Source organism: Trachemys scripta, chromosome 4 (genome assembly GCF_013100865.1).
Source record: "Trachemys scripta elegans isolate TJP31775 chromosome 4, CAS_Tse_1.0, whole genome shotgun sequence".
Lineage (NCBI taxonomy): Eukaryota > Metazoa > Chordata > Testudines > Emydidae > Trachemys > Trachemys scripta.
In genome coordinates, this window is record NC_048301.1 from 96,693,499 (window position 1) to 96,837,677 (window position 144,179).

A 144,179-nucleotide genomic window follows, 5' to 3' on the forward strand; every position below is an offset into this window, starting at 1 on the left:
CGGCAGCAGGTCCTTCGCTCCGAGAGGGACTGAGGGACCTGCCGCCGAATTGCCGCTGAAGACCCGAACGTGCTGCCCCAATAGTGGCCGGAGTGCTGCCCCTTGGTATTGGCCGCCCCAAGCACCTGCTTCTTTAGCTGGTGCCTGGAGCCGGCCCTGGCTGTAAGGGGGGAAGCCACAGAAGGCTCTGTGTCATCTTGTACCTAGAGCCCTAGATTGCCTTAACCCTAGGATTGCCACAGGTTCAGGTTTTCCCAGGATTGGTCCCTTTTTTGGGGTAGCTGTCCCAGAAAATCTGAGTGCTCAGTACACACTGCCTGCCTGCTGTCTAGTTTGATGGGCTATCCTGGTTTTTTTTCTACCTGAGGTGGCAACCTTACTTAATCCAGACCTGTACACTTCACAGCCTGGGCATGATGGAGCCCAAGCCAGAGACTGCAGCTCATTGGCTTGGTGCCTCCAGCTGCCACGACCCTCTATCTGCAGCCCCATTTGGAACACCCCATCACTCACTTTGCATCCCAGGCAGGATAAAATTCTACCTGGTACCTGTGATGCTCATAGACTCATCCCTGGCTGCCACATTTCCCCCTTTTGGTACATACCTTAAAGACAGGTCAGGATGCTCCTGACAGCCAGAAGCTCTCATGTCCTGCTTTATAGCCCGGGCCCCCCTTTTTATGGAGAGCAGGGCAGGCGAATGTGCTAGTTATGTAATACGCTCCCCATTGTGGTGAAAGCAGCACAGAAAATGGCAGCTGTAGCTTGGCACTGGGGGAATAGAGGCAGGGACAGAGACAACAAAATGTCAAACACGGAGCTGCAGCAGTTTGGCAAAAAGCTGAATTCTGCAAATGTGTTATTACAGAGTACCTGCCTGTAGTATATTTTAGCCATCAGGCCTAGAGGCTAGGAATATATAATTAAGAACAAAGAGCAACATTAAAATAAAGCATTTTGCAGCCAAAGGTGACCTATGTCCTATGTTCTCCATCTCTGCAAAAGCACCGATCTCTACTGACGGGGTGGGACAGGCTGTGTCACCTTTCTGGTGGAGGTGGGGACTGGGACAAGGCCCATCCTCCTCAGCTCAGTCCAGCCTTCTCTATGAACAGATTCTGGAGAGCCCCCACAGGATCCAGGTAAGGGAGAATGGTACACTGAGTTGGGGGCAGAGTCCTCTGCACACATGGATATTGGGGTGATGATCAGGACTCAAATAACAAAAGATCTTTGTTCATCATATGAAATATATCTAAGAAATGTGAGGCCTGATTTCTCAGATGCAGCCAAAACACACAGAGCATGAATCAAAGGGACAGGTGCAAAGATGGTTTAAAAAATACCACTTGGCATTCCTCTAATCCTAGTTTTCCTCTGTGCATGGCAGTTCCCCCCTGGGGTTTATTAGAACAGCTAAAGAGCTGATTTTAATGGAGCTGCAGTGACCACAAATGGTTTTACAGATTATGCCAGCACTGTGAAACAAAGAGGCCACATAGAACAGAAGCATCTGGCTCACTGCTCTCCATGCAGTGAGAGACTAGCTCTGCAATGACAACAGTGATAGAAACATTAATCAGCAAGTGCCATAACAGACTAGTCTGATAGTGATGTAAAATATAGTAGAACGTGCAAATGTTCTTGGACATTGTTTAAATGAATTCAAATAGTTTTTTCCACTACAAAGCAAACAGGAAAATGAGCATTAAGATCAGGATGTGAGCTAATCTCAACAACCAAACCCTCAACAAATGATTTCACCGAAAAAAATAATCTATATAAACTATATATTGCTGTCTCCACTTTTTAAACATTTTTTTATTCTTTTACATTCTTACTCTTTCTATTTGTGAGAAATTATTACTGAAACAAGTGTGAGGAAAAATCCAAGAGTTCTTATAACAATATAACTTCATATCGCAAATAGCAGTTACCCCCAAGTCATTACCACAAGCTGAACTCAAAACTAAATACATTTACTGAGCTGTATGTAATTTTTTCTTTAAAATATTTGCTTAACAAAAACATTACAGCAGTTGTAATATTTGAATAATTATTGCACAGCCCTCCAAGGACCAGAATGTGACAGCCTTACATTAAGTGTTACCTTACTCCATTTGCTTCAACAAGACTACTCAATGTAAGGTGATATTCAACAGCAGTGAAGATATCACAATCTAGCCCGTGTGGGAGAGGGAGGGAACAGTTTATAAATAATATTATATATCAAATATATTATGTAATTATAGATGCTATATTGGTTATAATTGCCCGTCTAGTAAGAAAAAGCCCATCTGTTTTTGGAGGCATTTGCCTGATCCTGAAAGCTTTTATTAATGTGAATAACAATTACTCAGGAGAACAGAACTAATAACTTCAGTGGGATTATCAGGTCCTAGGATTGCAGTCTGAAAGTTAACAAAAATCTACTGTCTAATGACTGGCTGTGTTACCACCAATGATGTCATAATTCCATCACCCAATCATGAGCTGTTATATAACTGTTGTGAAATCAAAGTTGTAAGTGTTAAAAGCATGCAGTAGAACCTCAGAGTTATGAACAGCAGTTACGAACTGACCAGTCAACCACACACCTCATTTGGAACCGGAAGTACACAATCAGGCAGCAACAGAGACAGAGAAAAAACAAAATACAGTACAGTATTGTGTTAAATGTAAACTACTAAAAGAATAAAGAGAAAGAGGCATTGTTCAGTTGTAAACTTTTGAAAGAACAACCACGTTTTGTTTAGAGTTACAAATATTTCAGTTACAAACAAGCTCCATTCCTGAGGTGTTCGTAACTTTGAGGTTCTACTGTATCTTTAAAAGTCTCTATTATCTGACAAGAATTACCAAAAATGCAATATACACAATGTTTTACATGCAATTTTAATAAAATGATGTTCATCTTATAAAATGATCTATCAATATCTTATAAATGTGATATCTCAAATATAAATATTCATAAAGCAACGCAGGAAATGTATGAATAAGGCTACACCACCCACATACGATCACAAACTTCAAAATGTATCCTTCCAATAACAATGCATGAATTATGTATATATTCATACTACATGGGTATCCATGTTAGGACACCTGCCAGCCAATGCAGTTTTAAAAGCTATTTATTCTGGTAGGACTGGATATGAGAATTATGAATAAAGAGTGAAATCTTTACTATGCTCACAGTGCTTTTCCCTTTAACCATTGCTGAATACTTTTGCTAGTGCTGGAATTCTAAGAACAACTACAGGATAGAATCCTCGGGCCAAATCCTAAACTCCTGACTCAGGACAAGATTCTGCCTGGTTGATATGCAAAAGTGCTGTGGTACGGTAGGCACAAAGAAACTTTCACCATCCTTCTGCATCCCATATAAAGGCCAAGCAGAATTGCAGTCCTTGAACTCCTGGGACAGAAATGACTTGCTCCCTTCCTATTCCCACTAGAGTGCTCCCTGAGCAGTGGAAAACAGTTAGAAGGGGAATGAGGATCTGGTCCACAGTTTCTGCTGAAAGGAACAGATGGTTTTACATCCATTGTAGGTTGCTTAAGGAACTTCTCGTTAGGTCTTAACCCAGTGCAGGGCTTTTTGAACGCAATCACAGGGTCAAAACTTTATTATCTGTTGAAGATAGTCAGGCTCAGTCACTGCATAGTGCCCCTTGTTAATCACCTCCAGGAAGTCTCAGAAATGACAGTCAGCTTGAGCTTCCTATCAGAATGATTAGTTCCATCTAACATTTAATAATTTGTATTATTCACTCGAAAGTAACGAGTTGGATTCCCACACTTAGGCTCCAGATGTTTGCTGACCTTATAAAAGAGGGTGGGAGGTGTATGTACCGTCTGCAGGAAATACGTAAAATGTCACAAGTCCAAGCCAAATCTTATTTGGAATACAGGGATTTCTTTTTAACGGAACATATTGTAGTGGGGCAGCAACTCCTTGTTTCTCTTCTTTAAATAAAAAACACTAGATGTGAAAGCTTTCCAGGCTATGATGGTGGAAGATCTAGGATATTCTATAATTTCTATGTACATTTGCTGTTTCTCTCATAGTAAAAATTAATCCCTAGTGTCTTTTGGTATTTTCCACATATGTCCAACATTCAAACCCAGATCTTCTGCTATGGCAGTGAGTGCCAATGTGGCTTTTAATCTTCCCCAAGGCTGGACTGATTCTCTACACTGGCTGATAATAATTCCAAGGAATGAATACAGCAACATGGGAAGTCCCAGTCATGCTTCTTGCTTCAGCCACAATCCCTGTCAGCACCAGGGATATTTTAAAAGCAGGCCTGCCTGTTCTCTCTACCAGAGAATCTCCCTTCACTCTGTTTAGCCTCACATTGCCTGTTAAAATAGATTTATGACCAAAATTCATCAGCGATGTGGCACTAAATAGCCACAACATAGTAGAGGTTCTGGGCCTTAGAAACTGGTACACTGAAAGGTTTCAAAGTAGCAGCCGTGTTAGTCTGTATCCGCAAAAAGAACAGGAGTACTTGTGGCACCTTAGAGACTAACACATTTATTTGAGCATAAGCTTTCGTGGGCTACAGCCCACTTCTTCGGATGCATAGAAAGGTATGTTTTGGAAGAAATTTTCCATTTATTTTACTCTTTCAAACGGCTATAGGGCTGGAATGCACACTACTAGTACTAAAAGGAAATAGTATGTTACATCATGAAATCCTGACCCCCATAATTATTTGGGCAGAGAGGAACAAATTACAGCCCATGAGCCATACCAACCAGTCACTTTCCTAATCCCTTCCCTGCTGCCAGCCATGGCACTCAGTGTGGAGCAGCTGTGCCAGCATGGCTTGAAGTGGCTGGGTCCCACTGTACATCAGCATGACGAAGGCCAGGTATGCACCAGGGACAGTGAGGTAGGTGGCAAGGCAGCATGGCAGTAGTTCAATGGGAGCCACATGCTGGAGGGAGCACAAGCAACTTTCCCATCGCTTCTGTCCAGCCAGCGCCTCCCAACAACAAGACACCTCCGCCGCCCCATGTAGGGCCACAGAAATCAGACACGGAGAATCCCTGCCAGGCCTCCCCCTCGCCTCCCCCTTGGATGCGCCCACCCACTCGAGCCAAAGGACGCGTTACCGTCTCCTAGGAGGGGGCTCCCCGGCCCACCAGAAACTTTCCACCCTCCATTCCCCTTCTCCCAGCATCTCCCTGCTGCGCAATCCCCACAGGCCCCTGCTCTGAGCAGCAGGCCTGGCTGGCGGGCGCTATGGCTGGGCACCGGGCAGCCAACCGGCACCCACTCCCCGGGCCCGGAGCCTGAGCCTCCAGGTGAGGGGGCGGGTTCCTCGGTCTCCTAGCTGCGGCGGCTGAGGCGCGCGCGCACAACCGAGCACGTCAGCGAGGCGCCGCGCGTGACGGCGGCCCCCATTGCTCGCGCTGGCGGTTGGGTTTTGGGGGAGCGCGGGGAGGCCTCCCCGTCCCGATCCCGTTACCAGCCCGTGGCGGGCCCGGCCGCGGGGACAGGATGCCGGGGGTGTGGGGTGAGGCTGCCGCTGGGGCCGGGCAGTGACAGGGGCGGCGGGCAAGGCAGGGCTGGGCCCAGGTGAAAGGCTGCGGGGAGACCGGAGCCCCGCTCCCGCCCGTCAGCACGCGCCGCCTCGGTTCCTTGGGCACGCGGCGTTTGTCCTGGGCCGCTTGTGCCCGCCCCGGGCTAGGAGCTGGGCGGGGGCCGGCCACGTGCCCGCTGGTTGTGGCGTCGGGGTAACGGTGAGCAGTGGGGGCCCGGCAGCCCCCGGGGAGCCGCCTTCCGCGGACCTCTTTAAGCTTGGATGAAACCCGCCAGCAAACGTGCACCTTGCCTGAGCGTTCAGCCCAGTGGCCGGCCCGTCACCCCCGTGCGAGCGCCGGGGCTGCTTGTACCTGGGCGCTCTGGCTTTGATGCTGTGATAGGGGTCCCGGGTTATGTAACGGCAAGAGTTGTTGTAAGGGAGGGGAGTGCATTGTGCCCGAGGTTTACTGGTTGGGCCTCAGCAACGCTACTCGAAGCGTGGCAAACTTCAATGGCAACACAGTAAAATGATTGTACTTGTGCACAGTAATGGGCATGACAACAGTACTCTGGCTTTGCACCACAAACCCTCGCCAGAAACAGTGGCAGCGCTTACTTACCATATTATCTGCAGGTCTGGCTGTGCCAAGGGTGAAGCACAGGAGTAGTTCATTATTAAATCTCCATTCAGTAATATCATGGAATAGATATGCCTGCTTGTTTGTCAACGCCCACAAGTCTTTAGTTTATAATGTAGTATATTAAGGGTTACGTTACATAGTGGCTTACTGAAGCAGAGAACCTACTAGTTCATCTCTGGAGTACTGAATTCAAATATAAATACTTAAATTAAGGATGTTTAGAACAAGAATGGAGAATCTGTGATACAGGCTTAGTGCACGCTTGATTATAGTGTTACTGTTTGTCACAGCTATATAATTTCAGAGTAACTGAAGAGGGAAAACACCTATTAGGTAAACTACTCTCTCCCCATAATTTTGGTCTTTCAGCTATTACATTATAAACCCTTATTTTCTGGATGGCTTAACATGGCTGTAAAATTGACTAGATTGAAAGTTACTTATGGTTTTAGCGTGGCCTTTAAATGATCATACAACAATCCAAGAGTTCTTTAGCTTTGAAAGCAGTTTATCGTTTGTTAAGTCAGTTGTTAACTTCTTCAGCTGAAATTTTTCTAATCAAATGTGGATTATGTTGATCTTTATGGAGAAAACATTAAGGCAAACAGTTGTTTGAGAAGGCAACTTTTTGCATGTGTGCCAACTCCTTCATTTGCAAACTCTGTTGTGGTGTTAGGTACTAATAGATTGGCTTGTTTTTGTCATGTAGCTCCATTAAGATGCATTGGCCCCAATAAATTAATAGTTTAAACTGGGCACAGGTTTACAAGGAAATACATAAACGGAGGATGCAGAGGAAGGTTGTATGTGAGGGATGGAGGTAATGCTAGTGAAAGATCTTGGGGTGCTTATTGTGGTTATAGATACATCTCAATTTCTCTTCCCTTTGTTTTATTTTAAAAACTAAATTCGAGGGCAAGAGTCAGGAAAGAGTGGTGTTGAAGAGTGATTTTAAGTGAGAATTCAGAGAACCTGAGAACAGAATTTGGCCTGAATTTTACAATTAAGTTTTAAGTTTTTGTTATCTTGATGTATAACATATAGTTGGATATTTCACAGTTGACCCCTTAGAGGAGAATGTACTTTTCACAACTGTAACACACATTTTGTCTGTTTGTTCTTGTCCAAAATTTTATGTAGTTGCAATCAGCTATTTACAGCAGTAAGCCTTGATCCTGCAAATGTTTATGCAGAAATGTTTGCTCGATCAAGGTCTTGTACAGTGACACTATAAATCTGTTTATAATGTGGCTAGTACCAAACTCAGAGTGCAACTGCAAATACAAAGTAAGACCCAGGTCCTTCAATTGTATCTGGTAACTCAGACTTGTAGAGCCCCATTAAAGTCAATGGAGTTCCACAGGGGTCTGTACTAGTGGCACTGACTGCAGGATCTGAGCCTACATCCCTACAGATTTATTTTGTCTCCCTCTTAGATGTTACTCTTAAATAAATAAAAATAGTAAGGAGAAGCAAACGTTTGACTAACTTGAAATGAAGTTTAGATAAGGTGAGGGTATGAAGATTCTTCTGGATATTGGGATCAGAATCTGTGGAGAATGATCTTGCACCACCAGTGGGGTGAAAGTGTGGAGGAATGTAGAGGAAGCCTGTGCTGGATGAATTGAGGAAATGGGAGGAGAAACTAGAACAAGTCTATACAAGATTGTTTAAATGAGGGAAACTTTTACTTGAATCAAACAAATCGGTAGCCAGAGAGGTATCTGAGGATCATGTGGCTCTGCCTAGTTTTTAATCCTTAATGTAATCATGAATCTTAATGTTTTACTGTTCTGTAACATCATCTCTGGCTTGTATCTTTTTTGGCTTGTGTTTAATATTCAAAAGCCTTGGTGCAATTTCTGTATGCATACAATTTAATTAAATGGTTTCTAAATTGACTTAGTTGTATCAGTGCAACCCCCTACAGTGGATGTTTTGAAATCAATTTAAGTGTGTCCACCCCAGGGGAATGCACTGATAAAACTAAGTCAACTTAGAAACCAGTTTAGTTATATCCAACTTCTTTGTGGAGACAAGCATAGGGAAACACATTTTGTTCTGTACATATCAGTTTAATTATACAGTTAAATATACGATTAGTTCTTAGAGCTTCTGACTTGCAGAGAAAAATCCTTTTTTAAACTGACACATTAGCCTCACATCATGTTGCATTCCTGTGTTTGAAAACATTGCAATGTGGAGTTTTTCAAACAGTTCATTCTGTATATAATGGGAATAAATTTATGAACAAAAGAATGCCTTTTCACAAGTTGCTACTTTAAAACGTAACACTCCAACAAGTGTTATTGCATTGTTCCTGGGTTACGTTATGGATGTATCCCTTATCCAAGGCTGTGTCTTTAATAATCAGTGGGTGATTTTCCAAACCCCTTAAAGAGTAGATAGGTTGCTATGCTTAAAAGGAAAGAGAAAAAAGGGAGCAGAGACTCTTAAATTTATATTAATACAATTTTTTAAAATGTATTTAGCAGAAGCTCCACAAATGACTGAAACCTCCTTTCTGCCTGGACATTGAGCTGAAGAATTTCGTCATGGGTCAACAGATTTCAAACCAGACACACACTGCTATTAACAAGTTGCCAGTAATAAAACATGCATCTTTGGCTCTAGAAAGTGGCTTTCTGACTTATGAAGAGTTTCTGGGGCGAGTAGCTGAACTTAATGATGTGTAAGGCTGCATGTTCTTTATTTCTTTCCCATTGTCGTGTTGTACAAAGACTATGTACGGAATAGTATTTTAGGCTTATTCATAATCTACTATCAGGTTTTCAAATATATGACCTTAAATTCTCAAAGTCGATGTTGAGATTGAAATTATTTATATAGGATCAATCAAATCTATTAATATTACACTGATATTTTTGTGAATGTTTTTATTATAGCGTGTTGGCCCTCATTTATCCTTTTAAAGTGTTTGTGTATAAGAAAAATATTTAGAATGTGAATATTGGGTCTGAAATTGAAAGGTTATCTATTGATGTTTCATTTATTTACAGGGTGGATTTGATTTAAATCCAAATTGATTTACTCACTAGTCAGAAAGACTCTATTTAATCATGGATTTCTACATAAAAGTGCATTCTTGTTGGTTGTGATAACCTTAATACATATTCTTCACAACTCAGAGATGTAGGTTTCATTTTTAGAAGGTACACACTATACATTTTTAAGTGATTTATTTTGAAAACTTTTCAGATTAGTTTTACAGCTATATCAGAAAATGAATGATTGTTTAGTTATTTCATTTACCAAAGGTAATTGAGGCAGATAGTTCACCTCCCAATGACTTTATAAATATCTCCAATTCAACAGGTAATCATTAATATTTGGAGGATTTTCTTGCCATGCTGTATTAGGAGGAGAACATCGCCAGACAGACATTTAAATTGTTTTATTTAACTAAATATTATGTATTCTGGATTTTTTCTTCAACAGCAAACATTCAAAAAATTCATATGCTTGTTTTGTTAAAATATTGTATTTGTTAAACATTCAAGTTTTTTAAAATCAGGTTTGTTTTTGTTAACACTGTTTTTAACTAAAATAGTTAAATGAAATATTTTTTTTAAAAACAAACAAAAATTAGACAGACTGTCAGCCAGGTCAATATGAGAAACTTAAAATATTGTCTTCTGCAGCTAACTCAGTTGTCTTCACCTTCATTTTCTGGTTTGTTCATAATCTGGAAAAGAAAAACAAGCTATCCTGCTTTTTCAGGTCCCAAACGTTTTATCAATTTGGAATTAATTAGTTCAAAGGAAGAAAATATTCTTTCTACACCAGCAGAAGAAGCTACTGCTGTTAAAAGTGAGATTATTACTTCAACAGTCTCTGAATCCAAGTGCTTAAGTGACTTCCACCAGTTCACTGGTGTGACTTTCTTTAAAACATCATCAGCAAACATATGTTTCTTGAATGTTCTTACTCCCAAATTGGGTCTCTTTTACAGCCTGCTGCCATTATAAGTTTTCCCTTCTAGTAGGAGAATTGTATGGTAGATCTTAAATCAATGAAGGTTATGCTCAGAAAGACCTCAAGACTTCTGGAATATACTGCTCAAACAGTTTCACTTTTATTTCTACTGCCTGTCCCTCCCTTCTTACATTTATCTCCAGACTTGTTTTCCTTTTCCAGATCTATTCTGCCCCCAACAGTCTTCTATTCATTGAACTTTTTGAAACTTTGTACTTTTAGAGAGAGGTAAGGGATTGATTCTGTGAACACAAATTTGCAGAGGGACAATAGGGTTGAAGTCTATTATTTCTCACCTCTCTATTATTTATTTATTTTAAAACATTTTTGATGTTAACAAGCATATTATCTCTGGATACACAAATCCACAGTTTGAGAACTGTAAAACTAAGCATCTCTGATGGTATCTTCTACACTGAGCACCGAGTCCCATTGGGTAGATAGAAAGATCAATGTAAATAATTTATACAGAAGCCCTTGAAACCCCATAAGGTTGGGTCCCCAATTCATGAACTACTGGAACTCATTTACAAAACTTTTCTTAAACATTACATGAATATATTGTCTCATGCTATAGAATTAGAATTTATAATCCCTATTCCATGATGAGATATCTTTGAGCTATAGAGATATCTTTTGAGCTATAATGTATCTTAATTAAAATTATCGTTAGGTTTTTTCCTCAAAAAGCGTTTTATCAAAAAAATCTGATTAAATAAAAATGCGATTAAAAAAATCGTTTTTATCCACCCTGTTTGTTTATATTTAAGAGTGTATCTATAATACTTAGCAATTACATAGCTCATTATGGTCCTGAGTCTGCAAATATGCATGTGAGTAATTTTAGGCACATAAGAACCCTGTTGATTTCTATGGCATTGATATAACTGCTGTTCAGGTTTAAATGTGGATGGGTAAATGATGCCAGTGTCTAAGTTTCTTTCAAAGGTGACTTCACCAAGCATTGCCTGTCTAATATATAATGTCGGATTAATGCATCTGTGTTTCAGCACTGCAAAGTTGGCTTCTGGCCAGGACAAACATCTGTTGTTTGAAGTGCTGCCAGGTTCTGATTCCTCTGCTCTTTGGAAGGTGGTGGTTCGGATAGTCTGTACTAAGGTAAAATTATCAGAACCTTTAACTCAGGTTTTTAATTGCAGGTAACTGAAAAAAATTGTTGTTCAGTACAATATGTTTCAAAAATATTTGGAGGTATTCCTATACTGTTAAGTACAGTTAGGCCTAAAATCTAGGTCTTCCTAAAAAGTCAATATCAACAGTAACATTTCCATGACCGCTTTTGAACGATTTGCAATCCAGTCATTGGAACATCTTTCTAATATATAAGAAACAGAAAGTGAAACAAATTGGAGACTAAATTAGTTTAGTTTTATAGTCCAAGCTTGACAGAGGTTGCATATTAATAAAGGACATTCAGAATGAACTTCACTGGGAGATAAAATTCCTACACTCTTAAAAATGAAGTGAATCTTATTTTAATTTGAAACTTTGACCTTTAATGGTATTAGTTTAGGCCTGATCGTGCAAGCTGAACCATGTAGGCAAATCATTTTTATTGGGGCTTCACAGCAGTTCGACGATCTTGCAGGATCAGGACTTTATTGTGACACTTCAGTTAATTGTAGGAGCAAGATAGGTTTCCATGACACTGTTAAAAGTACATAATTGATAGCTGCATTAACATGCAGCAATAAATGTGTATGACTTCAATTTAATGTTGTTTTTTCACTGTAAGACTTCATCTTGGCTCTCTGCCCTACTGAAACTCATAATGAACACACTTGTTCAATGATGCTTCATCCTAAGAAAGCAAATAGTGCTACTTTGGAATATTGAATTGTTAGTTTTGCTGTTGATATTCATCCCACAAAACCAGAAGTTGACACTGAAATTCAAAAGGTAACAGTATACAAAATCAGTGTGGCAACTATTAAATGATATAAAAACTGGCTAACTGTTCTCAATGCTAATGAGTCACTGAATCAGGGTGGTTTCTAGTGACGTTCCTACAGAGATCTGTTCTTGGCCTAATGTTGTTAAATGATATAGCAAGAAATATAAAATCATTACTCTTAAAGTTTGCATATGAAAGAAAAATTGGTGGAGTGATAAATAAATGACAGGTCAGTTATTCAGCGTGATCTTTGATCCCTTGGTAAACTGGGCATAATCAAACATGCAATTTTAATATAGTCAAATGCAAAGTTTTACTTCTAGGAGCAAAAAATCTAGGTAACACTTACAGTCCCCTATCCTTTATCCTGTATAGAGATGACTCAGAAAAAGATTAAAAGGTGAATAATCAACTTGTTGGTGTGAATCTAAAAGAGTTAATCTACTGCAGCGGAATATTAAGTAGGATTAAGGAGTGGTATTACCATTGTATATGGCATTGGTGAGACTGTTACTGGTATATTATGTCCATTTCTGGTGTCCATGCTTCAAGAAGGATGTTGGAAAAAAATTGATCAGGGTTTAGAAATGAGCTACAAGAATAATTTGAGTTCTTAAGTCTGCTTTACAGTGAGACTTAAGAATCTAATCCATGTATCTCATAGAGACCATTAAGAGGTGACTTTATTATGGCTTGTAAGTACCTACTTGGGAAGAGATTTCTGGTATTGGAAGGCCGTTTAATCTAGCAAACAAGCATAACAAATTCAAATGACTAGAAATTGAAGCTAGGCAAATTCAAGTAAGGCACAAGGTTTTTAATTACTTTTCATCACTCAAAGGTTTTGAAATCAAAATTTCATGTCTTTCTAAAATAGAGGCGCTAGTTCAGTGATGCTCAGATCTCAGGAGTTCAGGAACCAAGTTAGCGATCAGCATTACCCAAAAGAGCCATAGTATGAATTCATTGTTTCAATTACTATTCTCTCTATAGGTATAAAAAATAAAATTCTCACAGCAAAATGGCTGACCAAGTATTATTTTATCAACTACAATTGGTTAATAACATAGTAATAGCATCCTGGTTGGTTAATAACTTAGCTTAGTTAATATTTAAATCACACACTGTTTTAATATCCTGTGCTGCAAAGAGCTTCAAGAGACACATTAAAGAGCAACTTGTGGCTCCTGAGCCTCAGTCTGAGTAACACTGTTCTAATTCATCCAGAAGCTATTTGCCTTGAAATGGGAATTGTTGGTTGAAATTCTGTGGCTTGTGTAGTGCAGGAAGTCAGACTAGATGATTATGATCTATTCTGGCCATAACCTCTATTATTTTAGTATCTTTAAAGATAGCACTTACTGTATTTTTAAATGGATCACTTGATAGTGTTTTTTGTAATACTTTGTCATTCTTAGTTTTCTTAATTTTTTTACATGTTACTTTAGCTTGTCAAGTGATATCCAGAATCTTAATAAAGCTCTTGAATTCCTTCAGGTAGAGTTCAAATCCAGCATAGCTCAAGACTATTCTCTGGGACTAACAATTTTTAATATAGTTTTATTTTTTACTTTTAGCCTACATATAAAAAATTGGGCGGGGGCAGGTACTTTGAAGAACAAGATTTTCATGATGACTTCTATCAAGACAGTCGTCATTGTAATCATGATAGTGGGTACTGTATAATTTAGATACTGGCTTGGCTAAATTAAGCCCTAAAAATGAAACAATAGATTTCTGTCCAAAGGTTTTGTTTATGCTTAAAGTTCCTAGACATAAATGCTTCTACTTAATTATAGCTTAATATAGTTGAATACCATAAGTCTAGTGAGATGCAAATATCACACATAAGCTCATATTTTCCAGTGCATTTGATTATATTTACCTACCTACCTATGTTCAAAATGATGGCAGATAAATTTAATATTTGTTACATAATACAAATCTATTTATAAACTTTTGTATCTTTAGATAAACAAAACAAGTGGCATTGTAGAAGCTTCAAGAATTATGAACTTGTATCAGTTTATTCAGCTTTATAAAGACATCACAAGTCAAGCAGCAGGAGTTTTTGCACAGAGCAGTGCCTCTGAAGGGACTGCTGCAAGTCTGTCATCTGTGTCATCTTGCCAGGCCAGCTTATGGATGGGAAGGTAGTTCAATATATTACAGGTTGTGTATGTGTGTATATATATGTTTGTTTGTAATAACTATACACCCTCCAAAATCATATTAAATCTGAACTGTTACCATCCAACACAATAAATGTGGGTAGAACAGATTTTGTCTGCCAAACAGTGAGCATGTTACCAAAAAGGATGTGGTGTAAATACTTGTAATCATGTAGTTGACTCTGAATTACCATTGGTGCCCGTACACAATAGGTTTGGAATAGTCTTTTTAGTTATTATAGTCTAATATAAACCTAGTATATGTTGTCTCTTCTGAGTGAGGAAACAGAAGGAAATGAAATCAGCTGTGGCTACAAAACTGTTTTCAGTTATATTTGTTTACACAGACTTAATGTTATTGTTCCACTTAAACTTTCTTTTCCTCACATTTTGGCATTTGGAAATTCCCATCTGTTGTCATTTGAAAGTCATCAATGCTAACCATAATTTAACCTGTAAGACTGGAAAAAAAACATGTACTGGTTCATAGGTGTTGGCATCCTGCTTTGTTAGCTAGGAGGAAAAGCAACAGACTGAGATCAGCACATGCAGTACCTTTTAGTTCAAAATTTATAAAATGGTTAACGTGAATGTAGTGGCAAGAAGCTTTGCACCCTATCTCCATGTTGAAAAGTTGCTATTGCTAACTGTTTAAATGTAAAGTTTGTATTACCTTGAAAGTTAAATGTGAAAGTTGAAGTAAGGTAGGGAGATGTTTTAAACAATGATAACTAAGGGTACGTCCAGACTACCCGCCGGATCGGCGGGTAGCGATCTATCTATTGGGGATCGATATATCAAGTCTCATCTAGACGCAATATATCGATCCCCAAACGCGCTCCCGTCGACTCCGGAACTCCACCAGGGCGAGCGGCGGAAGCGGAGTTGACGGGGGAGCCACGGCCATCGATCCTGCGCCGTGAGGATGGGAGGTAAGTCAACCTAAGATATGTCGACTTTAGCTATGCTATTCCCGTAGCTGAAGTTGCATATCTTACATCGACCGCCCCTCCTTCCCTCCCCGCCCCCCCCCCCCCCCCAGTGTAGACTAGGCCTAAATGGAATCATACGCTGTAAAACAATGCTATTTCTGAGTAATGGGCGAGGAAATACCTATAGCAAAGCTGGCAAGCTCCAGACTGCAAGCTCCAATTGTTTGAGGGAGTGAGAGAAAGGGAGATTATTCAGAATAAAGATAGTACAGTGTTTTTAAACTGACATACAAGAGTTGGTTTAGCAATTTAAGAGGACCTGTGCACAGAACTTGTGGTGGGGAAAAAAAATCTGTTGCACTTTCGAAACAAGTCATTGTTCTGCCCTTTTTAAGAAGGAAGAACACCTATTGCCTAGAAACCACTTAACAGAGATGCTGGAATTTTGGCTGTGAACAGGAAAAATTCCCAAAGCAGACACTGATGAAACTCCTAATGTAGATGGGGAAGCACCTCTGTTTGTGTTAGTGAAGTTGAACCTGATTTCAGGAAGAATTAGACTCCTATAGGGCAAATAGTGGCTTTGCTTGTCTACATTAGGGCTTGCACTAGTACAGTTATATCAATGCCTCACCTTATCCTCTTGTTGACTCCTTAGCAGGGGGATATTTTGGCCCTGTCTCTTTGAGCTGTTAGAGTTATGTGGTTCCTTTGGTGTAGTTTGTATTCTTTAAGAAAGAATATACTAAATTTAAACATGTGGCTTGCTCTTCGGGATTCTGTGATAGTTAGTCGTTCTGGCTACCAGATCTGAAGCTTCTGAAGTCTTATACTGTTGGTCTGCTGTTCACGTCAATGTCTTAAGCAGTTTGTTTTGTAAGGTGAAACTTCCAGTGGTTTTTGATGTGTCTGTACAAAGCACCAGTAGGAAAAATGACTTTTTTCAATTGATCTGTAATATAAAATCATGACTATGAGGTTCATTATACATGACCGCATGTTTAAAAAAAAAAATAGCATTTAGCAACACCGAAGCTCAGATAAGTGTGCAGCATCCAAACACTGAGCCATGCAACATGAGAGTTGCATGGCTATAACTGGGGGCAGTATCTGTTTCTCTGTTTTAAGATGTATGAAAATAAAATACTTGTCAGACTTAAACTTTAAGGTCAGACGGGACCATCATGATCATCTAATCCAGTGGTCTCTAACCTTTTTACGCACAAGATCACTTTTTGAATTTGATCTACCCTGCCCCTTCCCCAAGGCCCCACCCCACTCACTCCATTCCCCCCTCCCTCAGTCGCTCACTGTCCCCCACCGTCACTAACTTTCACCGGGCTGGGGCTGAGGGGTTTGAAGTGTGGGAGGGGGCTGAGCCTGGGGCAGGGGGTTGGGTGCAGGAGTGAGGGGTGCAAGTTCTGGGAGGGAGTTTGGGTGTAGGAGGAGGCTCCAGGCTGGGGCAGTGTGTTGAGGTGTGGGAGGGAGTTTGGGCGTAGGAGGGGGCTCCAGGCTGGCGCAAAGGGTTGGAGTGCAGGGGGCGGGGTGAGGTGTAGGCTCCGGCCAGGAGGCGCTTACCACAGGTGGCTCCCGGTCAGTGTTGCAAGGGGCTCAGGCAGGCTGCCTGCCTGCCGTGTCCCCATGCCGCTCCCGGAAGCGACTGGCACATCTCTGCGGCCCCTGGGAGGAGGGGGGGGCAGAAGCGGGTCTCCGTGCGCTGCCTGCACCCGCAAGCACCATCCCCACAGCTCTCATTGGCCAGTCCCCCCCTCCCATTCCCCCCAGGGGCTGCAGACATGTACTAGCAGTCAACCGCTTCTGGGAGCGGTGTGGGGCCATGGCAGGCAGGCAGTCTGTCTGAGCCCCATTGCGCTGCCGGACTTTTAGCGGCCCAGAGATCACGATCAACTGGCAGAAGAGGCTCCAGGATCAACCAGTCGATTTGTGATTGACGAGTTGGTGATCACTGTTCTAATCTGACTTCCTGCACATTGCAGGCACAGAACCTCACCCATCCACTCCTGTAATAGACCCCTAACCTCTGACTGAGTTACTGAAGTTCTCAAATCGTGATTTAAAGACTTCAAGTTACAAAGAATCCACCATTACACTAGTTTAAACCTGCAAGTGACTCGTGCCCCATACTGCAGAGGAAGGCGAAAACCCCCCCAGGGTCTTCGCCAATCTGACATTGGGGAAAATTCCTTCCTGACCCCAAATACGTCCCCTGTTTAAGTTATGTTTACAGCAGGCACTCTTTCTTCAGTTTTGAGGGACATTATCTAGTTCGACAGCATTTTCCATCTTAAACGTAAGGAATACTTTTGCAGTGGTAGAATCTTTCAAAGTGGAAAAATTCAAATATGACTCCCGTATAATAAATCTTTGTCTTGCCAACTTGTTTCATCTCTGGTGGTAGCGAAAGCTTTGGGGATAAGCTATCACTTTGATAGTCTTCATTGAGCTTTCTTAAATGCATTCTCACAGCAATACTGAAAAGAAATATTGAGCCAAAATTGCAAGAGCACCTAAGTAACTTATCACAAATCCTATGAAAATTCATTGGGATTTGTCTCCCACTTCAGTCAGGAACTCAAGGAAATCTCACCAGTTATGTTGTTCTATAATAGTGGTTCTCAATCTGTGGCCCAGTCAGCGCACAGCTGCAGCCCATGTGAAACCCCAAGTGCCGTACGGGTAGTGTTGGATGTGGCCCACGTAACACATTCTGGCCCACAGTGGTAAATAGGTTGAGAACCACTGTTCTATAAGCTGGAACACAAAAAGGATAAAAAATAGCAGGAGTGGGGGGAGAACTGCATGTGAAATTCCTGCTAATACTACTTACCCAATGTGGGGAAAGAGACTGCAACCTCATGTTACAAAGAATGATAAACTAAACTGGGATGGGACAGTTTTGCAAGACACACTCTTCTTCTGATTTAATTTCCTGTTTGTCTTGCATAGGAACATTCAGTCTTATGTTTTTTGGCTGATTTAGTGACTGATTTATTACTGATTTATTGACGCACTAACACTGCCATTAACAAATATATTGTACGCATATTTGGGAAAAAGGTATTTTCCTGCTTTTTAGTCACACTCTCAGACAGATGGACACTGTGTTTTCATTTGCATAATTGCTGTAAGAGGCTTTTTTTGGAAGCTTGATACACTGTACTAGTCCTCAATTATGAGGTGAGGCAATAAGGATGGGATATATGGAGAATAAGAAAATCTGTTTTTTAAGTGTGGGTATGTTTTTTTTTGTTTTTGTTTTTTGGAAGGGAGAGGTCAAGAGCAACGTCCTCTCCATTTAAATGAGCTGATGGATGTAAATCAAATCACTCGTGGCAACCTGTGGTACCTGCCAAATGGAAGCAAAGATTTTGAAATGCTATTTGTAATGAGCTTGAGTCAACTTAGCTAGCATTTTCTCATTTTTCATGTCCCTCTATATCTAAAGACACTGAAAAACAAACAGTGAAGCCCTTTCAAGTGTTCTTCTACCCAGTTAATCTGTTTGTTTTTTGTGTGAAATACTCAGTTGGCTAAACTCTGCTTCCTTTCAGATTTTTGTTAGCTCTGCAAGAGCTAGCGGTCACTGAGCAAAAATAGTGAATATTATCTACTTACTTTTTCCTTTCATCTTAACCCCTTCCAGTTAAACAGTGTCCCACTCTTGTGTTGCATCTACTTTCCCATCCAGAGTATATTAAAATATCTTTATTGTTTCTACTAACTTTATCTAATACTAGTGAAAAATAAGCAAATGCTTATGTCATCCTTAAAACCTAAGGCTTTCCATTTGTGGTCTGTCCAAACTTGTAAACCTTCCAGAATGTCATCTGTATCCAGTACTCTACTCTCTGGATTACTTATAAATTGGCTGCAAGTATTTTCAAGGGCTTGGTCCCATGACTAAATACCAGCTCCTTGAAACTTGCTGAAAATGGTGCATCAAGCAGGTACACTAGTATGCGTGTACCAGTAAATGTCTCATACTTGGAAATAGGGTCATAGAAAGGTACAGCTATTAACAGAGAATGGAGTCCCATAATTATGTAGCAGTACATATGTTTTTTTAACCTTTTTTGCCCCATCTTGATAGGGATGGGGATACTTTTCAATGTTCCTTGTGTAGCAAACTAAAAAGGCAACCCTAGGCCCATCACTGGTTTTTTTTGAACGGAGAGGAGGTTGTTTAGAAGACCTACGGTCAATAACCACCTTTTCTTTTTTTAATGAATTCAAATGCTTTCTTTGGTTATCAATATATTTGGCAGCAGGCCTTGCTATATCCTAACCACTACCTATATTTGTAAAGAATGTCTTCTCATTGACAGCAGCCTGAAATAAACTACAAATTACTGATTCTCTTATTTTTGGAAAGGAAATCCCAGGCGTAAACTTGGCCCTGAAAGAAGTGCTGAGGACTAGAACAAAAACACTTGAACTACTAGACATTACATTAGCTGGCATCAATTCTGTATTAGAATAGTTCACAAAACATCTAATCAAATGACCACCCAAATTAGTCTCTCACCTTTGTTAAACAGTCACAAACCAGGGCAGTTGTTCTAGAAATATAATGCCACTAAATGAAACCCTTTCTGCAATGCTACCCCCACTGTTCAGTACCCCAGTGCAGTATTTTGAAGAGAGACTTCAACCTGCCCCCTAGGAGATCTTTAAACAGCTAGTCTCGTGACATCAGCATCAACTGCAATATTATGGAAAAGGCATTCTGTCAGGGATCCTGTTTTAAAAAAAAATCAGCTGTTGACTGTTCCAGCCAGTAAACAAAAATTTGGCCTAAAGTCAAAGTTTAATTTATTAAAAGCTATATCTGCTTTAGGGTAGCATTTTGGCCATTGAAGGCAGAGTCTGTCCCTGCCCTTATTGTAAAATTTAATGTCAGCTGCTTGGTCAAAGGATGCAATATGCAATGGTTCAGAATAAGAACTTTGCAGACTTCACTTGTCAATATGAAAAGTGATGAATATCTAACCCTTTGTAAGACCAAAAGAGGAATCATGCGATACAAAAATAGGTTGCATAATCCCAGTGAAGTCCCAGTTTCCTTTGCAGTTTTTTGTTGATGACTTTGGGCCACAATTGTTGCCACAGACAGGTTGCATAATGGATGATATGTTTTTAAGCGCTCTTCTGCTTATTTATCACTAATCTGAATGTTTATATCTACAAAAAATAAATAACTAGTCTGCATATGTACAAGAAGAATAGTGTTGAATTTATGTTTTGACTGAATAATACGGTTTTGTCTATTGCAGGGTTAAACAGTTGACTGAGGAGGAGGAATGTTGCATCTGCATGGATGGACGTGCTGATTTGATCCTACCATGTGCTCACAGCTTTTGTCAGAAATGCATTGATAAATGGTAAAGTGCTTAACAAGGAAGCTCATTTCTAACATGTTTGGTTTTAGTATGAAGGACTCCTCTGTACCAATATGCTCTAATGTTTAAAGATATCTTTTGAGTAATGTACATGTGATGGATAGGACCCTTGAGCAAATACCAGGATTGCAGGAGAGCGATGAAGGGTCACTTCAGAATTTGCAAGCATTTGATTAACAACTTGATCCAGGAGAAGCTCTAATTCTTAATGATGACTAGCAGAGAATTCACTTGTAATAGTGAAAGTAGCTGATAAAGCATAATTAGATGTAAAGCAAGTTAATTAAAAATTACAGGGAAACTGATTAACTTTGAGTCAATGAAGAAGATTCATTGTTAAACACCTTTTGTAGTTTGTTGCCTATATTATTCTTAATTCCTGTAAAACATTGTAGACATGCATGAAGTTTTCAAGAAGAGGAAAAGGGGAAACGCATTGAATCTGGCTTCTTGATCTGTTCAGGTCAGAAGTTCCACAAAATTTTTCTCTTTAAAAACTAGTCTAGTCCTCTTTAAATGTTACAAGCATAAGGCAAAATGGAATGCCCAATTATTATTTTTGTGAATCAACATATTGCAAAGGGAATATTTTTAGGTATTAAATTGAGAAGTCTTTTCACCAGTCAAATACTCTAAATTTTCCCTTACATTTGATAAAACTCCAGTACAATAATTTTTGTGGGGGAAAGTTTGTTTTTAATTAATACTAAATAGTATTTTGAAATGTATGCATAACTTTTATTTTACAATATAGTATCAAGTTAGACACAATACCAGCAACCGATTGCCTTTTAGCCTTTCCTTTTGCTCTAAAGTTAGAGCTGAGGACATGCCATTGATTAACATGCCAGTCTTTAGAATCATGGGGAAAAGTCAGAGAGCCAAATTCAGCTCTGGTTTACTTGGGCAGCAGGCCCAATCCATATTAATTTAAATGAGTTGGCCATTTACCCATGGCTACATTTGATTCTTTGTGGTTGTTTCAAACTCTTGACGAGGAGACAGTCTTTAACACAATACTCACACAGCTTTAATCAAAGAAATTGGATCCCTGTGTATAATCAAACTTACTACTTACCTTGGACAAGTAGGACTTTGTGCCTGTTAGCTCTGCAGAACCCACTATCTCTGCTGTGTGAATGAGTTGGTTTCCATTATGATTGACAGAATTGTTAACTAGATTCCGTTGCATAGTCTTTATTATTGTTTGATGTATGAGTCAAAACAAAGTTTGACGTCTGGATCCCAAGTTAGGCTAATATGGTTAGAACTGGAAAAACCTTTTTATTTAACCTGAGAAAATATGATCCTGAGCCACTAAGACAATCTTTATACCATTTTTATCACCCGTAAGAATATTGCTGCACTCAGAATTGTTGACTAATGTTGATTGCAAAGACAATACAAAGGCACTATTCATGTGATTGGGTTTTCAGTTATGCTTGTAGTCACCTAATCCAGTTATATTTCTCAGAGTCTCTTAATATACAGAGCATGCAAAGGCTGACAGTAAAAGCAGATGCTGTACAGTACTTGCATCTCAGATAGAAGTGTGCATGGTTTTTTTTTGTTTGTTTGTTGTTTTTTTAACCAACTATTTCTCTGATTTCCTAAACAGGAGTGATCGCCACAGGAACTGTCCTATCTGCCGTCTACAAGTGACTGGGGCAAATGATTCTTGGGTGGTGTCAGATGCACCTACAGAAGATGACATTGCTAGCTATATACTCAACATGGTAGATGAGGCAGGCCAGCCTCACAGACCATGATGTTGATGACTACTGAAAGAAGTACTTGAAAGTTCATTGTCATGAACATCTGCTTTTTCTTCTCATTCCCATTCATCCATACTTCATTTCATTTAGGTGTCTCTTTGGTTGCTGTAAGCTAAAGCTACACTATTCTTTTAAAACACAGGGTATATGAGCTAATATGTCTGGGTGCATTCTTAACTTTTAATATGTAGCTTCATTAAATGTTCTAAACTGTTAAATCACTAACGCTTGTAAAGTTTACTTTAACAATGTCTTTTCTGACAAGATTAAGAGCCATTGGAATAATTTTATTAGTATTAATTATAACATAATAGCATTGTGCACCAGCTTTTTGAACACCACAAATGGAACTTTATTATAGAAGATGCAGCATCTTCTTATTAAAGGGCCTGCCCTGCAGCCTTTTTCTCATAAGTAATCCATTCTCTCACAGCTCGTCCCACTGACTTCAGTGGGTTGACTCACAGGAATAAAGATTGTTAACACGAGTTAGGATTACACAATTATAACTAAACTGTGAAGTTTTATTGCTGAAATTTGAGAAGCGTCTTTTGCCCCTTCCCTCACTCATGGTCATTTGTTTCTGTTTAGTATTTAAATGTTTTGAGTTAAACCAGTAGTAATTTTTAGTATAGAAGAGTGTTTTAAATCTATTCTCAGAGATTACAGAAACCAGCCGTGTCAACATGTGTGCTTTCCCTTTTTCCTAGCAGAGTAAACCTTTTAGAAGGCTATTTTATCTGATTTCTAAAGTTTCATAGCTAACGAAACTATGCTAAACAGCTTCACACACAGTCCCTAAGGTTAAAACGATATATTTCCATAGCTTTTTGATGAGCGACAGCCAAAAATTGTCTTGTGCACTAAGCATATCTGAAAAGAACGCACTTTACTGAAAGGCATTGTACAGTAGCTGTCATGGCTTTGTTTAGTCCTAATGCTTTTGGCTTTCTCCATTTTTCCTAAGTTTTCCAAGTCACAACATTATTCATACTTTAAAAAAAAAAAAAAAAAAAACTAAAATGGTGCTGTACTTTATTTCTACAAGTGCAATATGCCTTTCTGTAGCAGAGAAACTTCTGCTTTGATAACAATAGCTTCATTTTGCTTCCAATAGAATTTACAGCTCTGAAAATCTGGTGAAAAGGAAGTAATGATAGGAGTTCACCAAGATACTTCTGTAGTGTTTTTGCAGTGAAATATTTAAGTTTATATTTTTTTAAAAGAAGTTTTGTCAGTGCCAGTGCACAGGGAACAGACTTTGAATTCTCTCATACATAAATGACACATTGAGCTAATATAATTGTTCTTCTTTTTTGCAATTAACGAATTGAACTGTTTTGACTTAACACTTGGAGTCATACTGATACACTTACATGCAGTTGTTCCATTGAATACAAATAACGACAAATTCTTGTATAAATTGCAGTTTTATTTGCCATATCTGTTAAAACATAGTGTTGTTTCAGGCTAAAACTCTGTCATGGCTAGGTTCTGCACTTACAGATACGCAGTTTTTTGTGAAATTTCGTACCAAAGAGTGACTAGTAACAATACCCAGGGACCAAACCCTGGGAGTCTTACCTATGTACCTGTCAAACTTTTGTACTTGGAAACTTGTACAGAATATGACAAACATTGGAGTTTGGCTTATGGCAGAGGAGTCAGACTCAAAGATAGAGTGAGCCAAATCAGACTGACATCCTGTGCAACTCACCCTCACAACCGTTAAGGCTTATTGTGTAAATCTGTATTTAGGCATCTTATAAAAATCTGTCTGAGTTTATAGATCTAAAACAATTAACTGGTTCCTTCTCTTAATCCTATTATGTCAGTGAGTCCTTCCGGATACTTGAGGAAAAACTGTGGATTACTTGTTTGCACTAAATATTGTGGAGTAGTTGGCTGCACTAAATACTACGAAAACCTGTGCTGAAAATGCAAAATGTTTTTGTTTTTTTCCCACTAAAATAGTAACATTTCTAAACACAAACCATTTTATTCTTATTCCTTTCTACCCAGCATTAGTCCGCATTCAGGGGGTTAAAATAACCTTTAAATTTTTAAGCTATTTTTATATTGAACCACAAGCAAGCATCTGAAATCACTAAATCCTCCAATTGATTTTATTTTTTCAAACATTAAAAGAAATGAACTCCTTGAGTGAGATTTTTGGTATGCTGATTCTCTGGTGAGGGCTTGTATGTACTCACTAAAATGTGACTTTGTAGTGAATGCAGATAGGTTGTTAACCATAACATAGTGACACGCAGCACTAACTAAAGCAAAAACTGTAAATTTGTTTAAAAAGTGAAAATGTAAACTTTATATTCTGTACAGCTTTTTAAATTACGCTTCTCTAATGCACACTGTGATGTAGTTACTGTAATGTGTGCCTTGTAAAGTATGTACTGTATGTTATAAAAGGAAAGTATGTTAGCACTGAAGAATATAGTTCAGCAGTGGCAGTATTTCATAGTCTGAAATCCTACTGTATCCTAATATTAGATAAATACTAGAAAAGGAAAAAGCTCAAGTTAACTTGAACATGGTAGTGGGTTTCAAAAGTCTGATGTGTGAATGTGAATCAGTGTAAATAGTTATTGTTGGAGGCCATATGAAATTGCTGTTTTATGCTCTGTATTTTAGCATTAAAGTGAAGATTTCTTAAAGGATTGATATGGGGATACAACTTATACACTACTGATTGTATTGATAGCTAAAGGCATTCCCAATGTATTGTAACTTGTGTATGAATTGTGCAATAAATACACTCTGAAAGAAAATGTTAAAGGAATTCCAAATTCAAGGGATTTCCTAGTTTCTCTAATATGATATACTGGAAAAATAAAGCTTTAATTTCAGTTAAATTCCATCATACAGATGGTATGCTTAACAAGAACATAAGCTATTCGTGAGTAGGATGTGGTTTAAACTTTAAAAGTGTAATGAGAATAAGCAAGTTACCCCCATATCTGGGGAAGCTGTTGCTTATCTCCCACCCCCAATCCATAAAAGAAACATTGCAGTTGGAGTTTCTTGCACCGAAGTGTTTTGAAAAGCTCCTTGTTAAAGGGATATAGTCAATTTAAAAGCATGCTTTTCAGAAAGCTTAGCCACTCATATCACACAATAATACCTGAAACTACTATACTGGAAAGATTAGAATATTTTTTTCCTCCTTGTCCAGTTAGGTCTGGTGTGTTTTTAAACAGGATTTGTATGTATCATTAGTGTCACTGTTTCCTGCTCTAGTCACTTGGTTTGTGTTGATGTGGGGGGAAGGGAGGGGTAGTGAGGGAGGCAGGTGGAGGGTGTGAAGAGGAAAATGAGTGCACTGCCACACAAGGGCAGGGATGCTAAGAGGCAAGTGCAATATGTAAAACTACCTGTAATAACTTGCTAAATTTGAAAATGAATGTTCCTCTGAAGGTGCCAGCCAAGCTACTACTGACTGCTTTCTGTTATAGGGGTGTTCATATATAATGCATCTACCTGTTTGAGAGATTCCTCCCCAGCTGCCAACACAAAACAATAAAATCCTTGAGTGGTGTAGAATTAGCCATGGAAATGCTATGCTTCCCTCTGGCAGGGGCCATTCTTAGGGGAAATGGAGACATAGCTGTGGCCTCTCAGTGCTGTCTGCCGGAACAGCTCTTTGGGGCCAGGGACAGATGTGCATAAGCTGAAGTGTTAAGCAGATATAACAATCAGGAGCCAACATGTTAACATTCCCTTGTACACTAATCTACATTGCACATTAGATAATTGTATTAAACTCTTAAATATACACAGTCTGTGCAATGAGGGCAAGTTGATATATTTGGACCCTTTTCATATTTCAGTATATACTCACTGCAGGAGTGGTTTTTCACTTTAACAATTTGATGCATTTTTCAAGTTTCTAACCTCTCAAATAAAATTCATCACAAGCTTTTAGCTTAAACTGCTAGTTTGCAAGTGGATCGTCCATAGGAAGAGGATCATTTTCACACCTCTTTCCTTATAAATTGGTAGAGATAACTTTAGAATTGCAATTCAACTTTCCTTCCAGCTATTGGAATTTAACTTCTGACATCTAGAATTTAGCATGATGAGATATGTTTTGTAGATGGAATACTCGCTTTCCTATTGCTACCTATACCAGAGATTAATCTTTCATCTTTCATCAATTCAAATACTATGGGCCACTTCCTCAACTGCTGTAAATCAGCATAACTCCACTGACGTCCCGAGTCTACTTCCATCCATCAAGGATCTGGTCTTTGTTAATGTACCCTATAATATGACTGCAGAGACCTCTACATGAATTTTTTATTTTTATATATATATCTATATATATATATTTTTTTATATATATATCTATATATATATATCTCCATCCCCTGGCAGCAAGTCTCAGAGCCTGGATGAGTTGACTGGGGTTCATGCTAGCAATGGAGATGTTCAGGCTAGGGCTGCAGATCAGGCTCTGAGACCCTCTCCCTTCACCAGGTGTCAGACTGCTCCAGCCCAAACATCTACTCTGCTATTTTTAGTGCTGTAGCAGGAGCCCTGCAAGTCAATTGATCCAGGCTCTGAGCCTTTCTGAAGAGCACTTCTTTAGCGTGTTGTATGCACTTACGGGCTTACCAGTAAGTTCTAAAGGTTAAAATATTGAACTGCCAGTTCTGGGAGCATGGAAGCATATAACTTGCCAGGTCAGGCCCTTACATGGAGCTTTATCCCTCATTCTTCTGTGAGAGATTACTGGCAATATAGGAGAACTGACTTACAGATAAATAAATACATATTTGCCTCACGTACCCATTATGAAATGTGAAATAAGACTCTTAGTTGAAGGTTTATTTAATCTCTTAAGGCTAGATAGGTCATCTCATGCAGTTCTGTTGCATGCAGGGACTTTGGGCCCAAAACCTGTTTAAGGCTTTGCCATATGTTCTTGTCAACGTGGCTCAAGCCCGCACTGATGGGACTTGCACTTCCACCATACACCCTTAGACTTTTTTGAGAGAGACAAGGAAATCCATCTGTAAGAGAGTCCTCCACCTTCAGAGGACTTGGGACCGTGGAAAGGAGTGCTATATTGTGCTATTATCCCCCTATGTACACTATTATATGGTGAGTAATTTGGGGGGCACAGTTTTTGTGGAAATTAGATGCATTATTTTAGCATAGTTAGGGTTGATGAGTCCAGGCCAGATCCATACCTCTTGTTTGCTTGTTGTGTACAGAAGCAAAGGAATGTTATGGAAGCTTTTGTTTACATCTTAGAGAATTTTTTTTTTTTTTTTGCTCTAATGTATTTGATAGACTCTTGCCCTGTTCCTACTGAAGTAAACAAAATCCTTTTAAGTTAAGGAATGTTCTTTACTTCAGATAGAATGAGATGTAGAAAGTAACTAATTTGCTATTTTGTCAACTACCTTAACTCATTTAAACATTTTGTATGAATATACAAACTTTGGGTCTTGTACAATCCTTTGAAAGATATGTTTTAAATCAAGCTTTTTCCTTCTGAGGTCCCCCTCCCCCAACATGCTTTAAGTGGGATCTCAAGGAGGGCAATTGTTCAGGGCCTCACACCATAGGGGGAAACATGAAACTAAATTACTCAGGCTTTGGTCCCAGGTGGCAGGGCTCAGGGCCTCAGGCTACAGTCCCACCTGGGGGGACTTCAACTTTCTACCCTGGGCTCTAGCAAATCTAATGGCAGCCATACTTGATGGACCCCCTGAAACCTGCTCACAGCCCTCCAGAGGGCCCCAGATCCCTGGTTGAGAACCACACTTTTAAATGATAAGGCTAGATTCTCAGGCAGGGTAAATGAGCATATTTGACATCAGTGGCACTAAACTAAGAGGAGGTAACCCTGGGCCAGGACAACCTCTTCATCTATTTTCTGTTGGCAGAGTGAGTACCTTAATCTGTCAAGCAAAGCTAGTACACAATGGGAAAGCTTTCCTAGAGACAGGTCAGAGATGTATGCTGTGGACCTTAAGTACTCCTATCACACTTATGTAGCTTGTATGAGAACCTTCTTACAAATGATTTGAGTGTGATGTAGGAAGGACACCAGTGGCATCTCTTGCTGGCCATCCTAAGGGGGATTAACTCCACCAGCTTGTGCTCTCCCTCCAGTGGTATCTTCTGTCTTGTCTTGCTCTGCTGTCCTGCTTGCTCCCAGGTTTGTAGCTTCCTCTCTATGGCTTGGCCCTCTGGCCAGGTCATTAAGAGTCCTCCCCATGTGGGGAATGCAGTTTTTCCAGACCTGTTGTCCAGCTGGTACCTCCAGTCCCCTTGCCATTCCTCAGTGGCTGGTAGAGGAACCCACCCTATACACTGGGATGCCGCTCAGGGACTCTAACAAGCAGCCAGAGTCCCACCTATTGCTGCTATTTTCCTGGATTCCTTCCTACATATCTGACTTCCCCCCTCTTTCCGTTTCCCAGAGCCTCTAATTCCCTTCGCTCAGAGTGACTGCAGCCTACTTCCCTGCAACTTTTCCCCACAACAGCCCCTTCTTCCTGCATAGATGAGCCACTCCTTACTTATACTTCCAGCCTAAACTGCCCCTGCTTGCAGCCTGATTAGCTGATTAGGCCCACCTGGCTTAATTCAGTTCTTGCAGGGCTAATGTGGGGAATCCACCCCATCACAAGTACTTAAAGAACTAGCTGAAGCAATTGCAGAACTTGTAGCCATTATTTTTGAGAATGAGTAGACAGGTGAGGTTCCAGAAGATTTGAGAAGGGTAAACATAGTACCTATCTTTAAAAAGGGGAACAATAAGGCCCTAGAGAATTATACACCAGTCAGCTTCACTTCAATACCTGGAAAGATACTGGAACAAATTATTAAACAATACATTTGTAAGTTCTTGGAGGTTAATAAGGTTATAAGTACTAGCCAGCATGGATTCATCAAACATGAGTCATGCCAAACCAACCTAATTTCCTTTCTTGACAGGGTTACTGGCCTAGCAGATTGTTGGGGGAGGACTGTAGATGTGCAACATCTTGATTTCAGTAAGACTTCTGATACAGTCCTACATGATGATCTCAGAAGCAACTTAGGGAAATGTCTCTAGCTGAAATTAGTTATCAAGGATTTGCTGTTAAACAGGAAAGACGTATCCAGGGCAGAGGTGGGCAAACTACAGCCTGCAGGCCACATCCAGCCTGCAGGACCCTCCTGCCCAGCACCTGGCCTGGGAGGCTAGCCCCCGGCCCCTGCCCTGCTGTTCCCCCTTCCCCGCAGCCTCAGCTCACTCTGCCGCCGGCGCAATGCTCTGGGCGGCAGGGTTGCGAGCTTCTGGGGCAGCGCAGCTGCAGAGCCTGGCCTGACCCGGTGCTCTGTGCTGCATGGTGGCGTGGCTGGCTCCAGCCAGGCGACACAGCTGTAGTGCTGCCAGCCACCGGTGCTCCAGGCAACACGGTAAGGAGACAGGGAGCGGGGGGGGGGGGTTGGATAGAGGGCAGTGGAGTTCAGAGGGGGTGGTCAGAGGGTGGGGAACAGGGGGGGTTGAATGGGGCAAGGATCCCAGTGGGGGCAGAAGGAGGGGGGGTTGGATGGGGCAATGGGGAGCAGGCAGGGGCTCTGTGGGCTGTCAGGAGACAGGGAGAAGGGGTGGTTGGATGGGGCAGGGGTCCCGGGGGGCAATCAGGAAGGAGGGGGGGTTGGATGGGGTGGTGGGGGGCTGTTTGGAAGAAGGGGTGATTGGATGGGGCAGGGGTCCCGGGGGGCAATCAGGAAGGAGGGGAGGTTGGATAGGGTGGTGGGGGGGCTGTCTGTGAGAAGGGGTGATTGGATGGGGCAGGGGTCCCGGGGGGGGCAGTCAGGAATGAGAAGGGTTGGATGGGGCAGCAGGGGGCAGTCAGGGGTGGGGATTCCAGGGGCAGTCGGGGGACAGGGAGCAGGGGGGTGGATGGGGCGCAGGTCCCGGGGGGGCTGTCAGGGAATGGGGGGGTTGGATGGGTCAGGTGCCCCGGGAGGGATCAGGGGGCAAGAAGGGGGGGGCGGAGAGGGGGCAGGGGCCAGGTCACGCCTGGCTTTTGGGAAGGCACAGCCTCCCCTAACCAGTCCTCCGTACAATTTCCGAAACCCAATGCGGCCCTCAGGCCAAAAAGTTTGCCCACCCCTGATCTAGGGGGAGGTCTTACAGGGTCAGTCCTGGATCCAGTGCTGTTCAATATTTTCATTAATGGCTTGGACAATGGTGTGGAAGGTGTGCTTATAAAATTGGCAGATGACACCAACGTTAGAGAGGGTGCAAGTACTTGGGAGGACAGGATTCAAAACAACCTTGACAAGTTGGAGAATTGGTCTGAAATCAATATGATATTGAATAAAGACAAGTACAAGGAAGGGAAAAAATCAAATGCACAACTACAAAATAGGAATAACTGGGAAGGTGGCAGTACCGCTGAAAAGGATCTGGGGGTTACAGTCGGTCACAAATTGAATATGAGTCAACAATGCAATCAGCTGCAAAAAAAGCTAACGGGATGTATTAATAGAAGTGTCGTATTTAAGAGGAGGAGGTAATTGTCCCACTCTATGTGGCTCTGGTGAGGTCTCAAAAGTAGTAGTGTGTCCAATTCTGGGAGATGCTCTTTAGGAAAGATGTGGACAAATTGAGAAGAGGGTCCAGAAGAGAGCAACAAAAGTCATAAAACGTTTAGAAACCCTTACCTATTAGCAAAGGTTAAAAAATTGGGCATGTTTAATCCTGAGATAAGACTGAAAGGGGACCTGATAACAGTCTTTAAATATGCTGAGGGCTGTTACAAAGAGGATAGGGTGATCCATTGTTCTCCGTGTCCACTGAAGGTAAGACAAGAAGTAATGGGCTTAAATCAGCAGCAAGGGAGCTTTAGGTTCGATATTAACTCCCCTTCTAATTAGAAAGGTTTTCCTAAATTCAGGAATAAGCCTACACAAGGTAGGTTATGAAATCCCTGTCACTGGAGATTTTTCAGAATAGGCTGGACAAATACCACCGGTCAGGGGATTGTCTAGGTTTATTTGGTTCTTCCTCAGTGTAGGAGGCTGGCCTTTATGGCCTCTTGATGTCCTTTCCAGCCCTACATGTCTACAATTCTATGACCTCTTTTGAGATTTATCAATCAGTTGGTAAAAAAAATTACTTCATTTAATGATGTTATTATAAATAGCATTTGTAAGATGATAAAAGGATTTGGTGCATTGACAAGGGGGGAATTTCAGATGAAAATAATAAATATGATTTATTTGTAGCGCCAATAAAAATAATGGAACAACAGTATTCTTGAAAACAATCAAGGGATACCCAGAAAAGTGTTCTGAATTGATATTTTACGCCCTCTCCCTGCATCTTGGGAAATTGTTCCAATGGTTACTTACTCTCACTGTTTAAAAAGTATGCCTTATTTCCCATTTGAATTTGTCTAGCTTCAACTTCCAGCCATTGGGCTGCGTTATACCTTTCTCTGCTAGTCTAAAGAGCCTGTTGTTATACTGTTATACTGGAGCTGATGCAACCAGGCAAGAACTGCCCCACTAACATTTGAGTGAAATGGAAAGGAAAGATAAATGACATAGTAATGCAGATGAGAGGCTTGTATCAACTTCTGCTGTCTCATACCAGGTATATACTTAAAGGGCCCTTTGAAGCAAGGGAGATTCAGGTTAGATATTAGGAAGAACTTTCTGCCTACAAGGTAAGCACTGGAACAAGCTACCTAAGGTGACTGTGGAATCCTCATCATCTGATCTTATTAAGAACAAGTTAGACAAACATCTCTCCAGGATGGGCAAGGTATGTTTAGTCCTGTCTTGGGGTGGGGGGCATGGATTAGATTACCTTGTGAGGTCCCTTCCACCCCTACAGTTCTATGATTCTAAAATGGGAAGGAGGTTCTTGTGAGGAACTATAGTTTCATTTATGATCAAATACAAGTCAGTCCCTGCAGAAAAAGCGCCATTTCAGAACCAGAGAATGGAATGGCCTCCCGCCACTTAAATAAGAGAGACAAAGAACATTAGTGGAAGCTAGAAAGGATGTGGGTGTGAGTTGTGACATAACACTTTGTATTAACTCAATTTGTCAGTAATTTACAGTAGAGCCTATGCAGGCGCTGGAAGCAAAATTGGTTGTCCCTTGCAACAGCAGGTAGTCAATGTGTTATTACTGTCCAATAATAAGAGGCAAACCAAATGACCCATTGAAATCAATTCTTATTAAGGGTCCCACCTTGGTGCTTGTAGATTGGAACCTCACTGAGAGATGCAACAGGAGAGGAGCTGACAAGGTATTGGCCACTAACAGCTTTGACTAATTATAAAAGGTTAGATGTTATTCAAATGGCTTAGACAGAAGACAGCAATAAGAGCAACCTTTAAGAGCGAGCAGCAGTTAAAATGATGTAAATTATGCCGATAGTGCAAAAATATACAGTTCTAACTCTTTGTTCTAGACATTGTTCAGACTAAAAACATTGCACGCAAAGGCTTGGATGGTCCAAACTCCTAACAAAGTGAATGAGGGTGCTGGGAATGTTGGAGCACAGCCTTTGTGCAATTTTCTTACCATACGTTCAAACATAGTATCAGATGTATATGTTAGCTTAATAATATTGCCTTCAATGGGAATTTCAGGTGTGCAAGATCTCGCCCTAGATGGGGAACTGCAAATTTTCAATTAAAAATTTTTTTTTTGTATGAAACCACATAGTTTTCACAGTGGATGAGGTGCTACTGGTATGTTTAATCATCTCAGTTTGACTATCAGTGCTATACCATAAAGAAGACCAAGCAGAAAAGAGGAGGAATCACAAATATTACAGTAAGTACATTTTTCTAATCCACCTCTTTCATAAATAAAGTTGTTAGCATATAATAAAAAATTGTGTATCTCAAAGTGGGATAATTTCTATATAAATGTACACAGATGGTGTTATTACCGCCCACTGTAACTGACTAAAATAATATTAACAAAAATGTGTAAGGTGGCCAGAGATGAGACTTGAACTTCTACCAATAATGGATAGGCACATTTTCATTGTTCAAGTCAGTTGTTTCTGCTTTACATTTGACCAGAGTTGTTCATATGAATTTCCAAATAATTTAGTCTGAACATGTCCACCTCTCTCTGGTTACAATGTAATCAAAATCTGTTCTCCATTTTCAAGGCCGTGCTTTCATATTGAAGCTAAAACTTTTGAAAAGTCATTTTATTGTATGTTTAACATGTACAATAATCATTTTCACACAATTTTCTGTTTTCATTAGCAAACAGATGTTAGCTTCTATTTTTCACACTCACTCCAAATACTGGGTGATAAGAATGACATGATGGAACTGTTTTAATCAATTCATAATGATGAAAAAGATATGCAATAATTATCTGGTAACAATCTTGTTTCTAAGATCATTGCCGAATACTTTATGTACAAGTTGGAAAGTGTCTCCAGATATTTTCCATAATGAAAATGAGTTCTACTAAATTGTTCATCATACAATCTGCTAATTAATTAAGGGCTAAATTTAAAAATGCTGTTTGGTCTGACTGCCACTGACAACTATCATGACAAAAAACAGGTGCATGTGTACTACCATGCATCTCGTGTTTGCAGTAGAATACTATAGATCACAGATGCAAGCATTATTAATATTATGATTGGTTTTAAAACTACAATGCAAAGCACAGTTAAAATGCAGTATACAGCATAAATGATGCAATTCTGAGCTGACATGTTTACGGCAGTCTTACATAGCCTAATGTATGTACAAACTGATATTACATTAGAGTGTAATGCAACAAAAAATAATTTTGCACACTGTTTAACTCCCATAGATACTTTTCTCCATATTGTTCAAACAGTTGTATCTAGGCAGCTGTCAATCACAGAAGATTCATGATTAAAAAGCAGATGGTAAATGCACGTGGTCAGGCGGAAGATTGGCTTGTTTCTTGGTGCTGTGACTCTTTAGATAGAGCTGTAATCTCTTCTGATTTCATTGCGTCAGACAGGAAGCTGAGCTCATTACATAGTGTCTCATACCTGAAAGCCATTCGGATCTGTGCCACATTTGTCTTTCGAATATCATTTCCTTCAGGCCCTTCTTTATAATAATTTACCCCTAAGAATTTTTGTTTTTCCTGTGAACAAAATAAAGTTTAAAGCATTATGAAAAAGTCAGTTTTAAATTACTTTGATTTTTTTTTTTTTTTTTTTTACTGCAAGTAAAAGCATCTTTTTAAGCGAATGGCACTGAGGATAAGTGAAAAGAAACCACAATGAGCTGGACATGTAATTTATGATGTTTAGCCATTCACCTTCTTTTTACGTAGGTAGCTTGCTTGTATTATGTTGCTTTGCCAATGCAGTTCAATGCTGGTTGGTTCAACCAAGATATGCTTTTTTCCTATCTGTTTTTTCCATTTCTCCTGAATTATCTTTTACTTAAAGTTAGAAACCTTTAAAAAGCTAATGCTAAAAAGTTAATGTTAGCCTCAGCAGAGTTCTTCAGTCTGATGAGCTGGTTTTCACAATAGCTTTCTATCGGAGCAGAACATGACATGCTCGTGTGTATTTGTTTCTTCTATTAGTTGTGATAGTAAAGCTGCTCTGTTACAGCCGGACCCAAAACCCACTGAAGTTAATGGGAAGACCCATTGGTTTTGTTGGGCTTTGCATCAGAAACTTACCACCTCAGGAGTTTTGAGTTTAAGGAGAGAGATTTAGATACCCTTGGCAAGTTGCCATTTCTTTATTTCTTGGGGGGAAATGGATGACAGTGGTCACATCAGACCACCAGAGGATGCAAGCAAGAATGGCAGTAGAATATGCACTACAGAGACATTCCTGTGCCAGCTTCTCAAAGGGATGGTCCAAAGAGATAGAGATACCTACTTAGAAAAGATGAAGTAGCTTCTCTAAAATAGCTTTTATGGAGAGAAATTCATAGATTTTTAAGGCTTGAAGGGACCATTTGATCATCTAGTCTGACTTCCTGTATAAAACAAAGGACATAGAATTTCACCCACTTACCCCTGCAATTATCCCCAATAACTTTTGTTGATTAAAGTAAGTCTTCCAGAGCGGAATCCAGTCTTGATTTACAGAGACAATCCCCACCTGAATCAACTACTTCGTACACATTAGGATAGGCAACAGTAAAAAGAAAGGTTTAAGGAAGAAAAGTGAATGACTGAATATATGTATGGACACAGTGTCTTTGTTTGCGTTGAGAATCTCAAAACAAGGCTAGTAAGCAAAAGATGACAGTTTAATACTTTTGTGGGGTAATGACTGCATAGCAAAGAGCAAGTAAATAGTATCTGAACCTATGCCTGGAGGTGGGGAGAAATTAAAGCTATGTCCTTTTCCCTTCAGATAACACCAATACTATTGTCTGCATCTGGCTGGAGATAATTAATCACCAGTTCTGCAAGTGACTTGCTATGTATTGCTTTTGTCAATGGAACAGAAAATAGTTATTAGGCTCAACATTCCACCAAGCTCAATGTCCAGTCCAATAAGATTACTCCATGGTCATCATATATCCGGTTACCTATGGTGATGGGTATTCATGTTTGAAATGGCTGGGTTTGTCTCTTCCAAACAGTTTACACTGGAATCATGATAAAACCCTGGTAGCTTTTTGCTACATACTATCTATTTCAAGAAAAAAACTGAAGAATTTGCCACGTCCACAGAATTAAGTCCAGGGTCCACCTGCTACTGTTTACTCTATTTAAATTTAGACAGTATACTGACTTTTTATAAGATGTTTTATATCCCTGGTAATTTTTGTTAAAGAACTAAACAGGAACTGTGTAGGATTGTTTTAGACTTAGTGCCAGATTTTCAAGAACCCAGCGCACATAACTGGGGCCAGGTTTACGGAAGAGCTCAGTTCCCATATAGTGACCAAATTACCGACAAGGTTGAAAATTTTAGAAGTGATTTCTGCAGTGTGATGTTCACCTGTCTTATGAAGAACTGGATTGAGACCATAAATCTATTTCACGTATACTACTAGACAACTCAGACTGTAATGAACTCAGCACAGATCAGTAGGAACCAAAAGTCAAATCAGTGACAATCTATTACATTAAAGTCTTTGTATCCCAGCATCAATCCCCTGAGAAATCCAAGCATGTATACATGTTAAATGTAACTGCCTGCTCCCAGGAGATGATATGAAAATGAGATATCCTATCTCTTGAGGTTAATCTGGGAAGCAAAGTTATTTGCATACATACATACATACATACATACATACTATATGCTCAGCAAAGTAACTCCAGGAGATGCAGCATCTCTTTCTTGATGCTCCTTGAAGCCAGAGGTATTTCACACACACCAGTCATTTCATAGTCCAAAAAAATTTCATTAAATCATTGCATACTTTTATATTCATAAAAAGTCCAAGCAATGACAATGCGTCTTGCAACAAACCAAATTTACCTTATGTGATAATCCACTTTGTAGTACGCTGTTTCTTGCTAGTTCACATGAGTCACACGTGCTCAGTTTCCACACTTGAGCTGCTATGGCATATTCCTCCATAAGTGCTTCCTGTACCATCAAAAATACGATTTGTTAGGCTATACCCTATTTAGTAATTGTGTTTGATATGTAATCATTTCCTATTATTAAACAATTTTGTTAGATGGACACAATTTTCAAGTTTTTAAGCTTTAAACTCAATTACTAGAGACTGAACGTTTTGTCTATTTCAAGATGCCTGAGAAAGATTGATTAATTGAAATTCATAGGAATTGGCATCCAAATCCCTTAGGTTGCTTTGCGAATTTCAGTCTAAATGCTTAATAAATACACCAAGAAAGTTTCTCTCTTCTGATCTGACACTTTTGAATGCAACAAGGAGGCAGATACTGGCCACCTGAGAATTCCTCCAACAGGGGGTAGCTCTCAACTGGTGTAAAGTTTGTGCAGCAAGCTCCTGCGCAAACTGCTCTCTATTGTAGGCACATTGCAGATGGGGAGGGGCAGGGCAGAGTGAAACAGACTAGAGCACTGCTGATCCTCAGATGGCAAAAGTTAGAGCTGCCAATAGGCGGCTCCAATTCACACTGGGGTTGAGGTCAGCGTAGACCAGCCCACAGAATCAGGGAGTTGTAACCAGTTTCCAGGCACTCTCTCCTCTCCTGCACGGAGTGGAACTTGGCGCAGGAGAGCATCAAGCCCAGTACATTGAATGAACAGTTTGTAGTTTATCTTCAGAGATCTCAAATGACATTTTTTTTCAGTAAGCTTCAACCACATTCATTAGAATGGAAACAGGTCTTCCCTGGCACCCCACCTCTAAAACATTGCTTATCAAGACACTAACATGGGAGCGCTCCATCCTCTTGAGCTTCCTCTGTACTTGAGGAGCCAGTGGTTGGAAGAGGCAGGTTTACAAACAAAATGTAATTTGGCAATTAGTCATTTCCCCATGAAATCTAACAGTTTTCAGAGGAGTGGGAATGGGGGGAACATTGACTGAGAGGTGTGTAAGGACATAAGGTGTCACATACTATGCCATGAGAAATAAAGTGTTTCAGGCCACTTTGGCACTGTTAACAAATTCACCTTAAAGACAAAAGTTTTCAGTTGTGCTTACCTTTGTATAATGGAATTGCATAGGATCATCTGTAGAGAGAGAAATGTGAAGTCCCTTATGTAGAAATTCCCGTAGTGGATTTTTTGAATACTCAAGGAATAGGCTATTGTTGCTAAGTGGAGACATGGCAATGGGAATTTGTGCAAGATAATAAAGATACTGCAGAACTGGACTCTGTACAAAAACAATACAGATATTCATTATTTAATGGCCCTGTGAGATAACAGGAAAGGAGGTTTTCAATCACAGGAAATGGAAACAGCCTCATTGAATATGATTGTGGAAGGATTATGACCAGAAAAACTGAAGTCTGCACTGAAGTGACCTTTTGCACAGATTTTTTTCAATATTTTCTAAATGCAACTTTAAATGCCATTATTTCTTTTTTTTTTTTAAAGCAACAAATATTCTACATGTTGGATGCACTGAGACAGTATTCCCAATAAAACACAATTATTAATTATTTACAGAGCCTAGTGATCGAACATGATTCTGTCGGAGAGCTCTGTTCCATACTAACAGAGTCCCTACCAAAAAGAACTTAAATTCAGATGCACCACTGGTACATTAGCGAACACTAGTTATATCCAAAACACACCACAGAATAGATCAGTTTGGTGGTGGTAGTGTGTGTGTGGGGGGGGGGGGGGGGGGGGTGTTAAAGAACCAAAGGAAGGAGCTTTCATTTATCTGAGGGTATAAATATGGGTGCACATGTAATGTATTCAGAATCTAGGGGATTCATTCTCATCTGTATTCATGACTATTTTTGGCTTGTAATCTAACTAGTATACATGACACAAGCCTGCACCACACTTATCAGCTCTGCCAGGTTTATTCCATTCTTGGTCGTACAAGAATAGAGCTGACAGGCTAAAGAGAAGAACAGCATAATGTAGTGAGTATGTACAAACTATAGCACACTGCCTGGGTCTAATTTTAGGACTATCAGTCTTAATAGAGACTTAATAGTGATATGACTTCAGGTCAAAATTTTCAGTTTAGGTACCTAACATTAGACACCCAAATCTATACCCATATTTAGGCATCTAAGTTAGTGGGTTGATTTTCACAGGACCTAAGTACTAGCAATTCCCACTGATTTCAATTATGTTCTGAATTTTTTCAATAACTTGTTTCAGATGCCAAATTACAGGAGGACTAGACTGGGGGAGGGGCAGAATGCCAAAATGTTAATATTTCAACAAAAATTCTAGAACTGAAACTTTTTGGCCAAAACCAAAAATTTTGATTCAAATATTGTACCATGGTGCCTCATTCTTTCATTCTTCAATATTGGCCAGGTTTCCTGGCTAGACTATATCTCCCAGGATGCACCATGGCTCCCATCTTGCTGAACCATTGCAGGACATCACCGAAATCTCCGGCTGCCATCATGGGAGATGTGGCTTGGCTTGGGAACTTATCTCAAAAGAGACTGCAGGGCCTGAGGCACCCAAACCACAACTTCCATTACAGTAGCTTTATTTTTTCAACAAAAAATTGAAATATCAATGAAAAGCTTACGCTTTGCATAAAAAAATTTGTTTTGTCAAAAACCCAATTTTCCATCAAAAATCCATTTCAATCAAAAATTTTCAACCAGCCTTAGGGAACCATTTTGTGGGGAGATGAAAGCAATTCTTCCTAATCTTAGAATAGTCATAAGAGATTAACTTTTAATTCAAAGAATTTACACACGAACTATGGAGGGATTCTTATTTCAGTCTTCCTAAGTAAATCACCATTTAAAAGAAGATGTATTTTTACCAGAATGACTACTGACTTGATACAAATCTGCCACCCGGTGGCCAATTATTTTCACAAAGATTTTCTTAATGGATGAAAGCCTGGCCCGCACTGACGTCAGTGTTGAATTTTGCCATTTACTTCAATGTGGCCAGAATTTCATCTTCTATATTTGCCTAGATTCTTCAAGAGGGTGAGGGGTCGTGTAGAGGTGTTTTTATTAATTGATAAGTCTGATGAGTTTGAGTTTTTTCAATAAACTAAGACTATGATAAATGAACAACAAGAGCAATACCTTCTTCAGAAGTAATCCATGAGAAATGTTGTCAGCTGTCAGAAAGGCTGACACCAGATGAGTGATGGACCCAGCTTCTCCACAATGAGGGCGAAACAAGAAGGTACTCATGCCTCTTTCCCTGCAGAAATTAAAAATAAGTCCTACCCCAAGAATAACTGGTGTCTTTTCACCCATTTTGAATGTAAATGCCATTAATATCAATTGAAAAATATCCATAAAAATAACTAAACACATAAATGGGAAAACAGATCTAAGAGTAATTATTTACTTTACTAGACTCAGATGTGCTTAAATTACAATTTTTTTGTGCCTTAATCTGGTACCATTTCTTCCATAAACCATAACAAACCCTGCACAGACTGAAATTACCTGCTAATCTTTGTAGATGCTCAAAACACAAAAAGGACTAAAAACATACATTTTTGGATTGGCTGAGTATAAAGAGGTTCTGGGATGTAATCTTAATTACAAATCATACTCATAGAATCATTTGAGGGTGTATTTCATCTTTGTTGACTTTGCATATGCTATCAGGTTACTCAAAAATATGAAATGGTTTTGCAATGTTTGCCTCAAAGGCATTGAGCCTGCTGAGACTGGATTAACAGAGTACTGCTGACTCATTGAAGCAGATGCGTCATTACCCCTGCCAAGATACCAGGAAGGTTAGCGTGGCTCTCTAGAGGGAGAGGCTGTAGAATGGCAACTGAGCAGTCTTGAGGTAGGAACGTTTAGTTACAGGCAAGCTTGAGTTGAACTTTATTGTATTTTTGTTAATTACTGTGGTAATAAAAGGAAACCCCAAGTCAGAGGGTTATTTTGGAATCTACATCATATCTGAATTTTGTTTCAGAGTAGGTTGGGAAATATACCTCGTCACAATCTTCCGAACCATAATAAACCCCAAAGCTTGGGGGGGCTGTACACACAGAGAGAGAGAGAGAGAGCTATTTATAATTTCTGAAGAGAAATAGTCCAGACAAGAAACAAGATGGTGAATGTGGGAAAAACAAATGAAGCATTTTAAATTCATAGTGGAAGGAAAGATTGTGTGTAGCAGACAGTCAGTCAACAAGTAGGCAGTCAGATGTTTGATATAAGTTCAAGGAAATTTTTAAAAGTTTTTATTGTTGTTGTTTTTGTTGATTATATGGTGTAGTGAAAGTAAGAAATGTTTGGGGTTGGGAAGGGGGAATACTGTTTTGAATGTTACTCAGGAAATGCTTGAAGAAGATAAATTAAAATAATGCTAATGCTAATGCTTTGTTAGTTTATAGCATCTGCCATGGGAGGATCCCAAAACACTTTACAAATGATAGCGAAACAAATCTCACAACACTTCTGTTAGTTAGGGAAATATTATTACACCAGTGCAGTAGATAAACAGGCACAGAGAGGTTAAGTGACTTCTTTAAGGTCCATAGACATCAAAATATGGTGTTGGCAATTTCTCTCTCTTCCCTTTTAATTATCTTCTGGAAATCACCTTTATGCACATTCCAAACTTTAGCCTCTTCTCAGCCCTAAGGACAATGATAGTCAATTGGCCTATCCCAACAGATGAGACACCTTGCCTGGAGAGCATTAATTAAGTTAAAGCTAAAATACAGACTTCCCAGGAAAGGAAAGCTCTTATGCTTGATAAAGATTTTTCCAACTACTGTTAATTTCTCAAACCAAAGACTCCCGTCATTTTACCTATGGATGAGATTTCCATCTCTCTTGGTCTAGCTAAGGAGAACCACAGCCAAGCAACAGACAAGTGTAACTGCACCTTTCTGTGCAGAGTACCTAATTGTCTCATATGCTAAATAGGAACTGTGATGCTGGCTTGCCAGGTGCCAACTCATGCCAAGGCCCAGGGCCTCTCTGAATACCGACAAATACATAGCTGGCTTACCTGTGGGTTAGTATAGTTAAAACAGATATTAGAGTTGTAAGAATGTGTTTAATGTTTAGACTTTATGGAATACTTGTAGAATGCTGCACATAATAATCCTACTTATAATATCTGTATCCCATGGTGTAAAGTTATATTGAGTGTTTGCATTGTAAACCTCTGTAATTATGTAACTCACTAAACAAGAAAAGACACATTAATTTAGTGTAAAGTGCTGGCCCTGCAGACAAGAGGGCCTTTGAAACCAAATGAGCCAAATGTTGATTGCCCTCCCACTTTTATCAGACACCCACATTTGTTCCATCAGTTTGGACTCTGGGGGGAAGAGGATAAAAATCCTTGAGAAGGAGAAACTAGGTCTCTTTATGCTGTCTGGACTTTGAGGGGCAAAGATTCCTAAACATAAGCAAGAGATCCCCATGCTGCTTGGCATGGTCAGCCCTAAAGGATATACAGAGCTGCTTAATATAGAAGCTTATCTTACCTTTTTAAATCAAAGACTAACTCATGTAAGTGTGTTTCCTGTTTTAACCTTGTAAATAACTCTCATTTCTTTTCTTAGTTAATAAATCATTAGTTTGTTTGTTACAGGAGTAGCTACAGGTGTTGTCTTCGGTTTGAGATATGAGTACAATCGACCTGGGGTAAGTGCTTGGTCCTTTGGGACTGGGAATAACATGACTATTGTTGTGATTTTTGGTGTAAAGTAACCACCTATCACATAGTCCAGCTTGCCTGGGTGGCAAGATAAACTGGCATGTCCAAGGGGACTATCTGTGACTCCATGGTAAAACTGTTACAGTGCTTTAGGAGTTCACAGTTGTTACTGGGTTGATAAAATCTAATTATAGAACATATCACCAGTTTGGGGTTTCTGTTCTGCTTTTTGACAGTCTGTCCTGAGGTTGGCACTGACGGTCGTGAGCCACTCCAGAGAGTGTCACATGAACCAAAGAAGTGGAAAAACAAAATGTAGGTTTAAACCAGTTGACCCAAAACCCTGAAAGTTCTAGAGGTCCAAAGGTTATATATTGCAGCCCAATTTAAAAACTGTTGATAGTGTTTGCCTGATAAATCAGAAACACATTTCTCTGAATAATCTGTCTGTTTCTCTAATGTCTCAAATACTGTAATAAGCCTGGAAAGATGTTAAGTGAAGCGTATTAGATATAATTAGGGCTGTCACTTAATTGCAGTTAATCCAAGCAATTAACAAAAACAAATTAACTAGATTTAAAAAATAGTTGCACTTAATTGTAGTTTTAATCATACTATTAAACAATAATAGAATATCAATTTAAATTTATTATAAATATTTTGGATGTTTTTCTACATTTTCAAATATGCTGATTTCAGTTACAACACAATAAGTGTACAGGGCTCACTTTGTATTACAACAGTGCCATGTGAACGCTTGTTCCCACTTTCAGGTGACATTGCAAATACGAAGCGAGCAGCATTATCTCCTGCAAATGTAAACAAACATGTTTGTCTTAGCAATTGGCTGAACAAAAAGTAGGACTTGTGGCTCCAAAGTTTTACTTTTTGAGTGCACTTATGTAAAAAAAAAAATTCTACATTTTTAAGTTGTACTTTCATGATAAAGAGACTGCACTACAGTACTGGTATGAGGTGAATTGAAAAATACTATTTCTTTTGGTTGTTTTTTTTACAGTGCAAATATTTGTAATACAAAATAAATATAAAGTAAGCACTGTAAACTTTGTATTCTGTGTTGCAATTGAAATCAATATATTTGAAAATGTAGAAAAAAATCCAAAAATATTTATAATAAATTTAAATGTGTATTCTATTATTGTTTAACTGTGCGATTAAAACTGCGAATAATCGCAACCATTTTTTAATCTCGCTATTAATTGAGGGTTTTTTAATCATTTGACAGCCCTAGATATAATCAAAGACTATATGGCTCATGTTCTATAGATTTAAAGATTGTAAGGGATTTTGTTTCATTTCTTTGAAAATGGTGGTTGCACCCTAGAAGTCTTAAGAATTGTATGGTACTAGAAGGAAAAAAGAATGTTGAAAGATTATCTAGCTAGGGTATAATTTTAGAATATTAAGAGAATTGCTTAAAGAGGGGGATCCCAATGAATAGTCAGGACAAATAATGAAATACAATCTATTAAATGAATTAAACCATCTGACTGAAGGAAAGAAATTTGTTATACACTGATGCCATCTACTGCACATCAATGGAAGCATCAGAGAAACAGAGACAGCAGAGAGTCAGTGGGCAACTGGCCAACAGAAATCAGAGGGTGGCCCCTTCTGAAGAGCCCTGAAATCAGGGTATACAAAACTGAGGTAACTGTATGGGACCCCAGAGTTTTTCCAGTAGAGTGTTAAGCAGATCTCACTGAACTCCTCTCTCCTTCTTATTCAGGGTCACAAGACCAAAAGTTGACTGAACTCGCCAAGAAGCTGCAGAATCCTCAGTGTGATCAACATCTGGGCCAGCTATGTAGAAAGGATTCTCCTTTATTTTAGGGTTAATAGGATAAGAAGTGGTTGACCTATTACCACTCTTGTGGTTCATTAAGAATATTTAATCAATTGGCTACATATTAATCAACAATTAGGATTTCCTGTATCTTTGATAAAGGGCTGTGGTTGAGTCAAGATTTCCATGTTTTTATTATTAATACAATACAGCAGGGCTCGGCAAAGTTTGGCACGCGGCTCGCCAGGGTAATCACCCTAGCAGCCTGGGCCAGTTTATTTACCTACTGACGCTGCAGGTTCGGCCGATCGGGGCCCCCCTGGCCGCGGTTCACCGTCCTGGGCCAATGGGGGCGGCGAGAAGCGGCGCAGACGAGGGATGTGCTGGCTGCGGCTTCCCGCCGACCCCATTGGTCCGGGACAGTGAACTGCGGCCAGTGGGGGCCGCGATCAGCCGAACTTGCCGCGTCAGCAGGTAAAAAACTGGCCCAGCCTGCCAGGGTGCTTACCCTGGCGAGCCGCGTGCCAAACTTTGCCGAGCCCTGCAATACAGTATCTCTGAAATACTTGGTGGTAATAATTTATAATACGGGTAGAGTGGAAAAGACGTAGAGAACCATACTACAGAACAAGAAAGAACTGACAAACTTGTGGTACTGCTCCACAGAGGAGCTATCTGGGGCACCCTAAACTCAGAAATACACCCTGAATAAAGGCCAGGTAAGCCAGAGAGAACCAACTGTGTTTTAAAGACACATTTTCGGTTGAAACAAATACTTACATTTTTTGTTGGTGAAGGTAAGGAAGTGTGAGTGCCATAATTTAAGTTATAGTATTTATCTGTCACCTAACAATCCCAGACACAATCCTAAATATTTTATTTGACTTCAAAACTGGACCTAAAAATGTTCTGAGTTTTAAAATAACAAAATCAAAACTGGGCATAAATTTAGACTGGATCCAAGATGATTATTTTAATCCTCTCTACCCCATTTTTCCACCAAAGATAAACACAGAATGGTATGGAGGAAAATTACTACTTACTTTCTAAGGTTGTTGAGCACCATGATGTTGGCATACATGTAATACAAATAATAACTATATGGAGGATTCTTTTCACTGGTCCAGATCTCAGGGTTAGGACTTCTGTTAGAGAACATGTGGTCGGTATGTTTGGACTCATCATCAACACTGTCAAAGCCAGTCACCTATGAAAAGGAATTCATAGGAACCTTTTTTTTTTTTTTTTTTTGAATAAGCAAGTTTCAGAACTATCAATTCTAGTTTTATTATAATATTAAAATATCCACCTCAACCTGTAAGTACTTGCCCTCCTTCAGTCAGCAATCCTGCCACTCTGCTATTCTAGAGCATCGTTCCAAGATGCACAGGATGCAGAAGGCAGTTCTTCTGTGATGTGTGTCATAACAACTGAAGCAGCAGTTCTACTCCATGGCTAGAACATTTGCTGGAAATTTTGGAACTGATCAGCTGCAGCTTTCAAAATTAAACTAATGTAATTATGTAGCTTTACATAATCCAAATTGGTATTAACATTTTGTGCATACTTTATTAAAGCTGAATCATCGATTTAGTAGTCCTTTCTCAACATGAAGGCAATTGACTGGACAAATTAAGAGCGTGAGGTGATATGGACATATATTAAGAAGCATAAGTGTTTTTCTTTGATTGCTGAAGGACCGCTATGAAGGTCTTTATTGTTTAAGGAACTGAGTTTTTTCAAATAACTTTTTATTCTGCAGGGAGCCAGCAAAAGGGGCTTCTGTGGTGCTTACCAGAGCTTCTTGCTCTTGCTCTCTGCACTAGCATGAATGTAGATTCACTACTCTCTTCTACAGACAGGACTATTGGAAGGAGTCCTGTGCTGCTTCCAGGTTAAATAAATGGTGATTGCTTGTCACCACATTCTTACCTATATTTTTACTGAGGCATATGAGTGTTTAAAAAATATTAACAGCTATCTTCACAGAAGGGTTTTTATTAATAATGTCAGTGGCTTTCACCATCTCCCCCATACAGAAACTAAAAATCTAATTGTGAAGAGAGGATCCATTTGGAGTAAGGCACAGAAGAGCCATACATACTTACATATTTGAGGAAGAGGTGCAGCTCCCTGTGATCTTTGGGATTGATGGTTGCCTCAAACAGAGGTAAGAAGATGTTCTCTAACATTTTCCCAAAATTAGCCAGAAGATTTTTTGACCTAAATATGTCACTGAAAGAAGCAGATATACAACTGTAACTACTTTTCATTAATCAGCCAACTTTTTTACTCCCTGACATCCTCAGAAAACATTTTAGGGTCAGATTCTGTCTGGATTCAGAAATCCAAAGCATTTATCACATGGTTGGTGCTACACAAATATATATTTTGGGACCAGGGCTGTCCTTTATTTTCTTTCTTTGTTCTGTGTCTGTACAGCACCTAACACAATGGGGTCCTAAATGCTACTGCAGTGTCAATAATAATAATAATAAATATCAGAGGAATAGCTGTGTTCATCTGTATCCACAAAAATAACGAGGAATCTGGTGGCACCTTAGAGACTAACAGATTTATTTGGGCATAAGCTTTCATGGGTAAAAAACTCACTTCTTCAGATGCATGGCGTGAAAATTACAGATGCAGGCATAAATATACGTATATTTATAATGTATCAATCATGAGAATAAGTAACCCATTTCCTTAAAGGAATCCAGGCACTGAAAGTGGAAAGGAGAGGTAATTGTGTGATTTAGTTTTCCAAATGAAGCTATTGCAAAGGAAAGTAAAATGTTCTGTCACTTTGTAATACTGAAGTTTCTCTTTTGATAGTCCCAGTTTGCATGACTATTGCAATGGTCATCCCCTGATTTATAATGTTGTGTGGGAAAGTTAAAGGAGAAGAACTCTCTCCCCAACAGGGCCGGCTCTGGCTTTTTTGCCGCCCCAGGCAAAAAAGCCTCCTGCTGCCCCCCCGCCTCTCCCCGGCGGGGAGCGTGGCAGGGGAGGGCGGAGAGCCCGGCCGCAGGCCCCCTCTCCCCGACCGGCTGGAGCACCAGGAGGAGGGCGGAGAGCCTGGCCGGGGCCCCGCTCTCCCCGACTGGCTGGAGCACCGGGAGGAGGGTGGCGAGCCTGGCCGCGGCCCCTCTCTCCCCGGCCGGCCAGAGTGCCGGGGCAGGGCGGCGAGCCCGCTGCGGCTCCGCTCTCCCCGGCGGCCGGAGTGCCGGGGCAGGGCGGCGAGCCCGCTGCGGCTCCGCTCTCCCCGGCGGCCGGAGTGCCGTGGGGAGGGCGGCAAGCCCAGTTGCGGCTCCGCTCTTGGGCCGGAGCGCCGCCGGGCACCCCAACAGCCCCAGTATGTTTAAAAAAAAAAAAAAAAAAACAACCCTGAGCGCCGCCCCCCTCCAGGTGCCGCCCCAAGTACATGCTTGGTAGGCTGGTGCCTGGAGCCGGCCCTGCTCCCCAATGAGCAATATGCTCAGGGGTAGCTATGCTATGCTGACAACTCCTCATACTAATTTTCCAGCTGCCTAAATTCAAAACATGCAATTCAGCCACCATCTACTATGACAAATATCTATGGCAAAACTCATTAGTTACAGCATACATTGCTTAGTATAGTAGTCCCTAAGGATGCTAAAAGATTGGGTGAAAACTTATATTGATTTAATTTTGTAATTTATAAATTTTTTTGGTTGAAGTAACATGTTAATTGAATCAATTAGTCATGATCTTGCAGAAAACTCTGACACAAAGTTTGGAAAGCATTTCCCCCTCCTTATGCAGCATTTCTGGAATCAGATTCTGACTGTTTCAGTAATCAAAACTGTAAGTGATATTTTGACCTGCTTTTGATAAAAAAAATCTTTTCAACATTAAAAAAAAGTCATTTGAATTAGATGCTTGTAAATATTTTTGGAGGAAGTCACTAGTTTTGAAAAGCTTGAAGAAGAATAAACTTTAGTCCCACAAAGGAAGCCTGCAGTATTGAAGCAGCCATGCAATTAGCCACAAGGAAAATTCCCAGATATTTTTATTTAAAAAAAAAAAAGAAAAGAAAAGAAAGAAGTACAGGACAGCTGGTAAAGCTAAGGGGATAGTAGAAGAGAAAATGTGTCCTTTTGCAAGATTTTAATCTGTTCTCATTATCAATAACTCCTACTTACTTACTAAATTCTGGGAACCTGAATTATCCAGCGTATGTTGGGTGAATAAACTTTGTGTTCAATGAACCATATTGCCAAATTCTGCCATTCATTTGGAGACCGCCCATAAATGGATAACCGAGGTTCCATATACTGGTATTTATTTTCTTCTAGCTCACGAGCTACTTCCTATTGGAGAACAACTCATTAATGTTTGCTTATGTACAGACACAACATACCATGCACAGTTAGTGTTGTTTTTGTCTACCACACTTTTTTTCTCAGACCTGCTCTACAATGGAATGCAGCCGATCTGAGTCTGGCAACTGTTAAACATAAAAGGAATCTCTTGTCATTCCTGCTAAACTATCCCAGTTAGCATGCAGGAAGGAATGTCATTTAGTGGCTAACTTTGAAATCTTTAAAACAGTGTGGATTTAAATGCAACCTTTGGCTTCAGAAGGCCTTCCCTGTGCCTTGTGGAGTCACTTACACCACTATATCCTGCATGTAATCAGAATGATAGCATTTTGCACCCCCTTTACACTGTTGTAAATGACTACACGGTGTGCAGGACAATGGAGAATCAGGCCCAGAATATGTATGTCAATTGCCTCCTGAAAAAGTTATGCTATTAGTTTTAGTCAAACACCTGTGTAGGTGTGGAAAGAAACTGAGTAATGCATATGCAGGTGGCCTCTCCTCCACACTATTTTGTTGCAAGAGGACTTTTGCAGCAATTGTGTATATATACCATTCCTAGCTTCTCAGTCTTTAACTTCTAGTGCTGAAGGCTCCCTATCATGTCCTGAACCACAATGTTCTACCACTGGTTGCTTCCCATTAATTTGTAACTGCACAAGATCGAGGAGGCTTGGAAAAGCCCAAGCTCCCCTGCAAGTTAGAGCATGTACAATTACACAGGAAACAGCAGGCAGTGATTGGCTCAGCAGAGGTCTCAGTCTGGTAACTTGGTATAGTGGCCTGAAGCCTTTGGAAATCTCCGAACCACTGTACATACTGTAAATTACTTCTACAAAATACTGTGCCATTACTGTGGAGAGATACAAATAAGAGGCATCACTTATGGGGCAAGGTAGGCAATCCCCATCCCCCCCAACTTTTCATAGGTATATATGCTCCATTATGTCTTTCTCCCTCTCACACACACCACACACACACAGACCTTGCAGGATATGTAATCGCCTTTTATGTTTCTATATGCTTACACAACTTCCTCTCTCTCCTCCAGAATTTTTCTGAAATGATATCCCTGGTACAAATCTTATTTACCTTGACCATACGAGCAAAGTATTCACCACCAAGGTAGTTTTCAGTTTTCAGGTACAAGTCCCTTAGCTCACTGGCACCAACTGGATTGTACTTGGAGTTAAATTTATCAAACCGATGAAATGTTTGGCGACCCTGGAGGAAAAAAAATCTCAGTATAGGTATCCAGATACTAGTGGTTAGGAAATACCTAACCATGTTATAAATCAAATTAATATATTTGTTTTCTAGCCACAAAACTGTTAGGAAAGAAACAGCCTAAGTTAAATCCTTGTTTACAATATAGTGACAAATAATTTAAGCACTGGTTTATTTGGGTGTATTTTTTTTTTAAATATCATTCAATGGATGCAGCAAAAAACTCTTTCCCTTCCCTTCTCCCCAAGCAGTTTGCACTCATAGAGAGCTGATTTTTCTCTATTTTATTTGTTGAGGGAATAGACTTACAGCATGGACATCTAAAGAGTCTACAGTGAGGTCATAAGGATCCATGTGAAGGCTCTCAAACACTTGCTTTAAAGTCATCTTCTTGCCTTCTTTCTCTGCAACAATCCGATTTAACTCTGTTTTGTAAGTGCGCTTAATAAACTTCAGCAAATGTTTCTGATTCATGCAGGCAGCAGCATGGATATGAGTATCAACCTAAAATAAAAGAACAGATTACTCTTGTTTAGCAGATAGTACGTACCCTTTATCTATCCAAGTACCTGTGTGTCATACAGAATTATAAAAATGTCACACAATATTTCTCTTTAGGAATCAGATGGCATGGGATATTGCATCCCTCAAAATGTTTCAGCTCCTGGGTCCCAAGGGGTGAGGGAGAGGGGGAAGGGTTACATTAAATTAACATAGTGCTCAGTGGATTTTTTTTTTTAAGGGTATCTTATTTTTCCACAATTTTAAACTAGAACATAAAAACCACTGATAGATTAAACTAAAGAGAGAGGATAAAAAACCTGGAACTCTTAGGACAACATCCTGCCCCTCCTCCCCAATGGAAGAGAAGTTGAGTAACAGGGTTGTACATGGATGATCTCTTTCCAGGGCTAAATAGAATCCTTCCCCTCACGCTGCAAAATGGGAGCACTGCTGCTCCACAGGCATTCTGTGCAGTCTCAGGCATACTGCTGCCAGTACAATGCTGTAATCCTTCACTGTGTTGTAGAATAGCTGCTGGATCTGTGTAGTTGCGCGTGTCCTCTTTCCTCATCTGTTCCTCTCCCGCACCATTCCAGACTCTATTGTGTGCTTCACTTGGGCGATCCCTTCCCTCCATACAGTGGAACGACAGTTCTACTGTTGTCAGAGATCTTCACAGTCACAGCAGAGCTTGGTATGAGATAGGATTTGACCCGTAACTGATATTAAGAAAATGGCTTTACCTTTTGAGGACCCATTTTGTAATTTCTATACCACCATATTATTGGATCCATTTATGAATCACTGATGTCTTTGAGCAGACTACTAGGGTGGTTGTGGATTTCTTCTGACTTGAAGAGACTTATGGTCCTTAGCTGTTTGCTATTATGTGGCAAACAAACAGTAGCTCTGATATGCCTCTTCGACACACAAATAGCTGAGGCCATTGGAGAGAAAACACACAAGCCAAGCACTTTATTCAGAAGTACTCAGTAGTTTTCCAAGTTTCACTATAATGCAGTGATGCTGGCCTAACTGCAGGGCTAGAGTGTAGAGCTTCTTTTACCTCCTCTTGCAATGAGAGAAAATACAGAGGGCCACAGAGCTTGCTTCAGGGAATGCCCCTTCCTTTTTGAGACCCTAATTCTGCCTAGAAGTTTCAGAATGTCTTCGTTTTGGTTACAGAAACAAATACACTCAAAGGGTTTGCTTTCCAGAGATGCTAAGCAGCCACATCTCACTTCCATTGGAGCATCGGGTGCTCAGCATTTCTGACAATCAGACCCAAGAGCTTCACTGATGGACATAAAATAATCCATTTGGGGTTTTTCTGTTCAGAAGGAAAATAAACCAGCAATAAAATTAGCTCAGAAGTAAACTTGCAGGAAGGCCATCTATTTTACTCTTCATCAGGAATATTAGGCAAAATGACAGTCCATTCAAAAACTGTGCAAATGAGTATGCAACTAGTAGTAGCAATTGCTATAACAGACACGCAGTTAATGTCCCTGCCATTTATACCTTTCACACAATACAAATTATTCAGTAGGAGGTGAAGCATACTGGGATCCGAAAACATTTTGATTTCCTGAGCTTTCTGACACTCCTCTCCTGCAGCACCCCAGGAATCGTAGGGAGCTTTACATTCTTCTGTCCAGGAGATCATACTGCTACTGTGCCTGCTATGAAGATTACTTTGCAACATGTAACGTAACATATTCAAAGTAACAACTGGGGACTTTATTTTTCAGCTTTCTTCTTCAACTGCATGTGCAATACATGGGGGTGCATCCAACTTGTACACACAATGACCCACTCCCCTTGCACTTAGGGCTCACTTGTGCATAACTGTACAAGGGAGCACAGAAGAGGGAAGGGAATCGGGAGTGTTCCCCAAATTGCCCCCTCCCCTTGTTTCCCTGGACAGGAATTGGCCACAGTCTCCTTTGAAAGAGAAGTGCTGCTGTAAGTACTTGAAAGGGGTGGAGTAGTAATGGGGTCAGAGCTCTATTGAACCTGCCAGCAGAGCTGCACCCCATTAATGAAGTGGCAGAGTTGCTGTTCCAGAGTAGCACTTGGTGTGAACCTGCATGAGAAATTCTCGTTGATTCAATCCAAATTTCCCCTGGGGGCTTGTGAGGAAGTGTTCTTCCACACCACCTTCACCCCAGCTGTGCTGGTGTGAGATTGGGTCAATTAACCCAACAGGCTGTAGCTGTGAGGGAGTCAGGCTTGGCTGATAAGCACTAATTGAAGATGAAGCCCAGCTGGTCAGGAGCAGGCTGGGCTTCTATAAAGCCATGAGATTGACTGTAGAAGGCAGTTGCAAAGAGAGGATCCAGTTGTCCTCTGGGCACAGGGAGGTAGATAGGAAGAAATCAATGAGGGAGCAAAAGCCATAGGATCTGGTCTGTGGCAGAAGAGGTTTACCCAGAGGCGTTGTGGGAATGAAAACCCATGGAAGGTAAACATACCTAGCTATCACCTCTTCAGTCAGCATAGGTAATGTCTGGGCTGGAGAACTGTAGTGGCTCAGCAGTAGCTGTGCCACTATAGCATTTTAAGTGTAGATATGCCCTAAGTTAAGTGGAGAGCTGTTGAGTGTCTATGCTTATACTCTGACAAGCATAATGATGTAAGCAACAAAGCTATTTTTACTGCTTTAAAGACAGGGGTATTTATTGTGCATTTAGCTGTGTATTCTAGACCTCTCTGAATAAGAACTAACTTTCTGCTGTATGCTACATCACCTCAATTACCCATATAAAGTAACCACCTAGTTCAATATCGATCAGTACATGGCACATTTAGGGCCAATTGCCATCGGGCTTCTTTAGTTGCCCTATTATTTCCTGGCACATCCATTTGTACATGAAAACTCCCCACATCTTCATGCACAAGCTGAGTGTATGTTTATGCAAATACAACATCTGCATTTGCAGACTGCCTGTGGGCAGGCCAGAGAGAGAGAGAGAGAGAGAGAGAGAGTGTGTGTGTGTGTGCGCGCACCATGGCTCATGCTGGAAGGATGGCAGAAGAGATGTATTGTAATCAGAGCCTTGTTGAGGTTCACTCACCCCTAGGGCACCCCCTTGTGGCTAGGTCTGGGGATCAGCTCTCATTCTGTATAGTACCCCCTTCTGTTGCTCACTGGGCCGGCAGGCCCTCTCGCTCTCCAGGACTCCGGATACTCTCTATGATTCAGCCCTCTGACTAGGCCGCTATATAGTCGCCCCCTCCACCCTGCTTCTCGGGTATCACAGTCTCTGTGGACCAGCTATCTGCCTCATATCTCTAACAATCCTATGCCACTTCCCATCCGCTACTCCAGGTTCTAGCCCAGGGACCCTACAATCAGCAGGTAAGGTCTATACCAGGGGTAGGCAACGTATGGTACGCGTGCCAAAGGTGGCACACGAGCTGATTTTCAGTGGCACTCATACTGCCTGGGTCCTGGCCACCCGTCCGGGGGGCTCTGCATTTTAATTTAATTTTAAATGAAGCTTCTTAAACATTTTAAAAACCTTATTTACTTTACACACAATAGTTTAGTTATATATTATAGACTTATAGAAAGAGACCTTCTAAAAAATGTTAAAATGTATTACTGGCATGAGAAACCTTAAATCAGAGTGAATAAATGAAGACTCGGCACACCACTTCTGAAAGGTTGCTGACCCCTGGTCTACACAGTCTCAACCTTTGCTGCGCTTTCTGTGGGAAGCACTGTCTACATCAGCTCAGCATAACTATTTCTCTCAGGGACATAAATTCATAGTGTAGAACAGCCCTTACAGATGCTCAGGGTGTTGAAAGATTTTGATTCTGGACATAGGCACCATGTTCACTGTCAATATTCTCTTGACCAATGAAATATTAGAAACTAGTTGGTTTGGCTGATTCACTGAGTGCCTCAGGTACAGTTAATAGATACAGTATGTGACCTAACTTTCAGGGAAAACTGTTAATTAACATAAAATCCAACCTTTAGCAAACCTGAGTAGAGTGTAGAATGCAACTCCCAGACGCTGTAGAACTAGAGGGGACTCAACCTCTTGTAATTCATAAACCTTGTAAATAACCCTTCCTTCCTTTTCAACTCAAAAATGAACACACCTTTGTTGAAGGAAAAGATTGGAAGCTTTTTTACTTGCTGTCAAAGATCGTGACCGATTAGCAATTGAATTGTCTTTAAAGTCACTCTACTCAGAAACAATTGTTTTCTCTCAACAATACATGGGTGATTCAAGAGGATCATGTAACGCCTCTAAGGTGTTCTCACTACTCTGCCACAGATGCCACCATATCTGAGCTAAGATCAGGAAGCTTATTCCCAGGGAAACATGACTCCACTCATTTTCTAAATCTATTCATTACCCAGTAGTGTGATCACTTTCCTGGCACCTCTGTCACTATTTCTGCCAGACAACTCCAGATTCTCTTGCATAATGACAGGTTTCAGAGTAACAGCCGTGTTAGTCTGTATCCGCAAAAAGAAGAACAGGAGTACTTGTGGCACCTTAGAGACTAACAAATTTATTAGAGCATAAGCTTTCGTGGACTACAGCCCACTTCTTCGGATGCATATAGAATGGAACATATATTGAGGAGATATATATACACACATACAGAGAGCATAAACAGGTGGGAGTTGTCTTACCAACTCTGAGAGGCCAATTAATTAAGGGAAAAAAATTTTTGAAGTGATAATCAAGCTAGGCCAGTACAGACAGTTTGATAATAGGTGTGAGAGTACTTACAAGGGGAGATAGAGTCAATGTTTGTAATGGCTCAGCCATTCCCAGTCCTTATTCAAACCGGAGTTGATTGTGTCTAGTTTGCATATCAATTCTAGCTCTGCAGTCTCTCTTTGGAGTCTGTTTTTGAAGTTTTTCTGTTGTAATATAGCCACCCGCAGGTCTGTCACTGAATGACCAGACAGGTTAAAGTGTTCTCCCACTGGTTTTTGAGTATTTTGATTCCTGATGTCAGATTTGTGTCCATTAATTCTTTTGCGTAGAGACTGTCCGGTTTGGCCAATGTACATGGCAGAGGGGCATTGCTGGCACATGATGGCATATATCACATTGGTAGATGTGCAGGTGAACGAGCCCCTGATGGTATGGCTGATGTGATTAGGTCCTATGATGATGTCACTTGAATAGATATGTGGACAGAGTTGGCATCGGGGTTTGTTACAAGGATAGGTTCCTGGGTTAGTGGTTTTGTTCAGTGATGTGTGGTTGCTGGTGAGTATTTGCTTTAGGTTGGGGGGTTGTCTGTAAGCGAGGACAGGTCTGTCTCCCAAGATCTGTGAGAGTAAAGGATCATCTTTCAGGATAGGTTGTAGATCTCTGATGATGCGCTGGAGAGGTTTTAGTTGGGGGCTGAAGGTGACAGCTAGTGGTGTTCTGTTATTTTCTTTGTTGGGCCTGTCTTGTAGGAGGTGACTTCTGGGTACTCGTCTGGCTCTGTCAATCTGTTTTTTCACTTCAGCAGGTGGGTATTGTAGTTTTAAGAATGCTTGATAGAGATCTTGTAGGTGCTTGTCTCTATCCGAGGGATTGGAGCAAATGCGGTTATATCTTAGAGCTTGGCTGTAGACAATGGATCGTGTGGTGTGTCCTGGATGGAAGCTGGAGGCATGTAGGTAAGTGTAGCGGTCAGTAGGTTTCCGGTATAGGGTGGTATTTATGTGACCATCGCTTATTAGCACAGTAGTGTCCAGGAAATGGACCGCTTGTGTGGATTGATCTAGGCTGAGGTTGATGGTGGGATGGAAATTATTGAAATCATGGTGAAATTCCTCAAGGGCTTCTTTTCCATGGGTCCAGATGATGAAGATGTCATCAATGTAGCGCAAGTAGAGTAGGGGCGTTAGGGGACGAGAGCTAAGAAAGCGTTCTAAGTCAGCCATAAAAATGTTGGCAAATTGTGGGGCCATGCGGGTACCCATAGCAGTGCCGCTGACTTGAAGGTATATATTGTCCCCAAATGTGAAATAGTTGTGGGTGAGGACAAAAATCACAAAGTTCAGCCACCAGGTTAGCTGTGACATTATCAGGGATACTGTTCCTGATAGCTTGTAGTCCATCTTTGTGTAGAATATTGGTGTAGAGGGCTTCTATGTCCATAGTGGCCAGGATGGTGTTTTCTGGAAGATCACCGATGGATTGTAGTTTCCTCAGGAAGTCAGTGGTGTCTCGAAGATAGCTGGGAGTGCTGGTAGCGTAGGGTCTTAGGACAGAGTCTACATAACCAGACAAGCCTGATGTTAGGGTGCCAATGCCTGAGATGATGGGGCGTCCAGGATATCCAGGTTTATGGATCTTGGGTAGCAAATAGAATACCCCTGGTCGGGGTTCTAGGCATGTGTCTGTACGGATTTGTTCCTGTGCTTTGTCAGGGAGTTTTTTTAGCAGATGGTGTAGTTTCTTTAGGTAATCCTCAGTGGGATCAGAGGATAATGGCCTGTAGAATGTGGTGTTAGAGAGCTGTCTAGCAGCCTCCTGGTCATATTCCAATTTATTCATGATGACGACAGCACCTCCTTTGTCAGCCTTTTTGATTATGATGTCAGGGTTGTTTCTGAGGCTGTAGATGGCGTTGTGTTCAGCATGGCTGAGGTTATGTGGCAAGTGATGTTGCTTTTCCACAATTTCAGCCTTTGCACGTTGACGGAAGCAATCTATGTAGAAATCCAGTCTGTTGTTTCGACCGTCCGGAGGAGTCCATGCAGAATCCATCAGGCTTGTCTGGTTATGTAGACTTTGTCCTAAGACCCTACGCTACCAGCACTCCCAGCTATCTTCGAGACACCACAGACTTCCATCGGTGATCTTCCAGAAAACACCATCCTGGCCACTATGGACGTAGAAGCCCTCTACACCAATATTCCACACAAAGATGGACTACAAGCTATCAGGAACAGTATCCCTGATAATGTCACAGCTAACCTGGTGGCTGAACTTTGTGATTTTTGTCCTCACCCACAACTATTTCACATTTGGGGACAATATATACCTTCAAGTCAGCGGCACTGCTATGGGTACCCGCATGGCCCCACAATATGCCAACATTTTTATGGCTGACTTAGAACGCTTTCTTAGCTCTCGTCCCCTAACGCCCCTACTCTACTTGCGCTACATTGATGACATCTTCATCATCTGGACCCATGGAAAAGAAGCCCTTGAGGAATTTCACCATGATTTCAATAATTTCCATCCCACCATCAACCTCAGCCTAGATCAATCCACACAAGCGGTCCATTTCCTGGACACTACTGTGCTAATAAGCGATGGTCACATAAATACCACCCTATACCGGAAACCTACTGACCGCTACACTTACCTACATGCCTCCAGCTTCCATCCAGGACACACCACACGATCCATTGTCTACAGCCAAGCTCTAAGATATAACCGCATTTGCTCCAATCCCTCGGATAGAGACAAGCACCTACAAGATCTCTATCAAGCATTCTTAAAACTACAATACCCACCTGCTGAAGTGAAAAAACAGATTGACAGAGCCAGACGAGTACCCAGAAGTCACCTCCTACAAGACAGGCCCAACAAAGAAAATAACAGAACACCACTAGCTGTCACCTTCAGCCCCCAACTAAAACCTCTCCAGCGCATCATCAGAGATCTACAACCTATCCTGAAAGATGATCCTTTACTCTCACAGATCTTGGGAGACAGACCTGTCCTCGCTTACAGACAACCCCCCAACCTAAAGCAAATACTCACCAGCAACCACACATCACTGAACAAAACCACTAACCCAGGAACCTATCCTTGTAACAAACCCCGATGCCAACTCTGTCCACATATCTATTCAAGTGACATCATCATAGGACCTAATCACATCAGCCATACCATCAGGGGCTCGTTCACCTGCACATCTACCAATGTGATATATGCCATCATGTGCCAGCAATGCCCCTCTGCCATGTACATTGGCCAAACCGGACAGTCTCTACGCAAAAGAATTAATGGACACAAATCTGACATCAGGAATCAAAATACTCAAAAACCAGTGGGAGAACACTTTAACCTGTCTGGTCATTCAGTGACAGACCTGCGGGTGGCTATATTACAACAGAAAAACTTCAAAAACAGACTCCAAAGAGAGACTGCAGAGCTAGAATTGATATGCAAACTAGACACAATCAACTCCGGTTTGAATAAGGACTGGGAATGGCTGAGCCATTACAAACATTGACTCTATCTCCCCTTGTAAGTACTCTCACACCTATTATCAAACTGTCTGTACTGGCCAGCTTGATTATCACTTCAAAAGTTTTTTTTCCCTTAATTAATTGGCCTCTCAGAGTTGGTAAGACAACTCCCACCTGTTTATGCTCTCTGTATGTGTGTATATATATCTCCTCAATATATGTTCCATTCTATATGCATCCGAAGAAGTGGGCTGTAGTCCACGAAAGCTTATGCTCTAATAAATTTGTTAGTCTCTAAGGTGCCATAAGTACTCCTGTTCTTCTTTTTCCAGATTCTCTGGCTACCTCCCTGAAATATACCCAATAAATTTTGACCTCCGTGAGTGTGGCAAACTAACACAACAACATTTATTTGAGTATAATGCAGTCCTGAGCTTCTGGAATGTACTTGGAAAAGTGACCCATATACTGTAGTGCATAATTTATTAGCACACATTTATGCACACTGACAATTCAAAGTCTGAAAATGAAAATCCACTTGGATAAACCAGCTAAAAACAGAAACCTGAGTAAATATGTCCTCATATATGATTTTGACTGGAATTGTGCAAGAGTTTGTCATTGAATGCAGCATAAATTGTTTTGTAGAGCTGTATGATCAACCCATCCTCCCTGCTCCACAAATTTGGCTTTATTTGAAATTTCATCATAATGGCTATGTTTACCATAAGCATATGAAAATGTAACTGTGTACATTACTTTTCCATTATGAAAGAAATCATTGCTCAAAAACAGAAGCCCATTTTCACTCAGATAGTGGTCTGTGTGTGTGTACAAAAATTGCAAAACTAGGCTCCTTTTTGAGGAGTTCTTGATACGGTGCCCAAAGTGTGCTAAGGGTTCTATAGACCGATCTAACAACAAGTCCCTGCCCCAAAGACCTTATACATTCTACCTTAATTACATCACATACAGACAATAGAGACAGGGAGGGATTCAATACAAGACTGAGGCTTTTTCTTCCTATATGTTTTCCAGCCTTTCCCATTTGACCCTTATTGGATCTGTTTCTTGTCATTTGCTCTCTGTCTTCAGATCTTGTCTCATGTCTCCTTTTATATCTCCTAAACCTTTTCCTTTTGGTGAAGAGAGTCAGAAAACTCATTGCAGAGTTTCCTTCTGTGAGAAGGAGCATGTAGCCCATGGTCGTCTTAATCTCACTACTTTATTCAAATAAACCAATAACCCTAATGACTTATGGAAGCTTCTGTTTGAATGTGGACTACACCTCATGTGAACTAAATGTCTGACCCAACAAACCCACTACCACCCCAAATGTTTCCTTTAAACTTTCAATTCCAGTGTGCCACTGATCAAAGAATTGCAGCACTCCCATTTGTCCTGCAGCCCTTCCTGTCAGAGAGCCAACTCTACTGAATTTGCATTGAAGGTTTTCCCCACAGGCCACCTCTCCTCCTCTTGACACAGGACTGCCTCTGAACCCTTTTGACCACCCTCTGCCATCCGAGCAGGGAGAATGAAATAGTAGTTCCTCCCACCAACCAGATAGGACAGCTGCAGTTGTATATCATCATTATCATCATCATCCTGCCTGGGACCCCATGCATACCACATCCTCCTGCTCCCCTCACACCTAATCTCCTATGTCCACTTGCCTCATTCCACCTCCCCTTGCTTCTCTTCCCTCCCACCTTTACCCCTGCCTCAGCAAAGCATGTTCCTCAGCTGACACACTACGCACCCAATCCCCCTCACTAGCCAGCCATCTTCCACTGATTTCCATACTACTGTCCCCACTCCTGAATTTTCAAAAAGTTACAAATGAAGGGATTAACTCTTTCTCTTCATAATACGCTTTTTCCTACACTGTTTGGCTTGAATCTGTCTCAACACCTTCTAAGTCATTAATAAAAGCAGTGTGTGGGATGGGGCAGTATGCACGATGGGGCAGTCTGCCCCCTTAAAGGTATTAGGGCCTAATGGTCAGCTCACCATTTGACATTGCTCTTTAAGATTTTGAAAGGTATGATATATGTACACATAAGGATGTAGGGGATAAGGATGGAGAGGAAGCAACTCTGGGAATAAGCAGTGCTTGGGTGGAAATCCCATCACTGTGTCTTTAAGGGTCCGGGGCCAGGAGCCTTGCTGAGATGGTGAGGCAGACTACCCTCTCACCAAACCAACTGGGAATGAGCTGGGCAAAAGGGACCAGCATAAATGTTGCCTCCTCCCTCATAGCAGGTAGACACCAGTAGGAGAGGTCTATGTCAGTCAGTCAGTCAAACAAACCTTCTGAGCCTGAGGACTAACAGAAGGGAAGAGACACCTAAGAATAAGCTGGCTAAGGCCCTACTGGTGACTAAATTACAATCCTGCTCCAAGGAGGAGAGGTGTGGACTTCTGGGTTAAGGAGAGAGTTAATGACTGCCTGAATTACCCAGCTCTCTGAGGAGGGCTGGGGTTGCTGCCTTGAGGAGAGACAGTGACTGTTTAACTGAAGTATACCCTGTTCCAGGAAGAGAGCTGGGAATTCCTGTTTTGTAAGAGAGAGAGAGCTGACCGCAACTCTTACATGGACCCAGAGTGGGGCAACTAACACAGTGAGTTACACATGGTAGAAAGACTTTAAAAAAAAAAAAAAAAAAATCCCTGACCCCACACTGTGGGTACATGTCTTAAACCAATTTAGTCTGGGTAACTGAGTGAAAGAACATGAGGGGGCCAGGCGTGCAATGATACTGGAGGGAGTATGCTGGTGGCCTGCACCCCATGGCCAAGTTTATACAGATTGTCTTATGTGCATATATTGTATATAAAACAACATTGTCACCGAGTTAAGTTGATGCTGTACATTTAGAACAGTTAATGATAAATATAGTCAGGTGTCTTGAGCAGCTTATTGATGGTAATATGTCTTTCCAATACTTAAGCCGGTGAAACCCTCAGCTGTAAACTACTTGGCTTTCTGGGTACATACACTTTCTCTTGTAAACACTACTACCCTTCCTAGTAAGAGCTTCCTCCTACTTCCTGTGAAGTCAATGGGACATCTAACATTAACTTCACCTAAAGCAGACCTGAGGATAGGATCCCACAAGGTGGTAGCATCTGCAACTCCCATTGAGGCCAAAGAGAGATGAGGAGGGTCAGCACTTTCTAGGATTGGGTCCTTATTTACCAACTGATTGTCAACAGGAAATGTGTAGTGTGAATAGATAAACAGAAGAATGCCACACTAGGCTCAAAAAACATAGTATATGGAGTATATGGGAATTACAATCCACAGGGGGTTATAGAATTAAATAAAACCTGGTTTATATGGCTTAGTCCATTAACCTGTTAACTGTGCTACAGCCTTATAACTACTAAATAAGAAACTGGCAGCTATGGAGACTTAAGGACTCAAGCAGAAGCAGTAGTGCAAGCTCCCCCTCTCCCCAAACCCACTGCTGTGCACCAACCCTAATTTGTAAAGACATTCTTCTATGGGCTGCTTCAGCTTCTGTGTCAACTCTGTCCTTGGATTTTCTGCTGAGATGGCCAAAAGAGGAATCACAGACGAGCAATACATAGTATTGGTGTTGGCTGTCTTAGCTTTAGTGAGGTGTACACTGATAAGCTGGGAGCTACAAAAACCCCACCAATTTCTGGTCGCTGCTAACCTTTGACACAATCAAACTAGCAATCTAGATATGACTGTCTCCCTGTCCCTTTACTAGTTCCCATAATCATTTGCTTTGTCTTCCCTACATCCTATGCCTTCCTTCAGAGGGCTGCAGCAGGTTGCAGAATTACCTCTAGAGTCTTGAATTCAAATGGTGTTTTCATATCATCCACATAATGGAAAAATCTCAGCTTAAATGAGGCCAGTGCTAGAATATTAGGTTTCTGGGACATAAGGTCTGAGGTGCATTAGCAAAGCACATAATAGGATTTGTATAACATTTGTAAAGCTATACTTTCTTCCCTAGCCACTAGTATTAGTGTCTCCCTCCAGAAGTATCGAGTTGATATGCTAACTTTAGAATGAAAAAGATGTTCTTAAGATTGGTAACTAATAGCAATATTGTTCATGATTAACAACTTGGTTGGACTTGCTTACATTATTTAACCCCAGAACCGGAAGACTTAAGAGGGATGAAGTGCTCCCTCTGTTACTGAGAAGGGGAAAAGCCAGCTGTTACAACGTTGTTTACCCTTAATTCTACCTACTGAGTTTTTTGTTGCTTTGGTTGGGATTTGTTCACATGAGTAAATAAATCCCAACCAAAGCAGCAAAACTCAGTAGGTGGAATTAAGGGTAAACATGAGACTTATCATTACTAGTCTATTGGATAGGAAGGAAGCTGTAGTTGTGATAGCTTGATTTTAGTAAGGCTTTTAACATAGTCCCACATGACATTCTTGTAGACAAATTAGGGAAATGTGGTCTAGATTAAACTTCTATAAAGGGGAGGGGGTGCATAATTGGTTGAAAAACCATATTAAAAGATCAGAGGGGTAGCCGTGTTAGTCTGCATCTGTAAAAAGCAACAGAGGGTCCGGTGGCACCTTTAAGACTAACAGATGTATTGGAGCATAAGCTTTCGTGGGTGAATACCCACATGCGTCTGACGAAGTGGGCATTCACCCACAAAAGCTTATGCTCCAATACATCTGTTAGTCTTAAAGGTGCCACAGGACCTTCTGTTTCATATTAAAAGAGTAGTTATCAATGGTTCACTGTCAAACTGGAAGGATGTATCTGGTGGGATCTTGCAGAGGTATGTCCTGTATCTGGTACTCATCAATATTTTCAGTGATGTCTTGCCTAATGCAGTGGAGAGTCCACTTACAAAATTTGAGGCTGTCTACTGAGCATATGTACTGAACTTGAAAAATGATACTCTATTGCTTAGCACAGATCTATAATACTTTCTTACTGCTCAGCAGTAAACAGGCCATTCCGTAAATACATCCAGGCTGTCTAAAAATACAACTGGCAATCTTTTTGAATTTAAAGGAGTGGATTTCCTTGCCTCTGGCAAAGATCATCCCCATTTCTGTTTACTGCTGATCCCTTGTTCAAACATACTTGTGAACAGCACATTTGTCTCTGATGCACCTGATTACACGAAGTGGAAGATATGCTTTGCTATAGGCACAGTTCCTCAATCATTCATTTAAGAGAATTCAACTGTAAGTCCCAAACCACATCTCTGCATTTCAATATGCCTTCCTTCCTCGTACGCCTTGACTACGCTAGCCACATTTGGACTTCAGTAGCACAGTCTGAAATAAATATATTATGAAACTGAGCAACGTTACTGGTATCAGTTTTTTTCCCCCAGGCTGGCTCATTTTCTTTTGCCGTTATCAGTCCTACACAGGAATGGGGTGTGTGCAATCTGTCAGTGGAGAAGATAAGAACTAGGTCTGGACTTGCAAAGGGAGGGATTGGTGAAATGGTCTGTTCCAACCAGATAATAAACTCAGTTTATTTCAAGCCTTAAATTTGTTCCTAATCTATAATAAATCCATCCATGTCTTATGGCAGAACCAAAGTAGGACCTGGGGGAAAATGCTAAACTAAACTGTTATGAACCTAATGACCTAACATGGAGTTAGACCAGAGGACAGATGTCACAGCATTTAGAAAACCACAATGAGAAGATAACAAGTATTGTTAGCTAGTATGACAATGAAACCTGTTTTTACAACCTTTCAGTTTAAGTGTATATTCAATGGCTGCATTGAAGTAACCTCTTGCAGTATTTTTATGGCCAAATCCTGTACATGGATGTGCCCATATAGCTTCTGTTTAATTCCTTAGATAAAACCCTCTAGGTCATATTATGACAAGACTCCCATTAAAATCCATGAGATCAACATGCACATCTGAGGACACAGGACACAATCCTTGGCCCCAGTTCTGGCTGCTTTGCACTGCTGAGGCTGAGTCAAGCAGCTGGGAAGCTGTCCTAAAGGAGCAGCCAAGGATTCCCTCTGACACAAAGGAATTCTCTGGAGGGCAAAGCCAGCATAGTTGGTTCAATGCCCCAGCCTATCCTTTCCACACAGGGCTATGTTAGGGGCAGAGAGTACGGCAGAGGAAATGTGCCATGAGCAGGAGGGACTGGGACAAAGTGCACATGACTCCATCAGATTATTAGCTGCTCTAAGTTGCACCAAGAGCTGTTTCAGCTCCTGGTTAGCTCAGGATCAGGACAGTGGAAAGGTGGCACAGAACTCACTGCACCAAGTGGAATCTCAGTGAAGCTGAGGATTGAGCCCAGAGTTTGGCCTTCAGAGTTTTGAGTGTGTCACTTCCCTAAGGCAAGAAGGTTTCTGAGCTGAGGCTGCAATGGGCCATCAATGAAGGGTTACGTTTATAAACAAAATGTGTTTAGCTTTGTTAAAAAAAAATAATAATAATATATTGGAATATTAGCCTGTAATCTAAATGTTTAGTGTGTGTGTGGTATTTACAGAGCATCTTGTTCATTCCATCTATATTTCACACAGAGGTTGTAGTGAATGATGTAGACTAAAGGGGGACAACTGAAAATTCCAGCACAAAGACTGTAGCATGCTAATAAACCCTTTCACACTTACCTTTCTCACGTTATAAAAGTCTCGGTGGGGATTACTCTTCAGTTCTTTAAATTCAGACATTTCATTTAGCATCTCATGTAAACTGAATTTAGATTCTAAAAAGTTAAGTCGTTTGTGGCAATATGTTTTTCTGCAAAAGAGAGATGTTTTAATTATGATCAAACTACTCAGATTTTAAGTTTTAAGAGTGTAAATTACTTTGAGTGAAACAGCCATTAGATTTATCCATATTTTAATAAGTCCCAGACATGCGATTTATCAGAGATCTATGGATGAAAATGGCTAGATATCATTATATCAGTGCCACAAATACCTGTTCTTTTTGCTGATACAGACTAACAAGGCTACCACTCTGAAACTTGATTTCTGTGGTTACCAATTAAGCCCTAAATTTGATTTGATACCAAATATGAAGCCAGTTAATAAAACACTAACAGAATGTGCTGGGAAGTTTTTTTGTTTGTTTGTTTTTTGTTTTTGTAATCGCCAAGAACTACAAGGACATTGAAGGAATGTATCTGGCCATGATTTACCCCCTTTTTGCATGCTATTTTTAACTTGTAATATTTTATCTCATCACTGTACCTCTGTGGAATTTCTAGTTCTTTCAGTTTGGTACATGATTGTGTGTGTGTGGGGGGGGGGGTAGTACAAAAAAGTAAAATGTATTACCTAACAAATGCTACCACTCAGATGCTAAATATCACCATCGCACAAACAAACCACCTTCTTACACAATGGAAGCAACCTGTAAACAAAACTATTACAACATGGAAACGTAGGTTATTTTCAACCAGAATAGTTATACCTCAGGATATGATCTACTGTGAATGTGATTTAAGTTTTGGGTGCCTTTATAGATGGTATATGTATTTACCAGTATTTTATCACTGTCTTTTGCTTCTTTTTGAGTCTTATTCTTCTGTTTTTCACTCTCTCAAATTGCTTCAATTTCACCCTCTCTACTCCACTTTTTTTTTTGTTCTGTTTACCCCGATGTTTTTTCTCTGCACCATTTGTCAAGCCTAATTTATGGTATTTCTAAAGTGTGTCTGTTTAATAACTAGCCCTTCTGTAACGCCATTGCCAGGACAGTCCCCCTTATGGCCTTCAGGGCACAACTCCCTCCCATCGAAGGTATCTGTCTCTGAGGTCAGGGTAGTGGGGCTTTGACCCTGCAGCTAAAGAGCACTTTAGTCCTATCCCTTTCAGGGCACTGAAACTTTCAGTGGGACCCTGCTTCCAGTCTGGGCTTCCACAGATCCATTCCCAGGATCTGTACATCCCTTCCTGGAGAGCTGATCCAGCAGGCAAGCAAACACCATCTCAGGACTGCACCCAGGCTTCTCTCCCACCAAAAGAACTAGAGCTCTGTTCTTTTCCCTTGGCAGGTCTGAAGTGGGCTAGGTCCTCTTCTCTTATCTGCCCTCTCCACAGCTCGTGTTTGTTGCAAGTGTAGTGGAGCAGGGCCAACTAGGTCCACAAGCTTTTCTTAAAACCTTCCTACCAGGGAGGAGCCTGTCAGCCTTCTTAACCCCCTCACTGTCAGGGGGGCCCTCTCTGCTCCATGACACCTTCTCTTTTGCTACTCTTATAAGTCTTTCCTCAATGGAACACAAATCGAATAGTGTTGTAGTCAGTGAATCCATGATGTCTGAGTGAATTTGACATTAAGCAGAACACGTTTGCTCACTGTCAGGCCTGGGATAGTCGGGAACGTAGGTGAGGAGATTTAAGGTGGCAAGGGTTAATGGCCAGCACTCAGCCAACTGCAGCTTGTCATCCTGCCAGCAGTCCAACCTGGAATGGAGATAAGTGCCAGCAAGGCAGGTACCTGCAATGCAGAGATGGTTTAGTGTAGTTAGGCTAAGGGAAAGTTTATGCTGGTTACTGGGAAGACTTTCTTGTGGTTGGTTTGTGTTCAGGCTGGGGTGGGCGTCAGTGTGGAAAAGCCTAGTCTGAAGAAGTGAAAAGGCTCTGGGGAGCTTGTTCCTGTTTTCAGTCTGGTAAATGTGGGTTTCAACAGAAACTCTAAAATTTAGCCTGAAGAAAGGGTTTGGACTGTTTCTCTCTTTGGCTTGCTTAAAGTGACATGTACCCTGCCAGAAGGAAGGGTTTAGAACTGCTCTTATTTTAATTTTTTACTCCATGAAAATCTCACTCGCTCTCACTCTCAAGCTAGGCTAGCTTGTCACTTGTGAAGGATTTGGCCTCCCTTAAAGGGAGAGGATCTAGGGCATGTGGTGGTTGTGAGGCAGGCAAATGGCTTGATAGGATAACCCAGACTACTGCTCTGTTTCAGAGTCCACATCTGAGACTCTAGGGAGCAGTATCCACTGGAGTGCCCCTCTTTTCCCAATATTGGGGCATTGTGAGGCTAATGTGAGCTCAAGTGCTCCTGACTGAAGACTTAACTACTGCATTTAATTTTTTTAACATCAAATGCACATCTTCATTATTCAACAAGAAAGCTGATAATCCAATTATATAGTAATGGTGACATGCAAAGTTCTGGTTCCCACATTTCTAAAGGTTCAAGTCAGATTTGGCCTGAAATGTGTTTTATGTAAACTCGTTCACCCTTCACTATGCCTAGCATCCAGAAGCTAAAGACACACCTTTAGAGGGATACTGCTTTCACTTCTTCGTTTTTTCTGTTCATTGTAAGGCATTTTTCACTGTATATCCCACCCAAGGATGGTAAGACACTCAACAGATGTAAAGCAAATGCTTTGAACGTGAGCAGTCTCACAAGAAATTGCCGCTGATCTGTATTACCAGCTCTTTGGAAAAGCATAGTAGTAAACATACGTACATTGGACCATCTGCAGTCAGAGCAAGAACATGGCTGAGGTCAAGTGTGTAGGTCTCCAGATCAGGATATGGTAGACTCCGGGGCTCATTGAGTTTCATCATTTCTTTGTTCTCATAAACAAAGAGAATGCCTCCTTGCATTTTGACAATATAATCCAAATTGCCTGGAGCATCGTCAAGGTTGTAAGGATTCTCTAGTTTTCCTGGGGGTGGATGGAAATCTGTGAAATAAGCTTGATGTCAGAATTATGTCAGAAGTAACCCATTTTGAAAGGCAAAATAGTTACAGAAATAAATTAATATTGTTTCTGCTCTAAAGAGAGAGATTGATGAAAGATGGATTTGAAATCAATTAAATGCATGTTGGTAGTTACTCTAAAGGACCTATAGTCATAGCACAGTTGGCTTTTTCTGACCAGCTTCATTAAAATTAAATGCAGTTCTGATTTTATTTTATTTTAATAAGTAGGGCCTTACCAAATTCATGGTCCATTTTGGTAAATTTCACAGTTTTAGGATTTTTTAAATCTGAAATTTCACAGATTCAGATGCTTAAGTATGAAATTTCATGGGGTTGGGCTGGGGGGGTCCGCAAGACTATTGTGGAGTGGGGTATTGCCTCCATTACTTCTGCACTGCTGGTGGCTGCAGCACTGCCTTCAGAGCTGGGCAGCCATAGAGTGGCAGGTGCTGGCCAGGCACCCAGCTCTGAAGGCAGCACCACTGCCAGCAGCGGCACAGAAGTAAGGGTGGCAATACCATACCATGCCACCTTGACTTCTGCCTCCAGCAACAGCACAGTGCTGCCTTTACAGCTGCACTCCCAGCCTGCAGCTGCAGGCCTTCATGCAGCCAGGAGAGGTTGCTGAAGGTGGGTCTGACCCAGCACCTGGAGCAACTTGTGCTGGGGACGAGGAAGTCACATCGCTCCCTTGCCCAGCCAGGACTTGCAGCTGGAGCCTGGCACATGGTAGGAGCCCCCGGCTGGGATGCCCCCAGCCCTGCCCCGCCCTGGCTCTGGGCCCAGTGCTCGGGGTTAAAGAGGCCTTGGGTTGGCTGTCTGACCCTACCACGGCATTCTCCCCTCCTTCCCCCCCACTGACCATGACACCTTGGGTGGCTGGTCACCCATGCATAAGGCCAGCCAGACCCCCCAAAAAGAACACCCCCCCCCCCCAACATGCCACCTTCACTTCTGCCCTGCTGCTGGCAACGGCACTGCCTTCACAGCTGGGTGCCTATCCAGCTCTGAAGGCAGTGCAGAAGTACAGGTGGCAATACATGAACCCCTTACAATAGCCAGATTTCATAGAGGAGACCAGATTTCACATTTCGTTTTTCATGGCCGTGAATCTGGTAGGACCCTATTTACAAGCTATTAGCATTACCACCACCATATTATAATTCAAGGTATACCTATGCTCAATACAATTTCAGAGACGTTTTAAAAAAAAAAAAATTGGGGATGAAAGTACAGTTGAGATCTTTGAGTACTGACTACCTCTCCATGACTACTAGTCCCATTCCACCTTTTTGTTACAGTGGTTTTGGACATGTTTCACCACAAGTGAATCAGCAGTTCCAATACTGATACATCAGTCAGAGAGGAATAGGATACACTCTCCTCCTGCACAGGGCCGGTGCAAGGAAGTTTCGCACCCTAGGCGAAACTTCCATCTTGCGCCCCTCACCCCCAGCCGTGCGTCAGCTCCCCATCCCAGCTCACCTCTGCTCCGCCTCCTCCCTGAGCATGCCACCCCCGCTCTAATTCTCCTCCCCTCCCAGGCTTGCGGTGCCAAACAGCTGATTGGCACTGCAAGCCTGGGAGGCGGGAGAAGTGGACGGCCCTGGAACGCTGTAAAAAAAAAAAAAAATTGGGGGCACCGCTTTTTGGTATCCCCAAATCTTGGCGCCCTAGGCAACCGCCTAGTTTGCCTTAATAGTAGCACCGGCCCTGCTCCTGCATCACGTTGTGCAGTGAGATAAGTGAGCATAAGAACATAAAATGGCTGCACTGGGTCAGACCAAAGGTCCATCTAGCCCAGTATCCTGTCTACTGACAGTGGCCAATGCCAGGTGCCCCAGAAGGAGTGAACCCAACAGGCAATGATCAAGTGATCTCTCTCCTGCCATCCATCTCCACCCTCCGACAAACAAAGGCTAGGGATACCATTCCTTACCCATCCTGGCTAATATCCATTAACTGACTTAACCTCCATGAATTTATCCAGTTCTCTTTTAAATGTGTTATAGTCCTAGCCTTCACAACCTCCTCAGGCAAGGAGTTCCACAAGTTGACTGTGCGCTGTGTGAAGAAGAACTTCCTTTTGTTTGTTTTAAACCTGCTGCCTATTAATTTCATTTGGTGATCCCTAGTTCTTGTATTATGGGAACAAGTAAATAACTTTTCCTTATTCACTTTCTCTAAATCACTCATGATTTTATATACCTCTATCATATCCCCCCTTAGTCTCCTCTTTTCCAAGCTGAAAAGTCCTAGCCTCTTTAATCTCTCCTCATATGGGACCCGTTCCAAACCCCTAATCATTTTAGTTGCCCTTCTCTGAACCTTTTCTAATGCCAGTATAACTTTTTTGAGATGAGGAGACCACATCTGTACGCAGTATTCAAGATGTGGGCATACCATTAATTTATACAAGGGCAATAAGATACTCTCCGTCTTATTTTCTATCCCCTTTTTAATGATTCCTAACATCCTGTTTGCTTTTTTGACCGTCGCTACACACTGTGTGGATGTCTTCAGAGAACTATCCACGATGACTTCAAGATCTTTTTCCTGATTCGTTGTAGCTAAATTAGCCCCCATCATATTGTATGTATAGTTGGGGTTATTTCTTCCAATGTGCATTACTTTACATTTATCCACCTTAAATTTCATTTGCCATTTTGTTGCCCAATCACTTAGTTTTGTGAGATCTTTTTGAAGTTCTTCAGTCTGCTTTGGTCTTAACTATTTTGAGCAGTTTAGTATCATCTGCAAACTTTGCCACCTCACTTGTTTTACCCCTTTCTTCAGATCATTTATGAATAAGTTAAATAGGATTGGTCCTAAGACTGACCCCTGGGGGACACCACTTGTTACTCCTCTCCATTCTGAGAATTTATTATTTATTCCTACCCTTTGTTCCTTGTCTTTTAACCAGTTCTCAATCCATGAAAGGAACTTCCCTCTTATCCCATGACAACTTAATACATGCAAGAGCCTTTGGTGAAGAACCTTGTCAAAGACTTTCTGGAAATCTAAGTACACTATGTCCACTGGATTCCCCTTGTCAACATGTTTGTTTGACCTCTTCAAAGAACTCTAAGAGATTAGTAAGACACGATTTCCCTTTACAGAAACCATGTTGACTTTTGCCCAACAATTTATGTTCTTCTATGTGTCTGACAATTTACTTCTTTACTATTGTTTCAATTAATTTGCCCGGTACTGACGTTAGACTTACCGGTCTGTAATTTCCAGGATCACCTCTAGAGCCCTTTTTAAATATTGGCGTTAAATTAACTATCTTCCAGTCACTGGAGACAGAAGCCGATTTAAAGGACAGGTTACAAACCATAGTTAATAGTTCCGCAACTTCACATTTGAGTTCTTTCAGGGACAGTAGGTGCAGTAAACTTTCACCCTGTGATGAATATGCTCCATACTTGGCAGATCCCCACTCTATCAGGGATATTTTTAGTAAAAGTTAGGGACAGGTCACAGCTTCCATGAATTTTTCTGTTTTGCCCATGACCTGTTCATGACTTTTACTAAAAATATCCATGACAAAATCTTAGCCTTACCCATCACTAATTAGTGATTAGATCATACCCTCTCTTAGAGTGTAACTAGCATACAGTGTATTGCAACCTCAGCTATAGCTGACCTAAACCAATTAAACCATGTCTGGACTTTAAACTAAGTAGTCTGAATGATAACAAGATCATGCATTCAGTCTTGGCTTAACAGACTAGGTAAGAAAGGGAAGTTACCACATCCTTGCCATTCTTTGCTGAAATTACAGCACCTGACGATATGTGCTGTGAATTGATACCAGAAGTGTCTCAACAGTAAATAGATATTCAAATTCACAACCACCTGGATACAACTTACTCAAATACTTGATTTTAAGCTTGTGATTTAAGTTGTCAATGTCTCTCTAAAATAATCTTTTTACTTAATTACTAATACCTTAGAAATAACAATGTGAAACTTGTTTTCAAATAAGATTTCTCTTGCATCTAGACAGCCATGATGTCTCATCAACTAGCCTAGAAATTCTCACAAATGTCACTATCTTCTCTTGAATATTAAGCATATTTCTACTCTCCCCAGAAAAGTTTCCTTTTAATATAAAACCTTGTACTTGAGGACATATAAACTTCCTCCTCCCTGCCACTACAGGAGAGGACAACCATTTAAATATCTCTTTTCCAGCCAAGTTCATGGCTGAGGATGTGGCTAGGTACAACAAAGACTAAGCCTCTCATACGTTTATGGCTATTTAACAATATACTCTCATATTTCCAGGGATGTAAAATAAATATGTGGTCCCTAAAATCATGTCCAAAGGACTGGCCTCCTTCACAACCCTAATGTTGGAATTCTAGTGTGTTGTTAGGGGCGTGCGTTTGTTTAAATTAGAGGTTATTCCAGACCAAAATCCCACATCCAAACCTGCCTGAACTTCAGGAAAATTTAAATTCAGAATGAACTTTGCAGCTTGAGTCCCTATCTAGTGTTTGCTTATTCAGACTGGAAAACAGAATGTAGCCTTTTTTATTCTAAATAGAAATAATCACAGAAATCAAATGTTTTCTACAGTATGATAGTCCTTTTTTTTGTTGTTGAAGGGAACCTATTGTACCTGGACATACTTCATCTTCCATCTTCCATTTTTCATCTTGCATAGTGCATAAATACTGTGATGTTGTTCTTGGAAAGCGATGGTAAGCAAGGCGACAATACTTCTCTCGAATTAGCAGAGCTTTCACCAGGCCCTTCGCAGCCTGTTCGTAATCATCAACTGTGACCTGAAAAGAGAAGCTGTATAAATACTGATGGAAGAGAAACAGGAGCATCTATTAAAAGTCAGTTTGTCATTCATTTGAACCCACTTGGGCAATAACAAGATTTTTATTTCCAGAAGTGGAAGCCTTAATAGGATTTGGGTCTAAGGCCTGGATCCACAAATTGACTTAGACATTGCAATGCTCAGCAGTGTGGCGCCTACTTCTAGGTGTCTAGAAAATCACAGGAGCAGCACTGTGATGCATAAAGCCAAGTTAGGTGGCTAGGCTCCCCATACAATCATAGAATATCAGGGTTGGAAGGGACCTCAGCAGGTCATCTAGTCCAACCCCCTGCTCAAAGCAGGATCAATCCCCAACTAAATCATCCCAGCCAGGGCTTTGTCAAGCCTGACCTTAAAAACCTCAATGAATGGGGAGAGATAGGAGCCTCAGAATGTGATTCACAAAAGACAGCACATCATGTGGGAAACTGTCTAAGCTAACCAATGGAGATGCCTATGACAGAAGTGTGTCTTAAACCCTGGCACTCTGACAGAGATAGGAGTCTAAGTCCAGGCTGGAGAGAGGCACCTAGCTCTGCTAGCAATCCATGAATGGGAACCCACCACCTGGAGTCAAGTGGCTAAGTCATTTCCTGTGGCAATGAGTTAGGCACCTGCCCTCACTCTACACAAAATGGGGGGAGGAAGTTGTGCTGCTGCCCACCTACTAATTTTTAGTCTAGTGGTTAGAGCACTCATGTGGGAGACTCAGGTTCAATTCCCCCCTCTCTGGCAGAAATAGAGAGGATTTGAAAGTGGTGTCTCACCTCTCAGGAGAGTGTTCTCTGGGCCTATGGAATATTCTGATATGGGGCTTCCTAAATCTCTCCTCCTGAAACTCTTCCACTGTGTATAAATAAGGAGTGAGTGGAGCAGTGGGACTGGACTCTGGGTCTCCCACCTCTGCAGTTGATGCCTTAACCACTGGACTAGTAATTTTCTCTCTCGCCCAATGACACTAAGTATTTATGCACCATTTACCAAGGGACCCTAAAACTGGGAATTAGGCACCTATGTCTGAAACTTAAGACCCAGGTCTTAAGTGCCTTGCCCAAGGTCACAGAAGAAGTTGGTGAAAAAGCCAGAAGTTAAAACCAAGAGTTGAGTCCAAATCTAGTGCTTTAAGCACAAGAGCATTCTTCCTCCCATCTCTGTATGCTAAAGCACATATTTAATGCCTTGTTATATTTTACATTTTTTTTCTTACCAATTAATGTACACAGTCATAAATAACCTGGGCAAATTCTGCCTCATCACACCTGTACAACCCCATTGACTTCAGTGTGAGATGTCAAAGTATAACAGGAGGGCCATAATAGGTAATCATTCCACACTGCATAAGTCCTCTCTCTTTATTCTCACTGCTGCCCCCTTTCCCACCCAGAATACTAAAAGAAAAAATTGACAGATTTCTTACCCCAGCACAGTAATCCCCACCGATTGTAACTCTCTGAAACTCTGGAACTGTAAATGGCACTTGGACTGGCTGACCTGGAAGAACTGGAGTTGCAGGAGAGGGAAGTGAACTGACTGATGGTGCCTTCCACTCTTGGGTTGGCATTTGTAATGACAAGGACTGGGACCGAATCATCTTGAAACTTTTCTTCCTAGAAATTCATGGTATCAAAAGTTATATATCAGAAACCTGTCTATATAGCAAAGAAGTATTTCATTCTAGAAGGCTTTCTGTAGTATGATAGACTTCAAATTATTCAAAAATTTTGGTTTATAAAAATGAGCTTTGAAATGTTTAGTCCAGTGATATTTCTGACACTTGTAGCATGCTACATGCAATTTATGTACAACACACACAATAAGCCCTGATTATCTAGAAAATAGATAACTGGAAGTTGGTGTGCAGATTTTCTTTTTGTGCTGTTGCAGCAGCATCACTTACAAGTGAGAGATTGAGGTCACTGTAATGAGTGGAAAATATGTTCACTACACCTGTGCTTAATATAGCAGGAGTTGAGAAATTTCTGACTCTTAAAACATTATTGCACCAGAACTTAATAAAATGGCAGCTAGGAATGTGAGTGGGTGTGTATTGGGTAAGATAAGTGGTTATATACCATCAAAAGCTATTACATCGGCTTCTGATTCTTGGTGACAGCTGCAGGGTTTAGAAACATATCAAGTTGACAGGTATGGTTTCATTTAAAAATACAGGTGTGTTTCTGGTGTTTTGTAAGTAGCAAAGGCATGTTCTGTCCATATGAGGAAAATCATTCAGTTGATTGACTTCAACAGGATTATGCCCTTTATATTCAATGGGAATTTGGCCTTTTACTTCAGAGAGCAGGAATAGACTTGTATAACAAAATCAACTCCCTGTTTTAAATTGCCACTTTAGAATACCACATGAGGTTTCCAATACAAAGGTAAAGCCCACCTCATCAGGCAAACTGTTTGCTGATCCCTTGCTTAAGACAAGTTTAACTGACTGGCTATGCATAATGTTCTGATTAGCAATCAGTCTTGTAAAAGATATATTTGTATACCACTAAATTAAATCTCCCTTATAAAGCTTACTTGCAATTTATTTTTCTAAACATTTAAAATATACTTGAAATAATGAATTACCTGTGACTTGCGTGCTGTAAACTTCTCCCGCTTCATAATTTTACAGAAAATGTGCCAAAACTTTAAAATGACCTTACAGGAAAACTTGAATAGTAATGCAAATACAGAGCCACCATTGCCTACTAACAGTGACCAATGGTAAAACTTGGCACCTACTTCAAGAACCTCTAAAGATTCCTTCTCCAATCCAGTGTCAATAAGAGCCCTTAAACAGAAGAAACACTGATGTCTGGGGATTTGTATTAATTCTGTAACACTTCCTCAAATTTGTGGTATAAATAATACACAAGAGCCAAATTCTACCTTCACTTACTTAGGTGTAACCCCCACGCCCCGAAGTCAATACTGAAGCTCCTCTTAAAATGTCACTCAGTACGAATTGAAGTCAGTGGGAGTTATACTAGTAGGCAGAACTGGGCCATAAGTGTTCTTCAATCATTGAGGGCAAGGGTGATTACTAGTCCCATCCCCACAAGTGAACAGTATAAATATAGTATCCCACTTACCAGGATAAGGCCTGTACTAATACTTAGACCCAAACACAGCTTGATTGAAGCTATTTTTATAAGGCATTTTCCCGCATTAAATATGTTTTGTTTAAATATCCTGTTACTTTTTTTTTCTTGTGGAAAAACTTCTATCAAATGGTTGTTTGAATGCGTGGAAAGACAAGGTAGAGGGTTTTTTTTTTTAAATTTATTTTTATGACCATGTCAACTGCTGAAGCCCTCTAATTGAACTTTCATGCTTCACCTCCAAAATATCTCAGCAAATATCATCATGTTGATAGCAGAATTAAATCACTTTTCTACCTTGCTTCCCTGTTACATTATAATAAAAAACAAAGTCCGTATTTAAGTATTTGTAGTAATCTTTTTTCTCAAAGGAAAATAAAATGAATGTGTATTTTTAGAACTTCATGTTTGTTTAATAGATGGCAATCTATTATTAGATCTCATATGGCCTTTATCTCCGAGTTAAGGGGACCCTAATAATAACCCATTTGAGCCCATGACACTTCAGTTTCTCCTTCAGTGATTAAAAATCAAGCATTTGCTGTCATCTATTTTTATAGAGCTAAAACAAAAACATTGAACCTGACTGCTGTAAATGTTTAGATGTGTTAAAACTCAACATTGAGACGGAAAATCATGTTTTCAAAAAAAAAAAAAACCACACCTAGCTTCCTTAAGTGTGTTGCTGATTTTATTTACACTGAAAGAATCTCAGTTTGTATTTGCCTCTCGCCAGCTGTGCTGTTTTGTTGAACTTGTGTATTCCTATGGTATTACTGGGAGTACATGTCAGGGGATGACCTCACCAACTCAGGATCCTTCCATAATTTTGTTAGGACACTCCCCAGATCATCTGCAACAGGAGCCACAAAGGGGCTTTACCAAGGGTGTGAAAGCCACCTGTTCATGTGTGTATGTTCCCTGACCTTGAAATGGTCTCTGAACAATCTGGGGGCAGATTATTCCCATCCTTAATGGATCAGAACAAGCAGGTGCTAAGAACCTGTAATTTCCCACTAATTTATTTTAAATTAAATTTTATTTAAAATTTTAAAGGTGAAGAGCACCTCTCAGGATCTGGTCCAAAAGCAATATGTTTGTGAGGTGGTGATGTGCGTTGTGTTCGTCGCATTCTGAATGCAAGTAAACTCTAAAACTTGCAACATACGTTTACCTTTTCAAGACACTGTGTTTGTTGCAAAGCAGCTGCCAGAGTTTGACCCTTTGTATATATCAAAGCATTCAGTATTACAACTTCCAGGAACATGTGCAATAAAGCAGCACATTCTAAATCATACAGCACAGGTTGTGCTGGCTTCTGTGTTCAAGTATTATGGATGAGTATCATGCCATTTGTGATGTATTCCTATATGTAATTCTAAAACCCACTTTAAACTTTTTTTTCCAGGAAAACAATGGCTACTGAACAAACCTCTTAACTGTCTCCACAGAATGCTGTTCTGCCAACTCCTTCTCCAGTTCCCTTTCTTTAGCCTCTTTCTGCCCAATAGGACAATCTTCAGGCACAGTGAATAGTGACAAGGCATCTTTGCTGTCTTCTTCTCGGAGAACTTTAGCAAATACCTTCTCTGCTAGAAGCCGTACCTGCTCATCAACCTCAGAAATGTTCAGCTTTGGAAATTGCCTAGGCATCTCTGCTAATAAGAAAAAACAAGCCAGTTCACAGAATTGTAACTAAAAGTTGAATAAAACAATTATATTTCAGGGCATTTCTACTGAAACTAAAATAAGAGTTTAGAATGAGAGAAAAAGTGTGCATGCATACAATTTACAGCACACTAGCTATGAAGCACACTACAGGACACTAGCTTAACAGTAGTTAATAGTACATAAGGCAACAACCAATCTGTCATAAGAATCAAGGGAATCCTTTGAGTATGTGTGTTGTGGAGCTCAGTTTAATTTGTGAATTAGGACTTTTATTTAAACTCAGAGGATAAATTGTGTTACTTTCTGATGGAAGTAACACTTCTAAGGTACAAATTGATTTAGGCACAAAAATGCCACTGCCTTAAGGCTGATTGAAGAGAATGAGACTGAATGAAAGGCCATTCTCTGTGCCAGATGATCATATGGTATAGGGTAAGATGAGATTTCCATTGCTGAGTAATGCTGCTTGGGCTGAAGGATACTCTTGTATTTATCGTCTTCTGTGTGAAGATATAGAGAAGGCAAGTATGATTATTAAGGAATTTCACTTGCACTAATCTTTGTGATTCACAACCTTGTGTCACAGGTCAGGGCAACTGCATCTGTATTTCCCCACAGTGGTCTGGCAAGGGCACCCACTCTCAAGCTTCCAGAGCCCTAGCCATTGCTTTTCTTGGGCTGATAGGGCTGATACACTGGGCAGAAGGGAGTGAGAGACAGGTATTTCCAGGCTGCACAGTTCCCTGACTCTACTGAGACAGGCTGCCAAGCACACCTGCTTGCTTTCACTTCAGAGACTGATAACAGAAAGTTTGTCAACAGGGATAAGTGACCACACCATTCTTTTTATGCAAATCTATTTTATTTTTAAGGTAAAAACACTACAAAGAAAACTTATTAAACAGTAAAATAACCTACATGCATGCTAATAAGCTTCCCAGACAGCAACCCAATTCTGATAGGGGCTCTGTCAGGAGCAGTCCTACCTCACACTATGGGTTTTCTTGTCACGACAAATTCATCACAGCTTCAGCTCAGAACAAGCACAGCCTTATGGGCCTCAGTAGGCCTTCCGCCCCTTCTTTAAGAATTAGGGCCCTCCATCTGTAACCCACACATCTCCCGGGTGTGGTGTTCTGTTCCATCTAGTCGCACCGAGACCACTTAGGCCTTGGCTACACTTACCCGGTAGTTCGACGGCTGGAAATCGAACTTCTGGGTTCGACTTATCGCGTCTAGTCTGGACGTGATAAGTCGAACCCGGAAGTGCTCGCCGTCGACTGCGGTACTCCAGCTCGCCGAGAGGAGTACCGCGGAGTCGACGGGGGAGCCTGCCTGCCGCGTGTGGACCAAGGTAAGTTCGAACTAATTCGAACTAAGGTACTTCGAACTTCAGCTACGTTATTCACGTAGCTGAAGTTGCGTACCTTAGTTCGAATTAGGGGGGTAGTGTAGACCAAGCCTTAGAGAGAGAAAATGAGTCTGCTCTACAGCCTTAGCTAACAGCCAGTTGGCTTTTAGTTCATGCGGTAGAGCAGGGGTCGGCAACCTTTCAGAAGTGGTGTGCTGAGTCTTCATTTATTCACTCTAATTTAAGGTTTCGCGTGCCAGTCATACATTTTAACATTTTTAGAAGGTTTCTTTCTATGTCTATAATATATAACTAAACTATTGTTGTATGTAAAGTAAATAAGGTTTTAAAAATGTTTAAGAAGCTTCATTTAAAATTAAATTAAAATGCAGAGCCCCCTGGACCGGTGGCCAGGACCTGGGCAGCGTGAGTGCCACTGGAAATCAACTTGCCTACCCCTGCGGTAGAGGCTCATGCACTAAGCTCCAGAGGTCCCTGGTTCAAACCTGCCGACAACTGGGGTCTCTTGGCGTTACACATACACCAGGGATACTGTCTCCTTTTTGGTCAGGAAAAAGGTACTGAGTCTGTTTAAAACCCAGGCTATTTATCCAAAAAACCCAGGAGAGTGGCTTCAGAACCTTGATAACAGAGGAAGTACATTAGCATCCCTTGCCCTGCTAGAGAAGGTATATACAATGCCACGATAACACGTACACAATGGCATATATTTATACAATGTACTCCAAAGGTGTTAACCCTAATTCAATAAAGTTTAACCTTATTGATTTTGTTTCTGAATTCCATAAAGTTTGTTCAGTATATTAGACTGTCAGTCTGTCATAATGTTACCAAAATTGTCTCATTATTGGGCATTCCCAAGACACATGTACATGTGAACCTATTGAGACTTGGTGCTAGAAATTATAGAAATTCCCTGTATTTCCACAAGCAGTGAGTTTTTGTAGTGTAATATATATTCAATGGAGAAAGTTACAAGTATTCATTCTAAACAAAAGAAATACAGGAGGAGGGATAGCTCAGCAGTTTGAGCATTGACCTGCTAAACCCAGAGTTGTGAGCTCAATCCTTGTGGGGTCCATTTAGGGATCTGGGGCGTGCACACACCCAAAAAAAAAAAGTTGGGGATTGGTCCTGCTTTGAGCAGGGGGTTGGACTAGATGATCTCTCAAGGTCCCTTCCAACCCTGATATTCTATGATTAATAAAGTGGAAAGCCATACTACCATGGGAAGTCACACTAGCAGAATTCCTTTCTGCCTCCTATTCTACTCCAGTGTCTTTAAATCAATTCCATACTCATATGCAAGTTGAAAATTGATTTTAAATTCAGTCATATTTGCATATCTTTACCTTTTGTTTGTCATGGAGCGCTTGTGAAGTGGAGGTAACTTTCAAATACAGAAGTTGAAATGCTGTATTTAGCTCAGCAAAGGTTTTTAATTAGTTTTCTAACAGCTCATAACATGCTTTGATCTGCATGTGAGAGGGAGGCAGGGTATGGACTGTAGTTTCTATTGAGTTTTTAATCTTTTTTTTTTAAAGCTGTTTTTATATTTAGTGTTTCTATTTTAATATCTTTCCATCATAAAAAGACTGGAGTTTTTTTTTTTTTTTTTATAGCTGCGCCACTATAGATGATCTTTTAGAGTTTCTTCTGCAACTCTACAGTTTTGTTTGTTGAACTCCTTCACACACACTATCCCCAGCCTGGAACTTGATACATATGGTAGCAATTCAGGGAAAACTGTGGGCAAGTTATTGCCCCGCAGTATTAGTTTGTAAAGCATTTTTTTAATACTTTTGGGTATGATAGGTGCTATTTTGAGCCAGATTCCATTCTATTTATTTGGGTTTAAAAATAGATGTGAACATGAATCAAAAAATTGGATCTAAATACCTTTGGAAAGTCTGGATCTGACCTTTGCATTTCAGGTCCCCCCTTTTTTATTTTTTATTTTTTTAATACATATTCAGTTACTATGGTGTTTTGTTTTTTTTTTTAAAGTTTGTCTTATGCTAAAAACCAGTCTGGGTCATGACAACTTGGCATGATTTTGTCAATGCCCATATTACAATATTTCTGCAAACACGCTGCAGGCTTCAAATATTGATCCTTTTGATATGTCAGCCTGTTTTCTCAATCTAAAAGATTCTTCTAATTAACATCCACTTGTTTCCACAGTTGATTTAAGATTTGCTTTTAGTCTAAAAAGCTGATGTAGGTTGAGAAAATAGTGAATTTATAAATAAAAACATAAGAATGGCCATACTGGGTCAGACCAATGGTCCATCTAGCCCAGTATCCTGTCTTCCAACAGTGGTCAGTGCCAGATGCTTCAGAGGAAATGAACAGAACAGGGCAATTTATCTAGTGATCCATTTCCTATCGTCCCGTCCCAGCTTCTAGCAGTCAGAGGTTTAGGAATACCCAGAGCATGGGGTTCTGTCCCTGACTATCTTGGCTATTAGCCACTGATGGACCTATTCTCCATGAACTTATCTAATCTTTTTGGAATCAAGTTATAGTTTTGGCCTTCACAACATCCCCTGGCAATGAGTTCCACAGGCTGATTGTCCATCAGTGGCGTAGCTAGGAGTGAAAATTTGGGTGGGCCCAACTTTTGGGTGGATGAGCAATGACAGGCTGTGCTCACTCAGCTTCTCCCCTGATGCCATGCCCTTTTTCTAGCCTTGGTGCCCCCAGACACAGGGCTTCACCTGCCAAGCTGGGCATGCACATGGGGTGGCTCAGAAAAAGCTGAACAATCCCAATCTCTTCATATGGAAGCTGTTCCATACTCCAATAGTTTTTTTGTTGCCCTTCTCTGTACTTTTTCCAATTCTAATGTATCTTTTTTAGAGATGTGGTGACCAGAATTGCACACAATATTCAAGGTGGATTTATATAGTGGTGTTGTGATATTGTCTGTCTGTCCATCCCTTTCCTAATGGTGGCTAACACTGTTAGCTTTTTTTGACTGCCACTGCACATTGAACAGATGCTTTCAGAGAACTATCCATGATAACCTCAAGATCTTTGAGTGGTAACAGACAATTTTGACCTCACCATACTGTATGTATAGTTGGGATTATGTTTTCCAGAGTGTATTACTTTGAATTTCATCTGCTATTTTGTTGCCCAGTCACCCAGTTTAGTTAGATCCCCTTGTAACTCTTATTGGAGTTAGCTTTGAACTTAACTCTTGAGTAATTTTGTATTGTCTACAAACTTTGCCATCTCACTGTTTACCCTTTTCCCCAGATCATGAATACAGTGAACAGCACTGGTCACAATACGGATCCTTGGGGATCCTGCTATATACTTCTCTCTGCTGCAAGAACTGACCATTTATTCCTATCTTTTTGTTTCTTATCTTTTAACTAGTTACTGATCCATGAGAGGACCTTCCCTCTTATCTCAGGACTGCTTTGTTTGCTAAAGAGCCTTTGGAGAGGGACCTTGTCAAAGGCTTTCTGAAAATCTAAGTACTGTACACTATAGCCACTGGATCACCCTTGTTCACATGCTTGCTGACACCCTCAGAGAATTCTAACAGGTTGGTGAGGCATGATTTCCCTTTACAAAACCCATGTTGACTCTTCCCCAACATGTTGTTGTATTCATTTATGTGTCCAATAATTCTATTTCAACCAATTTGCCTGGTACTGAAGTTAAGGTTACTGGCCTGTAATTGCCAGGACTGCCCCGGAGCCTTTTTTAAAAAATGTCATTATTTTAGCTATCCACAGTCATTGGGTACAGAGGCTGATTTAAGTGACAGATCACCTTCCACAGTTGTAGTTCTGCAATTTCATATTTAAGTTCCTTCAGAACTCTTGGGTGAATACAATCTGGTTCTGGTGACTAACTACTGTTTTAATTGATCAGTTTGTTCCGGAACCTCCTCTACTGACACTTCAGTCTGGGACAGTTCCTCAGATTTGTCACCTAAAAAGAATGGCTCAGGTTTGGGAATCTCTCTCTCATCTCTGCAGTGTAGCCTAATGCAAAGAATTCATTTAATTTCTCCACAATGGCCTTATCTTCCTTGACTGCTCCTTTAGCACATGGATTGTTCAGTGGCCCCACTGATTGACAGGCTTCCTACTTTTGATGTACTTTAAAAAATATTGCTGTTAGTTTGTGTCTTGGCCTGCCTTCTGAAACTTTTACAATTGATTTGACAGAATTTGTGCTCCTTTTGATTTTCCTCAGTTGGATTTGACTTCCAGTTTTTAAAGGATGACTTTTTGTCTCTAACTGCCTTTTTACTCCATTTAACCATGGTGGCATTCTTTTGGTGGTCCTATTGATGTTTTTTTCTTTTTGGGGGGTTGGGGGGCATTTGGGGTATACATATAGTTTACGCCTCTTAAAAAATACCATAATAAAAGGTTGTCAAGGCTGAATCCCAACTCTGTCACTCTGAGTGCAGAAGTGGGGCCCTCAAGGATTTTAAAAATTAATACCTGCCACTCCAGGCTTGTATTAAACTCCCAAGGTCACAGCTTTTCTGACCTTGGCTTAGTAAACGCTGCCACCACCTAAATGCAACAAAACCCCCTCTGAACCCAGGAAGGAGCACTTGGGAATTCCTCCTTGTGGGGTGCCCTCAAGCCCTTTCAGCCTCCCTCCAGGAAAGAGCTGAGAAAGGAAAAAAGGAGATTAGCTGGTAGCCACAGCTAATCAAACAACATGCACAAACGTCTTCAGACACCAAAAATCCAATTATGTTTTTAAAAAAGGTAAACTTTATTAAAAACCAAAAGAAAGAAAATGCAACTGGAACTTAGGCTTTTGCTAGATTTTTAAAAGAGAAATTTCAAAACTCAAGCACCCAAAATAGCTTTCTTGGGGGTTCAGCTTAAAGGTTACAAGCAAACAAATGTATCAGAGGTTAGCACAGAGGAGATCCACAAACCAATAAGAAATAACCCTAATCATGTCTAGCTAAACATTCTGATCTACTTACACATTTGGAGTTCAGATAAGTAGTTCTAGGCATGAGCTGATGACTTATAATCATACTTGGCTTAGCTGCTTATAGCATGGCTGCTCTGTTCCTCCAGCCCAAAGAACAACAGACAAAGGGAAAGTTTTCTTTCCCATTTTAAAAAGTTCTACCTTCCCATTGGCTCTTTTGGTCAAGTGCCCACTTTTTTTTTTTTTCTTTACCTGGGGGATTTTACAGTTAACTGGCTGGGTGTCCATCAAAAGAAGCTCCCCCCCCACACACACACACACCTTAATTTATTACACAGGTATATCAATTTCAGTTTAACTAGCCTCCTCACTTTTGTGTAGTTCCTCTTTTTGAAGTTAAATGCTACTGTGGTGGATTTCTTGGGTATTCCCCCTCCCCCCCAAGGATGTTAAATTTAAATACATTATGGTCATTATTACCGAGTGGTTCAGCTATATTCACCTCTTGGACCAGATCTTGTGCACCATTTAGTACTAAATCAAGAATTGCCCCTCTCCTTGTGGGTTCTAGGACTAGCTGTTCCAAAAAGCAGTTAGTAATGGTGATTTACTGGATATTTATTTTTATTCTTATCTTGCATCTGAGCCAAAGCCCAGGGAAGTCAATGGAAAGACTCCCATTAAGATATACCCTTAAGCTTTTCTGTTCAGCAGCAATATGATAACACCAAATATTAAACTTTCACAAAATCAAGTATAGTCCTAGAACAACTTCTATACACATGGTTGATCTAGTAATGCAGTGACAATGCAATATGTATCCAAATTGAGCTTCTAATATCAGTTTCTCACTCTCGTCTCATTAAGGTCATAGGAATCTTTCTACTGACCTCTGTAGCCATTGTTGTCAGCAACAGTTGCATGCAGTATTGTTGCAGCTGTGACAATCCCAGGATAGTAGAAAGACAAGGTGGGTGAGGTAATATATTTTATTAGACCAACTTCTGTTTGTGAGTGACAAACTTTCAAGCCACACAGAGCTTGTCTCTAAAACCAATGGAAGTTGGTCCAATAAAATGTATTATCTCACCCACCTTGTGTCTCTAATAATAGTTAGACCCAGATATAGCTGCTGACAATAGTTGTCAGTAATAAGGACTTCCTAGGCTGCCTCAGGTGGTGTTGGAAACAGTTCACAGCTAGTGAATGTAGGACCAAATCAGCTCAATTAACGATCATATGACTAGTCCTCAGTGTTTCAGAGTAGCAGCCATGTTAGTCTGTATCTGCAAAAAGAATAGGAGTAGAATCATAGAATATCAAGGTTGGAAGGGACCTCAGGAGGTCATCTAGTCCAACCCCCTGCTCAAAGCAGGACCAATCCCCAGACAGATCTTTTTCCCCCCGATCCCTAAATGGCCTCCCTCAAGGATTGAACTCACAACCCTGGGTTTAGCAGGCCAATGCTCAAACCACGGAGCTATCCCTCCCCCACTGTGGCACCTTAGAGACTAAAATTTATTTGAGCATAAGCTTTTGTGGGCTACAGCCCACTTCATCGGATGCATGTAGTGGAAAATACAGTGTACACACACACACACCACACACACACCCCTCTCTCTCTCTGAAACAATGGGTGTTACCATACACACTAAGGAGAGAGATCAGTTAAGGTGAGCTATTATCAGCAGGAGAGGAAAAGAACTGTTTGTAATGGTAATGAAAATGGCACATTTTCAGCAATTCACAAGGAGATGTGAGGAACTGGGGGGGGGGGGAAGGGGGGAAGCATGGGGAAATAGTTTTACTTTGTGTAATGGCCCATCCACTCCAGTCTTTATTCAAGCCTAATTTAATGGTGTCCAATTTGCAAATTAATTCCAATTCAGCAGTCTCTCATTGGAGTCTGTTTTTGAAGTTTTGTTGTTGTAATATTGCGACTTTTAGGTCCTCAGTGGTGGATTTAGAGTCAGTGGGGCCCTGTGCTCAGCTTCATTTTTGGGGCCCCTCCTTGGGACCCAGCCAAGAAAAAGAACATTCTCTCTTATCTCCCCCTGCCCCTGTTTTTCATTCTTTTTTTCTTCATCCTCCTCTTATAATGAAAATAAAGTGAGGTACCTTGATTGTTTTTTGTAGTCTAACTTATTTTTCCATAGAGCACTTGAAAAATTGCTGAGGGTCTCGGCAGACCACTTAATGATCTTTCCAGATATTGTTTGTACCGTTAGGTAACTATTGTAAAGTGCTTTGGATAAGAGGCTTTATTTAAAAAAAGAAAACATTGGGGTGCAGGGTCTAGCCAGAACTTAGGGTGCAGGAGGGGGCTCAGAGCTGGGGTAGGAGGTTGAGGTGTGGAGCGCTTACCTGGGGCAGCTCCCATTTGGTGCGAGGGGTGCAGGTGGGAATGTGGGGGGGTGCAGGAGCTCCATTTGGTGCTCAGGGTGGGGGGTACAGGAGTCAGGGCACGGAGCAGGGGTGTGGTCTGGGGTCATGGGGTGCTCTCAGGCCCCTGCCCTCCCCCACCCCAGTCCCCTGCCCTGAGCGGCTCAAGGCAGGGGGTTGGGGGGGTACATGTGGAGGAGTGCAGGGACCTCACCTTTGCTCTGCCCCACCCCAATTCCACCCCCTTCCCCAAGGCCCCGCCACTGCCTCTTCTCCGCCTCCTCCCCTGAGCGTGCTGTGGCCCCCGCTCCTCCCCCTCCCTCCTGGAGTGACCTGAGTGTTGGCAGCAGGGGAAGCACTGGGAGGGAAGGGGAGGGGTGGGAAAGCGGCACACTCAGGGGAGGAGATGGGGGAGGGGGACCTTGGCTGCCCGTGGGTGCAGAGACTGCAGCAGGAGCCCCAGGAGCCAGCAGGACCAAGCTTCTGCCCCTTCAGCTCCCTGTCATGGCGGGGGGGGGGCATGCTAGGGCACCCTGTGTTTGGCTGTAAAAACCACCTCTGCTAGTCCTAGTGGAACATGGAGCTGAAAAATGGTTTTGTCCCATCTATAGTAGCAGTTTCATCATTGGCTGAGTAGGCCTAGAGAGGGATCCACTGCTGAACAATCATTGTCAGTGACTGATCGCTTTCCTAGTGTAAAAATGGCCTTAGTTACATAACTGTTAAAAACTGAAGTACAGTAGGAAACCTCTTGCCTGCTAGACTTCAGTACTTAGCCCATTCTGATTAACAAAGTGAATTTTAAGTCATTACACCAAATGTCAAGTTTTCACTTCATTTTATCTATGTATACATAAACCCCTGTTCTCCACTAACACCAAACTATTTTTCTTCAGGACAGTGCTTGTTCCTGCACTCCTTTTTCAGGCAAATGACAGGTGCAGGCATCTCTTGTCTTCCAGGTAGGCCGTGTTTTGTTTACATTAATAGGTCAGTTCACATCATTGAAGAAAACTTAACATAAAAATTGCAAAATGACTCTTCACTCACTATGCAATTTCTAATCCCCTTGGGCTGGGTTGGTAAGTTGATACATTTCAATATTTACTGTACTCCTTTAAAATAAAATATGCTAGGTGGGGGATTCAATTTCCCAAAGTAAAAATTTATCACTGCTGTTGTGATTTGGGGACGAGGAAATGATGAAACATTTATCCACTCTGGGAGGAGAGGCTGAATATTATGCAGTATTCAGAAAACCCTCTGTCCTTTCCTGATCCTTTTTTTTTTCCTGCTATCCCAAGGTTGCTGTAGTTGTCTTTAACTTGTGTGGGAGTTATTTCTCTTAAACTTGTAAAGTAAGAGAGGACTGTGCTAGACACTGACAGGATGATTACTTAAAAGATAATGATTGATCAGGAAGTTTAAAGCAGTGGTTCTCAACCAGGAGTTACATCAACTTATCTAAATATTTGCCTAGTTTTACAACAGGCTACATAAAAAGCACTAGTAGTCAGTACAAAGTAAAATCTCACACAGATGACTTGTTTATACTGCTCTATTTACTATACACTGAAATGCAAGTACAATATTTATTTCTAATTGATTTATTTTTAGTTACCTGGTAAAAAGGAGAAAGTAAGCAATTTTTCAGGAATACTGTGTTGTGACACTTTTTATAAGCTAGTAGTTTAAGTGAGGTGAAACTTGGGAGTAGGGAAGACAAATCAGACTCCTGAAAGGGGTGCAGTGGTCTGAAAAGCTTCAGAACCACTGACTCAGAGGACGTGAATATTATAAAATCAGAACTGCACCAGCCCCCATGAGAAATCCTATTCTATTCCTCCATGTAGGGACCGCCAGGAGCATAGGGGTGAGGGGCTGAGAGGGGGGGGGGAATCTGGCCCTGGCCAATAGCCAGCTCTCTGAGGGAGGAGACTTGAACCAGGACCATGCCGCCGCTTTCTGGCGGACGACGACAGCCAGGAGCGGGCGGGGGAAGACTCCGGCTCAAGTGTTGCCATTTGCTCTGCTGGCTGCAGCGGCTCCAAGGTGAGCGGGTCCCTGTCCCGGTGCCAGCCCCGCGCCCCCCCTGGGGAAGAAGGACTCACCTAGTGCCCCAGGGAAAGCCATGCTGGAGGCAGCGCCAGGACGCAGGCGGCGCTGGCCTGGGAAGAAGCCTTCAGCACTGAGGAGGAGGAGGCAGCGCTGGGGCTCGCTCAGCCCCCTGCCCGACCGGGGACTCTCCCAAGGGCGCCGGCCGCAGGCTCCGCAGCAGCATCCCGCTGCGGACCGGGGTGTTATATTCAGCAGCCCCGGCATGTCCCGCCCCGCCCTACCCTACTCGCGGGCAGCCCGCCAGCGGCTTCTTGCAGCGGGTCAGCTGGGCTCCGCGCGTGACGCCGGCCGGCTGCGGGAGCCGCTGTGCGGGGGCCCGGCCCTGACCTTGGCCCCGCGCCGCAGAGCTGAAGCAGCGCCCGGCCGGAGAGCCTGGCTGCAAAGGCCGATGCGGGGTGCGCGGGGTTCCCGCCTCTCCCAGAGCCGCCAGAGGCCCGCGTGAAGGGACCGGCTGCGGGTGGAGTCCCCCAGCTCCCCCGCTGCGGCGGCAGGGCGAGCCCCGATCCCTACCTGAGGCGGGTGGGGGAGCCGGTCTCTCCTCCCGGCACTAGGCTTGTCCTGTAGCCACAGCAGCTGCAGGCAGGGCGGCCGAGTGACTGTGCACAGCAGGGAACTTCTTACAAGGCGAAGGCTCGGGGAGGCGGGTTCCACCTCAAGTGCCCCTGGTGGAAACACACCGCACTGCCGCGGAGCGCTGGGGGAGTCGCCCACAGGCAGAGGCAGCGGCTGTGGCAGGGGAGTCAGGGCTTGCATGGACCCGTTCAGGGCAGCCAGTGCGCGCTGGTTCCTTACCGAGGCTTCAGGACAAGGGTCTCTTGTCAAATGCCGCCTCCACCTCCCAAGGTCGGGGGGGCAGTGCCATCTCCTGGTGCTTCACCCCTGAGCCGCCTGGCTGCCGGCGGGGTGGAGGAGCTCCCAAGGGGATGTTCCCAGCCCAATGCGCCATCTCAAATCACCTGTGTCAAACACATTTCAAGAGCACTTTAAAGAAGTGGAAAATGTAGGACCTGATCCAAAGCCTGCCGAGGTCAATGGAAAGATTCCCTTGGACATCAGTGGCCTCTGGATCAGCCCCAAAGTCTTTAGACTTTTCAAACTGCAGGTCCTGACCCAGTACTGGGTTGTGACATGTCAGGCACTGGCTCACGGTGGCTTTGGTCAGACTGACTGGGCTGTTAAAAGTCCCGTCAGCGCCACGGTGCTGCCTTGTCCCTACCTGTTCTGACACCGCGCTGCGCCCCGGAAGCAGCCAGCAGCAGGTCCGGCTCCTAATCCGGGGGTCATGGAGCTGCCCCCACCCCAAGCACCAGCTCCACCCTCAATGGGAGCTCAATGGGAGCTGGTGCGGGGCAGTGCCTGTGGGCGAGAACTGCGGGGAGCCGCCTGCACACCTCTGTCTAGGAGCCGGACTTGCTGCTGGCCGCTTCCTGGGCGCAGCGTGGTCTGCGGTGCCAGGACAGGCAGGAATACTGCATTTGCACTCCCACTGCGCCACTGACCAGGAGCTGTCGCAGGTAAGCCCCTGCCCCAATCCCCTACCCCAGTCCTGAGCCTCCCCAACCCAAAGCCTCCTCCTGCACCCCAAACCCCTCATCCCTGGCCCCACCCCAGAGCCTGCACCCCCAGCCCAGAGCTCTGATCCCCTCCTGTACCCCAGCCCCCTACCCCAACCCTGAGCCCCCCAAACCCAGAGCCCCCTCCTGCACCCGAAATCCCTCATCCCTGGCCCCACTCCAGAACCTGTAAAGTGTCAGGGGTATCAAACTTTGTATGCAGATCCTAGTTAGATGACTGATCTCAGGCCATAAAGTTCAGCCTTTTAGCAGCACACGTGTGTGTTACACATTTATTACACTGCCCATAGGGGAAGTTTTTTGCCAATTCTGTCAGTTAGTGGTTGGTTTATGCCCTAACACATGAAAGTTTATCCTTTCTTTTAAAAAAGTTTTAATCTAATGTAACTGTAGGTATTCTCATTAATAAATATAAATGTTTTAATCCTCTTTTAAACCTATTAAGTTCTTGGCCTTAATGATATCTTTTGGTAACTACTCCCACAAATTAACTTTGCATTGTGTAAAAATGCATTTCCTGTTGATTTTTCAATTTAATTGAATATCCTCTTGTTCACATACTATACAGCAGCACCCAAATTACCTCTTCATATCATCCATAACTTTGTATATATCTATCGTGACTGAAGTAGGAATATTTGTGTGAATAACAACTTGCAGGATCAAGCCCTTAATTTGGAATTTAACCTCTTCGTGACAGTAAACATGACTAGTAGAGCTACAATCCAGCACAGAAGTTCCATGATATATGAACTCTGAGAGTTAGCTCAGCATTTTAATATGTGAAAAACAGAAATTTAGTATGTTCTGTAGTTTTGTTTGCATGCCAACATCCACTGAAGAATGCAAATTACATACACAATCTCCTGACACTGAATTTTGTGCTAATACCAATCCTCTGAGACAATAGCTTTCACCTAGGAGATGATTAAGATGGAACATACATTAACCAAAATCAGGAAATAGTTTCATTTTTACTGGAGATTTTTTCAATTATGAACATATGCTTTAGCTCCTAAAGTGCCTTGAAGTTAATGGATTTATATTTTTAAAGTACATTCATACTAATATTGATTTGTACTTTACTGTAGGGCAAAACAAACTAATGGATCAGATAGCAAAATTTCTCCATATTTGTAATGGACCATTAATGGTATCCAAAGACATGATGTTATATACTTTTCTTACCTTTGTTTTTTTGTCAGTGTTGTAATTGGTATAGGTATCTTTATATTTAACTGTTGAAGTTAATCATACTGAAACATTAGAAATAGAAGTGATAGATAAGAATAGTTTTGAAAAGCTGGGAGGGGAGATTGGTACTAAATGTAAAATGTTATTCAATTATATTTATAAATGTTAAATTATTCATTATATTCTCTCTACTAGAAGAGACATGCAATTCGGCAGATTTTTTTTTTTTTAAGGACATATTAATATAGATGAGAGTTGTAGTGAATTACAAAGCAAGGAAATTATTCCACAGAGGGTTTGAGATGATGTAAAACACAAGAGTGAAATCTGGTCTTGGGTGTCTCTGCAGTTGCAGTGTGTACATGCATTAAAAGGGGAGGCTTATGTTTTGCCTCTTTCAAGAATGGAGTCAAAAGACAGTAACTGATTGACATGAATTTAAGTAAGTAAACTAGCTAGGAAGCTGGGATTTTAGCTGCTCCTGACTTATTTTGTTTGGGAGGGGGGTTGTGGAAGTGTTGTTCTTGTCATCAAGAGAGAGCATGAAAAACAACCATTTTTGTTTTGTTTTAAGATGGGTTAAATTTGGAACTTGACAGTGGTGGCAGTATACCTTTCAAATCTATTCCAGCTCTTATGGAAAGGCATTGCAATAACTCAATAGGCCAGGGTTAGAGTACTCACCTAGGATGTAAGAGGCCCAGGTTCAAATCACCCCCTCCCTGATTTAGAGCAGAGAGTTGAAACCAGATATCCCCCGTCAGTACTCTAAATAGTGGGCTATAAGGTATTCTGAGATGGGTCTCTCTCAATCTCTCCTGTTGAAGCTGCTCTACTTTGTATGAGATACTGTCATGGGCCCACTCACCACAGTGGCACCTCCTGCTGGCCATCCTGGGGATAAGTTCTGTCAATTGCTGTGCCCTCTTCAGGTGATGCCTCACCTACAGGGCCAGCTCCAGGCACCAGACGAGAAAGCACGTGCCTGGGGCAGCACATTGTAAGGGGCGCAATTCCGGCCAATCTTGGGGCGGCACATTCCAACCGCCCTGCCGTGGGTTTGTTTTTTTGGGGGGGGGGCAACCCGGTCCGCAGCTCCGGAGCCCCCGCCGGCACCCCGCGCTCTGCCACTCCCAGCCCAGAAGGGGCATGGACCCCGGCCAGGAACTATCGATCCCCGCTGCTCACCGTGCCGCTGGGCTCCCCGGGACACGCCACTCCCCGCATTGACCTCCGCCTCCCGTGCCACTTTGAGCCCTGCCCAGCCGCCTTTAAAGGAGCGGCTGAGCCAGCACCTCCCGCAGCCCCCGGGGGCTCCGCCTGCCCATCCGGGAGAGGCACCTCAAGGCCAGAGGGGGGAGCCCCTCTCACCCAGCTGCGAGACACCGCCCTTCACCCCCCCTGCAAGCTGCCTTGACAGCCCTCCACACAAGCCCTGCGGCTGCCTTTTTTTTTGGGGGGGGGGGCGCTTTGCGGCGGCAAAAAAGCTAGAGCCGGCCCTGCTCACCTATCATCCTCTCACCCTGCAAACCCTCTTCATGACTTGGCCCTCCAACTGAGTCACCATCCGTCTTTCGCCCTTCTGGGGTTACCCAAAGTCTTTCTATGGGAACAGTCCCAGACAGTCTTCTCCTGTGCTGCCATGATGGTTCCACTTCCCCAGTGGCTAGTAGGGGAACCCGGGCCCACCCTCTTCTCTGGGTTCCAGTCCAGGGTCCCTCAGCTCATCAGTTCTGGGCTCTACCCTCTCAGCCCAGACTGCTTCCTAATCTTCCTGGTCTCTCCCCCTCCCCCCATCCCTGGGAGTACCAACTCCCTCCTCCCAGTGCATGACTGCTCTTTCCCCAACAGCCCTGTCTGTTGTCAGCTCCTGGGCTTCATAGGTCCCATCTATTCCTGCCCAGCTGAGCAGGGGTTGCAAGCATGGGCAGCGTGTGAGCCTCCCCTTTGGGGAGGCTAGCCATGCAGCCCTGCCCCTTCCACCTGAGGCCAGAGGCACCCCAGGAACTATCCCGGGCCACCGCCTGCTCTCAGCACCAGCCGCAGGCCACCAACCACTGCCAGCCCTAGCCCCAGGCTGCCGGCCAGTCCCAGGGCCGGGTCACCTGCCACCCCCAGCGCTGGGCCACCTGCCAGCCCCCGCATCAGCCCCAGTGCCAGGTTGCTGACTTCCGGCTGAAACTGAGCTCCCGCTGGCTTGGGGGAAGAGGGTGGAGCATGGGTGGGGCCAAGGCTTCCTTTCGGGGAGGCTTAGCCTCCCCTGGCCTATTATACCCACTGCCCATGGTTGCAAGCATTGTGGAGGACAGGATTAGAATTCAAAATGAATTTAACAAATTGGAGACATCATCTAAAAATCAACAAGATGAAATTCAATAAAGACAAGAGAAAAGGACTACACTCTAGATGGGAAAAATCAAAGGCACAACTACAAAATGTGGAATAACTGGCTAGGTAGTTGTACTGCTCAAAAGCATCTGTCAGGTTATAGTGGATCTCAAATGGAGTATGAGCCAACAATGTTATGCAGTTGGTTAAAAGACTAATATCACTCTGCAGTATATTAACAGGAAGTTCATATGTAAGACATGGGAGGTAATTGTTCCATTCTACTCAGTACTGGGGAGGCCTCAGCTTTAGTAATGTGTACAGTTTTGGGGCTCCATGTTTTAGGAAAGATGTAGACAGATTGGAAAGAGTCCAGAGGAGAGCAACAGAAATGATAAAGGGTTTAGAAAACCTGACCTATGAGGAAAGGTTTAAAAATAAACATGTCCAGTTTTTTTTATCTTGAGAAAAGAAGACTGAATGGAGGGGACCTGATAAGTCTTCAAATATGTTAAGGGCTGTTGTTGTTATAAAGAGGATGGTGATAAATTGTTCTCCGTGTCCACTGAAGGTAGGACAAGAAGTAATGGGTTTAATGTGCTGCAAGGTAGACTTAGGTTAGATATTAAGAAAAAATGTCTAACTATAACTGTAGTTAAGTTCTAAAATAGGCTTCCAAGGGTGGTTGTGAAATCCCATCAACTGGAGGTTTTTAAGAACAGGTTCGACAAACAACTGTTAAGGATGGTCTAAGTTTACTTGGTTCTTCCTTAGCGCAAGGGGCTGGCCTTGAGGACCTCTTGAGCACCCTTCCAGCCCTTCGTTTCTATGATTCTATGACTAATATGGAATAGGATAGATACATGCAAGATATGTTAACCTACTTCCACAACTATTGCCGATTTTTTTTCTTCATGTTATTGGGCTAGGTCTTGTTTTCCCCATATTTATATGCCACTAGCCAAACAATTCCCATGATGATTATCCTATATTATGCATGGGGAGACTTAGGTGCCTAAGAAACAAATTCACAGAAGCCAGCACACTGAGCAAGGAGCTGCCTAAGCTAGCCAGTAGGAAATGCCAAGGAGATGTCTGCGTGTGTAGATGGCTGTTTGGGGATGAGGCCCTGCCCCTCAAAGGGACTTAGTCACCTAACACTGGGTTGGGGGAAGCACCTATCTCCACTCAGGATTTACAGCCATTAACCCTCTCCTGGAATTAGGGAGAAGGAGTGTGTGTTAATGGGGATGAGATATAGTTGGGCAAGGAAATAAAACCATTTATTATATTTTTGCTCTCAGCATCAGTCAAAAGTGCTAGATGAATCTTTTCCCCATGAAATAGTTAGAATATAGCTTAGGAAAACATGTTTTCTTGGTTATTGGATCTCAGACTTCAGTAAATGTTATACCTTATGACAAAGTTCCTCCTCTATCTCGGTGGGTCCTGCACTTATTGGCAGATTTTCTTGCCTCAGAGATTCACCATGTGGGTTGGGGAACAGCCCAGAGACCTTCCCCTCTGGGAGGGCCCACAATCCAGCTCAATTGGGAGGTTTGGGGGGAACCCGGGCCCGCCCTCTACTCCAGGTTCCAGCCCAGGGCCCTGTGGGCTGCAGCTGTCTATAGTGCCTCCTGTAACAGCTGCATGACAGCTACAACTCCCTGGGCTACTTCCCCATGGCCTCCTCCAAACACCTTCCTTATTCTCACCACAGGACATTCCTCCTGGTGTCTGATAACACTTGTGCTCCTCAGTCCTCCAGCAGTATACCTTCTCACTCTCAGCTCCTCACACTCCCACCACAAACTGAAGTGAGCTCCTTTTTAAAACCCAGGTGCCCAGATTAGCCTGCCTTACTTAATTCTAGAAGCTTCTTCTTAATTGGCTCCAGCTGTCCTAATTAGCCTGCCTGCCTTAACTGGTTCAAGCAGGTTCCTGATTACTCTAGTGCAGCCCCTGCTCTGGTCACTCAGGGAACAGAAAATTACTCATCCTGTGATCAGTATATTTGCCCTCTACAGACTCCTGTACCTCACTGGTCTGGGTCTGTCACAACCGATAGATCCCATTTCAGCCCTCAGGGCTTGTCTACATTACCTGCTGGATTGGCAGGCAGCGATCAATCCAGCGGGGGTCGATTTACCACATCTAGTCTAGATGCAATAAATCGACCACCAAGCACTCTCCCATGGACTCCGGTACTCCACCGGAGCGAGAGGTGCAGATGGAGTCGACAGGAGAGCATCAGCAGTCGACTCACTGCAGCGAAGACACCGCGGTGAGTAGATCTAAGTACGTTGACTTCGGCTATGTTATTCAAGTAGCTGAAGTTGCTTAACTTAGACCCATTCCCCCCCACACTCCCAGTGTAGACCAGACCTTTAATATTCTATGTAATTCTCAGTGACTCCATTGACAGTGGCACCGATTTAAGTGAAAATGAAATTTAGCCCATAGTCATATGTTGGGAACACTTTCATGTGGTTCAGACCTAATATTTGAATTCATACTTTTTTTAGTCTTAGTGCTTTTGCCAGGGGTGAAAGTAATTTACAGGACTTACCAGTACTGCTGGAATCCTGAGGGGGGCGTGGCAGGCCCGGGAGCTCCGAGCCCTTTAAATCCCAGCCCCACCCTGGCCGCCGGAGCTGCGGGCGGGATTTAAGGGCTCTAGGCTCCCCGCAGCAGCAGGAGCTCTGAGCCCTTTAAATGCTGGCCGCCGAGCTGCAGGCGGGATTTAAAGGTCTCTGGGCTCCCTGCCACAGCGGGGAACCCAGAGCCGTTTAAATCCCCACTGCGGAAGCCGGTGCAGTCCGGCATGGTATAGTGGCTCTTGCTGGTACGCCGTACCGGACTGTACCAGCTTACTTTCACCTCTGGTCTTTGCTGAGACTGTCACCCACAAAACTGACATGAGAATTTGACACACAATCCGTGGGTCAGAGTCTTCTTTGCATTAACATTAGAACTGGATTCTTATTTATATTGACTCTTTAGGTCTAGCCTTTCCAGAAACATCTCAGGATATTTTTCCTGCAGTATGTTACTACAAACTAAAATAAGTACACTGTACAAATCAAAATTTGAAAGGTATTGTATGTGGAAAATTAAAATGGAAGTGAGAACCACAGAAACCACACCAAGTGTCTGAGTGTTGAGTCACTACTCAAAAAAATAAAACTAAAAAATAATGTATTCATAATAATCTCAATCTCAAATACCATAGCAATACTTTACCTTCAGTTTATAAATGGAAAAAACTGTAACACTTTAGTGCACCAGGAAATTTTTAAAACCAAATGAAAGGATTTGGAGCTTTTAGTCTTGAAAGCTATCAGTAAGATATTTGGAAAGTGTTCTCTTCTAACCACCTGTCAACTTTCCAGATGGAATCTACCTGTAGGCCTTGTTAGTGAAATTGCATTTGTTACAGCAGCTCTTGTGAAATATCATTTCAAAATCAGTTGATTTTAAATCTGTTCAGTTTGGGCTTTGCAAGCATTTACTCTTAATGGAAGTTTCTCTTTGAAGTTATAAATTATATATCTGAAATTCTGAATCTTTCCTAAGCAGGAAAGATCTGGCCACATTATTGTACAAATCAATGGATTGCTCATGTTTAGAACTTGTATCATCTTTTAATCTGATCAAACAAAGCAGGATTTCCAGAAAGTTAAGTTTCACATCTGTTGTCATCGTAAAATCTCAAATCCATTTATAATCTTTTTAATCCAAATTTCCTCCCAAATTTCGATGTACTGCCACCCAGTCATCAGCCTCATTTTATCAGATATTCTATTCACCCAGTATACACACAAAGGAAAATATTTGGCAAGCAACTATCTGATAAGTATACACAGCCTGTGCATGCTAAATAATGTAACAGTGTAGTCATATGCCAAACCCATACTGAGAAGCTAATAGTTTCTTTAGTATGATAACTCTAAAAATGGAGAATACTGAGAATTTTGATTTCTGCATAAACAGGACTGGAGACTTAATATAAATCTGGCAGACGTGTTTGTCTACTACAGATAGTCTCAGCAGGTGATGTGCAGTTCTGGATTTGTATTATATTTAAACTAGGGTTCAGATTTAGTGATGAACCAGATCTACGGCTTGGGTTTGGATTTCATGGCACTGAAGTCTCACAAACTGCTCGTGAGATTTGCTCCAAAATGGCAGATATCTTTTGAGATCAGATATCTTCATGAGATTTTCACAGAAAGTTGTTCTCAAGATATTTTGGCTGTATCTAAATGAGAACCACAAAATAAATCTGGCATTGGGTACAGCTGTGGTGGAGGTATACAAAACCCACACCAGTAAGGAAAGGGTTAAGCAGTCGCTGTGGGCCCAGCTATCCACACCTCACCACAGCTGCAAACCGCTTGGCTTGGAGGAGGCACTCAAAAAGGAGAACAGCCCAGCTCAGTAGGAGGGCAGACAGTGGAAGCAAACTGACCTACACTCCAGGAAAGATGCATTGCAGGAAGTCCTCCTGCCCAAGACTCTGGGTGTAGTGGCTTTTGCCAAAACCTGCAGAGAAGAGACTTGTGACACAGAGAAGGTCTGAGGCTTTACCTCTGATTTCAATTATCTAATATTTTTACTTTATCTGCTGGAAAAGAGGGGACTGGTAGGAAGTGATCCATGGAGGCAGCAGTATGGCATGTTTGGGTGCAGGACAATGCTTACCACATGGCCCTGGACCAGAAGCCAGTGGAGAGGGTGGGCCTTGGCTCCCCTACTAGCCCTTTGGCAGTGCAGAATGCAGAAAGCCTACTCCTGATAAGGGGAATCTGGGGGAGAGAAGGCCCTGAAGCCAAAAGTCTTGAGACCCTGAGATCTTGTCCCAGGACAGATCAGAAGCCCTTGCTTAACCAATAGGGCTGGAGTCTTTATATACCCCAAAAGGTCTTACTTCCATTAGATGCATGAGCTGGTCAGAGCACTGAGCCACGAGAGGGACAGACTGCCACAAGGCAGGAGTGGCTGTCAACGGGGCCAAGACAGAAGACAGCCTGCTGTGCCCAGGCCTGCCCACAAGGCAGCACCTGCAATGAGTGATCTCTGTCATACCAACCAGAACTAAGACAGTAAAGTTGGTTTGAGTTCAGCTATAGAGGCATTTGGCCTATCCATTTATTATAGATATCAGCCCTGATTCTCTGATGGGGCCAGAAAGGGTTCAAGGAAGTCTGGATTGGAGGCAAGGATGTGCCTGATGTGATGTGTTGTACTTGCACTCCTTTTTGCACTTTCAGCTGGTAAGGTATGTTCCTGGGTGGGTGTCTAGTATCACGAAGGAAGCAATATAGTGTTTCTTGATGAAATGGCAAATGCCCTCAGTTGAATGTGATGGGATGGTATTAGCTAGCTGCCTAAAGTGTGTGTTTCCTCCCATGGGCATCACTTCAGCTTTCCTGGGTTTAGCGTCAACCATCTGTTTCTCATCCAAGGGTCAGAGCTCTGGTTGCGGCGGTGAAGTTGCCCAACATGACCTTCTATCCATAGTTTGTGCAGAAAGAGCAGAACCATCTAGTGCTGCCCCTACTAGTTCTCCTGGGAGAACCAGCAGCATCTCGATCAACAGTGTCAAACACCATGTTGTGATCCACAAGGAGGAGGACAGATGTTTTACCATCGTCCCTGGCCAGGAGATCATCCAGCAATGCAACCAGTGGAGTTCCCATATTTAAAGCCTCATTGAGAAGAATCTAGGATATTGGAAGACTTCAGGTGATTTTTGGAAACAGCTTATAGTCATCTTCTTAATTACCTTCTTCATGAAAGGAAGGCTGAACGCTGGCAAGTAGTTTGCAAGGTTAGTGGCACCTTGAGTACGGATTGGACAATTTCATGTTTGAAAGTAGGTAGTTAGAGGATCTAGATATTCACTGCTGTCTTTTACCAGCCAGTAGTGGCTACTAACTTTCTGGACATGCTGCTCCTTCTCCATTACATCTGGACCCCTGGAAAAAAAACAATATGAACAAATGTGAAGATGCAGGTGATGTACATCTACTCATTCCAAGAATATTTAAAGCCAAGAAAATGCAAAAATCTGTCCTTTCCCCACCCACCCCCGCATTAACTAAACTCAAAGGGACGGATTCTCAATTGCACCTGAGCAAAACTCTGGCCCAGAGAGGATTGGTACCATCACTACTCATGGCTCACTGATCCTTCACCACCCAGCCCCAGAGTAAACTGGAAATACAAAATTAAGAAGCAACTATAATTTGACATTGGCATAAGGTCTCTCCATAACTTATGGCAATTTGAAGATTCTGCATAGCAGAGCTCTATTCTTCCTTGTCCCCAGAATGCCCCAGGTGTGGGGAGTGGCAGGTGCAGGAACTGGCTCTGTCATCTCCAATAGCAGAGAGTTCCACTACACAAGGGGAATTCTCTACTGGCCACCTACAGACAGAATATGTCCACTAAGCATGCCCCCAAGCAATGCTAAGCAGCCACAACAGATCAGAGAATCCACTCCAAATGTGTTTGTTTTAAATTAATGGGTCTGAGTTCTCACCTGAAAATTTATTTTTATTTTGTCTCTAGCTTGATTAGGAGGAAGAATGCTATGCCTATACTTGCATGCAGAATAAGGACGCGAGGTTCTGTCTTACTTCTTCAAAGCTTTCCTAAAATATTTGGAATGGGATCTGTATCCTGATAATTCTCTCCATATTATTTCCCATTATGTAAATAATGGAAACAAAGGAAAAGCTGTTTTATACACTGTTAACACTCTTTGCCAGGAGGGAAAACTTAGTCCAATATTATAAAATATGCATGTGCCACCCACCTACAAGACAGGGACTGCTTCCGTTTTGCCAGACATTCATTTATTTTGTCAACAGGCTCCTTATGTCATGACTGAAAGTGCTGTTGCACCACTTACTGTCCCTACTGCACATATTTGTTTTAGTATCTCTTTGTCTGTTGCATCCTTGTTGGTATTATGTAAACAGCAGTTATGCAAGGAATGAAAGCTGCTCAGTGTCTCACAGATTTTAGATTACATAACACAGTTTATTGCTATTGGAGCTTTCTATATTCCTACCAATACTCCACATGAAGTAAAGGGGAGAGGGAAGCACTCTTCACTTTATTAGAGGTATGTATCCCAGCTTCAAGATTGTCTGTCAGAGCTTTTTGCCATCACAGTATTATTTTACTTCTGAAATTTCATGTAGCCCTATTCTCCCCCACAGGATGGATGAAATTCATTCCTGTGCAGAGGGCCAGCATAATGCCTACACACCTCTTAAGCTCTCTTTTGAAGGAGTAAGTGAGACTTAACTGGCACATAATTGTTGTACTGGCTTTCTGCACAGGGATGAATTTAATCCAATAAAGCAAATTCTGTTGAAGTCAATGGGACTCCAGACTTGGGACTCTGTGGAGGAGAACGGGGACCTTGAAGTTTAAATACCTTGTATCTCAAGAGGGACTGACTGGCTCAGAGGATTGATAATAGCCTAGGACACAGCCTTTCATCATAGAGACTAACAAGTACTCCTCGTTATTTTTGCTGATACAGACTAACACAGCTACCACTCTGAAACCTGTCAGCCTTTTACCTCTAGCTTGCCAGCTCAAATCCATCACAGGTCAGTTTAGGCATCAAAAGTTTCTGCTGGTTGTTGGAGCTCCTATGTGAAATGAATTCTTGGCCTCAGTCCAGTATCTAGTGGACAAGTGCCCATTCTCATTGACAACCTTTTTACTGATCTCAGAAGACAGGCCAGTGTTGGATGGAGATAGAGAATGACTTATTCTCGGAGCCACAGAAGTGGTCTCTCCAAATCAAGGTTGAGGCACTCTATTGGGGAAGCTGTTCCTTATGCTATAGTCATTCTGTAGGTAAAGAGAAGGCCTGATTAAAACCCAACATCTTTCATGAACATTAGAATTCAAGTATATCTATAAATCTTATGTACATTTGAGTGTGAATATGTAGGCTTCACATGGAACAATTCTGATGACATCTATCTATTGTTGTCTGAGAGTTATAATGCAAAGATCTTTTTATTTCAAACATGCCCATGCTTGTTCTCTCTCCCAACCCCATGTTTTTCATAACAACCATTGATGTTATCTGTAATGATTGCACATATCTAGAAGAAGAGATTGTTATTTATGTTCCCTCTGTTGGCAGGTTCTGCAGCAGCAGGCGAAAGTATTAAATTGTTGTTCATGCCTTTTTTTTTTTTATTCCCCCACACACACACTTCCTGACAGCAGCAGAGGTGTGTTGGGAGGTAAGGGGCTGATATGGGCAGACTTGATGTGGGTCTGGGGCAGAGATGGGAGCTGGGGAGGTACAAAATTAATTGATGTAGGGCTGGAGGGTGTGGTTAATTAACTGATGCAAGACTGGGGTATGAGCAGTGTGTGACTGACAAATCCAAAAGAAGGTGGGATACCACATTAAGATTTATTGTACCACTAGGGAAACATAAATGGAGGATTGTGGGAGGAGGGAAAGAATTTTGTAAATAATGTAGTTCCCTTACTGTTGGGGTGGGGGGGGGAGGGGGCGGCTTGAGAGGAGCAGTTTCCACTGACAACCAGAAGCATAGAGGCAGTGCCTGAGAAGAGAAAACTGAAATGGCCTGCCAGCCAGGGGAGAGTGAGGCAGAGGAGTTACTGGGATAGAGATCTCGCTGATCTGGCTGCACAAGCAGAATAACCTGCCCATGGCTGGCACCACACAAATATGCATCCTGCTCAAATGTGTGTGAGGGAGACCTCTTCTAGCAGCAGGAGTTGCTCTCTGCAGGATAGGAAAGAGCTCCATTTTGTTTCTTGGCCAGAGGAGTCCAGGCTCTCAGCTTCACTTTGGGTCCCCCCTCTGCCAGGGCTGGCTCCAGCATTTCTGCCGCCCCAAGCGCAAAAAAAAAAAAGCCGCAATCAGCGGCGGCAGTTCAGGGGCAGGTCCTTTGCTCCTAGAGGGAGTGAGGGACCTGCTGCCCCCGAATTGCCGCAGGTGCTGCCCCTCTCCCTTGGCCGCCCCAAGCACCTGCTTGTTAAGCTGGTGCCTGGAGCCGGCCCTGCCCTCTGCTAACTGTCCCTAAAACACCTTGCCTGTTAACAGCATTGGGCAGGTGGAGTAGCCAGCTCCTTTACCCAAACAATCAGCATCGTCTAGCCAGAACCAGCAGGGGAAGAGGACAGGTAGCCTGGCCCAGACAAAGAGGGGAGGAGAGAAGGAGCCATCAATTGCCACCTGCCGCCCTCCCCACCTATTAGGCCTCCCTTGCACCAGAAGTCAAGGGAAAGCCAGGGCTTCAGCAGCCTAGAGACTGATCTCTGTTACCGGGCTTTGGGATACCTTAACAGTGCTTGGATGCTACACTTAGGTAGCTAGGAACGGGCTCTTAGAGTAAAGTCTGTGTGTGCTTTCATGGGATTGTAAAGGTCTGTCAGCACTACACCACATACAAGTAATGGCCAGGCATGATATAGGACTTTAACATTAAAACAAACTAAACTTTCTAAAAGCTGCAGTGCAAGGTATAATGGGTATGTACTTACCATTTAGGACCTGTGGGTATGCTCTGGAGCTGAAGCCACTTGCTTTTATATTCAGTTGGTGCAAGGCTGGCTGAACAGTATTTAGTCATTTTCGGGGGTAGAATGTTTAATTATTGTTGTGGGATTGATTAATCATTCATCAATTTTTACCTGTAATTCTCCTGACTTTCTCTCTTATCCCTGATTCCTACTCTTATCCATTCTTTTAATGTAAACCTATCCTTTACCCTACTAAAGCATTAGTTTCTTCTGACAAGCAGTTGGTCCTTGAGACTCTTGGAACATATATCAATGTCAGAGCTCAGAGGGGCTGTGTTCATTTATTCCTCTCGCCACTAAGTGTTAGCACTGTACATTCAGAAGACCAATAAGCTAAGAAAAGGGTGGGCAAACTACAGCCTGCGAGCCGTTTTAAGCGGGCCCGCGAGCCACACCACGCAGCTCGGCCCCACTCTGGCACTCCAGCCAGGGCATTGGGTCAGGGCCAGACGACGCGGCTTGGCCTTGCTCTGGCCGGGGCGCTGGGTCAGGGGTTGAACCATGCGGCTCGGCCCCTCTCCGGCGCTCTGGCTGGGGCACTAAGTTGGGGCTAGACCACGCGGCTCGGCCCCTCTCCGGCACGCCGGCCGGGGCGCTGGGTCAGGGCCCCTCTGGTGCTCCAGCTGGGGCACTGGGTCGGGGCCGCACCACGCAGCTCCCAGAAGCCACGGCATGGCCCCACTCTGGTTCCTACATGCTCCAATGGGAGCTGATGGGGCAGTGCCTGTAGATGGGGCAGCGTGTAGAGCCGCCTGGCCGCGCCTCTGCATAGGAGCTGGAGAAGGGACATGCTGCTGCTTCCAGGAGCTGCTTGAGGTAAGCGCCGCGTGGAGCCTGCACCCCTGGACCTCTCCCCACGCCCCAACCCCCTGCCTTAGCCCCAGCCCTGATTCCCCCTCCCACTCTCCAAACGCCTCGGTCCCAGCCCAGAGCACCATCCTACACCCCAAACTCCTCATCCCCAGCCCCACCCCAGATCTCACACCCCCTCCTGCACCCCAACCCTAATTTTGTGAGCATTCATGGCCTGCAAAAAGCTTGCCCACTCCTGAGCTAAGACCTGCTATTGCTCTAGGAGGGGATGACATTGAAATAATGCTTTGGCACTCAAGAGCTATCCATGTACATATGATGCCTCTTATTTCCCCCACTATGCCATGTAAATCACAGATCCAAAGAGACGGAATTAAATCCTAGGGCATCATTCTGTGGATTTGTGACTCGTCCTGAGGACTGGAGGTCTATAATATAACAGATGAACTATATGGAGCTGTAACCATCATATTTTTAATCTGTGGTGGTGGTCCTTTTTCCGGGCTGTCTTCATGTCAGCACTGGGACTATTTTAAGCAATGTCTTCAAATTCTAGCTATTCTAATAATTAGTTCTTATGAACATTTTGTTTGCAAATCAGACTGAGGAATTTTGAATTTATGGAGGTGTCAGTGGCAAATAAATTATGAGGAGGTTACTATATAGATGAGGGTCTCCAAGCCCATGGACCATCTGCGGCCCAAGAACCTCCCCACTGCGGCCCATGGAGGAGAGACGCATGCAGCCAAACTGCCGGCAATGTCTGTGGCAGGCACCGCCCCCAACAGCTCCCATTGGCTAGGGGAGTGGGACAGAGATACCATCACTAGGCGCCAGGCAGAGTCAGCCATGGAAGCAACGTCACTTTTTTCCCCACAATGAATATAAACAAGTCAAAATACTGAACACAACTATCTGATGCACACCTTGCTGCAATCCTGAAGGTTTCAACTGCTCAGTCACTGAGGCCAAACATCAACAAACTGACAGAACTGAAGTATTGCCAGGTGTCTCGCAAACACTAAAAACTCTCTGGCAGGCGAAGAATTGTATAAAATTCTATGACAGTTTTATTATTTCTAAGAAATTCGAAATAAAAAATACAATAAAAACCATTTTCTTTTCTGAACACCATCTTCAGTGACATTATTGGCCTGCTGGGAGGATTTGAGGACTGGCACTGGCCCTAAGGTAAATTGAGTTTGAGACCCCTTGTATAGATGATATTTCTTTAACATTAACGTTTCATATCAATTTTGTCTCCCCCCCCAGAACCAATATTTTGTTGCACATTAATGAATCTTCATTTTGAAATATTAAACAGTTATACAGTATCCTATAAAAAAGTAGGGGAAGAGTATTTGCATATGTGCAAACACTCATTTACCAGTCCTGAACTGTAAGTTCACCTTTGGGCATATCTTTTTATCAAAGCAACAGTAAAATCTAGCAAATGTTCCATCTCTTTGCCACACCCAGATATGCTTTAATAATTTATAGGGTACTGAAAATGCTCATACAAAATGCAACAGCTACTGGAACAATAATCTGCAAGGAATATTGAAGTGATCCTTTCTCTAGCTAAGAATGTGTCCCACAAAAGCCTGTTATATAGAAAAGTTTAAAGATCTAATATGTCAGCCCACATTGCCAGTGCATGGCTGTGGACAGAGCTACATTCAATCATCTTCCACCATGTGGAGGGTTGTTGCAATATTAAATCTTCTAGGGTTATTATGGGAGAAGTAGATGAAGGGTCAGGGGAGAGAGGATCCTACATGCCTGATGACATCAGAAAAAAATCTGAACTATTATCCTAAACAGTTATAGGGTAGTTAATTTTGCTGCTAGATAACATGGGTCAGATTCTCTCCTGCCTTAGGGCTGTGTTGCACCCATAAACCAGCAGAAAGCTATCTTAAAGCCAGTTTACCTAGCCCTTAGAGAATTACCCTTGTGATAAGAAATCCTGTGGAGCCACCTACTGTTTAAATTTAAAATGTCCCACTTCATTAAGTGCACTATGTTTTATTTTTAAAAATGCATGGACAAGTTCATGATGGAATCATGCAAGTTGGAGAAGAAAAAGATTTATTCAATCCTTTGATGCAAATCCCTGGCAACAAGATAGCTCCAGATTGTGAATTTATAAGTGATTTTGATAACTTTCCATTTTAAATGTTTCATTTGATAGGGCTTCCACCATTTCTCGAGACACTGTTCCAGAACCTGTCAAGAAATTTTCTCCAATATTAATCTTTTTTATTGCATCATATTACACTTAGTTATTCCCTCTGTTCAAACCAAATTATCCTCTCCTCTCCATGCTTTGTATTTAAACCCTTCAGATAGCCTAACACTATTCAGCTATGTCTACACTACAGCCAGGATCAACGCTCTGAGATCGATCCACCGGTGGTCGATTTAGCGGGTTTAGTGAAGATCCACCAAATCGACAGCAGATCACTCTCCAGTCGGCCCCTGTACTCTACCCCCAACAAAAAGAGTAAGGTAAGTCGATGGGAGAGTTTCTCCTCTCGACCCCACCCCACTCCACCACGCGGTAACTCGACCTAAGGTATGTCGACTCCAGCTACGTTATTCACGTAGCTGGAGTTGCGTAGCATAGGTCGATTTACCGCGGTAGTGTAGACATAGCCTCAGGTTCCTTCCTTATTCGATGTTTAACCAAGCTATACATATTTAGTTCTTCCCTCAAAAGTAAGTTCCAACAACCCACAAACAATTTTTGCAGCGATTCAGTGAATCTCCTCCAGTTTGTCACTATCTTTCTGGCAGTCCGGTACACAACACTGAATGCAGTATTCTAGATCTGGTCACACCAGAGCCGTAGAGTGAATGACTAGTGTACTTGGTCAGAATATTCAAACTTCAGAAACTTCAAAACTCAACATTTCTCCACCACTTCAATAGCTATTATCTCCCTGCTCTGAGATATGGTGCCCGCACATGTGCAGCCCAAAATTATATAGGCCTTTTTTTTTTCCCCTGTCACATTCCAAAATAACTTCTTGGCTCCTGTCACCAGTGATCTCTTTCAGCATTACTGCTTTTGAGTATCTGCTTAGGATTGTTTTTGTAGAATTTTTTTCAAAGCTAAATATTTTCTTCCCATACTGATAGCCTTCCAAGGGAAGAAAAGATGATCTTGTAGTTAAAGCACAGGTTAAGCAGCCAAGTTGTTTGTGCTCTACTCCTATCTCTGCCATAGCTCTTTGGTCTAAGATCACATAGGAGTCACTTAACTTCTCTGTCAGTTTCCTTTTCAGTAAAATTGAATTGATGGTATTTATCTACTCTATAGGAATGTTGTGAAGCTAAACTAATGTTTACAAAGCGCATGGAAATCTTCTGAGAGAAGGCACTAGAGAGGTGCAAAAGTTGAGGATTATTTCTCTCTCACTTAACAACTCTGCATTTAGCATCCTCTGCAAATGTCATTAACATTGTTACTACTCTCTCTTACAGTTCACTAACAAAGAAGTTAAATAAAGCCTTGAGGAAAAAACCAACACACTTGACTTTTAACAGGAGTATTTCCATTGAAGTCAGGGGGGCTATTTATGTGCTTAAAGCCAAGCATGTGTGCAAATGTTTGCAGAATCAGAGCCGTAAGCTAGTACTTGATACCAATCCTTGCAGCAACACCTCCCAAGGCTCAATATGTTACTGTTTATAATCGTCCAACTAGATTAAGGGAACTATATAGTCCTAAATTTAGATGGACAGTCATTAAAAATGGAATTTGGCTGTCTCTGCAGAGTGACTTTGCACATCTCTAGAGAGTCATATGGTCCATATCTCTGCCAGGGCAGTATTCTCCCCAGTACATACAAATGTTTGATCAGTCAAAATTGTAACTCACTGTTTTAGTTACTCAAAAGAGGTGAAAGTCAAATACTAGGACACTTCAGTCTGAGTGGCTTTTGAAAGGGCTGTTTCTGCTTTGACTGAGGCATGAGGCCAGGTATTGCTTGTTTCAGTCACAAATGGCAGATAACTGTACATTTTTAATGTCCTTCAGGATTATGTACTACTGGCAACAACAGACTGAAGAAAAAGTATTTTGTTTCCACCTTTGCATACATTGCATGGTGTAAAGAAGATTAAATGAATGAGCACAAATATCAACTAAAACTAGCCAATAAGCACAAAAGATGGGAACAGAGCCTACAGCCTACCTGTCCCTAACCCAAAATGGTGTCTGGGATGCTCTGACTCCAATCCTGTAATCTGTACCCATACCAGACCCTTCTGAAGTCATGGGTGGTGTTTGCACATGCTTGCATGATCAGGAAAGTGGGGGTTGGCTCTCTGTGTGGATTCATTGGGCTGGAGACAGGCTGCTGCTCAGAATGCTCTGGGTAACGAAGAAAAAGCTCATGGAGTAGAACCAGGGCTGGCTCCAGGCACCAGCCCTCCAAGCATGTCCATGGGGCGGCACCCGGAGGGGGGCGGCGCTCACCCGGGGAGAATGGGGCCGTGACCAGGCTCACTGCCCTCCCCCGGCGCGCCAGCCGGACAGGGAGAGCGGGGCCGCCCTCCCCCGGCATTCTACTACTACCCAGGCTTTATATCATGTGACAAAGTTCCTCCTCTATCTTGGTGGGTCCTGCACTTAATGGCAGATTTTCTTGCCTCAGAGATTCACCATGTGGGTTGGGGAACAGCCCAGAGACCTTCCCCTCTGGAAGAACCCACAGCCCAGGTCAATTGGGAGGTTTGGGGGGAACCAAGGCCCGCCTTCTACTCCGGGTTCCAGCCCAGGGCCCTGTGGACTGCAGCTGTCTATAATGCCTCCTGTAACAGCTGCATGACAGCTACAATTCCCTGGGCTACTTCCCCATGGCCCCCTCCAAACACCTTCCTTATTCTCACCATAGGACCTTCCTCCTGGTGTCTGATAACACCTCCCTCCCTCCCTCCCTCCCTCTCTCTCAGCTCCTTGTACCTCTTGCTCCCAACTCCTCACACTTGCCACAAACTGAAGTGAGCTCCTTTTGAAACCCAGGTGCCCTGATTAGCCTGCCTTAATTGATTCTAGCAGCTTCTTTTTAATTGGCTCCAGGTGTCCTAATTAGCCTGCCTGCCTGAACTGCTTCTAGCAGGTTCCTGATTACTCTAGTGCAGCCCCTGCTCTGGTCACTCGGAACAGAAAACTACTCATCCAGTGACCAGTATATTTGCCCTCTACCAGACTCCTGTATCCCACTGGTCTGGGTCTGTCACAATCAATACAGTCCTCTGAATGATAAATTGGTGATTCCATTTTTAATCTGTTTTGAGGTGGATCATGAGTAGATTTTAGGCATATGTGACAATTTAGGGTAGTTAACCCTGGTAGTTTCATCACCATTATATTACAGAAGTGCTTAGGGGCCCCAAAATGCTAGGTACTGTTCATAAACATGGTAACAAAGAGCCCCGACCTTGGAGAGTTTATAGTTGAAATAGAGAAGACAGACAAAAGGTAGGGGAAAAGGTGGGGAACTGAGCCACAGAGAGATTAAATGGCTTCTCTATGGGCTCGCAGACAGTCCCAATGTGGCACAGCCAGGAATTGAACACAGATCTCTTTATCCAGTCCCTTATCACATGCCCATCTTTCCTCTCTAAGGCAAATCATCATAAATCATCATTTGTTTGCTCTAGTACTCCACATACTAGTAAATGAACATATCCCGACTGCCCCTGTAGAAGATGGAAAGACATTAGAATTGATTTTCAAAGCAGTCTAGAGGATAGGATTTTATCACACATATTCATTTAATGTTAATGACAGGTAAGTGTCTCAGTTAATGGCTAATCTTCTTTACTGGAGACTAGCTGGGGCAGACAGGAAGGGAATTAAATTAGTAATGCAAGAGGTAGAGGAGGGTGATAAGATGGCAAATTCAAACTCAGCATGTCATGAAAAAATTGAACCGATGTGATTAAAGAATGTGAAGAGAAGACATTTTTCAGTTGCTTATATTCCAAGTCTAGGAGCCTCAGTAACAAGCAAGAATTGGAAATTCTCATTGATGAGAAGAAATTTGATACAACTGGCATTAATGAAACTTGGTGGAACTATTTGCATTACTAAAACGTTAAAATCACTGGTTATAATCTCTTCAGAAAGGATAGAGTGGGTACAAGGGACAGGAGCGTCACGCTATAGTAAAGATGCCATATCCTGTTTCTGAGTTAATAATAATTCAGAACCACAGGATCTTGAGTTCACAGGTATCCATGTGCGCTAGCACCACCAAGGAGTTGGATACTGGTAGAGGTTTGTTATAGACCACCAAATCAAACCAGAAGACAACATAAGTTGCTTCTTAAACACTTGTATGTAATATGCGGAAAGAAAAACTTATGGGGGACTTCCATTTGGGGGACATATGCTGGAGACCTTATGCAGTAGTAAAACCATCACAAGACTTTCTAAAAATTATAGATGATTTTCTAACACAAAAGGTGTTCACCCAGCACGAGGTAACTATTTTGGCCCTCATTATGATGGATAAAGATGAATTAAGTGCTACTTTGGAAATTGGTAGTTGCCTAGGGACCAGTAATCATGATCTGATTACATTCAATATGGACAAACAGAAGACAGTCCCAACTAGTAAAATATCTATCTATATAGTTGGTGTTTCAAAAGGGATAATTTTCTAAAGCTGTGAAAAATTATGAGCAAAATTGATTGGGAGGAAAAATTTAGACAGAAAAATATGAATGAAAATTGGGATTTCTGTAAGAAGAGTTTATTAGATGGCCAAAAATTCCACAATCAAGAAAGAGGACAACTTGGGGGGAAAGCCCATGCTGGTTCAGTGGCAAAGTTAAGGCAGCAATTAGAAATAAATAAAATAAAAAACCAATATATAATAAATGGAAAAAAGGAAAATAGATAGCAATTAGGCTATCAAGCAATTTAAAAAATTAATCACAATTAATTGTATGATTTAAAAGATTAATTGTGATTAATCATGCAATTAATTGCACTGTTAAACAATAAGAGAATACCATTTATTTAAATATTTTTGGATGTTTTTTACATTTTCAAATATATTGATTTCAATTATAACAGAATACAAAGTGTACAGTTCTCACTTTATATTTACATTTGATTACAAATATTTGCACTGTAAAAAACAAAAGAAATGGTATTTTTCAATTCACCTAATACAGGTACTTAGAGCAATCTCTTTATCATGAACGTTGAACTTACAAATGTAGAATTATGTACAAAAAATAATTGCATTCAAAAACAAAACAATGCAAAACTTTAGAGTCTGTAAGTCCACTCAGTCCTATTTCTTGTTCAGCCAATCACTAAGACAAACAAGTTTGTTTATATTTTCAGGAGATAATGCTGCCCACTTCTTGTTCACAATGTCACCTGAAAGTGAGAACAGGCATTCAATGGCACTGTTGTAGCCAGAGTCGCAAGATATTTACATGCCAGATATGCTAAAGATTCATATATCCCTTGATGCTTCAACCACCATTCCAGAGGACGTGCATCCATGCTGATGATGGGTTCTGTTCAATAACAATCCAAAGCAGTGTGGACTGACGCATGTTCATTTTCATCATCTGAGTCAGATGCCACCAGCAGAAGGTTGATTCTCTTTTTTGGTGGTTCGGATTCTGCAGTTTCCGCATCAGAGTGTTGCTCTTTTAAGACTTCTGAAAACTTGCTGCACACCTCATCGCGCTTAGATTTTGGAAGGCACTTCAGATTCTTAAACCTTGGGTCGAGTGCTGTAGCTATCTTTAGAAATCTCACATTGGTACCTTTGCATTTTGTCAAATCTGCAGTGAAAGTGTTCTTAAAATGAACATGTGCTGAGTCATCATTCGAGACTGCTATAACATGAAATATATGGCAGACTGCTGGTAAAATAGAGCTGGAGACAAATTCTCTCCCAAGGAGTTCAGTCACAAATTTAAGTAACACGTTATTTGTTTAACATCATCAGCATGGAAGCATGTCCTCTGGAATGGTGGCTGTAGCATGAAGGGACATATGAATGTTTAGCGTATCTGGCATGTAAATACCTTGCAATGCCGGCTACAAAAGTCCCATGTGAATGCCTGTTCTCACTTTCAAGTGACATTGTGAACAAGAAGTGGGCAGCATTATCTCCTGTAAATATAAACAAACTTGTTTGTCTTAGCTATTGGCTGAATGAGAAATAGGACTGAGTGGACTTGTAGACTGTAAAGTTGTGCAGTTATGTAACATAAAAATCTACCTTTGTAAGTTGCACTTTCATGACAAAGAGATGGCACTACATGAGGTGTTGTATGAGGTGAATTGAAAAATACTGTTTCTTTTGTTTATCATTTTTACAGTGTAAATAGTTGTAATAAAAAATAATATAAAGTGAGCACTGTACACTTTGTTTTCTGTGTTGTAATTTAAATCAATATATTTGAAAATGCAGAAAAACATCCAAAAATATTTAATAAATTTCAATTGGTATTCTACTGTTTAACAATGGAATTAAAACTGCAATTGCGATTAATTTTTTGAGTTAATCACATGAATTAACTGTGGTTAATCAACAGCCCTAATAGCAATTGATATAAATTAATTATGAAATGCAGAAAACGTATAAGAGAAGCTAAAGACATCAGGGGAAAATCCATGGCTGACAAGGCTATGGACAAGAAGGAGTTTCGTTCTATTAGGAACAAAAGAAAATCTAGCAATGCTAAAGGCCCTTTACTTGATGTAGATGATAAAATTGCTAATAATGATGGAAAGGCACTGTTAATATATATTTCTGTTCTGTATTTGGAAAGAATTAGGATGATGTACTAGTAGCACATGAAGATGATGAAGTACTTTCCAGTCCCTTAGTAACGCGGAGGATGTTTAACATCTACTAGAGATAAATATTTTTAAATCAGCAGGCCCAGATAACTTGTATCCAAAAGTGGTCTGAGGAGATCTCCCGCCCACTGATGTTAATTCATTGAATTAACATAGATTCATGGAGGATAGGTACATCAGTGGCTATGAGCCAGGATGGGCAGGAATGGTGTCTCTAGCCTATGTTTGCCAGAAGCTGGGATTGGGTAACAGGGCATGGAGCACTTGATAACCTGTCTGTTAATTCCCTTTGGGGCACCTGCCATTGGCCACTGTCAGAGGACAGGATACTGGGCTTGATGGACCTTTGGTCTGACCCAGTATGGCTGTTCTTATGTTCTTCTTATGTTCTCAATCTTAAATAAATACCAGGGAACTTCCAGAAGACTGGAAGAGTGCTAATGTTATGCTAATATACTTTTTTTTTTTTTTTTTTTTTTAAATATCTGGGTAACTATAGGCTGGGTAGTCTGACAACAGTCCTAAGTAAAATAATGGAAAAGTTGATATGGGATTCAGTTTATAAAGGAAGGATAAGAATATAACTAATGCCAAACACAACATGGTTTTATGGAAATTAGGTGTTGCCAAACAGACCTGATTTAATTCTTTGAGACTGTTTGGTTGATAAAAGTAACTTACCTCAGACAAGTGAGACTTCATAATACATGACATTCTGTGAATAGGGGTGTTTCTACGGGGATCTGCAAGGATGGGGATTTCACTGCTGTAATTGAGCTCTTTAAGTCTCTTAATCTGTTTCGTTTATCACCAACAAAAGACTGAGACATGACTTGATTACCTACCAGGGCAGAAAATGCTGGGTATTAAAGGGTTCTTCAGTCTATCAGTGAAGGGCATAACAAGAAGCAATGACTTGAAGCTGAAGCTAGACAAATTAAAAATAAAGCACATATTTTTAACAGTGAGAGTGAATAACTACTGGCACAAATTCCCAGGGGAAATGGTGGATTCTTCATTTCTTGATGCCTTTATAGCAAGACTAGATGCCTTTTTGGAAGATATGCTTTAGTCCAGGACCAGCTCCAGCATTTCTGCTGTCCCAAGCAAAAAAAAAAAATAGCCACGATCACAATTGGCAGCAGCAATTGGAAAAAAAAAAAAAAAAGCCGTGATCGGCGACGGCAGTTCAGCGGCAGGTCCTTTGCTCCTTGAGGGAGTGAGGGACCTGCCACCCCCAAATTGCCGCAGGTGCTGCCCCTCTCCTTTGGCCGCCTCAAGCACCTTCTTGTTAAGCTGGTGCCTGGAGCCGGTCCTGCTTTAATCAAACACAAGTTGTTGGGCTGAATAGAGTGGAAACTGGGTGAAATGTAGTGGCCTGTGATAGGATGATCTAATAGTCCCTTCTGTCTTAAATTCTATGAATTCCCTTAGGCTGCTTTGAAATTCTCAACCTGGATTCCAAACTTCTTTTTATTTCTGCATTTGTTTTTTCTTCTGTTTTTAATTGCATGCTCAGAGTGAAGAATTTTTTTTTAAAGCATTAACTACAGTCTGAAAACATTTCTGTTTGTCAAAATGTGGGAGGGGGAAAAAAGTAGGACAACTATGTTTTCAAAAGCGAGGAAGGAATACTGTGTACCCAACAAAACAGGGACAAGAACACAAGAATGTAAATATGTTACAGATTGCTATTAGAGTTTTGGATATAAAAATAAAGTCTAAAAAATGATGATTGAAGGGCTGGAAATGAGTAAACGCTTGTTTAAACACAAATACCTTCCATAGATCATTAATGGGGTGAAAAATTATGAAAAAAAATACATTTGGTTTAAATCTGGAAGCTTCCCTTAGCATGAAAGTCTCTTTTTCTAGTAAAGAAGAAGAATGTGCCATTGGGAATTCCTAGAAAAATTAACTTTATTAAGTGTTCATGGCCATCTGAACTATCCACCCACCCACTGTAAATGTGTTCTGGCAAAATAAGTGTTTGTGTTACCATGGCCTGTTCCATGATGTTATTTTTTTAAGCAAAGGCATTTTTCTAACTGAAATTTGGACAAGGACATAGGCAGAGTGCAATGATTTAGTCCTTGACGGGGAAAATAATTATTTGGAAGGAATGATAAGAGGGAGATCCTCCCAGAGAAGGTAGGAAAACAGAGTTTGTCATGTGGGCTCAATTCTTCTGACCAATAGAAGTGGGCAGAGGATCCCCTCCACTTGGATGTTCCCTTTCCTCAGGAGGGGAGTCAGCCAGTTCTGTGGCACCACTCCCAGCTTGGACTCTCTGGATCCCTCTCTCTTGAGGCTAGTGATCTGGACAATGAGGGAGGGCCAGGGATGGAGCTCCGTGGGAGATGTGCAGACTCTCCAATTCCTGCAGCAAAGCTAGCACAGATTTAGTGCACTTGGGGACCTTCCTGCAGCCTCCTCTGTGCTGGGGAAATCCCTGTTAAAGCCATAGGTGCGGGCATCCCTGGCAACATAGCACAGAGTCCAGAGCCCGGGAGAGGCACAGGCCTCACATGTAGAGGACACAGATCTCTGTATCCCCCAAGTTCCTCATGGTTCCCTGGGTATCTGCAGGTGAGGCGGGTGGAATTGCTGCCTTTATTGCCCTCCAATTAATTAGTTGGGGGGAACTTGTATCAGAGGATTTTGCATGATTTTCCACCCCCAGATGGTTATCTTTGGAGGAAGGGATGATCTAGGTCTCAGTGCTGAAATTGATATTGATTCACTGATTTATACTGTTCCTTCCAGAAGTATTATATCAAAATGTTTTATAATAAAAATAGGAAGTCCAATGACATGTATAAACCACAATCAGCACTACTAGACAGAAGGTGCATTTACAGCAATTAAAACAAATGTAAAACACATGGAAAATTGTTAAAAATCAACGTAAAACCACAAAGGATTAAAATTAGATTTAACAAAATCTGAGAGACAGCTGTATAGGGTTGTCAAGGAGGAAGCAATCCAACCATATCAGAACAAAGGCAAAACAGTTCTGTGAAATAGCAGAAGACAGAATGGGAGGGTTAAAGGCTGGGACCTAACTCCCGCTGAATTTCAACAGGATTTGGGCATCTTACTCCCTTAGGCTCCTTCAAAAATCCCAGTCTAAAGTCCTGTGGCCTGATTCTCCTCTCCCTAAAACTGGTTTTACACCAGTCTTATCCCATTGACTACCATGGAACAGCTCTCCTGATTTATGCCAGTGTAAGTGAGAAGAAAATTAGGCCTATTATGTTAAATATGGGTTCAAGTCTAGTGCAGTAGCTATTTGTGGGGGAAGATGTGGCTACAATAACTGAATCATAGAAATTAAAAATAGAATAGGCCTTTTTGGTCACATAACCCAGGAATCCTCAAGCTTTTTTATAATGTGAACCATATCTTAATGGAGTGACTCAGAAACTGCTTCTCCTCCTATTCATCATCGCGCAGTCTACGTCTCCTCTGATTTGTCATCATATAACGCAACTACAAAAATTACTTTCATTCAACAGTAAATTAGTTAAACCTGTGTTAACAAAATTAAGCATTTTTTAAATGAAATTAGAACCAAAGGAGGAATGCCAACAGCATGTGACTGGCCATCAGCAAATATTCCTGGCACCATGGGTTGGGAACACTTTGGTCCCTGGTGACCTGGGCTGCTCCCTATACTAAGTTATCAAGTGCTCTGTCCAGTCTACTTTTAAGCGTCTGCAGCAATGAAGCTTCCACCCATTCCCCTGGGAAATGATTCCACAGCCTAACCAATTACACAGTAGGAAGTTTTTCCTGACATGCAGTCTAAAATTTCCCCTCTATAATTTCATTGCATTGCTCTTTACACCTCTGTCATTCCTTTATAATTTATAAGATTCACAAATTTTTTAAATGATCATAGAGACTCAAACACAGAAAGGACCTTTTGGGCTAAATCGAACATGCTTTACTTTACACAACTAGTCCCAGTGAAACCAAGAGGAAGGAAGGCTAACAGAATTTGTACCTCTTATTGCAGAATCTCATTCCAATCTTGTACTTTGCACTTCAAAAATGTAAAACATTAGATTATAAAAAGGCTGGTGAACTAAAATGGAATCAGCTAAGCCACTTCACTCCTGCATTTCCATAAAGACACGTCAGATACCATGAGAGAACACTGGAGCTGCATTATATTCTGGAACTTTAGACCCTGATCCTGAAAAGACTTAGGCGTAGAGCTACAGAGGGGTTTAGGAGTGCAGTGCCTAACTCCTAGGCACCCTGCAGCCTAGTGGAATCCGCAACCCTGATTTAGGCACCCAGGCTCCTCATACAATACAAGGGAGAGTTAAGCACTAAGAATGGGATACTCAGAAGCCAGCAAGCTAAGCAGTGAGTTACCTACGGCCAAATGCACAGGAAAGGGATTGGGGTTAGAGCCTAGATTCATAAGGGTACTTAGGCACCACCTTTCATTGATTTGGGCCTGAGGCATCTGACTGACAGGATGGAGGGAGGCACCTCTTTCTGCTCTGGATTCTTAGCCATAAACCCTCCCCTGAAGTTAAGCACCTAAGCTAGGTCATCCTTTTCTCAGAAAGCACAAGAGACCCCCATTATAGCCCGCGGTTAAGGCTCTGACCTGCGATGTAGAAGACCCAGATTCAAGTCCCTACTTTGCCTGATTTGGAGCAGGGACTTGAAACCAGATCTTCTACCTCCTAGGAGACTGTCTTAACCACCAGGCTTTTGGGTATTCTGGCCCAAGGCTCTCAATTTCTCCTGCTGGAACTAATCCACATCAATAGGGTTATGCTGTAGCTGAGTGATGGTTTTGGGGATGTCATTGGCACTTAAATGTTGGACTTGGGAACCTAAAGAGTCCCCCTAAGTATCTTTCTGTTAGTCTTAAAGGTGCCACAGGACCCTCTGTTGCTTTTTACAGATTCAGACTAACACAGCTACCCCTCTGATACCTAAGTACCTTTGTGGACCTAGCCCTTATTCACATGGGCTAGATCAGTAGGACTACTCATATGCTTAATTTTAAGCATATGCATAAGTCTCTGCACAATGGGGACCTTAAAGAACACTGAGACAGTTAAGCTACAGTTGACCATAGGAATACTAATTCTGTAAGTTTCTAATCAGTCATTAATAATCAGTTAAGGAAAATGGGATGTTAACCCCACCCTGAGGCAAAGCTGCAGCCTACTCTCTTTTCTCTTCAGGGGCCTGGGTCCTGGGTTCACCTATAAGGGTGCCTGGTGCCTCCACCCAAGGAAACCCCTCCCAGTGCAGTGTACACAGAGGGCCTGTCCTTTGGGAAAACATTCAACACCCAAATTCAATATCTCATACAGAGTAATGTCAGTCAGAGCATACAGAAATAAAATAGCTATCGCACTTCCCAGAGTAATAAAACAATAGCTGGTGCTTTATTGGGTATGGGGAACTCAGGAAAAGGGGCAATGGAAAAATGGAACAGGATAAAAAAAGACAAAATAACAATACATAAATTCTACCCCTCCTGACATTCACAGCAAATACATACCACTCTGTGCTCCGTCCCAACACCTGCTTAGGCAAATAATGAGTTTAGGCTCAGTCTTTAATGAGTGGTACAGCATTGAAATCAGTGGCTGGCTTAAAACACAATATCAAAATTAATAAACAGGAGTATTCTTAAAAAGTATTCATACCCAGGATGGTGAGATCATCCAATGGCTCTCTGGTCTGCATCCAAATGTGCAGTTAAGCTGGATCTTGGTAGTTTGACCATGACTCTCTCCTTAACCTCTTGGGTTTGTGGTCTCTGATGAGATGATACTATTCAGTGTCCCAGAAACCCCAAAGGGGCTCAAAATCTCCCATTGGGTAGGAATGTGAGGGTAGAAAGAGCCTCAGTGGCTGTGATGCTTCTCTCTCTGCACCACTCCAAACACAGCCAAAACTGAACATTAAACCAAACCTTTGAGTTCTGGCTTATGATTGGTTCTGGAAGTGTTGCTAGCTAGTTCTCTTTCTGCCCTGGACCCTAGGCAGTCTGGGAAATGGAATCCTGAGCCTCTGTAGCCATTGCTGCTCTAGTCCAGGGTGAGTCTCCTAGAGGCTCAGTATGGTATTTAAGGAGTACCCCCTCTCAAGGAGCATGGGGGCAATTTTAATTAATTCATAGATAATATGACTAGCCAATATATATTTTAAATTGTTGGTTGTGTTCTCAACAATTGTCCCAGTTTCTTTGATGAAATATTATTTCTTACATGAAATGATTAAAAAATTATTCTTGCCTGACGAATGGGGTTTTGCTCTTTTTGTTATCAGAATGCTAAATGAATATACAGCCTTTACTAGAATTAAAACTGAAGAAAATTATTAACTTATTTTTATAGTTTTGCATATTTTTATCTACTATTTAATTTTGTATTTGCTAGTTCTTAATATTTGTGTGAACGGTCGGGTCCAGTTCTCTACAGCCTGGCATCTTATATTGACTTTGCAAAACTCTGAGATTCTACCACTCTGATTCAATGAAGCCTCAGATCCTTAAATTTTAACTAACTGATGAATAGGTAGACTAATTTTCTGCTTAAACTCCAGGAATGGGCATTGGGAGTGCCGGATCATGCTATTCCAAGCTCTGCAACAGACTTCCTGTGTGACCTTTGTAAAGTCACCTTAGGACTCAATGTTTCAATGACATTTCCATTGATGATGTGGCCATCCTTTAAGGACTAGACCATCACAAGTCCCACATAGCCATAGCAGTAAGGGAGCATAAGATGTCCCCTACTTCCTTGAGCAGATTACCCCTACCACAGTGTGTTGCATGAGAGGGGAAGTGGGCTCTGCAGAGCAACTACTTCCCCCTCCCTCAGACAGGTGACCAGGATGAGGTCTTGGCTCCACCCCCCACAATGTGTCAACCTGCAGAGCTGTGCTGACACACCAGGTGATTTAATTGAATCAAATATTGGATTAGTACAGTTTGCTTCCTCCCTGAGTGTGGGAGACCAAGAAATATATTGTCTATATATTGTCCCTTGTTCAGAGTAGATCAGAGTTGCGATCTAGCACGAAATCAGCACCTTACAGTCATTGTCTGTAATATCCATTTAGACTTTATCTACTACAAAAGTTGCACTGGCTTAACTAGAATTGTTTTTATGTTTTTGTTTTGTTTATTTAAACTGGTGCAAAACTTGCATGGTCACACTTAAATTGGTTTAAAATTGGTTTATATTTAATTTGTTCAGATATTAAATTAAACAAAGTAATTCACAACAGCATGGGGTCCTAATCCCGGGTGGGGCCTTTGGGTACTGCCAGAATTTAAATAACCATTGAGATTAGGATCTCATGCTGCTAGATTAACATAGTAAACAGAGTCCCTGCCCTGGCGCAGTTAGAAGGAAAACCTTCCTAGGAAACTTCTTTGGCCCAGTTTTGTGAGAGGCTCACTGCTCTTTCAGTGATGTGTAAGACAAAGGAGGGAGCAGGTGCTTATTCCTGTTGAAGAGACTGATCTGCCATCATTTTGTGTTTTTTAAAATATGTCCATATTGGGCAATTACTGGCCCCAAGCCTCTTCTTTACATGGCAAGGGTCAGGAATAGATAACACTGTAAGAATGTCAACTTGCAATTGAACCCAAAGCAAAGCAAACTGTTTGTAAAACAACCAACCTGCATCAGTCAGTCAGGGGAGGAAGGAATTTCCACAGACTCAAGGAAACTGTGGCAGGTTACAGTTGTCCAGTCTACAGTCAATCACAGATAGATATACAGAGTAATGTGGGACTCTGTTCCTATTAGAGATCATTTGTTTCCAGGTTTACCAGTGTAACCAGATGATGTTGTAGGTTGGATAAGAAAGAAAGAGCCCTTTAGTGGTATTCGGTGTGGTTTGGCATTTGCAGAGTTAATATGGGCACTTCTGACTGCTTCATTTTTATCTTACTAATGTTTCAAAATCCTTTCATGTTAGACTCAGATGAAAATAATTAGGGCTTGGAAGAGCTTTTAGCCCAGGAATGGGTGGCAGCATATTGTGGCAGAAGTATAAATTCTGTAGAAAGAAATTACTACATTCCTAGGCAGGAAAAGTTATAACTAAATCTGTTGACCATTTTAACCATTATTGGAATTGGAGAAAAATTGTGTATAGGACAGACCATAATCTTTACAGTGGCCTTTTTAAATTCACTAATCACAAAGGACGGTTGGCCAGGTAGTTGCAGAAATTACAAGGAAGTGATTAGAAGTTCACACCAACCTGGACACAGCTTGGAAAAGCAGATGCCTTGTCAATGCATCCAGTTTAGGAAGGCAGTTCCCCATAGTGGCCAAATCTTCAGGACAAGGAATTGATTGTAAAATGAGCATGCTAATGAAGGAAGACCCGGGCTAATGAACACCCAAAGTTTGCACAGCAGAAGTGCTAATGTTCTCCTACTGATTGCTGTAACAACAGTAGAGCCAGTGCTGCAAGGGCAGACCCCTTGAGAGAATGAACATTGCACAGGTTGAAGGATCCTGATAGTATATGACTGAAGACTTAACTGCATCTACCTCAGAATAATATTCTCAGGTTGTACTCACTCAGAGTATCAGTTCCTAGACTTTTGAACTTGGTGGGAAGTCTGGGATATAAAGATACAATATCGTATAAGAAATGGGAAAACCCAGTCCGTGATGGGTACTGCTGTCAACAGTTATCAGCTGGCTGTATCAGATAAATTGGAAAAGGAGGTATTGAGGCTATGACCTTAAAACTGGGCTGAGTCTTTTAAGGCTATGACAACTTTAGTCAGAGTGGACCGTTGCCTATAAAACATCTTTAATATTGCTGTTGGTTGAAATCTGGTACGCTATGCAGGTTCCATACAAAAGAAAAGAAAAGATTACTTATGCAGTCCATGAAAGCAAGATTTATAGTATATAGACTTCAGATCCAGATCAAAACTTTCCAAAGTTTTGGTTTGTTTAGCTCTATGGTTTTGATTTGGTTCCATCTCTAGTTTATGGGAACACAGGATGTGGTGTACTGGAACAACTAATGAACTACCCAGCCCAATATTCTATCTCTGGTAGTGTCTTAGTACCTGAGGTTTGAGAGAGAGAAAAAAATGTTGGCCAGTTGTCTGTATTTATTTATGATGAGGACAATGAATTCTTTCCCCACTCCTGCTGCCATCTACTATGTGATCTGAAGCATGATGTTCACTTTCCTCTATCATCAATTTATAACATGTAACAAAACAAATTCTTGTCTGTTGCAATACATTTGGGGCTGCTGTAACTAGCATGCTGACATTAATTGATATTTTTTTTTGATAACTTTAAAGTAACATTAATTAGAAATGACTTTCTCACAGTACACTGGCGAGAAAAGTTTCTGGTGCAAATGAGGCAAGATCATTGTCAAAAATCAATCAAAAATTTGAATGGAGTCAGAGTCAAACACACACCAGCAACCCAGCGACTGAAGGAGGAGACTCTCATTCCACTAGATCAGTGGTCTCCAAAGTGGGGTGTGCGCACCCCAGAGGGTGCGCAAGAGGATCCTTGGGGGTGCGCGGCAGGAGGAGTGCTCTTTTTTTTTTTTTTGCTTCATCAGGTGGGAGTCTGAGCTCAAAAATTTTTTACTGATAAGGGTGCGCGATCAAAAAAGTTTGGAGACCACTGCACTAGATAACAGTAATATACATCACAACCAACAATGTTGGCACCCAAAGCCATTTACCCTCTCTGTATAGACAGAGATCACTTCCTCCACCACTAAAATGCAGCAACTACTGCACAGCAACACCAAGGGAAGTGAGAGAGAGGAAGTGAGGAATGCCATCCAACTGAAATAATAGTAGGAATTAAGGTAGGTAGAATGCTGTTATCCAAGTTGGAGTTGACAGGAACAGTTCTTGTGGAAAAAGTCCTATGGGCTCTTTCATGACTAAGTCTGTAAGAAAGTTGTGGGGGTTTGGGTCTAAAAGTTGTGGCCATAGCTTATTAAAGTAGCGGAAAGTTGCAGGCACAGTTTGATTAAATTGCGGTCAATTCAGGTACCATAAAAAGACCCAGGAGGAATAAAGACCACCTCTGCCTACCCCCACAAGGAGCACCAGCCTTGGGTGCACACCTACACATAAGCTCCAGCCAAATTTGAGTGAGTGGCATTGTGATCGGTCGCACAAGGTTACAGCACCACTCAAATTTGGCCCGGTCTCCCTTCCATCATGATGGGCAGGTGCAGGTGCAGGGTATGCATAGAGGTGCCCTCAAAGCAGAGGTGTGGTGGGGTTGCAGAGTAAGGGGAGGACATAGTTGGCAGCAGTGTTCTTTACCCTCCAACAGGAGCTGGATTACTCACAATTCCTCCAGTCCCCAGGAGAGACCTGTCACATAGGGTTTAATTCACAGTTAGATCTTTAGAGACATTCAGCTGTCCTCTGGTACAAGTCAATGTTTGCTGAATTCAGTAGCTAACTTTCAGCCACTGCAATTAAAGGAATACAAAATAATTTGTGGGGTGCCATGCAGTGTTCTGTTACTTGCTCCCTGCTTGCTTCTGTCATGAGAAAAGATCTGCTTTTCTGTGAACAACTCAGTTTTTTCCATCTCCCATCCCACCCCTCCATTCTCCAGGCCCCAGGGCTGAACAAGGGGTAAATCTCTGCGCCCTAGAGCCAGCCCCAGCTCAGAGACCCTTGGAGGCTACTCGCACCACCTGGGATCCCCTGTCCCAACCCTGCACCCTGCGGGAGGCACAATCCCCAGCCCCAGAAGGTGAAGTCCTTGAGGTTATCCTACTCGTCTGCCTCTACCACCACCTCCACCATGTGTGCCAGATCACAACACCACTCACTCAAATTTGGCTCGGCCACCCATCTGTCATGATTGGGGGTGTGTAGCAGGGCAGTAACCCCGCTCCTGTGAAAGTGTTAAAAGCCAGCTCTTAGAGAGAGGGCTGGGGCTGAAAGCCAAGAAGAAAAGGCTGATTGGGAAGGCAGCTACAGTGGGGCCATACCCCAATCAGGTTACAGCTGGCCCTATAAAAGAGCTGTGACCAGGGGCTGGGTCAGGCTCTCTCTAGCTGTAGAGAGAGAAGGATCTGGCTGCCTGGGACAAAAGGGTATCTGAACTGGAACAGTGCTGGGGAATAGGGCAAGGGAGCAGGAGAATGCCAGCCTGGCAAACCCCCAGGCTGCAGGCCTTATGCAAGGCCTAAAGAAAGGTATTGGGTTAGGCAGAGGCAGCTGGTCCAAAACCCCCTTGCCAGGGATGAGTAGTTTATAGACTGCAGTCTGCCCCAGTGAGCGGGAGGCTAGAAGATGACTGGCAGTGGCTGCTGAGGCAAAGTGGGGATAGAGGGTTGGGGGTTCCCCCCTGGGAGGGGAGACCCAGACTGCAGGGGTACTGTAGAGGGCAGCACCTCGAGGTAAAGGGCACCAGGGTCTGGGAGGGACATGGCAGGTGAGACACCAGCCAGTAGGGGTGCTCCAAAGCTGGTGAAGAGCTAATTCCCAGGACAGCCAGCAGGGGGTGCCGCCCCAGTGAGTCTCACCTCACTACAGGGTGGCTGCACCAAATTTGAGTGAATAGCATTGCAAAAATGCTAGAGTGTGTATTTGAAAGTTGTGGTGGGTATTAAAAGTTGCAGTTTCTGCAACAAAATTTTGGCCCACAATTGTCTTACAGCCTTATTAATGCCAAGTGGGAAAGACAGAACCTCCAACAGCATATTACCACCACCACCATATTGGTTTGTATGGAATCTGAGGTAACTGTACCAACTATTGAAGCATTAGCACCACTTCATACAACACTTGTTTGTACCCAACCCCTTCTGGCTCTGATTACCTTTCCTAGACCTGAAGAACTCTGTGTAGCTTGAAAGCTTGTCTCTGTCTCTTCCACGAACAGAAGCTGGTCCCATAAAAGATATTATCTCACCTACTTTGTCTCTTTGAATCCCTTCTGACATTTGACAAGGCAATAGCTTTGGGTTATATAATTATGGGTTCCAAAACCATGTCACACCCTTGTATTCTAATCTATGTTTGTCAGCACAAAGAAAATGTTCATAAAGATTTTATTACCTTCAAGTAAACTATAACAAAATAGCTTTTTAAGAGGACATCTTGCAATTGTAAGACATTCTGGTTTCACTTACATAAAACTGAATTTGTAGACATAAGTTTTTGCCAGCAAAACTAAGAGGAAAAACTTCAAAATCTCATTAAACTGATGCCAAGGAATATTCCAGGACTCTGTCGTGCTGTGCTTCTCTGGCATTTTGATGTAAATACTTTTACAATAAGGAGGGTGACAAAGATAGAAGAATAATGTTATTATATTTGTGGCTTCTTGAGGTTTCAATTATGTCAGGTTATAACACTTAAATTAATAAAATTAACTAAGTCTGATAAAATAAGATTTCTATATACCACACCGCATCCTTCTGAGAAAGAGAAACACTAATCTTAAACACATATCAAGTTCCTACAGAAGAAAATAATTATAGATCAGTTGCCTGAGGTGTATTATTTAGCAGCATTATAGGAATGTGCTACCTTTTAACATCTCTACCATCTAGCTTTAATGGTATTATTTTTCCTTTTTCTGGCAAACATGGCATTTGTCGACTCTGATGTAAGTGAGAACCATAAAATCATGGGTTTTAAATAACTACAAGATGTCTTGGTTAACAGCTTACATTTCCACTCTAACCCATCGGCATGGATTTAAGGATTTTTTTTGTCAGTGTGCTGCAATAAAGTAGTGCAAATAGAGAATATGCTCATTAAGTCAGTGTGTGAAGTTCTGGCACTTTGCCAGGGTCAGTGTATTTCTGCTTTCCTCTATGCTGCATGGCACTGTTGCCTACAGTACCATTTTAGCTTTTACGTAATTGTTCTCACTCTTTGGCATCCAAACAATAAGGTCAACTGGAACCATCTCAAATAACTAGAGCAATTTCTATCTTATCATAGAATCATAGAATCATAGAATATCAGAGTTGGAAGGGACCTCAAGAGGTCATCTAGTCCAACCCCCTGCTCAAAGCAGGACCAATTCCCAGCTAAATCATCCCAGCCAGGGCTTTGTCAAGCCGGGCCTTAAAAACCTCCAAGGAAGGAGACTCCACCACCTCCCTAGGTAACGCATTCCAGTGTTTCACCACCCTCCTAGTGAAATAGTTTTTCCTGATATCCAACCTGGACCTCCCCCACTGCAACTTGAGACCATTGCTCCTTGTTCTGTCATCTGCCACCACTGAGAACAGCCGAGCTCCATCCTCTTTGGAACCCCCCTTCAGGTAGTTGAAGGCTGCTATCAAATCCCCCCCTCATTCTTCTCTTCTGGAGACTAAACAATCCCAGTTCTCTCAGCCTCTCCTCATAAGTCATGTGCTCCAGACCCCTAATCATTTTTGTTGCCCTCCGCTGGACTCTTTCCAATTTTTCCACATCCTTCTTGTAGTGTGGGGCCCAAAACTGGACACAGTATTCCAGATGAGGCCTCACCAATGTCGAATAAAGGGGAACGATCACGCTCCTCGATCTGCTGGCAATGCCCCTACTTATACAGCCCAAAATGCCGTTAGCCTTCTTGGCAACAAGAGCACACTGTTGACTCATATCCAGCTTCTCGTCCACTGTGACCCCTAGGTCCTTTTCAGCAGAACTGCTACCTAGCCATTCGGTCCCTAGTCTGTAGCAGTGCATGGGATTCTTCCGTCCTAAGTGCAGGACTCTGCACTTGTCCTTGTTGAACCTCATCAGGTTTTTTTCTGCCCAATCCTCTAATTTGTCTAGGTCCCTCTGTATCCGATCCCTACCTTCTAGTGTATCTACCACGCCTCCTAGTTTAGTGTCATCTGCAAACTTGCTGAGAGTGCAGTCCACACCATCCTCCAGATCATTAATAAAGATATTAAACAAAACCGGCCCCAGGACCGACCCTTGGGGCACTCCACTTGAAACCGGCTGCCAACTAGACATGGAGCCATTGATCACTACCCGTTGAGCCCGACGATCTAGCCAGCTTTCTATCCACCTTACAGTCCATTCATCCAGCCCATACTTCTTTAACTTGGTGGCAAGAATACTGTGGGAGACAGTATCAAAAGCTTTGCTAAAGTCAAGAAATAACACATCCACTGCTTTCCCCTCATCCACAGAGCCAGTTATCTCATCATAGAAGGCAATTAGGTTAGTCAGGCACGACTTCCCCTTCGTGAATCCATGCTGACTGTTCCTGATCACTTTCCTCTCCTCTAAATGTTTCATAATAGATTCCTTGAGGACCTGCTCCATGATTTTTCCAGGGACTGAGGTGAGGCTGACTGGCCTGTAGTTCCCCGGATCCTCCTTCTTCCCTTTTTTAAAGATGGGCACTACATTAGCCTTTTTCCAGTCATCTGGGACCTCCCCCGATCGCCATGAGTTTTCAAAAATAATGGCTAATGGCTCTGCAATCTCACCCGCCAACTCTTTTAGCACCCTCGGATGCAGCGCATCTGGCCCCATGGACTTGTGCACGTCGTTTTTCTAAATAGTCCTGAACCACTTCTTTCTCCACAGAGGGTTGGTCACCTTTTCCCCATGCTGTACTGCCCAGTGCAGCAATCTGGGAGCTGACCTTGTGCGTGAAGACAGAGGCAAAAAAAATCATTGAGTACATTAGCTTTTTCCACATCCTCTGTCACTAGGTTGCCTTCCTCATTCAGTAAGGGGCCCACACTTTCCTTGATTTTCTTCTTGTTGCTAACATACCTGAAGAAACCCTTCTTGTTACTCTTAACATCTCTTGCTAACTGCAACTCCAAGTGTGATTTGGCCTTCCTGATTTCACTCCTGCACGCCTGAGCAATATTTTTATACTCCTCCCTGGTCATTTGTCCAATCTTCCACTTCTTATAAGCCTCTTTTTTGCATTTAAGATCAGCAAGGATTTCACTGTTTAGCCAAGCTGGTCGCCTGCCATATTTACTATTCTTTCTACACATCGGGATGGTTTGTTCCTGCAACCGCAATAAGGATTCTTTAAAATACAGCCAGCTCTCCTGGACCCCTTTGCCCTTCATGTTATTCTCCCAGGGGATCCTGTCCATCTGTTCCCTGAGGGAGTCAAAGTCTGCTTTTCTGAAGTCCAGGGTCCGTATTCTGCTGCTCTCCTTTCTTCCTTGTGTCAGGATCCTGAACTCGACCATCTCATGGTCACTGCCTCCCAGGTTCCCATCCACTTTTGCTTCCCCTACTAGTTCTTCCCTGTTTGTGAGCAGCAGGTCAAGAAAAGCTTTGCCCCTAGTTGGTTCCTCCAGCACTTGCACCAGGAAATTGTCCCCTACACTTTCCAAAAATTTCCTGGATTGCCTGTGCACCGCTGTATTGCTCTCCCAGCAGATATCAGGGTGATTAAAGTCTCCCATGAGAACCAGGGCCTGTGATCTAGCAATTTCTGCTAGTTGCCAGAAGAAAGCCTCGTCCACCTCATCCCCCTGGTCTGGTGGTCTATAGCAGACTCCAACCACAACATCACCCTTGTTGCTCCCACTTCTCAACTTTATCCAGAGACTCTCAGGTTTTTCTGCAGTATCATACCGGAGCTCTGAGCAGTCATACTCCTCTCTTACATACAACGCAACTCCCCCACCTTTTCTGCCCTGCCTGTCCTTCCTGAACAGTTTATATCCATCCATGACAGTACTCCAGTCATGTGAGTTGTCCCACCAAGTCTCTGTTATTCCAATCACATCATAGTTCCCTGACTGTGCCAGGACTTCCAGTTCTCCCTGCTTGTTTCCCAGGCTTCTTGCATTTGTGTATAGGCACTTAAGATAACTCAATGATCGTCCCTCTTTATCAGCATGAGACAGGAGTCCTCCCCTCTTGCGCTCTCCTGCTTGTGCTTCCTCCCAGGATCCCATTTCCCCACTTACCTCAGGGCTTTGGTCTCCTTCCCCCGGTGAACCTATGTTTAAAGCCCTCCTCACTAGGTTAGCCAGCCTGCTGGCGAAGATGCTCTTCCCTCTCTTCGTTAGGTGGAGCCCATCTCTGCCTAGCACTCCTTCTTCTTGGAACACCATCCCATGGTCGAAGAATCCAAAGCCTTCTCTCCGACACCACCTGCATAGCCATTCGTTGACTTCCACGATTCGACGGTCTCTACCCCGGCCTTTTCCTTGCACAGGGAGGATGGACGAGAACACCACTTGCGCCTCAAACTCCTTTATCCTTCTTCCCAGAGCCACGTAGTCTGCAGTGATCCGCTCAGGGTCATTCTTGGCAGTATCATTGGTGCCCACGTGGAGAAGCAGGAAGGGGTAGCGATCTGAGGGCTTGATGAGTCTCGGCAGTCTCTCCGTCACATCGTGTATCCTAGCTCCTGGCAAGCAGCAGACCTCTCGGTTTTCCCGGTCAGGGCGGCAGATAGATGACTCAGTCCCCCTGAGGAGGGAGTCCCCGACCACCACTACCCTCCTCCTCCTCTTGGGAGTGGTGGTCGTGGAACCCCCATCCCTAGGACAGTGCATCTTTTGCCTTCCAATCGGTGGAGTCTCCTTCTGCTCCCTTCCCTCAGATGGGCCATCTAGTCCACTCTCCGCATTAGCACCTGTAGAGAGAACATGGAAACGATTCCTCACCTGTATCTCCATTGCTGGTGCATGGACGCTCCTCTTTCTTCTTCTGGAGGTCACATGCTGCCAAACCTCCTCACAATCCTTCTGTCCCTGCTCCGCCTGCTCTGAATCTTCAGAACATTGTGGCCGTAGAAGCATCTCCTGACGTCTGTCCAGGAAATCTTCATTTTCCCTTATGCAACGCAGAGTCGATACTTGTTTCTCCAGCCCTCGAACCTTCTCCTCCAGTATGGAGACCAGCTTGCACTTTGTACAGACAAAGTCGCTTCTGTCCTGCGGAAGAAAGACAAACATGGCACAACCTGTGCAGGTTACAACAGCTGATCGCTCACCTTCCATATCACCGTCCTCTTAGGAGCTTCCTCAACTGTTGCAGGAACTACTCGGAGAAACCTGCAGATGAAAGCCTCAGCGTACCTCCTCTCGGACAGCTCCCAGGCAAACTCCCGCTGTTAGCCTCTGCTGTTCGCCGCTCAGCTGGTTCGCTGCTGACTGCCCTTATATACCAGTCAGGCCCACTCAAGGCCCAGCTGGAACAAAGCACTCCCAATTCACACTTTTCAAACAAACAAGCAAGCAATCAAGCACACGGTCAAACTGACCAACTGTCCCAGCAGCAGACACTCAGATACTCACCAACACAGCCCCCCTAATGCAGCACTTAGCGTACCTCCTCTCGGACAGCTCCCAGGCAAACTCCCGCTGTTAGCCTCTGCTGTTCGCCGCTCCATCTTAAATGGCTTCATATGTGGAAAGTCATATAATCATCAGATATTACCTTTTGCCTGGATTTTCTGAAACCTACCAGAAGTGTGTTAGAATGTACAAAAAGCAACAGAGCTCAGTAGCTGGACAGACCACTTGGCTGTTATCAGCCACAGGTGAGCAGCTTGATCCAAATATTTGAGTCTGGCACAGATAAAGTTAGGATTGAGAAGTTACTTAGCTTTCAGTGACCCATTGTACAGCCTCTTTAAACTCAACTTTACAAGACAAAAGCATATTTGTTCCAGAAGAAAAATATTATAAGAATGAAAGTCTCTAATTTTATACTGCTTTTGAAAATTGGCTTTAATACCATTGTATTCAGCAATGCTACATTGTGAAGCTTTTTAGTTATCAAACATAACATCTGGGATACAGCATCCATCTAATTATCCAAACTGAGCATAGATACCAGCGTTATTCTGCATTTATTAACTAGAACATATAGTAAAAGTCCACCAGTTTTCCTTTTCTTCCTTCATCTTCTGGGAAATTGGGGAGAAGGAAGGAAAGTCATTAAAACCACTATAAAAATCCTTAAATCAATAAGAATCCTGTAACTGTATAAAATAAAGAACAAGCTTCTCATCAATGTTTCTCCCTTGCAATGAAGGTGAGCAAAAGAAAGAAAACAATATTATCATATCCAGGGACAAATTAAAGCAAACTGGGACCTGGGCCCACCAAAATTTTGGGCCCGTCTCAAAGACATTATCTCCAGGCTGATCTCACATACCCCCTCCAAGAGACTCTTCCTCCTGTTCCAACCTCCTTTTTCTCGACAGTCCTGAACCACCTTCCTCTTCCTTCTTACTCTCCCTTGTCTTCTCAGCCCCTTTCCTCAGCTCCTTTGGCCTCAGCCCCAAGCACTCCCTCCCAGCCCCATCTTTGTTAGGCCCTCTCTCCTCAGCTCTCTTCTCCTTCTCTGCCTCCTCAAGACACCTAGCACTCCCTGGTTTCTTCCTTTCACTCACAAGGCTATCCAACCATAATTCTCAATTGCTTTTCATTTGGAGGGATGGCTTTCTATTTGACAGAAAGCTTTCCTGTCTCACACTGATCTTATGGCATCTCAATTTTTGTATTGTGAATTCTACACAAACAATGTTATTTATGCTAACATATGTAAATGTCATAAGATTAACTTTCTTGCACTATAATTTTTGGTTCCTCATTTGAGTCTGCCTTTCACAGTCTCCTGCATTTGGGCATTAGCAGGTTGAGAGTGTAGGGTGACCAGACCGTCCCAATATTTAGGTGTTTGTCCCGTGACCCAACCGATCTTTGGTCGGGACGCAATTTGTCCCAATATTTCTCTCCGCTGGCAGCACTTGGCTTTTTTTTTTTTTTTTTGCTCTGCAGGCGGACCCCCGTCCCTCCCCCCATGTGTCCCGATACTTTCTTCCTCTCATCTGGTCACCCTATGAGAGTGTATTGTACCTTCTTCCCTCCCCACTCAACCAAGAGGCCCCATTCATGAACCTAAAGGTCTCCTGCTCAGCATTTCTCATAAGCCCTAAAGCACCCCTTCTCTTAAATCACAAAGCATTCTTGTTTTTTCTCCATCCCGGCTCTGAGGCTTCTATTTTCCCAATCATACTAGATTATATCATCTTGAGAGATGCCAGAGGTAAAATTAAGCTACTCTCCAGTGGAATATAGCAAGTATTTTTAGGCTTGATGGTTCACAAGTTATTGGACTTCAAGCATTTCACAGATGCAGGACTGAATAGTGTATGTAGGCACCTGGGACCTATGTAATATTTTGGAGAAAGAAGGAAACCTTTTTGAGGTGTTTATAAATTAGGAAAAATAGAACTAATTGCCAAAAACTAAACTACCATACTTTTCCAGCACTCTTTACACCTCCTCACTTGAGGTGAGTCATGTTTTATATTATTGAAGTACTCCCTTTTCCAAGTAGGTGAAGCTAAAAACAGCTTCTCCTCTCTTACTGGTACATCTGGTTCCATTTTGCAAAGTAGAACTCTGGGATCAGAGATCCAGGACATCAAATCTGCACTGCAATAACTAAAAGCCTTTATTTGATGATAAATAAGGTTGAGAGTCCATGTGCAAGTACAACAGCAATAGACACACTTGTTAGCTATTATGAATAATGATAATGTAGCTCTCTGTAGTAAAGATGTAAACTAAGAATCAAAGCCAACCTAAGATCCCTTACTGTCCATTCCCTCCCACTCAGCCCCCCGCCCTCCAAAAAGGACTGTCTTGATAGAACTTTAGAGAGATAGTTGGCTTGCAAATGCTTTGGCCCTACATCTTATGCATGTGCCTCTAAGACCAGCATCTGCAAACAGCCTGCCATACAGAAAGGCTGAATAAGTTAAACATTACTTTAATAATATTTAATGTGGAATATGCTCAGGCAATCTGGACAAAAGGAGAGATTACTCAAGAGTAAAGAAAGGCTATTCTATGAATGTATTTAAGTAGTTTCTGAAAAGGAAAAGTAGGTTCCTGAGCCTCAATCATCTTTGTCAGTTGTCCTATTTTATACTCTCCTGAGACTCTGTTTAGAACTTGCAGGTCAAAGAAACTGAAGGGTTAGAGTTTGTGGATTTAGCTGATGAAAAACTGGTGTCACCCCTTTGAAGTCACTGAAGCTGTGTTGATTTGCAACATGAGGATTTAACTATATTTTTTTATAAAGAACAATCATCTACACTAGTACAAAAATAAAGCCTCAGAACTATGCTTTTACGAATGTTTAATTACATTATTGCTTGACCTACAGTAAGTATTGCATCTCGTCCTACATATGCACAGACACCCTTTAAATATGAAGGGTCTGTTAAAGGGTATAGGCCCTGATTACACTATCAGATGGTACGGCACTGCACTCACACTGCCTCAACTCCTCACTCTTGGTTCTCGAGTCTATTCAGAAAATAAACACTTCCTTTGTTACTCCTAGCCTCAAACTCTTCTTTCCTCTGAGCAAGGGAGCTCTACTCGTTCCACTCTGCATCGTAGGCCTCTCAAGAGATATCCACACATATTCCCCACAAATCTCTTCCTTGCCCTGGTCCCTAGATTCAAATTCCTTCTTCCTTTGGGGCAGGGTCTCCTCAGCCTTCCTTGTGGCTGTGCTTAAGTCTAGGCAGTGTTGGCAGCAGCAACATACCACTTTATAGATTAACTTACATTGATCCTATCTGGCTGAGCGAAGTGCTCTCCTTTATGAGCTCCAGCAAGTAGTCACCTGATTTAAACACCTGGCCTCTATTCCCAACATAGCCCTGGTATCCTTCCCCAGAACAACCTGTTCTTAAAGGGTTCTTAAATATCTTGGAACAGGGTTGGCTGGCCCCAAGTGCCTCTACCCTAAAGGGCCAGACCATCCTATTACAGAGTCCTATCCAGCATTCATTGTGCACCAAGAAGTCCCACTTACATCAATGCAAGTTTTAAATATACTATTTATGTGACACATTGGAAATGTATAAAGAATTAGAAGGGTAATTACAAGTACCTGGGAAAGTAGATATAAGATACACCAGAGATATCTGTGGTTTAGAGATATAGTACCTAAAAATGAAAAAAGGAATCATACAAAAAGTGGAAACATGGATACATTACTATGGGTGAATACAAAAGAACAGCACAAGCCTCAGGGACAAAATCAGAAAGGATAAGGCACAAAATTAGTTACAACTAGCAAGGGACATAAAAGGAAATAAGAAAACATTCTATAAATACACTAGGAGCAAGAGAAAAATGAAGGAAAATGTAGGTCCTCTACTTGGCGGGGAAGGCAAGCTAGTAACAGACAACATAAAGAAGGCTGAGGTGGATAATGCCTATTTTGCTAAAAGGTTAAATGTGACCAGATTTTAACACAATTAATACTAACAATAAGGGGGAAGGAACCCAAACCAAAATTGGGGAAAACCAGATTAAAGAATGTTTAGCTAAATTAGATGTATTCAGGTAGGCAGGGCCTGATGAAATTCACTCTAGGATACTTAAGGAACTAGCTGAAATAATCTCAGAACCGTTAGTGATTATCTTGAAGATTCATTGAGGACAGGTGAGGTCCCAAAGGATTGGAGACAGTCAATCATAGTGCCTGTCTTTAAAAGGGAAACAAGAGAACCCAGGGAATTATAGACCTGTCAGCCTAACTTTGATGCCTGGAAAGATAATGGAACAAATTATTTAAAAATCAATTTGTAAGCACCTAGAGGATAGTATGGTTATAAGGAATAGCCAGCATGGATTTGGCAAGAACAAATTATGCCAAACCTACCTAATTTCCTTCTTTGACAGGGTTACTGACCTAATGAATAGGAGGGAAGCAATAGATGTGATATATCTTGATTTTAGTAAGGCTTTTGACACAGTCCCACATAGCATTCTCATAGGTAAACTAGAGAAATGTAGTCTAGATTAAAGTACTTTAAATGGGTTGGATGCAAAACTGGTTGCAAGCCTGTACTCAAACTGAGTTATCAGTGGTTAACCTTCAAACTGGGAGAGCATCTCTCCTGGGTCCAGTACTAGCCAATATTTTCATTAATGACTTGGATAATGGAGTGGAGAGTATGCTTATAAAATGTGCAGTTGACACCAAGATGGAAGGAGTTGCAAGCAATTTGATGGACTGGATTAGAATTCAAAATTATCTTGACAAAGTGAAGAATTGGTCTGAATTCAACAAGATAAAATTCTGTAAAGATAAGTGCAAAGTACTACACTTAGGAAGGAAAAATCAAATGGAAGACTACGAAATGAGGAATAACTGGCAAGGCAGTAGTATTGCTGAAAATGATCTGGGTTTTATAGTGGATCACAAATTGAATACATATCACCATTAAGGTGCAGTTGTGAAAAAGGCTAATATCATTCTGGGGTGTATAACAGGAATGTCATATGCAAGACATGAGAGGTAATAATTCCACTCTACTTGGAATAGGTAAGGCCTCAGCTGTAGTCTGTGTCCAGTTCTGGGCTCCCTATTTTAAGAAAGATGTGGACAAACTGTAGAGAGTCCAGAGGAAAGCAATAAAAATTATAAAGGGTTTAGAAAACCTAACCTATGAGGAAAGGTTAAAAAAATAGGCCTGTTTAGTCTTGAAAAAAGAAGACTGAGGGGCAACCTGAAAATAGACTTCAAATATGTTAAGGGCTTCTCTAAAGAGGATAGGGTGATCAATTGTTCTCCATGTCCATTAAAGGTAGACAAGAAGTAATCAGCTTATTTTCTGCAGCAAGGGAGATTTAGGTTACATATTAGGAAAAACTTTCAACTATAAGAATAGTTAAACATTGAAATAGGCTTCCAAGGGAGGTTGTGGAATCCCCAGCATTGGAGATTTTTAAGAACGGGTTAGACAAACACCTGTCAGGAATAGTCTAGGTTCACTTGGTCCTGCCTCAGTGCAGGAGACTGGAATAGACAACCTGTCAAGATCCCTTCCAGCCCTATAGATCTATGATTCTATTGCATTTAGTTATAGCTGGGTTGTGTATAAGAGTAAGAATAAATTCGAATAAGTATGTTAAAAAGAATAACCTTTAATGACCATTTCAACCCAATAAAAAATTTATTTATAGAACATACTCCCTTCACCCTTTCCAGATAGTGGAAAACATCACCCTGATATTACAGAGGCTACTAATAGGCACCTATATACTACTGAGATAGCATCTACATACTACTGCATTGGTAATGCCTTAGATAGATAATTCTACCCCATTATATTGTTCTGATTCCTGCTTTTGTGTAACTTAGCATCCATGTGAAAAGGCATGCAAACTTTCCTTGTGGCTGCCATTAATGTTATTCCATTCATAGATGCAAGATAAGAAAATACATGGACTTGCAGTAATCAATACTCTAGCCCCTTCCCTCATAAACCAAATGTATCACTCTCAGAACATGCATAGGGGACAGATTCTTCATGCCAACGGTGGCCCTTTTTATGACATATAGCTAGTGAAACTTAGGCTTGGGAACATCCCTGGCAAAAAGAGGCACCCTGGGTGTCTCAGAGTTCCATGCTGCCTTTCTTGTAGCCCCATGTATAGGATGTGGGCCAGAAGAATGAGGCAAGTATGACCAGAGAGCCCATGGGGACTGTTGCAGCCAAGTGTAAGCTGTGAAGTTGCTCTAATCTTCACTAGGGGCAGAGTAGTTCTCCCCCGTCTCACCCCACCCAGCCCCAGAATATGGAAAGATGTTGTAAAGCTCATTCTGCTCTTATACTGAGTGGAGTTCAGAAGGAATGGAGAATTGGATCCCCTGCCTTAAACAGTCTTGAATAACCAGTCTAGTCCAGATTCAGAATTCTCTTCTAAATTCAGGTGTCCCTGGGGGCAGTATCAGCTCTGTGCCATATCCAGGAATCATTTTAAATTGGGAGTTAGTTTTTTCTTCAGTAGACAGCAGATGGCAGCAAGGTTTTAAAGATGCACCACATTGTTAAAAGAAGAAAAATCCTTTCATCTGTGAGTTCTAACAACATTTATTGGAAAAACTGTATAATTTGTTTCTAACAGTCTTGCAGTGTGGGGAACATAATAAATCATTCTTTGTTGCCCTTGTGTACTTGTAATATAAGTTATTTCCTGCATTGCTAGGAAATAGTGCAATCGGACTGGGGCAAGATGATATGACTTGTCACTCCCAAATACCATTGTTTCTGTAGGATTCAGTCTATTGTGTAAATATATTGTAGGCACTTTGATAAACACTTGTTTTTTATTATTAATCAGATCATTACCTTTATACAAATATTACCTTGAGTACTAGCATGGCGTTGTGCACGTGCTCAGATTGATCCCAAGAGTTCTGACTCTCAGGCGCTGCTTTAACCACTAGAAAAACCTCTTTCCTCCTTATTTGAGTTGTTTGCCTGGATACAGCCTTGGGTCTAGGGCCTCAAAGTGGGTGCTTAGATTAAAAAAAGAGAAGGGGCAGTATGCCTAAAAGAAATGCCATAGAAAAAGAAGTCAAAAACTCACTTCATGAAATACGTAGTGATGGGCTGGTTCTGGACAGCACCACTGGAAGCTGCAGAGACTTGGTGCCTTCTGTTCAAAAGCCACTGAACGCTTAACATTTCACTTCACACTTCACATACGGGTGTTTCTTACAGGCCTAGGATTGCCAGCAGTAGTGCCTCCATTTAACCCTCTATAATTATAGTGCAGGAGCAACAGTGATCATACATTAAGGACCCCATCATGGATTCAATCCCAGGCTTTGGATCAAAGTCACTTCCTTTTGAGAGAGTAATTGTCCATCATTTCCAGTTATTAGCAACTCCTTTAGTTTTCAGAAACAACGCTTCACATGGGAAACACATGAAGCAGCAGGACTTACACTGCTGGGGAAGATTGTGGTAGAGAGTAAAACTGATTATGTACTCTTCCACTGTAAAGATAGCCTTATAAATAATCTTCAAGAGTCCAGGGACCCCATATTTTCTCCATTGAAGTCAATGGAAGTTTTGTCATTAACTTAAGTAGGGACAGGTTCAGGCCCCAGATTTGATAGGGAGATTCATATTCAGTTCATCATATTACCATCCCCATCTCCTGTAAATTCTGCTGCCCATACATAGTTAATCAGGGGGACACAATGATCATATTTTGTTACATGTGTTTTATTTTATCTGTTATCAAAGGGACAGACTATGAATGTACATCTCATCCTATATAAAGAGTAGTGCATAGTTGCACTGCCCCAGGAGCAGCCCAGGACAAGGAATGATGACTCAGAAAGCCACGGATACTTCACTGGCTCCTGGGAGAATAATTGGCTTTACAGGGTGCAGATGTCTTCCTCCTCCAGCATGCTGTTCACCTAGGCTCCACCCAGTCTCTGGCCCTCTGCAGTCACATGTGCGGTGGGGAGAGAGAGGGGGATAGTGACCCCTCAGAGCCTACTGTCTGCTTTCCCACAGTACAAAGAAGCAATGCAACTAGGCTATTTAAGAGGATGGGGAGAGCTCTGACAACTCCTTGTCCACCTGCACAGTAGTGTTAGGGCCAATTTCAAACTAGTTTTAAGTTCCAAGTTAGTTTTAAAATTTCTAGGCACCATGGTGAGTTCAGTTACAATAAACCTATTATTAGAAAGATAATAATAATTGTTTTATTAACCTATCCAGAGCATAAACTAACAGATAAAATCCCTCTTGTTTTTTCTCTTCTTCCCAGTTATACTACCGGTCATCAAAGAGTAAGACCCAGCCATGTGTTTTTCTACCATCTTAGGAAAACGTTAAGAAAAACAACAACATTTTTTAAATACAATTGCTGAAAAAGTTATATGCATTTTGCAAACTGGCAGCTTTGGGAAGCAATACTGAATTTGCTAACTGCAGTGAAAATGGAGGGGGGGAAGTATTCACATTTCAAAGCTATTTGGTGACATTTCTAGAGTTTTAGTGTGAAATATGTGGGGGGAGGGGAAGCCAAGCAATTTTGTCAGTATCTAATCATAAGGATAATCTTTTTTACACTAGTAATATCTCTTTATAAACTGTTCAAAACGCTTGACACTCATAGTGTTACCGAATGATGTAGAGTGTATTAAAAGGTCCTTTATGTAACAAAGGTCTTCACCTCATGAACAAACTATGTTCTTTTTCCTCACCTCAGGATATATGACTCTGTTCCAAGGAGCTATGTGTTTAAAAGTTCAAAACTTCAAAGCTAAGACAAATTATTTGGTGAAATAAATAGTTCTTTTAAAATATTTTGGTAATAAAAGCAACCTGTAAACCATTTGAACATAATAAACAAAGTCCATTAGACTTAATTGTTATTTTGTTATTAGCTGCATTCATCCCTGTTGGAATTTATTTTTCTCTTGATGCATGTGTACTCTGCACTACTTAATTATGATGTTAGATCATATAAAATGCTGTATTGACAGCACAAGGGAAATATTTGGACAGTTGTCTGGAGTTGCCATTATTGGCTTTAATTATGATCTTCTGTCTTTTGAGTACTGAATGATCCAGAAAATTCTACATATGTGCCAAAATATTCATTAGTATTCCCTTCTCTGTCATTGTTCTTGAAAAAAAAGTTATTTCTGGCATCATGTTGCAGTTCTTATTAGTGGAGACTTAGATGCTTCACAGATTTTTGTGATCATCAGTTTGAGAACATACTTCTGGGTATAACTTATATGTACAGGTGCTTTAATAATCATCTGGCAAAAGTAAAAACACTCTTTGATCTCCTTCTGTTATATGTGAATTATGAATACCTTTTAGCCCTCCAAGTGACATAGCTGCTAGAACTATGTTTATATGCTACCTTGCTGGAGAGACAAATACAACTGAAAGCCTTTCTCCCAGGATAGAAGTGATGCTCTGAGTTTTTATGGGTAATGCACTGGGATATCACCATTTTGCAGGCCCCTAAAGCAGTAATAATGCAACCTCAAAATTTTTCTTTTTTGAAACAAATGTAGTTAGGTAATAAAAACAAGCTAGAACAATTTGGTGTTCTTTGTCTTTGCCATATTACCCTCTCTGGAGTAGCCAGATAGCACAATGAATGTAACAGCCCTGAAAGGAGATCCCATGAGTGAAAGCAGCAATTTCCTAACACAACACCACTCAGATTCTGTTTAGAAAGGTGATCTCTTTTTTGGCATACCTTCTTGGAATGGCTGGTGGGCAAGGATGACTTCATATTCCAATACATAGTTCCAAACACAAAAATAATTTTGAACTTAGGCCCTTGTCTATATGGAACTTTTAACAGTGTTTTAAGCTGCCTCTGCAGTGCTGGCCTGCCAGGCTCCATACTGTGCCCTGAAATTGTTACTTGAGGCTCCATGTAAACAGATGCAGCTGATTTTGGAGACATGTGATAGCATCTTTCACTTGTCACCTATCACACTGGACCACATGCTGCCCTTGATCTTTGCACACAACTCTTATTGAGTTTCTGGCACTTTATGTACCATCTCACCTTCTTGGGGCAGATGGTTTGGGAGCAAGTCAGAGCTTGTGACTTGTACAGGAAGATCTGGCTTGTGTGTTTGCATCTGCAGCCTAAGGGTTTATAATACTCTCATTATTGATCTTTAGGAGGATCACAGAACTGATCTCCTAGACAGAGCTTTAAAGCCTTTGTATTGCTCTGAGCTTTTGGACTAGCCTTTGAATCGGTGTAAGTTGGTATCTGATTGGTTTTACTGTTATTTGTACCTGATATTTTAATGTATGGCCTGTATTTGTGCCTAGAATGTCCATGGTGAAGAAGAGCCTTAAACACCCAGTCATGCCCTGTATGTCAACAGGCAGAGAGGACCCTAGCTGGCTTGATCTTGCCAAGGGAGGGGTGCAAAAAAGTAGAGGAGGACAGAGTGCTACTTTCACAGCTTTAGCCCCTGCAAAACCACTCGGTGAGCTATTGGTATCCAATTCTGTGATATTTTGGGAGATGGACACTGGGACAGAAGGGAAAGAAGTTGCTAGTGCCCTTGGCTTTTTCATCTACCCTTATCCCACAGCAGTAGCAGACAGCAGCACCATCATCTTGAGTTCTTTCCATGCAAAATTGTCTCACCACTTCCCCACACTCTCAGAGAATGGGTTATGGTATGTTGAGGATCTAATTAGGAAGGCAGCTCCCCTTCCTTGCAAATCTCTAAAATCAGTGGACTTAGGAAGCTGCACCCGGCCCATTCCACACATGCACCCCACATCCTTCCCACCTGAGAGGATAATCAATTGGGAACTCCAAACAGTGATTGTTATGGATGTCAGGCCCCTCCATTTTCTCTCATAAAATGAAATATTCCAATCCATTATTATTATATATGGCAAGCATCAGCTACCCTTAACACGACCTGTTTCCTTCCCTGTACTGCCTAAAATTAGTTCCATGGCCCCAAGGAGCTTTACAGAAGAGCTCTATTTGCTTCAGAAGTCCAAACTACCCTGGCTGGAAGTGGAGAGCCAACCTTAATATTCAATTTTAATATTTATATGACAGTAGTACCTACATGCCTCAATCAGTTCATGGACCCCGATGCTAGGCACTGAAGAAAGTCATATAGTAAATGTCTTTGCCCCAAAGAGTTTACTGGGGGTACATCCCTTTTCCCTCTCACCCAAAGAACAACACCTGTTCTCTTGCAAAGGGCATTCCAACATCTTCTGGCATGTAGGGTTCAGCAATATTTCTCTTTACACATAATAGACCCCCTTCTTTTCAAAAAGTAATAGAGAAGAAAAACAGATTTTTACTTTTCTTTAAATGTTTAATCCTTACTGTGGTACCATCCTATTACATTTATAGGCCTTTGCTGCTCCCTCCAGCTGCAGCAGGTGGCACTCTTGATTCTTTTAAGTTGAAGCCTATTTATTAAACTCCTAGGAGATCAAAACAGTGCCATGCCACCTAGCACCAGTTTGCTGGCTTCAGTCATGCCCAAGTAGCCCCTGGATCTTGCAGGTCTCAACTTTGGTATTTCCCTGCAGAGAAATATAGAAAGTATCCCCTTTTAAACTGTTTTTTTGGCAATAGATGTGGGAAAAAAAACACAATAAAACAGGTAGCTGGAATGTGCATACTCTAGATTATTATCCACTAAAGCAAACACAGAACCTGTCACCTGTTATAGCCTCACATTACCACTTTGGGGTTACGTAGGGTGCACAGTTATGTAACTGCAGACAGTGCCTTCCATAAATCATTGCTCCCCACAGAAGGAGAATATGGGCAATATCCTAGCCCTTCTGAAGTCAGTCTGAGTTGTTCAGTTGACTTCAGTGGCACTAGGATTTCATCCTTTATAACACCCTACTTTTTTGTTTGTTTTTTGACTACAGAAGCCAGCCTTATTTCAAGATCTTGATATAAGTAATTGTTTTTTACAGTTGCTACTTGCTGGCTTTGTAGTTGGCAGCTACCAGCTGAAATTTGCATGTAAGACAACTCATTTCTATGGGAAATGAAAGCCTGATCAGCATATAAGGGATAATATTTTAGGTATGTGCTTGAAAAATGTTATTTTCACCCATCCTCTCTGCTTTTCCACAAAATCTGGATCAGAAAGGCCAGCAGGAGTAATGGGAAAACTCTCTTGTAAATTTTACTTGCCACCTGTTTGGTACATATACATAAGTGCCAGTTTGTAAAAATCAAAACCTAAACCAAAAAACTAGCTTTATAAATCCCCACAGCTCTAGACTATAGGAGTCTTAGTTGAGAATTTTTTAGGGAAGTGGTTAACACTAAAGGACTCTCTAAAATGTGCCTATAAAAACTTGTGGATACACAAATCAACACAAGAAGATAATGCACACAATTGCAAGTTTTGTTCAAACAGCTGGGGACATCTCCACCTTTTGCAGATTCCTTGTAGAGGTAGCTCTGATAAAGGAGACACTAATTGTCATCTCCCCTTAAAATGATACCCCCTGTAAAGTCTATAAAAGCAATGGTATGCTTTAAGCGGGTGGGGTTCCACCTTCTTGGGTGGTTGAATGCACTTAATCCATGCCTGAGGAGTTGAACTTCCGAGCATTGGTAATGGGCACCATTAGATGGTGCTGTAGCTCTATTAACAAACTCCATAGGATCTCGAATTTGTTTTCTGGTCCGTGGTTTTGGGAATTTTTAAGTAACGCTAAGATGTCCTGCCCACATTGATCCGGTCGGCGTCTAAACTTTAACCTGAACTGTGGCCCAGGAAATCCTTCACCATAAGTAACCTTGTAAACTGCCATGACCATTTTTTGGAACAGGCTCCCTCAATAAATCTATTACTCTGTTGTGCAATGTTGGAACTTTGCGGTTGTTTCTCTGATTAATGATGGCAAAAAATAAACTTGCACGATCAATCCTGCCTGTGAGACATTTCAGCCCGGGTTGAATCATGTGCTTAGGAAAGGCCTTGGAGCCTTCTGAATAGCCCTGCTCCAGATTTTAAAGGGCAGGTTATGCTTTTATTATGTTTACTTGCTAGAGGCTTTTCGTCGCTGCTTTGGCTGCTAACAAACTGCCTGTGATTAATGGCTTGATAGCCCTGTTATTGCACTGGCGTAGTGCCGTGTCAAGTATTAGTTACGATCGGAGAGAACAGGGTCAGAAATGACTAATTTTGATCTTGTCTACCCTCTCCAGAGACACCATAACAGCACTGTTTTATGTAATAGTGTTTATTTTATTTCACACGTTACCCATGGAGAATAGCGGATACATTCTCTACATCTGTCACCAGTCCAGAATGCAAGATAAAAGACTCAGAGAAAGTTAAACACCAAGATTTTACATTCACGCTATGAAAAATAGAGGGAATACAATGCTTTTTAAAATGCCCTTATGCAAAAATAGATACCGTATAAAAATAACTCTTTCAAAGATGCAAAAAGGACGGGAAACAGTAACATCTTAAATATTGATATTTATCTTATTATACACACACAGCACTTTTAATTAAACCACGTACAATTGCACTTTTCCTCTCTCTATTACATTCAAGTATAAGGCAGTCCCCGCAGGGACTAGTGAGTGTCCGAATCCCTGCCGGGTGCAGACAATTGCAGAGGGTGCTTCCCCCAGCCCAGTGGCCAGGGCAGGCAGGATAAGTCCCCGTATGTCCGAGATCCAGGGTTCACACGACTTCACTTGGCAGCCCCGTGTGATGTGGCACCAGAGAGAAGAGAG

The 144,179-nt window shown here is 42.0% G+C and overlaps 3 protein-coding genes across 12 annotated transcripts in view; 1 reads left to right on the plus strand and 2 right to left on the minus strand.

Moving 5' to 3' along the window:
* Positions 1-5,180: 5,180 nt before the first annotated feature.
* On the plus strand, positions 5,181-25,186 carry RNF141 (ring finger protein 141). 3 transcript variants are annotated; one of them, XM_034770024.1, is made up of 6 exons: positions 5,181-5,319; positions 8,676-8,872; positions 11,187-11,295; positions 14,063-14,244; positions 20,489-20,596; positions 22,233-25,186. In XM_034770024.1, the coding sequence occupies exons 2-6, from the start codon at positions 8,736-8,738 to the stop codon at positions 22,381-22,383; spliced, it is 687 nt and encodes a 228-aa protein (XP_034625915.1). In that variant the 5' UTR covers positions 5,181-5,319; positions 8,676-8,735; the 3' UTR covers positions 22,384-25,186. The 3 variants fall into 3 exon arrangements, with proteins under 3 accessions (XP_034625915.1, XP_034625914.1, XP_034625913.1); XM_034770023.1 differs by lacking the exon at positions 5,181-5,319 and adding an exon at positions 5,380-5,531 and having other exon boundaries at positions 8,673-8,872; XM_034770022.1 differs by lacking the exon at positions 5,181-5,319 and adding an exon at positions 5,380-5,531.
* Positions 25,187-33,574: 8,388 nt separating this feature from the next.
* On the minus strand, positions 33,575-89,493 carry AMPD3 (adenosine monophosphate deaminase 3). Of its 8 annotated transcripts, none has more exons than XM_034770029.1 (15): positions 89,265-89,493; positions 77,718-77,940; positions 74,605-74,794; positions 72,981-73,146; positions 68,111-68,330; positions 65,296-65,425; positions 50,301-50,495; positions 49,857-49,988; positions 48,589-48,752; positions 46,527-46,653; positions 45,462-45,625; positions 40,052-40,172; positions 38,008-38,181; positions 36,846-36,956; positions 33,575-34,531 (listed from the first exon to the last, which is right to left on the minus strand). In XM_034770029.1, the coding sequence occupies exons 2-15, from the start codon at positions 77,936-77,938 to the stop codon at positions 34,319-34,321; spliced, it is 2,328 nt and encodes a 775-aa protein (XP_034625920.1). In that variant the 5' UTR covers positions 77,939-77,940; positions 89,265-89,493; the 3' UTR covers positions 33,575-34,318. The 8 variants fall into 8 exon arrangements, 7 of the variants coding, with proteins under 7 accessions (XP_034625920.1, XP_034625919.1, XP_034625918.1 ...); XM_034770028.1 differs by having other exon boundaries at positions 77,718-77,943; XM_034770027.1 differs by lacking the exon at positions 89,265-89,493 and adding an exon at positions 88,748-88,893.
* Positions 89,494-143,655: 54,162 nt separating this feature from the next.
* ADM (adrenomedullin) overlaps positions 143,656-144,179 on the minus strand; it is a 2,784-nt gene continuing 2,260 nt past the window's right edge. Inside the window, exon 4 of the mRNA XM_034770034.1 lies at positions 143,656-144,179. This exon is cut by the window's right edge and continues 619 nt beyond it. The gene's annotated coding sequence lies outside the window, so the exon portion shown is untranslated.

Excerpts from the sequence above, each read along its gene's own strand:
- RNF141 (XM_034770024.1), top strand. The coding sequence starts at position 8,736 with ATGGGTCAACAGATTTCAAACCAGACACACACTGCTATTAACAAGTTG. Across the intron at positions 8,873-11,186 it reads GTAGCTGAACTTAATGATGT|CACTGCAAAGTTGGCTTCTG; the intron begins GTAAGGCTGCAT and ends TCTGTGTTTCAG. Across the intron at positions 14,245-20,488 it reads GCCAGCTTATGGATGGGAAG|GGTTAAACAGTTGACTGAGG; the intron begins GTAGTTCAATAT and ends TGTCTATTGCAG.
- AMPD3 (XM_034770025.1), bottom strand. The coding sequence starts at position 88,769 with ATGGCTTTCCCTGGGGCACTAG. Across the intron at positions 49,989-50,300 it reads ACTCTTTAGATGTCCATGCT|GGTCGCCAAACATTTCATCG; the intron begins GTAAGTCTATTC and ends TTTTTCCTCCAG. Across the intron at positions 36,957-38,007 it reads TGCAATTCCATTATACAAAG|GAAGCACTTATGGAGGAATA; the intron begins GTAAGCACAACT and ends TTGATGGTACAG.